General features: G+C 49.1%; 2 protein-coding genes across 2 annotated transcripts; both read left to right on the top strand.

Moving 5' to 3' along the window:
* The first annotated feature begins 33,183 nt into the window (after positions 1-33,183).
* On the top strand, positions 33,184-72,356 carry IPPK (inositol-pentakisphosphate 2-kinase). The gene is made up of 13 exons (XM_076074548.1): positions 33,184-33,346; positions 50,624-50,680; positions 51,178-51,273; positions 51,533-51,599; positions 52,509-52,729; positions 53,340-53,429; positions 55,017-55,075; positions 55,734-55,806; positions 56,402-56,750; positions 59,671-59,806; positions 60,973-61,075; positions 63,618-63,697; positions 67,161-72,356. Exons 1-13 carry the CDS (start codon positions 33,266-33,268, stop codon positions 67,552-67,554), a joined length of 1,806 nt encoding a protein of 601 aa, XP_075930663.1. The 5' UTR covers positions 33,184-33,265; the 3' UTR covers positions 67,555-72,356.
* LOC142931060 (uncharacterized) lies at positions 61,081-63,611 on the top strand (the record flags this gene model as incomplete). Its single annotated transcript, XM_076074413.1, has 1 exon — positions 61,081-63,611. A coding segment is annotated over one exon (1,725 nt), but the record flags the coding sequence as incomplete, so codon positions are not given.
* Positions 72,357-141,325: the final 68,969 nt, after the last annotated feature.

Below are 141,325 nucleotides of genomic sequence, written 5' to 3' on the forward strand. Positions count from 1 at the left end.
TGTGTGTGTTCTCAGCACCTGGCTTTGTCTGTGTGTGTTCTGAGCACCTGGTTTTGTCTGTTTGTGTTCGAGCACCTGGCTTTGTCTGTTTGTGTTCTGAGCACCTGGCTTTGTCTGTGTGTGTTCTGAGCACCTTGCTTTGTCTGTTTGAGTTCTGAGCACATTACTTTGTCTGTGTGTGTTCTGAGAACCTGGCTTTGTATGTTTGTTTTCAGAGCTCCTGCTTTTGTCTTTGTGTGTTCGGGCACCTGGCTTTGTCTGTGTGTATTCTGAACGCCGGGCTTTGTCTGCGTGTGTTCTGAGCACCTGGCTTTGTCTCTGTGTGGTCTGAGCACCTGGCTTTGTCTGTTTGTGTTCTTAGCACCTGCCTTTGTCTGTGTGTGTTCTGCGCACCGGGCTTTGTCTGTGTGTGTTCTGGCACCTGGCTTTGTCTGTGTGTGTTCTGAATGCCGGTGTGTGTCTGTGTGTGTTCTGAGCACCTGACTTTGTCTGTGTGTGTTCTGAGCACCTGGCTTTGTCTGTTTGTGTTCGAGCACCTGGCTTTGTCTGTGTGTATTCTGAACGCCGGGCTTTGTATGCGTGTGTTCTGAGCACCTGGCTTTGTCTCTGTGTTCTGAGCACCGGGCATTGTCTGTGTGTGTTCTGGCATCTGGCTTTGTCTGTGTGTGTTCTGAACGCCGGGGTGTGTCTGTGTGTGTTCTGAGCATCTGGCTTTGTCTGTGTGTGTTCTGAACGCCGGGGTGTGTCTGTGTGTGTTCTGAGCACCTGGCTTTGTATGTGTGTGTTCTGGCATCTGGCTTTGTCTGTGTGTGTTGTGAGCTCCTGGCTTTGTCTGTGTGTGTTCTGGCATCTGGCTTTGTCTGTGTGTGTTGTGAGCACCTGGCTTTGTCTGTTTGTGTTCTTATAACCTGGCTTTGTCTGTTTGTGTTCTGAGCACCTGGCTTTGTCTGTGTGTTTTGAGCACCAGGCTTTGTATGTGTGTGTTCTGAGCACCTGGATTTGTCTGTTTGTGTTCTAAGCACCTGGCTTTTTCTGTTAGTGTTCTGAGCACCTGGCTTTGTCTGTTTGTGTTCTCAGCACCTGGCTTTGTCTCTGTGTGTTCTGAGCACCTGGCTTTGTCTGTGTGTGTTCTGAGCACCTGGCTTTGTCTGTTTGTGTTCTGAGCACCTGGCTTAGTCTGTGTGTGTTCTGAGCACCTGGCTTTTTCTGTCTATGTTCTGAGCACCTGGCTTTGTCTGTGTGTGTTCTGAGCACCTGGCTTTATCTCTGTGTGTTCTATGCGCCTGGCTTTGTCTGTGTGTGTTCTGAGCACCTGGCTTTGTTTCTGTGTGGTCTTAGCACCTGGCTTTGTCTGTGTGTGTTCGTAGCACCTGGCTTTGTCTGTGTGTGTTCTGAGCACCGGGCTTTGTCTGTGTGTGTACTGAGCATCTTTATTTGTCTGTGTATGTTCTGCGCACCTGGTTTTGTCTGTTTGTGTTCTGAGCACCTGGCTTTGTCTGTTTGTGTTCTGAGCATCTGGCTTTGTCGGTGTGTGTTCTGAGAACCTGGCTTTGTCTGTGTGTGTTCTCAGCACCTGGCTTTGTCTGTGTGTGTTCTGAGCACCTTGCTTTGTCTGTGTGTGTTCTGAGCTCCTGGCTTTGTCTGTTTGTGTTCTGAGCACCTGGCTTTGTCTGTTTGTGTTCTGAGCACCTGGCTTTGTCTGTTTGTGTTCTGAGCATCTGGCTTTGTCTGTGTGTGTTCTGAGAACCTGGCTTTGTCTGTGTGTGTACTGAGCATCTTTATTTGTCTGTGTATGTTCTGCGCACCTGGTTTTGTCTGTTTGTGTTCTGAGCACCTGGCTTTGTCTGTTTGTGTTCTGAGCATCTGGCTTTGTCGGTGTGTGTTCTGAGAACCTGGCTTTGTCTGTGTGTGTTCTCAGCACCTGGCTTTGTCTGTGTGTGTTCTGAGCACCTGGTTTTGTCTGTTTGTGTTCGAGCACCTGGCTTTGTCTGTTTGTGTTCTGAGCACCTGGCTTTGTCTGTGTGTGTTCTGAGCACCTTGCTTTGTCTGTTTGAGTTCTGAGCACATTACTTTGTCTGTGTGTGTTCTGAGAACCTGGCTTTGTCTGTTTGTTTTCAGAGCTCCTGCTTTTGTCTTTGTGTGTTCGGGCACCTGGCTTTGTCTGTGTGTATTCTGAACGCCGGGCTTTGTCTGCGTGTGTTCTGAGCACCTGGCTTTGTCTCTGTGTGGTCTGAGCACCTGGCTTTGTCTGTTTGTGTTCTTAGCACCTGCCTTTGTCTGTGTGTGTTCTGCGCACCGGGCTTTGTCTGTGTGTGTTCTGGCACCTGGCTTTGTCTGTGTGTGTTCTGAATGCCGGTGTGTGTCTGTGTGTGTTCTGAGCACCTGACTTTGTCTGTGTGTGTTCTGAGCACCTGGCTTTGTCTGTTTGTGTTCGAGCACCTGGCTTTGTCTGTGTGTATTCTGAACGCCGGGCTTTGTATGCGTGTGTTCTGAGCACCTGGCTTTGTCTCTGTGTTCTGAGCACCGGGCTTTGTCTGTGTGTGTTCTGGCATCTGGCTTTGTCTGTGTGTGTTCTGAACGCCGGGGTGTGTCTGTGTGTGTTCTGAGCATCTGGCTTTGTCTGTGTGTGTTCTGAACGCCGGGGTGTGTCTGTGTGTGTTCTGAGCACCTGGCTTTGTATGTGTGTGTTCTGGCATCTGGCTTTGTCTGTGTGTGTTGTGAGCTCCTGGCTTTGTCTGTGTGTGTTCTGGCATCTGGCTTTGTCTGTGTGTGTTGTGAGCACCTGGCTTTGTCTGTTTGTGTTCTTATCACCTGGCTTTGTCTGTTTGTGTTCTGAGCACCTGGCTTTGTCTGTGTGTTTTGAGCACCCGGCTCTGTATGTGTGTGTTCTGAGCACCTGGATTTGTCTGTTTGTGTTCTAAGCACCTGTCTTTTTCTGTTAGTGTTCTGAGCACCTGGCTTTGTCTGTTTGTGTTCTGAGCACCTGGCTTTGTCTGTTTGTGTCCTTAGCACCTGCCTTTGTCTGTGTGTGTTCTGAGCACCGGGCTTTGTCTGTGTGTGTTCTGGCACCTGGCTTTGTCTGTGTGTGTTCTGAACGCTGGGGTGTGTCTGGGTGTGTTCTGAGCACCTGGCTTTGTCTGTGTGTGTTCTGAGCACCTGGCTTTGTCTGTTTGTGTTCTGAGCATCTGGCTTTGTCTGTGTGTGTTCTGAGATTCTGGCTTTGTCTGCGTGTGTTCTGAGCACCGGGCTTTGTCTGTGTGTGTTCTGGCACCTGGCTTTGTCTATGTGTGTTCTGAACGCCGGGGTGTGTCTGTGTGTGTTCTGAGCACCTGGCTTTGTCTGTGTGTGTTCTGGCATCTGGCTTTGTCTGTGTGTGTTGTGAGCACCTGGCTTTGTCTGTTTGTGTTCTTATCACCTGGCTTTGTCTGTTTGTGTTCTGAGCACCTGGCTTTGTCTGTGTGTTTTGAGCACCAGGCTTTGTATGTGTGTGTTTTGAGCACCTGGATTTGTCTGTTTGTGTTCTAAGCACCTGGCTTTTTCTGTTAGTGTTCTGAGCACCTGGCTTTGTCTGTTTGTGTTCTCAGCACCTGGCTTTGTCTCTGTGTGTTCTGAGCACCTGGCTTTGTCTGTGTGTGTTCTGAGCACCTGGCTTTGTCTGTTTGTGTTCTGAGCACCTGGCTTAGTCTGTGTGTGTTCTGAGCACCTGGCTTTTTCTGTCTATGTTCTGAGCACCTGGCTTTGTCTGTGTGTGTTCTGAGCACCTGGCTTTATCTCTGTGTGTTCTATGCGCCTGGCTTTGTCTGTGTGTGTTCTGAGCACCTGGCTTTGTTTCTGTGTGGTCTTAGCACCTGGCTTTGTCTGTGTGTGTTCGTAGCACCTGGCTTTGTCTGTGTGTGTTCTGAGCACCGGGCTTTGTCTGTGTGTGTACTGAGCATCTTTATCTGTCTGTGTATGTTCTGCGCACCTGGTTTTGTCTGTTTGTTTTCTGAGCACCTGGCTTTGTCTGTTTGTGTTCTGAGCATCTGGCTTTGTCGGTGTGTGTTCTGAGAACCTGGCTTTGTCTGTGTGTGTTCTCAGCACCTGGCTTTGTCTGTGTGTGTTCTGAGCACCTTGCTTTGTCTGTGTGTGTTCTGAGCTCCTGGCTTTGTCTGTTTGTGTTCTGAGCACCTGGCTTTGTCTGTTTGTGTTCTGAGCACCTGGCTTTGTCTGTTTGTGTTCTGAGCATCTGGCTTTGTCTGTGTGTGTTCTGAGAACCTGGCTTTGTCTGTGTGTGTTCTCAGCACCTGGCTTTGTCTGTGTGTGTTCTGAGCACCTGGTTTTGTCTGTTTGTGTTCGAGCACCTGGCTTTGTCTGTGTGTATTCTGAACGCCGGGCTTTGTCTGCGTGTGTTCTGAGCACCTGGCTTTGTCTCTGTGTTCTGAGCACCGGGCTTTGTCTGTGTGTGTTCTGGCATCTGGCTTTGTCTGTGTGTGTTCTGAACGCCGGGGTGTGTCTGTGTGTGTTCTGAGCACCTGGCTTTGTCTGTGTGTGTTCTGGCATCTGGCTTTGTTTGTGTGTGTTGTGAGCACCTGGCTTTGTCTGTGTGTGTTCTGGCATCTGGCTTTGTCTGTGTGTGTTGTGAGCACCTGGCTTTGTCTGTTTGTGTTCTTATCACCTGGCTTTGTCTGTTTGTGTTCTGAGCACCTGGATTTGTCTGTGTGTTTTGAGCACCCGGCTTTGTATGTGTTTGTTCTGAGCACCTGGATTTGTCTGTTTGTGTTCTAAGCACCTGGCTTTTTCTGTTAGTGTTCTGAGCACCTGGCTTTGTCTGTTTGTGTTCTCAGCACCTGGCTTTGTCTCTGTGTGTTCTGAGCACCTGGCTTTGTCTGTGTGTGTTCTGAGCACCTGGCTTTGTCTGTTTGTGTTCTGAGCACCTGGCTTAGTCTGTGTGTGTTCTGAGCACCTGGCTTTTTCTGTCTATGTTCTGAGCACCTGGCTTTGTCTGTGTGTGTTCTTAGCACCTGGCTTTATCTCTGTGTGTTCTATGCGCCTGGCTTTGTCTGTGTGTGTTCTGAGCACCTGGCTTTGTTTCTGTGTGGTCTTAGCACCTGGCTTTGTCTGTGTGTGTTCTTAGCACCTGGCTTTGTCTGTGTGTGTTCTGAGCACCGGGCTTTGTCTGTTTGTGTACTGAGCATCTTTATTTGTCGGTGTGTGTTCTGAGAACCTGGCTTTGTCAGTGTGTGTTCTCAGCACCTGGCTTTGTCTGTGTGTGTTCTGAGCACCTTGCTTTGTCTGTGTGTGTTCTGAGCTCCTGGCTTTGTCTGTTTGTGTTCTGAGCACCTGGCTTTGTCTGTTTGTGTTCTGAGCACCTGGCTTTGTCTGTTTGTGTTCTGAGCATCTGGCTTTGTCTGTGTGTGTTCTGAGAACCTGGCTTTGTCTGTGTGTGTTCTCAGCACCTGGCTTTGTCTGTGTGTGTTCTGAGCACCTGGTTTTGTCTGTTTGTGTTCGAGCACCTGGCTTTGTCTGTGTGTATTCTGAACGCCGGGCTTTGTCTGCGTGTGTTCTGAGCACCTGGCTTTGTCTCTGTGTTCTGAGCACCGGGCTTTGTCTGTGTGTGTTCTGGCATCTGGCTTTGTCTGTGTGTGTTCTGAACGCCGGGGTGTGTCTGTGTGTGTTCTGAGCACCTGGCTTTGTCTGTGTGTGTTCTGGCATCTGGCTTTGTCTGTGTGTGTTGTGAGCACCTGGCTTTGTCTGTGTGTGTTCTGGCATCTGGCTTTGTCTGTGTGTGTTGTGAGCACCTGGCTTTGTCTGTTTGTGTTCTTATCACCTGGCTTTGTCTGTTTGTGTTCTGAGCACCTGGATTTGTCTGTGTGTTTTGAGCACCCGGCTTTGTATGTGTGTGTTCTGAGCACCTGGATTTGTCTGTTTGTGTTCTAAGCACCTGGCTTTTTCTGTTAGTGTTCTGAGCACCTGGCTTTGTCTGTTTGTGTTCTCAGCACCTGGCTTTGTCTCTGTGTGTTCTGAGCACCTGGCTTTGTCTGTGTGTGTTCTGAGCACCTGGCTTTGTCTGTTTGTGTTCTGAGCACCTGGCTTAGTCTGTGTGTGTTCTGAGCACCTGGCTTTTTCTGTCTATGTTCTGAGCACCTGGCTTTGTCTGTGTGTGTTCTTAGCACCTGGCTTTATCTCTGTGTGTTCTATGCGCCTGGCTTTGTCTGTGTGTGTTCTGAGCACCTGGCTTTGTTTCTGTGTGGTCTTAGCACCTGGCTTTGTCTGTGTGTGTTCTTAGCACCTGGCTTTGTCTGTGTGTGTTCTGAGCACCGGGCTTTGTCTGTTTGTGTACTGAGCATCTTTATTTGTCTGTGTATGTTCTGCGCACCTGGTTTTGTCTGTTTGTGTTCTGAGCACCTGGCTTTGTCTGTTTGTGTTCTGAGCATCTGGCTTTGTCGGTGTGTGTTCTGAGAACCTGGCTTTGTCTGTGTGTGTTCTCAGCACCTGGCTTTGTCTGTGTGTGTTCTGAGCACCTGGTTTTGTCTGTTTGTGTTCGAGCACCTGGCTTTGTCTGTTTGTGTTCTGAGCACCTGGCTTTGTCTGTGTGTGTTCTGAGCACCTTGTTTTGTCTGTTTGAGTTCTGAGCACATTACTTTGTCTGTGTGTGTTCTGAGAACCTGGCTTTGTCTGTTTGTTTTCAGAGCTCCTGCTTTTGTCTTTGTGTGTTCGGGCACCTGGCTTTGTCTGTGTGTATTCTGAACGCCGGGCTTTGTCTGCGTGTGTTCTGAGCACCTGGCTTTGTCTCTGTGTGGTCTGAGCACCTGGCTTTATCTGTTTGTCTTCTTAGCACCTGCCTTTGTCTGTGTGTGTTCTGCTCACCGGGCTTTGTCTGTGTGTGTTCTGGCACCTGGCTTTGTCTGTGTGTGTTCTGAACGCCGGGGTGTGTCTGTGTGTGTTCTGAGCACCTGGCTTTGTCTGTGTGTGTTCTGAGCACCTGGCTTTGTCTGTTTGTGTTCGAGCACCTGGCTTTGTCTGTGTGTATTCTGAACGCCGGGCTTTGTATGCGTGTGTTCTGAGCACCTGGCTTTGTCTCTGTGTTCTGAGCACCGGGCTTTGTCTGTGTGTGTTCTGGCACCTGGCTTTGTCTGTGTGTGTTCTGAACGCCGGGGTGTGTCTGTGTCTGTTCTGAGCACCTGGCTTTGTCTGTGTGTGTTCTGAACGCCGGGGTGTGTCTGTGTGTGTTCTGAGCACCTGGCTTTGTATGTGTGTGTTCTGGCATCTGGCTTTGTCTGTGTGTGTTGTGAGCACCTGGCTTTGTCTGTGTGTGTTCTGGCATCTGGCTTTGTCTGTGTGTGTTGTGAGCACCTGGCTTTGTCTGTTTGTGTTCTTATCACCTGGCTTTGTCTGTTTGTGTTCTGAGCACCTGGCTTTGTCTGTGTGTTTTGAGCACCCGGCTCTGTATGTGTGTGTTCTGAGCACCTGGATTTGTCTGTTTGTGTTCTAAGCACCTGTCTTTTTCTGTTAGTGTTCTGAGCACCTGGCTTTGTCTGTTTGTGTTCTGAGCACCTGGCTTTGTCTGTTTGTGTTCTTAGCACCTGCCTTTGTCTGTGTGTGTTCTGAGCACCGGGCTTTGTCTGTGTGTGTTCTGGCACCTGGCTTTGTCTGTGTGTGTTCTGAACGCCGGGGTGTGTCTGTGTGTGTTCTGAGCACCTGGCTTTGTCTGTGTGTGTTCTGAGCACCTGGCTTTGTCTGTTTGTGTTCTGAGCATCTGGCTTTGTCTGTGTGTCTTCTGAGAACCTGGCTTTGTCTGCGTGTGTTCTGAGCACCTGGCTTTGTCTCTGTGTTCTGAGCACCGGGCTTTGTTTCTATGTGGTCTTAGCACCTGGCTTTGTCTGTGTGTGTTCTTAGCACCTGGCTTTGTCTGTGTGTGTTCTGAGCACCGGGCTTTGTCTGTGTGTGTACTGAGCATCTTTATTTGTCTGTGTATGTTCTGCGCACCTGGTTTTGTCTGTTTGTGTTCTGAGCACCTGGCTTTGTCTGTTTGTGTTCTGAGCATCTGGCTTTGTCGGTGTGTGTTCTGAGAACCTGGCTTTGTCTGTGTGTGTTCTCAGCACCTGGCTTTGTCTGTGTGTGTTCTGAGCACCTGGTTTGGTCTGTTTGTGTTCGAGCACCTGGCTTTGTCTGTTTGTGTTCTGAGCATCTGGCTTTGTCTGTGTGTGTTCTGAGCACCTTGCTTTGTCTGTTTGAGTTCTGAGCACATGACTTTGTCTGTGTGTGTTCTGAGAACCTGGCTTTGTCTGTTTGTTTTCAGAGCTCCTGCTTTTGTCTTTGTGTGTTCGGGCACCTGGCTTTGTCTGTGTGTATTCTGAACGCCGGGCTTTGTCTGCGTGTGTTCTGAGCACCTGGATTTGTCTCTGTGTGGTCTGAGCACCTGGCTTTGTCTGTTTGTGTTCTTAGCACCTGCCTTTGTCTGTGTGTGTTTTGAGCACCGGGCTTTGTCTGTGTGTGTTCTGGCACCTGGCTTTGTCTGTGTGTGTTCTGAACGCCGGGGTGTGTCTGTGTGTGTTCTGAGCACCTGGCTTTGTCTGTGTGTGTTCTGAGCACCTGGCTTTGTCTGTTTGTGTTCTGAGCATCTGGCTTTGTCTGTGTGTGTTCTGAGAACCTGGCTTTGTCTGTGTGTGTTCTCAGCACCTGGCTTTGTCTGTGTGTGTTCTGAGCACCTGGTTTTGTCTGTTTGTGTTCGAGCACCTGGCTTTGTCTGTGTGTATTCTGAACGCCGGGCTTTGTATGCGTGTGTTCTGGCACCTGGCTTTGTCTGTGTGTGTTCTGAACGCCGGGGTGTGTCTGTGTGTGTTCTGAGCACCTGGCTTTGTCTGTGTGTGTTCTGAGCACCTTGCTTTGTCTGTTTGAGTTCTGAGCACATTACTTTGTCTGTGTGTGTTCTGAGAACCTGGCTTTGTCTGTTTGTTTTCAGAGCTCCTGCTTTTGTCTTTGTGTGTTCGGGCACCTGGCTTTGTCTGTGTGTATTCTGAACGCCGGGCTTTGTCTGCGTGTGTTCTGAGCACCTGGCTTTGTCTCTGTGTGGTCTGAGCACCTGGCTTTGTCTGTTTGTGTTCTTAGCACCTGCCTTTGTCTGTGTGTGTTCTGCGCACCGGGCTTTGTCTGTGTGTGTTCTGGCACCTGGCTTTGTCTGTGTGTGTTCTGAATGCCGGTGTGTGTCTGTGTGTGTTCTGAGCACCTGACTTTGTCTGTGTGTGTTCTGAGCACCTGGCTTTGTCTGTTTGTGTTCGAGCACCTGGCTTTGTCTGTGTGTATTCTGAACGCCGGGCTTTGTATGCGTGTGTTCTGAGCACCTGGCTTTGTCTCTGTGTTCTGAGCACCGGGCTTTGTCTGTGTGTGTTCTGGCATCTGGCTTTGTCTGTGTGTGTTCTGAACGCCGGGGTGTGTCTGTGTGTGTTCTGAGCATCTGGCTTTGTCTGTGTGTGTTCTGAACGCCGGGGTGTGTCTGTGTGTGTTCTGAGCACCTGGCTTTGTATGTGTGTGTTCTGGCATCTGGCTTTGTCTGTGTGTGTTGTGAGCTCCTGGCTTTGTCTGTGTGTGTTCTGGCATCTGGCTTTGTCTGTGTGTGTTGTGAGCACCTGGCTTTGTCTGTTTGTGTTCTTATCACCTGGCTTTGTCTGTTTGTGTTCTGAGCACCTGGCTTTGTCTGTGTGTTTTGAGCACCCGGCTCTGTATGTGTGTGTTCTGAGCACCTGGATTTGTCTGTTTGTGTTCTAAGCACCTGTCTTTTTCTGTTAGTGTTCTGAGCACCTGGCTTTGTCTGTTTGTGTTCTGAGCACCTGGCTTTGTCTGTTTGTGTCCTTAGCACCTGCCTTTGTCTGTGTGTGTTCTGAGCACCGGGCTTTGTCTGTGTGTGTTCTGGCACCTGGCTTTGTCTGTGTGTGTTCTGAACGCTGGGGTGTGTCTGGGTGTGTTCTGAGCACCTGGCTTTGTCTGTGTGTGTTCTGAGCACCTGGCTTTGTCTGTTTGTGTTCTGAGCATCTGGCTTTGTCTGTGTGTGTTCTGAGATTCTGGCTTTGTCTGCGTGTGTTCTGAGCACCGGGCTTTGTCTGTGTGTGTTCTGGCACCTGGCTTTGTCTATGTGTGTTCTGAACGCCGGGGTGTGTCTGTGTGTGTTCTGAGCACCTGGCTTTGTCTGTGTGTGTTCTGGCATCTGGCTTTGTCTGTGTGTGTTGTGAGCACCTGGCTTTGTCTGTTTGTGTTCTTATCACCTGGCTTTGTCTGTTTGTGTTCTGAGCACCTGGCTTTGTCTGTGTGTTTTGAGCACCAGGCTTTGTATGTGTGTGTTTTGAGCACCTGGATTTGTCTGTTTGTGTTCTAAGCACCTGGCTTTTTCTGTTAGTGTTCTGAGCACCTGGCTTTGTCTGTTTGTGTTCTCAGCACCTGGCTTTGTCTCTGTGTGTTCTGAGCACCTGGCTTTGTCTGTGTGTGTTCTGAGCACCTGGCTTTGTCTGTTTGTGTTCTGAGCACCTGGCTTAGTCTGTGTGTGTTCTGAGCACCTGGCTTTTTCTGTCTATGTTCTGAGCACCTGGCTTTGTCTGTGTGTGTTCTGAGCACCTGGCTTTATCTCTGTGTGTTCTATGCGCCTGGCTTTGTCTGTGTGTGTTCTGAGCACCTGGCTTTGTTTCTGTGTGGTCTTAGCACCTGGCTTTGTCTGTGTGTGTTCGTAGCACCTGGCTTTGTCTGTGTGTGTTCTGAGCACCGGGCTTTGTCTGTGTGTGTACTGAGCATCTTTATCTGTCTGTGTATGTTCTGCGCACCTGGTTTTGTCTGTTTGTTTTCTGAGCACCTGGCTTTGTCTGTTTGTGTTCTGAGCATCTGGCTTTGTCGGTGTGTGTTCTGAGAACCTGGCTTTGTCTGTGTGTGTTCTCAGCACCTGGCTTTGTCTGTGTGTGTTCTGAGCACCTTGCTTTGTCTGTGTGTGTTCTGAGCTCCTGGCTTTGTCTGTTTGTGTTCTGAGCACCTGGCTTTGTCTGTTTGTGTTCTGAACACCTGGCTTTGTCTGTTTGTGTTCTGAGCATCTGGCTTTGTCTGTGTGTGTTCTGAGAACCTGGCTTTGTCTGTGTGTGTTCTCAGCACCTGGCTTTGTCTGTGTGTGTTCTGAGCACCTGGTTTTGTCTGTTTGTGTTCGAGCACCTGGCTTTGTCTGTGTGTATTCTGAACGCCGGGCTTTGTCTGCGTGTGTTCTGAGCACCTGGCTTTGTCTCTGTGTTCTGAGCACCGGGCTTTGTCTGTGTGTGTTCTGGCATCTGGCTTTGTCTGTGTGTGTTCTGAACGCCGGGGTGTGTCTGTGTGTGTTCTGAGCACCTGGCTTTGTCTGTGTGTGTTCTGGCATCTGGCTTTGTTTGTGTGTGTTGTGAGCACCTGGCTTTGTCTGTGTGTGTTCTGGCATCTGGCTTTGTCTGTGTGTGTTGTGAGCACCTGGCTTTGTCTGTTTGTGTTCTTATCACCTGGCTTTGTCTGTTTGTGTTCTGAGCACCTGGATTTGTCTGTGTGTTTTGAGCACCCGGCTTTGTATGTGTGTGTTCTGAGCACCTGGATTTGTCTGTTTGTGTTCTAAGCACCTGGCTTTTTCTGTTAGTGTTCTGAGCACCTGGCTTTGTCTGTTTGTGTTCTCAGCACCTGGCTTTGTCTCTGTGTGTTCTGAGCACCTGGCTTTGTCTGTGTGTGTTCTGAGCACCTGGCTTTGTCTGTTTGTGTTCTGAGCACCTGGCTTAGTCTGTGTGTGTTCTGAGCACCTGGCTTTTTCTGTCTTTGTTCTGAGCACCTGGCTTTGTCTGTGTGTGTTCTTAGCACCTGGCTTTATCTCTGTGTGTTCTATGCGCCTGGCTTTGTCTGTGTGTGTTCTGAGCACCTGGCTTTGTTTCTGTGTGGTCTTAGCACCTGGCTTTGTCTGTGTGTGTTCTTAGCACCTGGCTTTGTCTGTGTGTGTTCTGAGCACCGGGCTTTGTCTGTTTGTGTACTGAGCATCTTTATTTGTCTGTGTATGTTCTGCGCACCTGGTTTTGTCTGTTTGTGTTCTGAGCACCTGGCTTTGTCTGTTTGTGTTCTGAGCATCTGGCTTTGTCGGTGTGTGTTCTGAGAACCTGGCTTTGTCTGTGTGTGTTCTCAGCACCTGGCTTTGTCTGTGTGTGTTCTGAGCACCTGGTTTTGTCTGTTTGTGTTCGAGCACCTGGCTTTGTCTGTTTGTGTTCTGAGCACCTGGCTTTGTCTGTGTGTGTTCTGAGCACCTTGTTTTGTCTGTTTGAGTTCTGAGCACATTACTTTGTCTGTGTGTGTTCTGAGAACCTGGCTTTGTCTGTTTGTTTTCAGAGCTCCTGCTTTTGTCTTTGTGTGTTCGGGCACCTGGCTTTGTCTGTGTGTATTCTGAACGCCGGGCTTTGTCTGCGTGTGTTCTGAGCACCTGGCTTTGTCTCTGTGTGGTCTGAGCACCTGGCTTTATCTGTTTGTGTTCTTAGCACCTGCCTTTGTCTGTGTGTGTTCTGCTCACCGGGCTTTGTCTGTGTGTGTTCTGGCACCTGGCTTTGTCTGTGTGTGTTCTGAACGCCGGGGTGTGTCTGTGTGTGTTCTGAGCACCTGGCTTTGTCTGTGTGTGTTCTGAGCACCTGGCTTTGTCTGTTTGTGTTCGAGCACCTGGCTTTGTCTGTGTGTATTCTGAACGCCGGGCTTTGTATGCGTGTGTTCTGAGCACCTGGCTTTGTCTCTGTGTTCTGAGCACCGGGCTTTGTCTGTGTGTGTTCTGGCACCTGGCTTTGTCTGTGTGTGTTCTGAACGCCGGGGTGTGTCTGTGTCTGTTCTGAGCACCTGGCTTTGTCTGTGTGTGTTCTGAACGCCGGGGTGTGTCTGTGTGTGTTCTGAGCACCTGGCTTTGTATGTGTGTGTTCTGGCATCTGGCTTTGTCTGTGTGTGTTGTGAGCACCTGGCTTTGTCTGTGTGTGTTCTGGCATCTGGCTTTGTCTGTGTGTGTTGTGAGCACCTGGCTTTGTCTGTTTGTGTTCTTATCACCTGGCTTTGTCTGTTTGTGTTCTGAGCACCTGGCTTTGTCTGTGTGTTTTGAGCACCCGGCTCTGTATGTGTGTGTTCTGAGCACCTGGATTTGTCTGTTTGTGTTCTAAGCACCTGTCTTTTTCTGTTAGTGTTCTGAGCACCTGGCTTTGTCTGTTTGTGTTCTGAGCACCTGGCTTTGTCTGTTTGTGTTCTTAGCACCTGCCTTTGTCTGTGTGTGTTCTGAGCACCGGGCTTTGTCTGTGTGTGTTCTGGCACCTGGCTTTGTCTGTGTGTGTTCTGAACGCCGGGGTGTGTCTGTGTGTGTTCTGAGCACCTGGCTTTGTCTGTGTGTGTTCTGAGCACCTGGCTTTGTCTGTTTGTGTTCTGAGCATCTGGCTTTGTCTGTGTGTCTTCTGAGAACCTGGCTTTGTCTGCGTGTGTTCTGAGCACCTGGCTTTGTCTCTGTGTTCTGAGCACCGGGCTTTGTTTCTATGTGGTCTTAGCACCTGGCTTTGTCTGTGTGTGTTCTTAGCACCTGGCTTTGTCTGTGTGTGTTCTGAGCACCGGGCTTTGTCTGTGTGTGTACTGAGCATCTTTATTTGTCTGTGTATGTTCTGCGCACCTGGTTTTGTCTGTTTGTGTTCTGAGCACCTGGCTTTGTCTGTTTGTGTTCTGAGCATCTGGCTTTGTCGGTGTGTGTTCTGAGAACCTGGCTTTGTCTGTGTGTGTTCTCAGCACCTGGCTTTGTCTGTGTGTGTTCTGAGCACCTGGTTTGGTCTGTTTGTGTTCGAGCACCTGGCTTTGTCTGTTTGTGTTCTGAGCATCTGGCTTTGTCTGTGTGTGTTCTGAGCACCTTGCTTTGTCTGTTTGAGTTCTGAGCACATGACTTTGTCTGTGTGTGTTCTGAGAACCTGGCTTTGTCTGTTTGTTTTCAGAGCTCCTGCTTTTGTCTTTGTGTGTTCGGGCACCTGGCTTTGTCTGTGTGTATTCTGAACGCCGGGCTTTGTCTGCGTGTGTTCTGAGCACCTGGATTTGTCTCTGTGTGGTCTGAGCACCTGGCTTTGTCTGTTTGTGTTCTTAGCACCTGCCTTTGTCTGTGTGTGTTTTGAGCACCGGGCTTTGTCTGTGTGTGTTCTGGCACCTGGCTTTGTCTGTGTGTGTTCTGAACGCCGGGGTGTGTCTGTGTGTGTTCTGAGCACCTGGCTTTGTCTGTGTGTGTTCTGAGCACCTGGCTTTGTCTGTTTGTGTTCTGAGCATCTGGCTTTGTCTGTGTGTGTTCTGAGAACCTGGCTTTGTCTGTGTGTGTTCTCAGCACCTGGCTTTGTCTGTGTGTGTTCTGAGCACCTGGTTTTGTCTGTTTGTGTTCGAGCACCTGGCTTTGTCTGTGTGTATTCTGAACGCCGGGCTTTGTATGCGTGTGTTCTGGCACCTGGCTTTGTCTGTGTGTGTTCTGAACGCCGGGGTGTGTCTGTGTGTGTTCTGAGCACCTGGCTTTGTCTGTGTGTGTTCTGAACGCCGGGGTGTGTCTGTGTGTGTTCTGAGCACCTGGCTTTGTATGTGTGTGTTCTGGCATCTGGCTTTGCCTGTGTGTGTTGTGAGCACCTGGCTTTGTCTGTGTGTGTTCTGGCATCTGGCTTTGTCTGTGTGTGTTGTGAGCACCTGGCTTTGTCTGTTTGTGTTCTTATCACCTGGCTTTGTCTGTTTGTGTTCTGAGCACCTGGCTTTGTCTGTGTGTTTTGAGCACCCGGCTCTGTATGTGTGTGTTCTAAGCACCTGTCTTTTTCTGTTAGTGTTCTAAGCACCTGGTTTTGTCTGTTTGTGTTCTGAGCACCTGGCTTTGTCTGTTTGTGTTCTTAGCACCTGCCTTTGTCTGTGTGTGTTCTGAGCACCGGGCTTTGTCTGTGTGTGTTCTGGCACCTGGCTTGTCTGTGTGTGTTCTGAACGCCGGGGTGTGTCTGTGTGTGTTCTGAGCACCTGGCTTTGTCTGTGTGTGTTCTGAGCACCTAGCTTTGGGTGTTTGTGTTCTGAGCATCTGGCTTTGTCTGTGTGTGTTCTGATAACCTGGCTTTGTCTGTGTGTGTTCTCAGCACCTGGCTTTGTCTGTGTGTGTTCTGAGCACCTGGTTTTGTCTGTTTGTGTTCGAGCACCTGGCTTTGTCTGTGTGTATTCTGAACGCCGGGCTTTGTATGCGTGTGTTCTGAGCACCTGGCTTTGTCTCTGTGTTCTGAGCACCGGGCTTTGTCTGTGTGTGTTCTGGCACCTGGATTTGTCTGTGTGTGTTCTGAACGCCGGGGTGTGTCTGTGTGTGTTCTGAGCACCTGGCTTTGTCTGTGTGTGTTCTAAACGCCGGGGTGTGTCTGTGTGTGTTCTGAGCACCTGGCTTTGTATGTGTGTGTTCTGGCATCTGGCTTTGTCTGTGTGTGTTGTGAGCACCTGGCTTTGTTTGTGTGTGTTCTCGCATCTGGCTTTGTCTGTGTGTGTTGTGAGCACCTGGCTTTGTCTGTTTGTGTTCTTATCACCTGGCTTTGTCTGTTTGTGTTCTGAGCACCTGGCTTTGTCTTTGTGTTTTGAGCACCCAGCTCTGTATGTGTGTGTTCTGAGCACCTGGATTTGTCTGTTTGTGTTCTAAGCACCTGTCTTTTTCTGTTAGTGTTATGAGCACCTGGCTTTGTCTGTTTGTGTTCTGAGCACCTGGCTTTGTCTGTTTGTGTTCTTAGCACCTGCCTTTGTCTGTGTGTGTTCTGAGCACCGGGCTTTGTCTGTGTGTGTTCTGGCACCTGGCTTTGTCTGTGTGTGTTCTGAACGCCGGGGTGTGTCTGTGTGTGTTCTGAGCACCTGGCTTTGTCTGTGTGTGTTCTGAGCACCTGGCTTTGTCTGTTTGTGTTCTGAGCATCTGGCTTTGTCTGTGTGTGTTCTGAGAACCTGGCTTTGTCTGTGTTTGTTCTCAGCACCTGGCTTTGTCTGTGTGTGTTCTGAGCACCTGGTTTTGTCTGTTTGTGTTCGAGCACCTGGCTTTGTCTGTGTGTATTCTGAACGCCGGGCTTTGTATGCGTGTGTTCTGAGCACCTGGCTTTGTCTCTGTGTTCTCAGCACCGGGCTTTGTCTGTGTGTGTTCTGGCACCTGGCTTTGTCTGTGTGTGTTCTGAACGCCGGGGTCTGTCTGTGTGTGTTCTGAGCACATGGCTTTGTCTGTGTGTGTTCTGAACGCCGGGGTGTGTCTGTGTGTGTTCTGAGCACCTGGCTTTGTATGTGTGTGTTCTGGCATCTGGCTTTGTCTGTGTGTGTTGTGAGCACCTGGCTTTGTCTGTGTGTGTTCTGGCATCTGGCTTTGTCTGTGTGTTGTGAGCACCTGGCTTTGTCTGTTTGTGTTCTTATCACCTGGCTTTGTCTGTTTGTGTTCTGAGCACCTGGCTTTGTCTGTGTGTTTTGAGCACCCGGCTCTGTATGTGTGTGTTCTGAGCACCTGGATTTGTCTGTTTGTGTTTTAAGCACCTGTCTTTTTCTGTTAGTGTTCTGAGCACCTGGCTTTGTCTGTTTGTGTTCTGAGCACCTGGCTTTGTCTCTGTGTGTTCTGAACACCTGGCTTTGTCTGTGTGTGTTCTGAGCACCTGGCTTTGTCTGTTTGTGTTCTGAGCACCTGGCTTAGTCTGTGTGTGTGTTCTGAGCACCTGGCTTTTTCTGTATATGTTCTGAGCACCTGGCTTTGTCTGTGTGTGTTCTGAGCACCTGGCTTTGTTTCTGTGTGGTCTTAGCACCTGGCTTTGTCTGTGTGTGTTCTTAGCACCTGGCTTTGTCTGTTTGTGTTCTTAGCACCTGGCTTTGTCTGTGTGTGTTCTGAGCACCGGGCTTTGTCTGTGTGTGTTCTGAACGCCGGGGTGTGTCTGTGTGTGTTCTGAGCACCTGGCTTTGTCTGTGTGTGTTCTGAGCACCTGGCTTTGTCTGTTTGTGTTCTGAGCATCTGGCATTGTCTGTGTGTGTTCTGAGAACCTGGCATTGTCTGCGTGTGTTCTGAGCACCTGGCTTTGTCTCTGTGTTCTGAGCACCGGGCTTTGTCTGTGTGTGTACTGAGCACCGGGCTTTGTCTGTGTGTGTACTGAGCATCTTTATTCGTCTGTGTATGTTCTGCGCACCTGGTTTTGTCTGTTTGTGTTCTGAGCACCTGGCTTTGTCTGTTTGTGTTCTGAGCATCTGGCTTTGTCGGTGTGTGTTCTGAGAACCTGGCTTTGTCTGTGTGTGTTCTCAGCACCTGGCTTTGTCTGTGTGTGTTCTGAGCACCTGGTTTTGTCTCTTTGTGTTCGAGTACCTGGCTTTGTCTGTTTGTGTTCTGAGCACCTGGCTTTGTCTGTGTGTGTTCTGAGCACCTGGCTTTGTCTGTTTGTGTTCTTAGCACCTGCCTTTGTCTGTGTGTGTTTTGAGCACCGGGCTTTGTCTGTCTGTGTTCTGGCACCTGGCTTTGTCTGTGTGTGTTCTGAACGCCGGGGTGTGTCTGTGTGTGTTCTGAGCACCTGGCTTTGTCTGTTTGTGTTCTGAGCATCTGGCTTTGTCTGTGTGTGTTCTGAGAACCTGGCTTTGTCTGTGTGTGTTCTCAGCACCTGGCTTTGTCTGTGTGTGTTCTGAGCACCTGGTTTTGTCTGTTTGTGTTCGAGCACCTGGCTTTGTCTGTGTGTATTCTGAACGCCGGGTTTTGTATGCGTGTGTTCTGAGCACCTGGCTTTGTCTCTGTGTTCTGAGCACCGGGCTTTGTCTGTGTGTGTTCTGGCACCTGGCTTTGTCTGTGTGTGTTCTGAACGCCGGGGTGTGTCTGTGTTTGTTCTGAGCACCTGGCTTTGTCTGTGTGTGTTCTGAACGCCGGGGTGTGTCTGTGTGTGTTCTGAGCACCTGGCTTTGTATGTGTGTGTTCTGGCATCTGGCTTTGCCTGTGTGTGTTGTGAGCACCTGGCTTTGTCTGTGTGTGTTCTGGCATCTGGCTTTGTCTGTGTGTGTTGTGAGCACCTGGCTTTGTCTGTTTGTGTTCTTATCACCTGGCTTTGTCTGTTTGTGTTCTGAGCACCTGGCTTTGTCTGTGTGTTTTGAGCACCCGGCTCTGTATGTGTGTGTTCTGAGCACCTGGATTTGTCTGTTTGTGTTCTAAGCACCTGTCTTTTTCTGTTAGTGTTCTAAGCACCTGGTGTTGTCTGTTTGTGTTCTGAGCACCTGGCTTTGTCTGTTTGTGTTCTTAGCACCTGCCTTTGTCTGTGTGTGTTTTGAGCACCGGGCTTTGTCTGTGTGTGTTCTGGCACCTGGCTTGTCTGTGTGTGTTCTGAACGCCGGGGTGTGTCTGTGTATGTTCTGAGCACCTGGCTTTGTCTGTGTGTGTTCTGAGCACCTAGCTTTGTGTGTTTGTGTTCTGAGCATCTGGCTTTGTCTGTGTGTGTTCTGATAACCTGGCTTTGTCTGTGTGTGTTCTCAGCACCTGGCTTTGTCTGTGTGTGTTCTGAGCACCTGGTTTTGTCTGTTTGTGTTCGAGCACCTGGCTTTGTCTGTGTGTATTCTGAACGCCGGGCTTTGTATGCGTGTGTTCTGAGCACCTGGCTTTGTCTCTGTGTTCTGAGCACCGGGCTTTGTCTGTGTGTGTTCTGGCACCTGGATTTGTCTGTGTGTTTTCTGAACGCCGGGGTGTGTCTGTGTGTGTTCTGAGCACCTGGCTTTATCTGTGTGTGTTCTAAACGCCGGGGTGTGTCTGTGTGTGTTCTGAGCACCTGGTTTTGTATGTGTGTGTTCTGGCATCTGGCTTTGTCTGTGTGTGTTGTGAGCACCTGGCTTTGTCTGTTTGTGTTCTGAGCACCTGGCTTTGTCTTTATGTTTTGAGCACCCAGCTCTGTATGTGTGTGTTCTGAGCACCTGGATTTGTCTGTTTGTGTTCTAAGCACCTGTCTTTTTCTGTTAGTGTTATGAGCACCTGGTTTTGTCTGTTTGTGTTCTGAGCACCTGGCTTTGTCTGTTTGTGTTCTTAGCACCTGCCTTTGTCTGTTTGTGTTCTGAGCACCGGGCTTTGTCTGTGTGTGTTCTGGCACCTGGCTTTGTCTGTGTGTGTTGCGAGAACTTGGCTTTGTCTGTGTGTGTTCTGAGCACCTGGCTTTGTCTGTTTGTGTTCTGAGTACCTGGCTTTGTCTGTGTGTGTTCTGAGCACCTGGCTTTGTCTGTTTGTGTTCTGAGCATCTGGCTTTGTCTGTGTGTGTTCTGAGAACCTGGCTTTGTCTGTGTTTGTTCTCAGCACCTGGCTTTGTCTGTGTGTGTTCTGAGCACCTGGTTTTGTCTGTTTGTGTTCGAGCACCTGGCTTTGTCTGTGTGTATTCTGAACGCCGGGCTTTGTATGCGTGTGTTCTGAGCACCTGGCTTTGTCTCTGTGTTCTGAGCACCGGGCTTTGTCTGTGTGTGTTCTGGCACCTGGCTTTGTCTGTGTGTGTTCTGAACGCCGGGGTCTGTCTGTGTGTGTTCTGAGCACATGGCTTTGTCTGTGTGTGTTCTGAACGCCGGGGTGTGTCTGTGTGTGTTCTGAGCACCTGGCTTTGTATGTGTGTGTTCTGGCATCTGGCTTTGTCTGTGTGTGTTGTGAGCACCTGGCTTTGTCTGTGTGTGTTCTGGCATCTGGCTTTGTCTGTGTGTTGTGACCACCTGGCTTTGTCTGTTTGTGTTCTTATCACCTGGCTTTGTCTGTTTGTGTTCTGAGCACCTGGCTTTGTCTGTGTGTTTTGAGCACCCGGCTCTGTATGTGTGTGTTCTGAGCACCTGGATTTGTCTGTTTGTGTTTTAAGCACCTGTCTTTTTCTGTTAGTGTTCTGAGCACCTGGCTTTGTCTGTTTGTGTTCTGAGCACCTGGCTTTGTCTCTGTGTGTTCTGAACACCTGGCTTTGTCTGTGTGTGTTCTGAGCACCTGGCTTTGTCTGTTTGTGTTCTGAGCACCTGGCTTAGTCTGTGTGTGTGTTCTGAGCACCTGGATTTTTCTGTCTATGTTCTGAGCACCTGGCTTTGTCTGTGTGTGTTCTGAGCACCTGGCTTTGTTTCTGTGTGGTCTTAGCACCTGGCTTTGTCTGTGTGTGTTCTTAGCACCTGGCTTTGTCTGTTTGTGTTCTTAGCACCTGGCTTTGTCTGTGTGTGTTCTGAGCACCGGGCTTTGTCTGTGTGTGTTCTGGCACCTGGCTTTGTCTGTGTGTGTTCTGAACGCCGGGGTGTGTCTGTGTGTGTTCTGAGCACCTGGCTTTGTCTGTGTGTGTTCTGAGCACCTGGCTTTGTCTGTTTGTGTTCTGAGCATCTGGCATTGTCTGTGTGTGTTCTGAGAACCTGGCTTTGTCTGCGTGTGTTCTGAGCACCTGGCTTTGTCTCTGTGTTCTGAGCACCGGGCTTTGTCTGTGTGTGTTCTGAGCACCGGGCTTTGTCTGTGTATGTACTGAGCATCTTTATTCGTCTGTGTATGTTCTGCGCACCTGGTTTTGTCTGTTTGTGTTCTGAGCACCTGGCTTTGTCTGTTTGTGTTCTGAGCATCTGGCTTTGTCGGTGTGTGTTCTGAGAACCTGGCTTTGTCTGTGTGTGTTCTCAGCACCTGGCTTTGTCTGTGTGTGTTCTGAGCACCTGGTTTTGTCTCTTTGTGTTCGAGTACCTGGCTTTGTCTGTTTGTGTTCTGAGCACCTGGCTTTGTCTGTGTGTGTTCTGAGCACCTTGCTTTGTCTGTTTGAGTTCTGAGCACATGACTTTGTCTATGTGTGTTCTGAGAACCTGGCTTTGTCTGTTTGTTTTCAGAGCTCCTGCTTTTGTCTTTGTGTGTTCGGGCACCTGGCTTTGTCTGTGTGTATTCTGAACGCCGGGCTTTGTCTGCGTGTGTTCTGAGCACCTGGCTTTGTCTCTGTGTGGTCTGAGCACCTGGCTTTGTCTGTTTGTGTTCTTAGCACCTGCCTTTGTCTGTGTGTGTTCTGAGCACCGGGCTTTGTCTGTGTGTGTTCTGACACCTGGCTTTGTCTGTGTGTGTTCTGAACGCCGGGGTGTGTCTGTGTGTGTTCTGAGCAACTGGCTTTGTCTGTGTGTGTTCTGAGCACCTGGCTTTGTCTGTTTGTGTTCTGAGCATCTGGCTTTGTCTGTGTGTGTTCTGAGAACCTGGCTTTGTCTGTGTGTGTTCTCAGCACCTGGCTTTGTCTGTGTGTGTTCTGAGCACCTGGTTTTGTCTGTTTGTGTTCGAGCACCTGGCTTTGTCTGTGTGTATTCTGAACGCCGGGCTTTGTCTGCGTGTGTTCTGAGCACCTGGCTTTGTCTCTGTGTTCTGAGCACCGGGCATTGTCTGTGTGTGTTCTGGCACCTGGCTTTGTCTGTGTGTGTTCTGAACGCCGGGGTGTGTCTGTGTGTGTTCTGAGCACCTGGCTTTGTCTGTGTGTGTTCTGAACACCGGGGTGTGTCTGTATGTGTTCTGAGCACCTGGCTTTGTATGTGTGTGTTCTGGCATCTGGCTTTGTCTGTGTGTGTTGTGAGCACCTGGCTTTGTCTGTGTGTGTTCTGGCATCTGGCTTTGTCTGTGTGTGTTGTGAGCACCTGGCTTTTTCTGTTTGTGTTCTTATCACCTGGCTTTGTCTGTTTGTGTTCTGAGCACCTGGCTTTGTCTGTGTGTTTTGAGCACCCGGCTCTGTATGTGGGTGTTCTGAGCACCTGGATTTGTCTGTTTGTGTTCTAAGCACCTGTCTTTTTCTGTTAGTGTTCTGAGCACCTGGCTTTGTCTGTTTGTGTTCTGAGCACCTGGCTTTGTCTGTTTGTGTTCTTAGCACCTGCCTTTGTCTGTGTGTGTTCTGAGCACCGGGCTTTGTCTGTGTGTGTTCTGGCACCTGGCTTTGTCTGTGTGTGTTCTGAACGCCGGGGTGTGTCTGTGTGTGTTCTGAGAACCTGGCTTTGTCTGTGTGTGTTCTGACCACCTGGCTTTGTCTGTTTGTGTTCTGAGCATCTGGATTTGTCTGTGTGTGTTCTGAGAACCTGGCTTTGTCTGTGTGTGTTCTCAGCACCTGGCTTTGTCTGTGTGTGTTCTGAGCACCTGGTTTTGTCTGTTTGTGTTCGAGCACCTGGCTTTGTCTGTGTGTATTCTGAACGCCGGGCTTTGTATGCGTGTGTTCTGAGCACCTGGCTTTGTCTCTGTGTTCTGAGCACCGGGCTTTGTCTGTGTGTGTTCTGGCACCTGGCTTTGTCTGTGTGTGTTCTGAACGCCGGGGTCTGTCTGTGTGTGTTCTGAGCACATGGCTTTGTCTGTGTGTGTTCTGAACGCCGGGGTGTGTCTGTGTGTGTTCTGAGCACCTGGCTTTGTATGTGTGTGTTCTGGCATCTGGCTTTGTCTGTGTGTGTTGTGAGCACCTGGCTTTGTCTGTGTGTGTTCTGGCATCTGGCTTTGTCTGTGTGTTGTGAGCACCTGGCTTTGTCTGTTTGTGTTCTTATCACCTGGCTTTGTCTGTTTGTGTTCTGAGCACCTGGCTTTGTCTGTGTGTTTTGAGCACCCGGCTCTGTAATGTGTGTGTTCTGAGCACCTGGATTTGTCTGTTTGTGTTTTAAGCACCTGTCTTTTTCTGTTAGTGTTCTGAGTACCTGGCTTTGTCTGTTTGTGTTCTGAGCACCTGGCTTTGTCTCTGTGTGTTCTGAGCACCTGGCTTTGTCTGTGTGTGTTCTGAGCACCTGGCTTTGTCTGTTTGTGTTCTGAGCACCTGGCTTAGTCTGTGTGTGTGTTCTGAGCACCTGGCTTTTTCTGTGTGCGTACTGAGCATCTTTATTTGTCTGTGTATGTTCTGAGCACCTGGCTTTGTCTGTGTGTTTTCTTAGCACCTGGCTTTGTCTGTGTGTGTTCTGAGCACCGGGCTTTGTCTGTGTGTGTACTGAGCATCTTTATTTGTCTGTGTATGTTCTGCGCACCTGGTTTTGTCTGTTTGTGTTCTGAGCACCTGGCTTTGTCTGTTTGTGTTCTGAGCATCCGTCTTTGTCGGTGTGTGTTCTGAGAACCCGGCTTTGTCTGTGTGTGTTCTCAGCCACTGGCTTTGTCTGTGTGTGTTCTGAGCACCTGGTTTTGTCTGTTTGTGTTCTAAGCACCTGGCTTTTTCTGTTAGTGTTCTGAGCACCTGGCTTTGTCTGTTTGTGTTCTGAGCACCTGGCTTTGTCTGTTTGTGTTCTTAGCACCTGCCTTTGTCTGTGTGTGTTCTGAGCACCGGGCTTTGTCTGTGTGTGTTCTGGCACCTGGCTTTGTCTGTGTGTGTTCTGAACGCCGGGGTGTGTCTGTGTGTGTTCTGAGCACCTGGCTTTGTCTGTGTGTGTTCTGACCACCTGGCTTTGTCTGTTTGTGTTCTGAGCATCTGGATTTGTCTGTGTGTGTTCTGAGAACCTGGCTTTGTCTGTGTGTGTTCTCAGCACCTGGCTTTGTCTGTGTGTGTTCTGAGCACCTGGTTTTGTCTGTTTGTGTTCGAGCACCTGGCTTTGTCTGTGTGTATTCTGAACGCCGGGCTTTGTATGCGTGTGTTCTGAGCACCTGGCTTTGTCTCTGCGTTCTGAGCACCGGGCTTTGTCTGTGTGTGTTCTGGCACCTGGCTTTGTCTGTGTGTGTTCTGAACGCCGGGGTCTGTCTGTGTGTGTTCTGAGCACATGGCTTTGTCTGTGTGTGTTCTGAACGCCGGGGTGTGTCTGTGTGTGTTCTGAGCACCTGGCTTTGTATGTGTGTGTTCTGGCATCTGGCTTTGTCTGTGTGTGTTGTGAGCACCTGGCTTTGTCTGTGTGTGTTCTAGCATCTGGCTTTGTCTGTGTGTTGTGAGCACCTGGCTTTGTCTGTTTGTGTTCTTATCACCTGGCTTTGTCTGTTTGTGTTCTGAGCACCTGGCTTTGTCTGTGTGTTTTGAGCACCCGGCTCTGTAATGTGTGTGTTCTGAGCACCTGGATTTGTCTGTTTGTGTTTTAAGCACCTGTCTTTTTCTGTTAGTGTTCTGAGTACCTGGCTTTGTCTGTTTGTGTTCTGAGCACCTGGCTTTGTCTCTGTGTGTTCTGAGCACCTGGCTTTGTCTGTGTGTGTTCTGAGCACCTGGCTTTGTCTGTTTGTGTTCTGAGCACCTGGCTTAGTCTGTGTGTGTGTTCTGAGCACCTGGCTTTTTCTGTCTATGTTCTGAGCACCTGGCTTTGTCTGTGTGTGTTCTGAGCACCTGGCTTTGTTTCTGTGTGGTCTTAGCACCTGGCTTTGTCTGTGTGTTTTCTTAGCACCTGGCTTTGTCTGTGTGTGTTCTGAGCACCGGGCTTTGTCTGTGTGTGTACTGAGCATCTTTATTTGTCTGTGTATGTTCTGCGCACCTGGTTTTGTCTGTTTGTGTTCTGAGCACCTGGCTTTGTCTGTTTGTGTTCTGAGCATCCGTCTTTGTCGGTGTGTGTTCTGAGAACCCGGCTTTGTCTGTGTGTGTTCTCAGCCACTGGCTTTGTCTGTGTGTGTTCTGAGCACCTGGTTTTGTCTGTTTGTGTTCGAGCACCTGGCTTTGTCTGTTTGTGTTCTGAGCACCTGGCTTTGTCTGTGTGTGTTCTGAGCACCTTGCTTTGTCTGTTTGAGTTCTGAGCACATGACTTTGTCTGTGTGTGTTCTGAGAACATGGCTTTGTCTGTTTGTTTTCAGAGCTCCTGCTTTTGTCTTTGTGTGTTCGGGCACCTGGCTTTGTCTGTGTGTATTCTGAACGCCGGGTTTTGTCTGCGTGTGTTCTGAGCACCTGGCTTTGTCTCTGTGTGGTCTGAGCACCTGGCTTTGTCTGTTTGTGTTATGAGTGCCTTGCTTTGTCTGTTTGCGTTCTGAGTACCTGGCTTTGTCTGTTTGGGTTCTGGGGCACCTGGCTTTATCTGTTTGTGTTCTGAGGACCTGGCTTTGTCTGTGTGTGTTCTGACCACCTGGTTTTGTCTGTTTGTGTTCTAATCACGTGGATTTTTCAGTGTGTCTTCTGAGCACTTGTCTTTGTCTGTTTGTGTTCTAAGTACCTGGCTTTTTCTGTTAGTGTTTTGAGCACCTGGCTTTGTCTCTGTGTGTTCTGAGCACCTGGCTTTGTCTGTGTGTTCTGAGCACCTGGCTTTTTTCTGTTTGTGTTCTGATCACCTGGCTTTGTCTGTGTGTGTTCTGAACACCTGGCTTTTTCTGTCTATGTTCTGAGCACCTGGCTTTGTCTGTGTGTGTTCTGAGCACCTGGCTTCATCTCTGTGTGTTGTATGCGCCTGGCTTTGTCTGTGTGTGTTCTGAGCACCTGGCTTTGTTTCTGTGTGGTCTTAGCACCTGGCTTTGTCTGTGTGTGTTCTTAGCACCTGGCTTTGTCTGTGTGTGTTCTGAGCACCGGGCTTTGTCTATGTGTGTACTGAGCATCTTTATTTGTCTGTGTATGTTCTGAGCACCTGGCTTTGTCTGTGTGTGTTCTGAGCACGTGGTTTTGTCTGTTTGTATTCGAGCACCTCGCTTTGTCTGTGTGTGTTCTGCGCATCTGGCTTTGTCTGTTTGGGTTCTGAGCACCTTGCTTTGTCTGTGTGTGTTTTGAGCACCTGGCTTTGTCTGTGTGTATTCTGAACGCCGGGCTTTATCTGTGTGTGTTCTGAGCACGTGGCTTTGTCTCTGTGTGGTCTGAGCACCTGGCTTTTGTCTGTGTGTGTTCTTAGCACCTGGCTTTGTCTGTGTGTGTTCTGAGCACCGGGCGTTGTCGGTGTGTGTACTGAGCACCTTTATTTGTCTGTGTAGGTTCTGAGCACCTGGCTTTGTCTGTGTGTGTGTTCTGAGAGCATGGTTTCGTCTCATCTTCTTTGGTTCTTTCGGTAAAGTCACGTAGAATGAGAATAAAATAATAAATTGATAAAATAAAATAACACAATAATATTCTCACGATGTTTCGGCCACAACACAAGCGGCCTTCATCAGGTGAAGGGGGCGAGACTGTCTGGTAGGACAGCGCTGGAGTGAGAGAGCCACGTTCAGATCACGGCTTTTAAGCTGTGTGAGAGGAACAAAGAGCCTTGACGAAGGAATTAGCATAAAATTTAGCATTGAAATGGCTGAATGATTAGCTTGTGACTGGTCACAGAAATAGCTATGTTAAAAGTTAAAGCATACACATCCGCAGAGGCACCCATTGTTAAAAGGAATTAGCATAGAATTTAGCATTGAAATAGCTAAGTTAAGGCATACACATCCGCAGAGGCACCCCTTGACAATGGGATTAGCATATAATTTAGCATTGAAATGGCTGAGTGATTCGCTTGTAACTGCTACAGAAATAGTTACGTTGAAGTCAGAGCATACACATTCACCGAGGCACTTAGTACAAATCAAACAGGAGAATTTAGCATTGAAATAACTAGGCGAATTTAGCATTGAAATAACTGGGTGATTTGCTAGTGACTGGTCACAGAAATGACCACATCTGAGCTATTCACAGTACTATATAGTGAACCAATAAAAACTAAAATATAAATTACCTTCATGTTATCAATAAACTCTATATTCTCCAATCAGCTAAGCTACCAACCATAAGTCGTTATATATCACAATGCTATATGGTGAAAAAATGGGTGGATTCTTACCCTCAAATTTCCGTACCACGGATAGCTACGGGCCCCGTTCAGACGGACGAGTTCGTCCATGGTCGGAACAGAGGAGGGGGAGAGAGACAGCTGCGAAGCCCTAGTATACTCCATGTTGTAAACCATACCATTAACCGTGGTGTGAGAGGTATTAAGAGGCAATGCTGGCGAAAGAGCTGCGGTCTGAAGGTCATCGTAAAATTACAATTAATTAAGAACAGAAATGATTTAACACATCTTTCCAGTGGTTACTAAGCCTGAATCCATCTTCTCGGTTGAAATTGTCTCTGTGCTTGTATATGTGAATGGCCTCATGAACGAATCTCTCATGGTAGCCAGTTGGTTTGCAAAGAACCTCCGTCTTGGAGAAGTCAATGTCATGTGAGCCCACTGAATTGTAACAGTGATCTGCCACGGCAGAGGAGTTCGTCTTACCGTGTTTCAAGTCTGCTTTATGTTCGCGGATGCGGTCCGAGATATGTCTTTTGGTTTCTCCAATGTAGCTACTACCACAGAGGCACTTTAGTTTGTAAACGCCCGGGTACTGTATGTCTGGAAGAGCATCTTTTACAGATGGAACTAAATCACGGATTTTGTGTACTGTGTTGAATCGGACCTGGATCTTGTGTTTATTCAGGATTTTGGAGATCTTTTTAGTGACCCCTGCAATGTAGGGTAAGGTGATGGTTTTGAGTGGCTCCACAAGAGGATCCTTCTTCATGACTGGAGTGATGGCTTTGCGGATTGTGTAGTCGGAGTAGCCATTAGCCCTGAGAGCCTGGTGTACGTGCTTGAGTTCACTGGTAATGTGTTCCTGGTCGGAAATGCATTGGGCTCTATGGTATAGAGTCTTGATGAGGCAGTTCTTCTGGGATGGATGGTGGTGGGAATCCGGTTTCAAGTAAGCATCTGTATGGGTAGCTTTCCTGTAGACAGAGTGGCTCATTGAACCATCATGTCTCCTTTTAATTAAGACATCCAGAAAGGGTAGTTTGCCATCTTTTTCGACCTCCATGGTAAATCTGATGGCTGGGTGTATGGAATTGATGTGGTCGCGGAATTGGTCTAGAGCAGGCTGGCCATGTGGCCAGATGACAAAGGTGTCATCAACGTACCTCTTCCATAAGGTCGGGCGTAGAGTGGCAGTCTGGATGGCGTCAGTTTCAAATTTTTCCATGAATACGTTGGCTACAACCGGAGATAGGGGGGAGCCCATTGGGGTGCCCTCAGTTTGTTTGTAGAAAGTTCCATTCCAGGTGAAGTATGTGTTGGTTAAGCAATGTCTCACCAGGGGGGGTACATCAGTATGCAGTCCTTGATGAACCAGGTCTTCAATGATAGCGATGGTGTCATGGAAAAATTTGAAACTGACGCCATCCAGACTGCCACTCTACGCCCGACCTTATGGAAGAGGTACGTTTATGACACCTTTGTCATCTGGCCACATGGCCAGCCTGCTCTAGAACAATTCCGCGACCACATCAATTCCATACACCCAGCCATCAGATTTACCATGGAGGTCGAAAAAGATGGCAAACTACCCTTTCTGGATGTCTTAATTAAAAGGAGACATGATGGTTCAATGAGCCACTCTGTCTACAGGAAAGCTACCCATACAGATGCTTACTTGAAACCGGATTCCCACCACCATCCATCCCAGAAGAACTGCCTCATCAAGACTCTATACCATAGAGCCCAATGCATTTCCGACCAGGAACACATTACCAGTGAACTCAAGCACGTACACCAGGCTCTCAGGGCTAATGGCTACTCCGACTACACAATCCGCAAAGCCATCACTCCAGTCATGAAGAAGGATCCTCTTGTGGAGCCACTCAAAACCATCACCTTACCCTACATTGCAGGGGTCACTAAAAAGATCTCCAAAATCCTGAATAAACACAAGATCCAGGTCCGATTCAACACAGTACACAAAATCCGTGATTTAGTTCCATCTGTAAAAGATGCTCTTCCAGACATACAGTACCCGGGCGTTTACAAACTAAAGTGCCTCTGTGGTAGTAGCTACATTGGAGAAACCAAAAGACATATCTCGGACCGCATCCGCGAACATAAAGCAGACTTGAAACACGGTAAGACGAACTCCTCTGCCGTGGCAGATCACTGTTACAATTCAGTGGGCTCACATGACATTGACTTCTCCAAGACGGAGGTTCTTTGCAAACCAACTGGCTACCATGAGAGATTCGTTCATGAGGCCATTCACATATACAAGCACAGAGACAATTTCAACCGAGAAGATGGATTCAGGCTTAGTAACCACTGGAAAGATGTGTTAAATCATTTCTGTTCTTAATTAATTGTAATTTTACGATGACCTTCAGACCGCAGCTCTTTCGCCAGCATTGCCTCTTAATACCTCTCACACCACGGTTAATGGTATGGTTTACAACATGGAGTATACTAGGGCTTCGCAGCTGTCTCTCTCCCCCTCCTCTGTTCCGACCATGGACGAACTCGTCCGTCTGAACGGGGCCCGTAGCTATCCGTGGTACGGAAATTTGAGGGTAAGAATCCACCCATTTTTTCGCCATATAGCATTGTGATATATAACGACTTATGGTTGGTAGCTTAGCTGATTGGAGAATATAGAGTTTATTGATAACATGAAGGTAATTTATATTTTAGTTTTTATTGGTTCACTATATAGTACTGTGAATAGCTCAGATGTGTAGTCATTTCTGTGACCAGTCACTAGCAAATCACCCAGTTATTTCAATGCTAAATTCGCCTAGTTATTTCAATGCTAAATTCTCCTGTTTGATTTGTACTAAGTGCCTCGGTGAATGTGTATGCTCTGACTTCAACGTAACTATTTCTGTAGCAGTTACAAGCGAATCACTCAGCCATTTCAATGCTAAATTCTATGCTAATCCCATTGTCAAGGGGTGCCTCTGCGGATGTGTATGCCTTAACTTAGCTATTTCAATGCTAAATTCTATGCTAATTCCTTTTAACAATGGGTGCCTCTGCGGATGTGTATGCTTTAACTTTTAACATAGCTATTTCTGTGACCAGTCACAAGCTAATCATTCAGCCATTTCAATGCTAAATTTTATGCTAATTACTTCGTCAAGGCTCTTTGTTCCTCTCACACAGCTTAAAAGCCGTGATCTGAACGTGGCTCTCTCACTCCAGCGCTGTCCTACCAGACAGTCTCGCCCCCTTCACCTGATGAAGGCCGCTTGTGTTGTGGCCGAAACGTCGTGAGAATATTATTGTGTTATTTTATTTTATCAAATTATTATTTTATTCTCATTCTACGTTACTTTACCGAAAGAACCAAAGAAGATGAATCATTGCAGTCACGAAAGCTTTAAATCGAAATTTATGGTTTTGTCTGTTTGTGTTCGAGCACCTGGCTTTGTCTGTTTGTGTTCTGAGCACCAGGCTTTGTCTTTTTGTGTTCTGAGCATCTGGCTTTGTCGGTGTGTGTTCTGAGAACCTGGCTTTGTCTGTGTGTGTTCTCAGCCCCTGGCTTTGTCTGTGTGTGTTCTGAGCACCTGGTTTTGTCTGTTTGTGTTCTGAGCACCTGGCTTTGTCTGTGTGTGTTCTGAGCACCTTGCTTTGTCTGTTTGAGTTCTGAGCACATGACTTTGTCTGTGTGTGTTCTGAGAACCTGGCTTTGTCTGTTTGTTTTCAGAGCTCCTGCTTTTGTCTTTGTGTGTTCGGGCACCTGGCTTTGTCTGTGTGTATTCTGAACGCCGGGCTTTGTCTGCGTGTGTTCGGAGCACCTGGCTTTGTCTCTGTGTGGTCTGAGCACCTGGCTTTGTCTGTTTGTGTTCTTAGCACCTGCCTTTGTCTGTTTGTGTTCTGAGCACCTGGCTTTGTCTGTGTGTTTTGAGCACCCGGCTTTGTATGTGTGTGTTCTGAGCACCTGGATTTGTCTGTTTGTGTTATGAGTGCCTTGCTTTGTCTGTTTGCGTTCTGAGTACCTGGCTTTGTCTGTTTGGGTTCTGGGGCACCTGGCTTTATCTGTTTGTGTTCTGAGCACCTGGCTTTGTCTCTGTGTGTTCGGACCACCTGGTTCTGTCTGTTTGTGTTCTAATCACGTGGCTTTTTCAGTGTGTCTTCTGAGCACTTGTCTTTGTCTGTTTGTGTTCTAAGTACCTGGCTTTTTCTGTTAGTGTTTTGAGCACCTGGCTTTGTCTGTTTGTGTTCTGAGCACCTGGCTTTGTCTCTGTGTGTTCTGAGCACCTGGCTTTGTCTGTGTGTGTTCTGAGCACCTGGCTTTGTCTGTTTGTGTTCTGATCACCTGGCTTTGTCTGTGTGTGTTCTGAGCACCTGGCTTTTTCTGTCTATGTTCTGAGCACCTGGCTTTGTCTGTGTGTGTTCTGAGCACCTGGCTTTATCTCTGTGTGTTGTATGCGCCTGGCTTTGTCTGTGTGTGTTCTGAGCACCTGGCTTTGTTTCTGTGTGGTCTTAGCACCTGGCTTTGTCTGTGTGTGTTCTGAGCACCGGGCTTTGTCTGTGTGTGTACTGAGCATCTTTAATTGTCTGTGTATGTTCTGAGCACCTGGCTTTGTCTGTGTGTGTTCTGAGCACGTGGTTTTGTCTGTTTGTATTCGAGCACCTCGCTTTGTCTGTGTGTGTTCTGCGCATCTGGCTTTGTCTGTTTGGGTTCTGAGCACCTTGCTTTGTCTGTGTGTGTTTTGAGCACCTGGCTTTGTCTGTGTGTATTCTGAACGCCGGGCTTTATCTGTGTGTGTTCTGAGCACGTGGCTTTGTCTCTGTGTGGTCTGAGCACCTGGCTTTTGTCTGTGTGTGTTCTTAGCACCTGGCTTTGTCTGTGTGTGTTCTGAGCACCGGGCGTTGTCGGTTTGTGTACTGAGCACCTTCATTTGTCTGTGTAGGTTCTGAGCACCTGGCTTTGTCTGTGTGTGTGTTCTGAGAACATGGTTTTGTCTGTTTGTGTTCGAGCACCTGGCTTTGTCTGTTTGTGTTCTGAGCACCAGGCTTTGTCTTTTTGTGTTCTGAGCACTTGGCTTTGTCTGTGTGTGTTCTGGCACCTGGCTTTGTCTGTGTGTGTTTTGAATGCCGGGCTTTGTGTGTGTTCTGAGCACCTGGCTTTGTCTGTGTGTGTTCTGAGCACCTGGCTTTGTCTGTGTGTGTTCTGGCACCTGGCTTTGTCTGTGTGTGTTCTGAGCACCGAGCTTCGTCTGTGTGTGTTCTGAGCACCTGTCTTTGTCTGTGTGTGTTCTGAGCACCTGGCTTTGTCTGCGTGTGCTCTGGCACCTGGCTTTGTCTGTGTGTGTTCTGAGCACCTGGCTTTGTTTGCGTGTGTTCTGAGCACCTGGCTTTGTCTGTGTGTGTTCTGAGCACCTGGCTTTGTCTGTGTGTGTTCTGAGCACCTGGCTTTGTCTGTTTGTGTTCTTATCACCTGGCTTTGTCTGTTTGTGGTCTGAGCACCTGGCTTTGTCTGTGTGTGTTGCGAGAACTTGGCTTTGTCTGTGTGTGTTCTGAGCACCTGGCTTTGTCTGTTTGTGTTCTGAGTACCTGGCTTTGTCTGTGTGTGTTCTGAGCACCTGGCTTTGTCTGTGTGTGTTCTGAGCACCTGGCTTTGTCTGTGTGTGTTCTGAGCACCTGGCTTTGTCTGTGTGTTCAGAGCACCTGGCTTTGTCTGTGTGTGTTCTGAGCACCTGGCTTGTCTGTGTGTTCAGAGCACCTGGCTTTGTCTGTGTGTGTTCAGAGCACCTGGCTTTGTCTGTGTGTGTTCTGAGCACCTGGCTTTGTCTGTGTGTGTTCTGAGCACCTGGCTTTGTCTGTGTGTTCTGAGCACCTGGCTTTGTCTGTGTGTGTTCTGAGCACCTGGCTTTGTCTGTATGTTCTGAGCACCTGGCTTTGTCTGTGTGTGTTCTGAGCACCTGGCTTTGTCTGTGTGTGTTCTGAGCACCTGGCTTTGTCTGTGTGTGTTCTGAGCACCTGGCTTTGTCTGTGTGTGTTCTGAGCACCTGGCTTTGTCTGTGTGTGTTCTGAGCACCTGGCTTTGTCTGTGTGTGTTCTGAGCACCTGGCTTTGTCTGTGTGTGTTCTGGCACCTGGCTTTGTCTGTGTGTGTTCTGAGCACCTGGCTTTGTCTGTGTGTGTTCTGAGCACCTGGCTTTGTCTGTGTGTGTTCTGAGCACCTGGCTTTGTCTGTGTGTTCTGAGCACCTGGCTTTGTCTGTGTGTGTTCTGAGCACCTGGCTTTGTCTGTGTGTTCTGAGCACCTGGCTTTGTCTGTGTGTTCTGAGTACCTGGCTTTGTCTGTGTGTTCTGAGCACCTGGCTTTGTCTGTGTGTGTTCTGAGCACCTGGCTTTGTCTGTGTGTGTTCTGAGCACCTGGCTTTGTCTGTGTGTGTTCTGAGCACCTGGCTTTGTCTGTGTGTTCTGAGCACCTGGCTTTTTCTGTGTGTGTTCTGAGCACCTGGCTTTGTTTGTGTGTTCTGAGCACCTGGATTTGTCTGTGTGTTCTGAGTACCTGGCTTTGTCTGTGTGTTCTGAGCACCTGGCTTTGTCTGTGTGTTCTGAGCACCTGGCTTTGTCTGTGTGTGGGGGTTGGATGTGGCCGTAGCTCAGCTCGATCGTCACCCCCCACTCTCCCCCCTCCCCCTCACTCCCCCCTCCCTCTCCTCGGGGTCACGTGGGGGGGCCGTCTCGTCGCTGACACCGTCCCGGGGTGTCATGGACGCCTCCGGGCTCTTAGCGGACGAGTGGAATTACCTGGGCGAGGGAAACCGGAATCTGGTCGTCGCTCACCGCGAGGTGCAAACCCCGCGCCGCTCACCCCTCCCACCTCCCTTGACTACGCCGGCGCCTTCCCCGTTCGCCTCGGCTGCTCCCTCGCGCGTGTGCCTCGATGTCTCGCTCTCCTACCCCCTTTGTCGGCTAGTTGCCCTCCCTGACTAGGCGCGCCTCGTCCGGTAGGGCGAGCGCTGGCGTACCGGTAGGCCTCGTCATGATCGGAAGTTTCTCTCCACACCCCCTTCCTCACCCACCGTGATTGAATTCACGGCAGCGATGAAACCGCTAAGGAGATCGTGAACGGAGTGGGGGGTACGGTGAGGTGGCGTCTGTGGGACTCGGGGTGGCGTCTCTGGGACTCGGGGTGGTGTCTCTGGGACTCGGGGTGGCGTCTCTGTAACTCGGGGTGGTGTCTGTAGGACTCGGGGTGGCGTCTCTGGGACTCGGGGTGCTGTCTGTGGGACTCGGGTTGCGTCTGTAGGACTCGGGGTGGTGTCTCTGGGACTCGGGGTGGTGTCTCTGGGACTCGGGGTGGTGTCTCTGGGACTCGGGGTGGCGTCTCTGGGACTCGGGGTGGCGTCTCTGGGACTCGGGGTGGCGTCTGTGGGACTCGGGGTGGCGTCTGTGGGACTCGGGGTGGCGTCTCTGGGACTCGGGGTGGCGTCTCTGTGACTCGGGGTGGTGTCTGTGGGACTCGGGGTGGTGTCTGTGGGACTCGGGGTGGTGTCTGTGGGACTCGGGGTGGTGTCTCTGGGACTCGGGGTGGTGTCTCTGGGACTCGGGGTGGCGTCTGTGGGACTCGGGGTGGCGTCTGTGGGACTCGGGGTGGCGTCTGTGGGAGTCGGGGTGGTGTCTCTGGGACTCGGGGTGGCGTCTCTGGGACTCGGGGTGGCGTCTCTGGGACTCGGGGTGGCGTCTCTGGGACTCGGGGTGGCGTCTGTGGGACTCGGGGTGGCGTCTCTGGGACTCGGGGTGGTGTCTCTGGGACTCGGGGTGGCGTCTGTGGGACTCGGGGTGGCGTCTGTGGGACTCGGGGTGGCGTCTGTGGGAGTCGGGGTGGTGTCTCTGGGACTCGGGGTGGCGTCTCTGGGACTCGGGGTGGCGTCTCTGGGACTCGGGGTGGCGTCTCTGGGACTCGGGGTGGCGTCTGTGGGACTCGGGGTGGTGTCTCTGGGACTCGGGGTGGCGTCTCTGGGACTCGGGGTGGCGTCTCTGGGACTCGGGGTGGTGTCTGTGGGACTCGGGGTGGCTTCTCTGGGACTCGGGGTGGTGTCTGTGGGACTCTGGGTGGCGTCTCTGGGACTCGGGGTGGCGTCTCTGGGACTCGGGGTGGTGTCTGTGGGACTCGGGGTGGAGTCTCTGGGACTTGGGATGGTGTCTCTGGGACTCGGGGTGGCGTCTGTGGGACTCGGGGTGGTGTCTGTGGGAGTCGGGGTGGTGGCTGTGACATTTATCACAGCCAAATACTCCAAACGCGTGATGGTCATTCTAAATGTGGAGAGGAAAACCGGAGGACCCGGAGAAAAATCCACGCGACTACGGGGAGAGAGACATGCAAACTCCAAATATACAGCAGGCGTCAGGGTCAGGATCGAACCCACGACCTCCTGTATAACAGGCGAAGTAGTTAACATCTCCTAGCCACCGCAGCGCCTAGTATGCTGTCAACGTCATTGTCAGCCATGGTCAATCCACTGCTGGATGAACTCCTTCTCGTGCCGTCGCCGTCTTCTCGCGGGCGCGATTCCTCTGTTGGCTGCCACTCCGTGCTTGGTCTCGCCCACGGCTCTCTCCTCCTCGCGACGCGCCCTCCGATGAGCACGGTTGGATCACATACGGTGCGAATGAAGTCCAACAGACTTGTACACACGCACGTCCTGCCCATGCCCTCATCCCCCCCCACAACTCTACATTTTCTTGGCGGTCAATTCGATGCCTCCAAACTCGCGCCTTGTTCTCCCGGTCCCTCGGTGTACCCCAGTGGAGTTTTCTAGCGGGGTATTTATTCACGCGTTTCTCTACAATCGTCAGATTTTTGTATTTTGCTTCACTTTGCCGCTGTCCACGTGTCTGTAAGCGATCGCTTTAGTGCATCGTTTACACCACGAGTTGTTTATACCACGCATCGTTTACACCACGTTTATTTATGGGTCCTGTGGGTTTTTGTATTATTCCTCACGATAATACCATTGTGTTTTCGGCCGTATCTGCATTACAATTAATATGGCAGATTTAAATGAGTCTCTCCTAGACATAAAACATGCTATTTTACAATAATCTATATTTAACTTATTTTTTCTTGAAAAAGTACATTTTTATATTGGGATTAAGATTCCCTGTCTATTTTGTATTTTGCTGATCTGTTATTGCTTGTCTGACCAGAGCACGCCAAAAAGCAAACAGTACAACGACAATGCCATTATAACGACAATGTCATTAATCCTATTCTTGGGTCTTTCGGTCAAGTCACGTAGATAAAAAAAAATTGATCACGACGTTTCGATCGCAACACAAGCAATCATCTTCAGATGAGAGAGAGAAAGCTGCTGAGACAAAGTCTTATAGAGGCCTGAGATGGGTGCATCAAGGTAGGAGGGTGGAGATGGTTCAACCAACGGAGGCTGGGGCAGTGGACACCCGGCCTGTCAATACAAAGACGTCCAACCTAGAAATGAAACTCAGAGAGTCGGTTGACATCGGTAGAAAGGATGGTAACATCATAGCAAGTTAAGACTTTACCTGGTTAATCACGTCCTTCCAATGATTTCTCAATTTGTACCCATCTTCTCGGTTGAAGTTGTGTCTATGTGTAGTGGAGTAGAAAGGTGCGTATTGCATGGAAACAGAGACAGTGCGGTTCATGTTGGGTCAGCCTGTAACGAAGGCAAATACAGTGCAGGTTATGTTGGGGCAATTAAGCTGGGAGAGCCAAGGACGGCTGTGATTGGTTGGTGCTGTTGCCGGGCCGGAGAGGCGTTGGGAAGTCTGGCGAGAAGCAGGTGTGCGATCACGCGGAGTGCAGTTGGGAGGCGGACTAATTAATTGGGGCGTAATGAGAGTGGGGATAAATTGGGGGGTCGGAAATTGGAGCGGGGAGTTGGAGTTTGGAGGGCTTGGAGTCAACAGGGGGAATTGAAGTGTGAAGAGTTGGAAGACAGAGTTTGAGAGACAGTTTGGAAGACAGAGTGGAAGGGAAACGGAGTTGGAGACGGAGCTTGGAGCAAAGACGAAGTAGTTAGCGGTGGAGAGAGCATAGCGATAGCGAAGCTGAACAAAGACGAAGTAGTTAGTGGTGGAGAGAGCGTAGCGATAGCGAAGCTGAACAAAGACGAAGTAGTTAGCGGTGGAGAGAGCGTAGCGATAGCGAAGCTGAACAAAGACGAAGTAGTTTGCGGTGGAGAGAGCGTAGCGATAGCGGAGCTGAAGACGCTGTGTGCGAAGTCGCTGTGTGCGAAGTCGCTATGTGCGAAGTCGCTGTCTGCGAAGACGTGTGCGGAGTTGCTGAGTGCAGAGTTGCTGAGTGCGGAGTTGCTGAGTGCGGAGTCGCTGAGTGCGGAGTCGCTGAGTGCGGAGTCGCTGAGTGCGGAGTCGCTGAGTGCGGAGTCGCTGAGTGCGGAGCAAGCAAAGTAATCGTGGGGAGTGGAGAGACAAAGGTGGCGAGCAAGTCGAGTGAAGCACGGCGAGCGAGCGGTGGCGACCAGGATACTGTGGAATGTGGAGGACATGCTGACAGTTGTAAATAAAGCGGTGTTCGGAGAAAGACAGAAGTTGTCCGAGTGAAATTGAACACTACATATGTTTAGATATGTGGATGGCTTCATGAACAAATCTTTGATGATAGCCAGTCAGTTTGCAGAGTACCTTCGTCTTGGAAAAAACAATTTCGTGTAAGCCCACAGCGTTAAAACAATGATCAGCCACGGCCGAAGTATTGGTCCTGCCGTTTTTCAGATCCGCCTTGTGTTCACGAACACGGTCCAAGACATGTCGTTTAGTTTCCCCAATGTAACTACTGCCGCAGACACAACTTAGTTTGTTGACACCCAGGTATTGCATGTCAGGGATCAAATCCTTCACAGATGGGATCAGATCACGAATTTTACGTACTGTCTAATCGAACCTGGATCTTGTGTTCATGATTTTTTAAATCTTTTTGGTGATCCCTGCTATGTATGGCAAGGTGATGGTTTTGATTGGGTCCTCAGATGTTTTTTTCCCAACGGTTGGGGTGACAGCTTTGCGGATTGTACGGTCCGAATATCCATTCATCTTGAAGGCTTGGTGTACGTGCTCCAGTTCACTAGCTAGGTGGTGCTGGTCAGGTGTAGGGTTTTGATGAGGGAATTCTTCTGGGCTGGATGGTGGTGGGAGTCAGGTTTTAGATAGGCATCCGTGTGGGTGGCTTTCCTGTAGACAGTGTCCCAATGAGCCATCTGGTCTCTTTTCGATTATAACATCCAAGAATGGTAACTTGCCATTCTTTTCCACTTCCATGGTGAATTTGATGGCTGCGTGTATGGAATTTATGTGGTTGAAGAATTGGTTTAGGGCTCGAGGGCCGTGTGGCCAGATGATGAACATGTCATCTTCCACAAGGAAGGACGTAGGGTGGATACCTGGATGGAATCTGTCTCAAATTTTTCCATGAAAACATTGGCTACCACTGGCAATAAGGGAAAATGTACCATTCCAGGTGAAGTAAGTGTTGGTAAGACAGTGTCTCACCAGGGTTGGTACATCAGCATTCAGTCCTTGTTGGACCAAATCTTCAATGATTACAATGGTGTCAGGCACAGGAACTTTGGTGAAAAGAGAGACCACATCGAAGCTAACAAGTCAAATCACCTAGAGATAGTGAGATGTCTTTAATTAAAGAAACCAAATGAGCTGAATTAAGTACATCTGAGGTGGTCTTGCCAGTGAATGTAAGCAAGGTCTCAGACAGAAATCTGGTCAGTTTGTAGGTGGGTGAGTCAATGGTGGAGACGATAGAATGGATCGGTGTACCTTCTTTATGGATTTTTGCTAAGCCATAAAATCTGGGTGGTCTAGCAGCAGAGGGTTTTAGAGAGAGCTGCTTGTATGGTACAATTAAAGATGTTGAATCAGTGATGATATTGTTGGTTTTCATAACCGGGTGGTTGGTAGGATCTCTTGATTTTGGTATAGCCGCCATCATTGAGTTGGTCCTGAATTTTGTTATTGTATGTGGTTTTATCCATGATGACAGTGGCATTGCCCTTGTCAGCTGAGAGGATGACTGTTATCTCTATTTTTCAGTTGAGCAAGCTCAAAACGCTCTTCCTTGCTGATGTTGCTAATGGGTTTCTTAGTGTTTTTGGGGATTGCAGCGATTTCCGATCTCGCCACAGCTGCAGGAATGTCCCAAACCTTTGAGGGCTACGTCGACCTGGGCAATGATATCATCAACTGGGATGTGTTTAGGGGTGACTGCGAAATTCAACACTTTAGCTAGTGCAGATTTTAGGCTGTCAGAAATTGGGCTGTTACTCTGATTGATAACAATCTTGTTAACGTCTAACTTTTTAATGTGTGGATCAGGCTTCTTCTTAGGCAGGAGGCTGAATTTGGCAATCAGGTTAACTTTACATTTGGCTGACATTAAGGTGGCTGAATAAGCTGTCATGTTATCTACATGGTCCCAATCAGATGTAGACATTTTTCTGTCAATGCTAAGTGTGAGTGTAAGAGAGTCTTATCTAAACTATCTAGTTCAATGTCACTAATCAGTTAATGCAAACAAACATGGCTCTGATAATATGATGCATTGTCTATGAAATTGATTGGCCTACACCAGAGATAGCAGCCGCCTTTAGGGCCTAGTCTCACCTAATGTCTCACCAGAGAACAAAGCCAAAACGCGAACCGTACAAAGACGATGTACGTATCAGAGCATGTATAGCTCGGGGTGAGCAGCTACAAAGGCCCCCATGATCTAGCGTTTATTCATTAAATCTTGACTTAAAGCTTTCGTGACTGCAGGAATTCATATTCTTTGGGTCTTTCGCTAGAGTCACATAGATAGGTTCAACGAAATAACAAAAACTACGACATTTCGATCGCAACATAAGTGGTCGTCATCAGGAAAAGGGGGTTGGCTTCATTGGCTGCTGACATTTGGGCTACGCCCATTTCAAACCTTTCTAAACAGTTTGCCTTTAGAAGCTAACCCCCTTTTCCTGATGACGACCGCTTGTGTTGCGATCGAAACATCGTAGTTTTTTGTTATTTTCTTTGAACCTATCTACGTGACTTTACTGTTATTTAACATGTTGCCTACATCTGGGAAGCGGCGGTATTGTCTTTTGTTGATGAAACCCGATTCAAGAGCTTCTTGGCTCAAAGGATCATTCAAAATAAACTTTAAACTGAACTGAACTGCCACAGGAGGGGGAATAACAGCACTCGACGCATTGTGTAGGGGACACGTTGGTTCGCGTGTCTCGAGGCGCTCCCTCCGATTTCCCGTTCGAGTGAGACTCGGCATTGGTGGTGCTCCTCTACAGTTTGCAGTCCTGAGCCCAGCAGTGGAAATTTCCCTATTCCTCACCACCTTTTTTTTAGCTTCATCACAAAGGGGGTTACTCAATTGAACTGATGGGCTGAAACCGACCACACTCCAAGCAGGATTTGAACTCGCGACCTTGAGGTTGCTGCGGGCGCCCGGTGAATACTCCGTGGCAGCGGTGGCCAACTGGCGTCTTCCGAGCCCCGCACTCGCCTCTTTTAATCCGCGTTGGTGAGTTGTGGCGAGGTGTTAACTCCCTTGCTTGGTATCCAGAAGGTCATGGGATCGATCCCGATCCTGATGATGCCTGCTGTATATTTGGAGTTTGCGTGTCTCTCTCTCTCATATTATCATCACGGTGGCTCGGATATGTTAACTACCTCGCCTGGTATGCCAGGAGGTCGTGGGTTCGATCCCAACCCTAACGATGCCTGCTGTATATTTGGAGTTTGCGGTGTCTCTCTCTCTCCCCGTGGTGGCGTGGATTTTTCTCCCGGTCCTCCGGTTTTTCCCTCCACATTTAGAATCAACATCACAAGTTTAGAGTTTTTGGCTGCTATAAATTTCCACGTGATGATGATAAGCCACTTCGTTGAGCTATCACTTGTGATAGCCGGTTCACTTTTGAAAAAGAGCTCCATTGCTCAATGGGCCTTACCTGATAAAATACAAATTTTAGTTTCAATCGAAGTGGGCAGGATGTAGAATGCCCTATCACAGTCGTAGTAAAGAATAATGAACGCCTCTCACACATATATACACACTTGGCTGTTTGCAGAACCCACGGCTACTTTTTGGCTCTTGGTCTGTTACAGGCTTTGCCAACCCCTGCTCTACGTCCATAAGTACTTACGTGTCCATGCGTATCTCCTCTATTTAGCATGTGCAGTCCGACAACTATTCCGATGCAGGGATCCTTCTGGAAAATAATATACCGCTTTCCTGCGTAAATAGGGTGATTTAGTATGATTATGTCTCCGAGGGTGGAGCAGCGGAGGGAGGCTCATTTTGGCGAACGAAGGGCGTAGCCTTGCTTGCTGCCTCACCGCACAACAACCCATTCGGTGGCAACCAGGTATTTATGAGTCACGCTAAGCGGCTGTTAATTCTCACTGGTGGTCATACGTGGAGTGATCCTACAACTCCCCATCTCAGATCCGGCTGGAACTACTTTACAAGGGCGCACAGGGCGGCAGTGGGCCCAGTAGTAGCGCATGCGCCTCGAAGCAAGAAGGACCTGGGTTTCATTTCCTCATAAGGTGCCTTTCTCTATGCGGTTTGTATGTTGTCCCTCTGTTGTGCAGAGTGTGAGCATGTGACTGAGTGTGTGTGACGAGGTGAGTGGTAGTGTAGCGGTGAGCGTGCTGTGCTATGAACCCGGAGACCCAAGTTCGATTGCCGCTCACGGCCAACACCAGTGACGGTTTTCTGAATCGGTCCTGGGCCTCCCTTAGGTCGACTTTGCCTCAAATGAGTAACTCGTGCGGTGTGTAAACATCGCCACTGGGGAGATAAAGGCGGCTGGGCGTGGTGCTGGCCACCCACCTGCTCGTGTGCCGTGCCGGCCTTCACAGGTGCTCGCTAACAGCACTTGCCCAACAGTCTGTTCAGGCTACATGGAGGATCTTTGTAAGTGAGTGAGTGTTTGCAGTTTGCATGTCTTTCCTTGTTCTGCATGGGTATCCTCTGGGTTCCTCCCATAACTAACCCCTCGCTTGCCACAACTGAACCACAATACCTCGCCGATCTCGTCAAGGAGCATAAACCATTACGCAAACTTCGGTCACCCTCGCAGCAATGGCGGCTTTTGGTCGGCCATTGAAGAAAAGCGGTGGTCACTGCATCACGTGCTTTGGCATGCGTATCTGTGGCCGTCTGGAACGCTCTTCCTTCAGATGTTAGGAAGCTACTGCGTGAGCTACACACTTTTAAATCATCTATATTGAAAACTAATTTCTTTATGACAGATGGTTGTGGGTTAATCCACTTTGCGACCAACCCATGTGCAACCAATGCGGCGGATATCAGGATGGATGAATTTCCCTGTGACTTCCTTGTGCTGCTGTACATTTCCACGTGATGAGCCACTTCGTTGAGCTGTCGTTTGTGATCACCAGGTCGCTTCTGAAAAAGAGCTGTATAGGCTCAGAATGTGGAGGGAAGACCTGGAAAAAAATCCACCCAACCACGGGGAGAGAGACACTCAAATTCCAAATATACAGCAGGCTTCAGGTTTACGATCGAACCCACGACCTCCTGCATACCAGGCGAGGTAGTTAACATCTCCTAGCCATCGTGATGATGATGAGAGAGAGAGACACGCAAACTCCAAATATACAGCAGGCATCAGGGTTGCGATCATACCCACGACCTCTTGCATACTAGGCGAGGTAGTTAACATTTAGTCACCGTGATGATGAATGAGAGAGAAAGAGGCAAACTCCAAACATACAGCAGGTGTTGCAAAATCTCATGCACAGCCATTTCAAAACCTTCCAGTAAAATAAAACTGAGCATGAATAAATAAACGAGTCGGAGCGGCTTTCTGCTGCTGCCCTGCAAAGTCGGTAGTGAGTCTATATTTAGGACAACCACTCTGCTGTTTATCTATCCTTCAAAGTGGTGCTTGTGTTAAAGACCCTGGAGGGAGGGATGATGGGCCGAGTCAATCCACCGCCCCTACCAACCGGGAGTTGAACTCGCAATCTCGTGATTGGTGCGAGCCGCTCACTGCACCAATCCCCTGGCTGGTAGTGCAGATTACAGGGAGCAAACGGGACTGACGGTGCACACGTTACTCGGTAGCGTCGGTGGTAACGGGACTGACGGTGCACACGTTACTCGGTAGCATCGGTGGTAACGGGACTGACAGTGCACACGTTACTCGGTAGAGTCGGTGGTAACGGGACTGATGGTGCACACGTTACTCGATAGGGTCGGTGGTAATGGGACTGACGGTGCACACGTTACTCGATAGGGTCGGTGGTAATGGGACTGATGGTGCACACGTTACTCGGTAGAGTCGGTGGTAATGGGACTGACGGTGCACACGTTACTCGGTAGCGTCAGTGGTAGCGGGACTGACAGGGCACGCGTTACTCGGTAGAGTTGGTGATTATGGGACTGATGGTGCACACGTTACTCGGTAGGGTCGGTGGTAACGGGACTGACAGTGCACACGTTACTCGGTAGAGTCGGTGGTAACGGGACTGATGGTGCACACGTTACTCGATAGGGTCGGTGGTAACGGGACTGATGGTGCACACGTTACTCGGTAGGGTCGGTGGTAACGGGACTGATGGTGCACACGTTACTCGGTAGAGTCGGTGGTAACGGGACTGATGGTGCACTCGTTACTCGGTAGAGTTGGTGGTAAAGGGACTGATGGTGCACTCGTTACTCGGTAGAGTCGGTGGTAACGGGACTGACGGTGCACTCGTTACTCGGTAGAGTTGGTGGTAACGGGACTGATGGTGCACTCGTTACTCGGTAGAGTTGGTGGTAACGGGACTGATGGTGCACTCGTTACTCGGTAGAGTTGGTGGTAACGGGACTGACGGTGCACTCGTTACTCGGTAGAGTTGGTGGTAACGGGACTGATGGTGCACTCGTTACTCGGTAGAGTTGGTGGTAACGGGACTGATGGTGCACTCGTTACTCGGTAGAGTCGGTGGTTACGGGACTGACGGTGCACTCGTTACTCGGTAGAGTTGGTGGTAACGGGACTGACGGTGCACTCGTTACTCGGTAGAGTTGGTGGTAACGGGACTGATGGTGCACTCGTTACTCGGTAGAGTTGGTGGTAACGGGACTGACGGTGCACTCGTTACTCGGTAGAGTTGGTGGTAACGGGACTGATGGTGCACTCGTTACTCGGTAGAGTTGGTGGTAACGGGACTGATGGTGCACTCGTTACTCGGTAGAGTCGGTGGTTACGGGACTGATGGTGCACTCGTTACTCGGTAGAGTCGGTGGTTACGGGACTGACGGTGCACACGTTACTCGGTAGGGTCGGTGGTAACGGGACTGACGGTGCACTCGTTACTCGGTAGAGTCGGTGGTTACGGGACTGATGGTGCACTCGTTACTCGGTAGAGTCGGTGGTTACGGGACTGATGGTGCACTCGTTACTCGGTAGAGTCGGTGGTTACGGGACTGATGGTGCACTCGTTACTCGGTAGAGTCGGTGGTTACGGGACTGATGGTGCACTCGTTACTCGGTAGAGTCGGTGGTTACGGGACTGACGGTGCACACGTTACTCGGTAGAGTCGGTGGTAACAGGACTGATGGTGCACACGTTACTCGGTAACGTCGGTGGTAACGGGGCTGACGGTGCACACGTTACTCGGTAGGGTCGGTGGTAACGGGACTGACGGTGCAAGCGTTACTCGGTAGGGTCGGTGGTAACCAACCCTACCGAGTAACGGCGCTGTGACTGGAATCGTGATGCCAAATGACGACGGCGATTTACCGGAGCGCTGCGCCCCGTGCCGGGGTGGCGGAGAGGGTGGGAAGAGATCGCCGATGCCGCAGCCGTGTGCCACGACAGGCCGACTGATTCACTGCGTCCAACCCGAGCCAACTTTTCCGGCGCCTCCGTGCCGGCGTCGGTGCACAACGGGAGCCGTGTCCCCGCACGCTCGGGGTGGTGCGAGGTGCCAGCGGCGGCACCATCATTCACCCTTGGATACGAATCGGCTTGTGCAGCATTGATTTTACACAATTGGTTCCTCTGTGATGACCGTAGGGGTCTCTCTCTGTTGCTCCGTCGCCGATGCTGTCCGCGTGGCTATTCGTGCGACCCCCCCTTCGCCACGGCATTAACAATGTTCACTGGCCATCTCTGAGCATCCACTCTCTCTCTCTCGGCCTCTGTCTGTCCGTCAGCTCTGAAGAAGGGCCATTGCCCGAAACGTCTCCTAATGTCATGTGAAGGCCGGGTGGTGCTGCTGAGTTATTGTGAGCCGGTGCTGTCTGTGATTACGCCCCAGTTCAGGTTTGGCGCCACTCTCACCCCACTCGTCGCATCACTCTCCCGAGTGGCACAAGCGGAGCGCACGTGTCACTTGCACCCAGTCCCCCACCCAGTCCCCCACCCAGTCCCCCGCCCAGTCCCCCGCCCAGTCCCCCACCCAGTCCCCCACCCAGTCCCCCACCCAGTCCCCCACCCGGTCCCCCACTCGGTCCTCCACCCGGTCCCCCACCCGGTCCCCCACCCGGTCCCCCACCCGGTCCCCCACCCGGTCCCCCACCCGGTCCCCCACCCAGTCCCCCACCCAGTCCCCCACTCAGTCCCCCACTCAGTCCCCCACCCAGTCCCCCACCCAGTCCCCCACTCAGTCCCCCACCCAGTCCCCCATCCAGTCCCCCACCCAGTCCCCCACTCAGTCCCCCACCCGGTCCCCCACCCGGTCCCCCGCTCAGTCCCCCGCTCGGTCCCCCACCCGGTCCCCCACCCGGTCCCCCTCTCGGTCCCCCACTTGGTCCCCCACCCAGTCCCCCACTCAATCCCTACCTGAGGCCAGGATATCATCAAACCTCAGGGAGTTGCTCTTTGTGTCACTGAGAAAATGATGGAGGCATGGGATCGTAGCAGTGATGAGTCGGTGGTTGGGGGTGTGTGGGTGTTTGTACACGCCTTGGAATGTGTCCGAGCGAGTGAACGTAAGCGGTGGCGTAGTGGTTCACGCACTGCACTGCAGAGCTGGCGATCCGGATTCGATGCCCGCTCGCGACTGCCATCGGTGACGAGTATCTCAGTGGGTTCTGGGCCTCACCTAGGTCGACTTAGCCTGACATGCGCACCTGGTTCACTGTTAAACATCAACACCGGGGAGACAAAGGCAGCCGGGTGTGGTGTTGGCCACACCTACCCCCCTCGTGTGCCGTGCCCGCCTTCATAGGTGCTCGCAAACAGAACTTGCCCCAACAGTCTGTTAAGGTTGTACGCATGTCCAGCCACCGCATGCCCAAGCAGTTTCTTTTTGGCCATATAGAGGGGGCTAAACGGGCGCACACGGGCTAGAGAAGAGATGGAGCTGATGCGATACAGGAGGGTGTGGAGCTGAGTGGACTTCCTAATTACCGGTGCCAGCGGTGTCAAGATCGGCCTCTGTGGAGGAGGCTCGTGAAGGATGCTTCTGAGTAGTTGGAGGCAGTCGCCCTTTAGCAACAATGAGCGACGCTCGCAACGAGCGAAGCGCCGTGCAGCTACAATGCAGTTGGCACCGCTACTCTAAAACCAGCAGCCCTTGCCGTTGCACCCGGCTTGGCCGATTTCCGCGGCGTGGGAACATCGCGCGGCCACCGGACCAATGGGGACATTCCCCTCCACATTTAGCAAAGCGCGTTTAGAGTATTTGGCTGCTGCTGGAAATGTCCACGTGATGATGACAAGCCACTTCGTTGAGCTGTCATTTGTGATAGCCAGGTCGCTTCTGAAGAAGAGCTACACAGCTCAGTGGTGGGCCTTGCCTGGTAAAATAAAAATAGTTTACAGTTTAAATAGTGACTCAGCCCGTCCCTCTCGTCTCCCTCCCTGATCGGAAGAAACAAAACACTTGTTCGGCCATTAGATCGTTGCTTTGTTCACCAGGTCGGTTTGGTTGTTAATGCTTGTAGTTTGCAGTTGATGATGATGATGATAAGCCACTACGTTGAGCTATCATTTGTGGCTCGGTTGCTTCTGAAAAAGAGCGACATAGCTCAGTGAGCCTTACCTGATAATAAGTAATATTTAAAAGTACTTTTTTTTTAAACACGCTTAATGAAATGTACCGTACGAGTAATGGCAGAACTCCACGACTCCAGGAAGTGGCCCCGAAGCTTGCAATAACGTAAGGGACCGTGGTTATTTACAGCCAACGTCAGTTGAGTGTGGGCAATTAGACCCAAGGCGAAACATAACATGTAAAAAAGATCGTTTAAAAATAAATATGTTTTTATTTTTAAAGATAGAATATAGTATTGTCATCAGTATGACATACGTATACCAAGTTTGCGGTCGATACGAGATTAGGAAGTGGGTTAAAATTGAGTTACAAGATTTGAGGATACGACAACAGACACTGAGTTTATAAAAAGCGTATAAAAGACTGTTTTAAAATATATTTTTTTTATGATAGACTATAGTTTTGTCATAAGTATGACATAAGTATACCAAGTTTGCAGTCGATAGCACATTGGGAAGTGGGTAAAAATTGAGTTACAAGATTTGAGGATACGACAACAGACAGAGTAAGTTAAATTAAAGCGTGTAAAATAAAAAAATAGTTTCAGTTTTTAATCGTTTATATCAGGGGTGGGGAACCCTTTTTTGCCAAGGGCCATTTGGATATTTATAACACCATTTGCGGGCCATACAAAATGATCAACTTCAAAATTAGCCTGTTATATTTGGTCAAACATTTCTTTAACTCACCCCTAATGTGATGGCTGGAACTGCTTCTCTTTGGTGAGGCGTGTGATGATGTTAGCTGGTATTGATGATGTTTCTACTCGCAACTGCTTTTCCAGGTTTGCTCCTAGATTTATTGACTTTCGAGTCCCGCCTGCGGTTGCCTTGGCAGGGCCACACCAAATGATTCCGTGGGCCTTACAGTGAGGGAAAAAAGTATTTGATCCCCTGCTGATTTTGTACGTTTGTTCACTGACAAAGAAATGATCAGTCTATAATTTTAATGGTGGGTGTATTTGAACAGTGAGAGACAGAATAACAACAACAAAATCCAGAAAAACACATGTCAAAAATGTTATAAATTGATTTACATTTTAATGAGGGAAAGAAGTATTTGACCCCCTCTCAATCAGAAAGATTTCTGGCTCCCATGTATCTTTTATATACAGATAACGAGCTGAGATTAGGAGCACACTCTTAAAGGGAGTGCTCCTGATCTCAGCTTGTTACCTGTATAAAAGACACCTGTCCACAGAAGCAATTAATCAATCAATTAGATTCCAAACTCTCCACCATGGCCAAGACCAAAGAGCTCTCCAAGGATGTCAGGGACAAGATTGTAGACCTACACAAGGCTGGAATGGGCTACAAGACCATTGCCAAGCAGCTTGGTGAGGTGACAACAGTTGGTGCGATTATTCGCAAATGGAAGAAACACAAAAGAACTGTCAATCTCCCTCGGCCTGGGGCTCCATGCAAGATCTCACCTCGTGGAGTTGCAATGATCATGAGAACGGTGAGGAATCAGCCCAGAACTACACGGGAGGATCTTGTCAATGTTCTCAAGGCAGCTGGGACCATAGTCACCAAGAAAACAATTGGGAAAACACTACGCCGTGAAGGACTGAAATCCTGCAGCGCCCGCAAGGTCCCCCTGCTCAAGAAAACACATATACATGCCCGTCTGAAGTTTGCCAATGAACATCTGAATGATTCAGAGGACAACTGGGTGAAAGTGTTGTGGTCAGATGAGACCAAAATGGAGCTCTTTGGCATCAACTCGCCGTGTTTGGAGGAGGAGGAATGCTGCCTATGACCCCAAGAACATCATCCCCATCGTCAAACATGGAGGTGGAAACATTATGCTTTGGGGTGTTTTTCTGCTAAGGGGACAGGACAACTTCACCGCATCAAAGGGACGATGGACGGGGTCATGTACCGTCAAATCTTTGGTGAGAACCTCCTTCCCTCAGCCAGGGCATTGAAAATGGGCCGTGGATGGGTATTCCAGCATGACAATGATCCAAAACACACGGCCAAGGCAACAAAGGAGTGGCTCAAGAAGAAGCACATTAAGGTCCTGGAGTGGCCTAGCTAGTCTCCAGACCTTAATCCCATAGAAAATCTGTGGAGGGAGCTGAAGGTTCGAGTTGCCAAACGTCAGCCTCGAAACCTTAATGACTTGGAGAAGATCTGCAAAGAGGAGTGGGACAAAATCCCTCCTGAGATGTGTGCAATCCTGGTGGCCAACTACAAGAAACGTCTGACCTCTGTGATTGCCAACAAGGGTTTTGCCACCAAGTACTAAGTCATGTTTTGCAGAGGGGTCAAATACTTATTTCCCTCATTATAATGCAAGTCAATTTATAACATTTTTAACATGCGTTTTTCTGGATTTTTTTGTTGTTATTCTGTCTCTCACTGTTCAAATAAACCTACCATTAAAATTATAGACTGATCATTTCTTTGTCAGTGGGCAAACGTACAAAATCAGCAGGGGATCAAATACTTTTTCCCCTCACTGTATATCGCCCGCGGGCCGGACGTTCCCCACCCCAGGTTTATATGATGGGTTAGAATAAAACAGCTCCCAGTGAGGGGTTACGAGACCACTGCAGGGCAATGGTGTTAGCACGACTTAATAATGGAAGTGAACCATACTCTTTGGTTCTTTCGGTAAAGTCACGTAGGTATAAAATAAAATAAATCACGACGCTTCGATTGCAACACAAGCGGTCGTCCTCAGGCGTGTGTCCGCCTGAGGACGACGTGATTTATTTTATTTTTCTACCTACGTGACTTTACCGAAAGAACCAAAGAGTATGGATTCCTGCAGTCACGAAAGCTTCAAATCAAGATTGAAGTGAACCATATTTACAAATATCATTTGTAACTTTCATCGTTAGCACCCACCTGGGATGCTCTTCCTTCCGATATTAGGAAGCTACTGGGAGCTACACACTTTTAAATAATCACCCCTAGATTGACAAACTAATTTCTTTAGAACTGCGTGTTGTTGTGTTTAGTTTTCTGGCCTTTCCCCCCACACCTCTGATTAGCGCGGTTGGCTACGCACGGTGCGAAATACGTGCGTGCCGTGAAGAAGGCCCATTGTCTGAAACGTTGCCTATTTAATTAGTTTTCCTTTTAAGGCCGCCTCCACACCTGGTGACGTTGCTGAAGAGAGTCCAGCAACCCTGGCTCGTCGCAGTGATTCTGGTTATGTTCTTGGAAATAGTCGCAAATCGGTAAAATCCCTCATCTGCAAATGATGTCGTGGTGACGGCGTGGTGACGATCAAGATGTTGTGACGATGTCGTGGTAACAATGTCATGGTGATGTCGTGGTGACGATGTTGTGACGATGTGGTGATGATGAAAATGTTGTGACGATGAAGACGTGAGGATGTCGTGGTGAAGTTGTCATGGTGACGATGTTGTGACGATGTCGTGGTGACGATGTTGTGGTGATGATGTCGTGGTGATGATGAAAATGTTGTGACGATGTGGTGACGAAGAAGAGGTGACGATGTCGTGGTGACAATGTCGTGGTGACGATGTTGTGGTGACGATGAAAATGTTGTGACAATGTGGTGACGAAGAAGAGGTTGTAACGATGTCGTGGTGACAGTGTTGTGACGATGTCGTGGTGACGATGTTGTGGTGACGATGTTGTGGTGACGATGAAAATGTTGTGACGATGTCGTGGTGACGAAGAGGTTGTGACGATGTCGTGGTGACAATGTCGTTGTGACGATGTTATGGTGACGATGTTGTGACGATGTCGTGGTGATGATGAAAATGTTGTGACGATGTCGTGGTGACGAAGAAGAGGTGACGATGTCGTTGTGACGATGTTGTGGTGACGATGTTGTGGTGACGATGTTGTGGTGACGATGAAAATGTGACAATGTCGTGGTGATGAAGAAGAGGTTGTGACGATGTCGTGGTGACAATGTCATTGTGACGATGTTGTGGTGACAATGTTGTGACGATGTCGTGGTGATGATGAAAATGTTGTGACGATGAAGATGTGAGGATGTCGTGGTGAAGATGTCATTGTGATGATGTCGTGGTGACCATGTTGTTGCAGGGGAAGGAGGTCCTCAAGTTTCTCAAGTTCCCCGTGAATGCCGCACATGGCAACAAGGTGAATGTGTAAATGAGTGGTCTTGAGTGAGTGGTGGTGAGTGGTGAATATGTGAGTGTGGTGGTGAGTGTGTGGCAGTCGGAAAAGGTCGAGCGGCGTTATATTTGTATTAACTGCGTAACGCTGTGTAGAAGCTACCTGGTCTGTCGCTCCACATGAATCTCCGGGTCTTCTCGGCCAGTCATGCCCTCCATTCTCCATGTTCGCGAAACGTGGACCACCCGAATGGAATATCTTCGCCGTTTAGAAATGCACAGAGACCCATTATACTCACACAGAAACCTATAGACTCCACACACAGACCCATAGACTCACAGTGCAACCTGAGACTGCCTCTCTTCAGCAGCTGGAGATGTGGTGGCGTTGCGACGCCATGCATGCCACACTGCGGTGTGGCGTGCATGGCTCACCCAACCTGTAACCCTGTGGTGCCCCCCGCGTGCCCCCCGTACTCCCCCGCATGTTCTCCGCGTGCCCCCTGTGCGCCCTGCGTGTAGATGCTGGGTGCCCTGCCTGCCGTTCTAGACAGCACCATCATGTACACGGGCAGCATCATGGCGCCGCTCCTGGGGAAGAACTTCGTCCATGCTGGGGTACGGAGCGCGGTGATGCGTGGCCTGCAAGGCATGCCCCATCCTCTTAGCCCCACTCCTCCTGTCCGTGCCCTGTCAGCTCACCCACGTGTTGCCCCTCTGTGCCCTGTGCACTCACCTGCGCGATGCCCCGTCTGTGCCCCGTCTGTGCCCCGTCTGTGCCCCGTCTGTGCCCCGTCTGTGCCCCGTCTGTGCCCCGTCTGTGCCCCGTCTGTGCCCCGTCTGTGCCCCGTCTGTGCCCCGTCTGCCCGTGCCACAGGAGGTGGTGTCGGTGCCCCGAAGCTTTGCCCGGAGCCTGGCCGTGCAGATCGAGTCGGCACGGCCCGGTGAGGAGCACCACACAGCCCCCCTAGAGAGCGCCCCTAGAGATCCCCCCTAGAGAGCCCCCCTAGAGAGCGCCCCTAGAGAGCCCCCCTAGAGAGCGCCCCTAAAGAGCCCCCCTAGAGAGCCCCCCTAGAGAGCGCCCCTAGAGAGCCCCCCTAGAGCGCCCCCCTGGAGAGCCCCCCTAGAGAGCCCCCCTAGAGAGCCCCCCTGGAGAGCCCCCCTCGAGAGCGCCCCTAGAGAGCCCCCCTAGAGAGCCCCCCTAGAGAGCCGCCCTTGAGAGCCCCCCCGGAGAGCCCCCCTGGAGATCCCCCCCAGAGAGCCCTCCCAAAGAACCCCCCCTAGAGAGAGCCCCCCTGGAGGGCCCCTCTAGAGAGCCCCCCTATAGAGCCTCCCTGGAGGGCCCCTCTAGAGAGTCCCCCTGGAGAGCCCCCTTGGAGAGCCCCCCTCCAGCCCTCACGATGTGGTATGTAGAGGACGGCAGAGCTTGATGCTGCTGCCGCTGCTGCCTCCCTGCCCGTCCGTGGTTCCTCCACAATGCACTGCGAGCCAATAAAAAAGGGGGGGGGGGGTCACGTGATGGCTCGATCTGTGCGCATTGCTTGCTAGTGAATCGACGCCGCGATTGGCGGTCCGATCAATCTACACCCTTAACCTGGCTGTCGGATCGACTGCGAGCAGAATCGATACAATGGACAGCTACAGTGGGGGGGTGGCAGGTGTGGTCGCTTCAGTTATGAGCGGAATGGAGGCTCGGGTCCCATTTGGAGATGGCTCGCCACTGACATGAGGAGCCGCCACGAGGCGCTATAAGAGCATCGAGCCATCTTGAGGACCCACGAGCCGTGAGCTGTGTGGAGCCGTGATGAGCCGTTTCCGGCGATGCGAGCGAGGTGGGCGCCGTTTCCCGGCAGAGTCTCGGCACGACTCGCGCCTGGACGAGTGGAGTGGCCTGGCCGTGCGACTGCCCAACCTGACACGCCTGCAGAGCGGGACCACCCTGCCCACACCAGCGCCACCGACGCCAACGCAGCACGGTCCCTCGCCGGCGACCAGAGGGCAGCAGCTGACCCCCTCGCCGCCGCCGCCACCACCTCCACCCAGCGAGATCCCCACATTCTGCATCGAGATAAAGGTGCGTGTAGTGTACGTGTGTATGTGTGTACGGGTCAGCGGTAGTGTAGCGGTTAGCGCGCTGCGCTACGAACATGGCTACCTGAGTTCGATTCCCGCTTACGGCCACCACCAACACCAGTGACGATTATCTGAACCGGTCCTGGGCCTCCCCTAGGTCAACTCGGCCTCATATGAGTACTTGGTGCGGTGCGTAAACATCGCCACTAGGGAGACAAAGGCGGTCGGGCGTGGTTCTGGCCACCCAACCCCCTCGTGTGCCGTGCCGTGCCGGCCTTCATAGGTTCTCACTAACAGCACTTGCCCCAACAGTCTGTTCAGGCTATACGGGGGATCTTTGTGTGTGTGTGGAGCAGTAGTGTAGCAGTTGGCGTACTGTGCTATGAACCCAGCAACCCGAGTTCCTATTCCCGCTCACGGGAAAAAATGAGTACCTGGTGCGGTGTGTAAAACATCGCCACTCGGGAGACGAAGGTGACCGGGCGTGGTGCTGGCAACCCCACCCCCTCGTGCGCCATTCCCGCCTTCATAGGTGCTACTCGCTAACAGCACTTGCCCCAACAGTCTGTTAAGGTTACGCGGGGGATCTTTGTCTGTGTGCGTTGGTGCAGCCCAAGTGCGGCTTCCTGCCCGGCGCGACAAGTGTAGTGAATCCTCTGAAGCGCCGTGTGTGCCGCTACTGCATGCAGCAGTACCTCAAGGTGAGAGCGCCTGTCACGGGGGAGAGAGAGAGAGAGACACGCAAACTCCAAATATATACAGCAGGCGTCGGGTTCGAACCCATGACCTCCTGCATACCAGGCTGTGGAGGGGTTCCAAATTTTGGTGATACACTTCCTCTCTGCCACTTAATTTTTCACGTAGATGTTTTATAGTTGCTAATTTTGACAATGCATCGGCCCATACCTGCAGTGATGGGGGGGGGGGTGTGGGGGCTGAGTTAGGGAGGGTTGGTGGGGGGAGTACCTGCTCTTTCCAGTTGGCTATAATGGTGCGTTTTGCCAAAGTAATGTGTTGGCCTGCCTGGATAGGGTGGGATGTTTACATTGCGATCAACGTGAATATAAAGTAACGAGTGATAGTCTGAAGGAAAAACAAAAACGTGTTAAATATCAGGGACCCTACCAGAAGGCCCCCTTCATTCCTCTGTTCAGAAGAAGAGCCACTCCTTGTTGTTTGGCAGTTGCCTGTCCCGAATAGAGGACTGTCCACCCCTCATAGTGACTGGAGCCAGAACCAGTCCACCGGACCTCCTGAATATCACACAGATCCAGGTTCTACTGTCCAGCTTCCGAGAGAGTGAGCGTTCGAACATTCCACGTGGCCGCTCGCAATGGCTTTTTGCCGTTTCTGGAGGAACCCCGAGGGTACGGGTTGAGTCTCCTGGCCCTGCCAAATGGGGTTTGGTCTGGAGATATATCATAGACGCCTGTCTATAATGTATCCGATGTGGTGGCCTTCCCACCCCTGTGGCATTGCTCACAGCCGCCACAGCATTACCGTCCAGCACCGCCGACGATGTAGGGGGTTGTTTTTGCCGGATGCATGCACACGCGTGCACACATGCGTTGTACTGATGCCGTGGTGCTGGAGGTGCTAGGATCGTTACTTTCAGAACCGGTAGTGCAGTGGTTAGCACACTGCACTGCGAACCCGGCGACCTGAGTTCGATTACAGCTCACGGCCACCACCAGCACCAGTGACGATTATCCGAACCAGTCCTGGTCCTTCCCTAGGTCGACTCAGCCGCAAATGAGTAACTGGTGCGGTGTGTAGTAAACATCGCCATTGAGGAGACAAAGACAGCTGGGCGTGGTGCTGGCCACCCACCCCCTCGTGTGCCGTGCTGGCTTTCATAGGCGCTGCTCGCTAACGGCACTTGCCCCCAACATTCTGTTCCCCTTTTTCCCGTTCCAAGACGTCTGCAAGGTGCAGGATGGGTGGGTGTCCCCGTCCCCCACTGAATCTCGGAACGCGTAAGCTGTTCAGTGTTAATTTTATTCAGAGAGACGTAGCGCCGCTGTTTTTAAAGATGTTGTTACTCACCGCAGAGAACCATGGTGACACGACCGCCGCACTCTACAGCAGCCGGTGCCAAGCTGTGCCACGCCCCCCCCCCCCCCGCGTGACCTTGTGGGAGTTATTTAATTTTAGTTTTTCTTTCCGGGGATTAAGGCTGCACGGGGAATCTTTGTCTTTGCCGCACACCGCCTCTGGCCACTTCCTGCTACCCTCGCTTGCTCCGTGACCACTGCGTGACCTCTGCGTGACCTCTGCATTCTCCCCAGGTCGCCAACGGGAAGTGTCGGCAGGTCAGCGATTACTGCCCTCTCGACCTCTACTCGGGGTGAGCGCACACGCCGCATCATCATTGCTCACGGCCGTCACCGTCACTCACCCACTTACCCACTCACCCACCTGCTCACCCACTCACTCTCCCGCCCACCCACTCACTTATTCACCCACCCACTTACCGCGGGCGAGTTCGAGGGCGACTCTCACAGCCACGTCTAAACAGCTACGCGATACGTGCGGCGTTTCCCTCGAAGCTGCGTCGAGCATCTTCAGGACAGAGTTCGGAAAGCGAGAGTGGACTCTGCGACCGAATTAATTCTGACTTCATCATCGCCGCGATGTCTCTCCTTCAGTTTGTTGCGTCGTCGTACGTTGCACGGTCTCTCCCAGATGACCACAGTCGCCACACTACTACAGGAGAGTTTTTTAATTATCCATTTGTGCATCATCAGGTATCTGGATCTGCTGCTGCCATGGTTTGCACAGCGGATGCGGTTTAGGGTGGACCACGAGCAGCTTTGTAGACGGCCAAAACCCCCGGGGAACTTCTGTGTGCCTTGGGTCGTTCACAAGTGGCACCGAGAATAGCTCTTCGTCTCTCTGCAGCCTTCAGCGGGGCTGGCTGCTAAACGTTTGCTCCCCAACCAACGACGGAAGGGGCCGCTCTGTGGGGGGTGGGATCTCTGACTCTGCCTCGGTGTGCTTTGTAGGGACGGGAGCCGTATGTCCTTTGCCATCAGGAGCCTCATGAAGAATTCTCAGAACAACTTCAGGGTGTTCAAGGTGAGGCGGGACCTAAGCTCACCACACAGCTCACTGGCACCAAACTCACCACACGGCTCGCTGGCACTAAACTCACCACACGGCTCGCTGGCACTAAACTCACCACACTGCTCACTGGCACTAAACTCACCACACGGCTCACTGGCACTAAACTCACCACACGGCTCACTGGCACTAAACTCACCACACGGCTCACTGGCACTAAACTCACCACACGGCTCACTGGCACTAAACTCACCACACGGCTCACTGGCACTAAACTCACCACACGGCTCACTGGCTTGCCAGGACTAGAGCTCACTGCGTGTGTCTATGCTTGTGTCTGTGCGGAGCAGTAGTGTAGCGGGTTGGACTCCCGCTCATGGTCAACACCGGTGACGATTATCTGAACAAGGTCCTAGGCCTCCCCTAGGTCGACTCCGCCTCAAATTAGTACCTGGTGCAGTGCGTAGTAAACATCGCCACTGGGTGGTGCTGGCCACCCTCCCCTCGTGTGCCGCTCTGGCTTTCATAGGTGCTGCTCGCTAACAGCACTTGCCAACAGTTTGCTGAGGCTACACGGTGGCAAGGTAACCTTTGTCTTTGTCTCGTACAGAACGGCACCCTCATTTTCGGCTGCCGAGACGAGCAGGAGTGCCCCTGCGACCTGGGCGCCCTCGCCCACCACCTGCGCCCGCTCTTCCCGCCGCCGCCTGCACCGGGCGCGGCGCACGCGGAGGCCGCCGCGCCGGCCCGCCGGCACCAGCGGCGGCGGCGGCAGCGGCGCGCGGAGACGGAGCGGGCGGTGGGCGGCCTGGTGGGCCTCATTGTCCACGCGCTGCTCAGCCCCCTGGGGGGGCCCGGCGGGGTGGACGTGGTCGGGGGGGGAGGGGCGGGGGGCCCCCCCCCTCCCCCGACCTGCCAGGCCAGCCTGTACGCACGCAGCAGGGGGCACGCGTCCAGCGGTGTGTGACAAACACGCATGCACGCGCGCGCGTAGAGTGAGAGGGATGTGTGTGTGTGTAGAGGAGTGTGTATGTGAGTATATTGAGAGGGATGTGTGTGTAGAGGAGTCTGTATGTGAGTAGTTTGAGAGGGATGTGTGTGTGTAGAGGAGTGTGTGTGTGTAGATTGAGTGGGATGTGTGTGTGTGTAGAGGAGTGTGTGTGTGGGTAGATTGAGAGGGATGTGTTTGTGTAGAGGAGTATGTGTGTGTGTGTAGATTCAGTGGGATGTGTGTGTGTGTGGGTAGAGGAGTGTGTGTGTGGGTAGATTGAGAGGGATGTGTGTGTGTACAGGAGTATGTGTGTGTGTGTAGATTGAGTGGGATGTGTGTGTGTGTGGGTAGATTGAGAGGGATGTGTGTGTGTGTAGATTGAGAGGGATGTGTGTGTGTAGAGGAGTATGTGTGTGTAGTCTGGACCACTGGACGGGTTTCGCAGGATTGGAAGGATGCCCTGGTGGTCCCCTCTTTAAGAATGGGGACCGCACAGACTGTAACAACTGCAGGGGCATCTCACTCCTCAGTGTGCCGGGAAAGGTCCTGGCAAGGATTATCCAACATCGTCTTGCCAGGCTTGCTGAGGAGATGCTTGCGGAGCCTCAATGTGGTTTCAGGAAAGGGCGGTCCTGCACAGATGCCATATTTCTGTCCGTCTGATACAATGGGAGGCTGAGCGATGCCCGGGTGCAGTCAAGGGATGGCTCCCTATTGGTCAACCATGTTATGTATGCCGATGAGCTGGTAATTGCTGCTCACTCAGAGGAGCAGTTGGAAGTGCTGCTGCTAAACCTGGAGCGTGCCACTAAGAGGTGGGGGGCCTTACCCCACCAAAACTAAGCACCTGCCTGGGTATTTTGTACCATCGGACACTCCACCCCCAATTAGTGATGAGGCAGTTGTGGATAGAGTGGAGAGTTTCCCATACCTGGGCAGTATGCTCATGACCGGCTCTGGTTTGACAGCAGACGTTTCACTCCAAATCAGTCGAGCGGCATTATATTTTCATAGGTTGCATAACGCTGTGTGGAAGCTACCTGGTCTGTCACTCCGCACGAAGCTTCAGGTCTTCTCGGCCACAGTCATTCCCTCCCTTCTCTACGCTTGCGAAACGTGGACCCCCCTAATGGAACATCTTCGCCAGTTAGAAATATTTAGATTGGCCTGCCTACGATGCATTCTGGGTTTAACCAGGCTAGATTGTGTGAGGAACTCACAAATCCTTGAAAGATCTGGACAAAGTCCCATCGGTGAGCTCCTCCGGCAGGTAAGGCTCTTGCCTGCATACCCAGCCACCGCATGCCGAAACAGCTTTTGTTCGGACGGATAGAGGGGGCTAAATGGGTGCGGCATGGGCTAGAGAAGAGATGGAGTGATGTGGTACAGGAGGACGTGGAGCTGAGTGGACTTGACGATGACCGGTACCAGCGGTGTCAAGATCGGCCTCTGTGGAGGAGGCTCGTGAAGGACGCTATTGGGCAGTTGGAGGCAGTCGCCCTCCAACAACAACGGAGGGCGGAGGAGCGACGCTCACAACAATGAGCGGAGCGCCGGGTGGCTAAAGCACAGCAGGATGGCACAGTAGGGGGCACAGGTGGTGCATCAGCCAGTCATCTCAGTCAGTCGACCCGTGGCACCTGGGTCTGCCCCGTGACCTCCTGCCATCAGGCGTTCGACACTTCACATGGCCTCAAGGTGCACATAGCCTGGCACAAGCGTGGTGACGTCATCGCCACTTAGTGGCGATTGGCGGTTGTTGTTGTGTATGTGTAGAGGAGGGTGTACGTGTGTCAGTCATCTCAGCCAAACCCATGGCACCTGGGTTTGTCCCGAGACCTCCTGTCAGCGAGCCTTTCACACTTCACGTGGCCTCAAAGTGCACCTGGCCTGGCACAGGCGGCGTGGTGACGTCTTCGTCACTTAGTGACGAATGGCAGGATATTTGTATTGTGTGTATAGAGTGAGAGGGATGTGTGTGTGTCGACGAGTGTGTGTGTAGCTGTGCTTGGGCAGCGGGAGTGCAGCGGTTCGAGCGCAGTGCTATGAACCCAGCGACCCGAGATTGATTCCTGCTGGTGGCCCTAGGTCGACTCAGCCTCAAATTAGTACCTGGTGCGTTTAAAAATCGCCACTGGGGAGACAAAGGCGGCCGGGCGTGGTGTTGACGACCCACCCCTCCTGTGCATTGCTGGCCTTCATAGGTGCTGCTCGATAACAGCACTTGCCCCAAAAAGTATCTTAAGGTTATTCAGGGATCATTGTCTTTGATGATACTGCTGGTGATACTGTGTTGGTTGTGGTGGTAGTGATGATACAGTGATGGTGGTGTTGGTGATGTTACTGCTGGTGATGCTGTGTTGGTGGTGGTGGTGATGATACAGTGATGGTGGTGTCCGTGATGATACTGCTGGTAATGCTGTGTTGGTGGTGGTGATGATACAGCGATGGTGGTGATGATACTGCTGGTAATGCTGTGTTGGTGGTGGTGGTGATACTGCTGGTAATGCTTTGTTGGTGGTGGTGATGATACTGCTGGTAATGCTGTGGTGGTGGTGATGATACAGTGATGGTGGTGTTGGTGATAGTTGTTGTGATGACACAGTCATGGTGTTGGTGGTGATGCTGTGTTGATGATGGTGTTGGTGATGCTACTGCTGGTAATGCTGTGTTGGTGGTAGTGGTGGTGATGATACTGCTGGTAATGCTGTGGTGGTGGTGATGATACAGTGATGGTGGTGTTGGTGATGATACTGCTGGTGATGCTGTGGTGGTGGTGATGATACAGTCTGTCAAGGCTACACGGGTTGGGGGGTAGTCGTTGTTGGGTGTGGAGGTGTCCGTGAGTTGAGGGGCCACGCGCGGCTCTCCCCGCTTGGTTGTTGCAGGCGATGAGGCGGCGCCGCTACCGCAGGAGAGCGTGCTGGCACGCATCCTCGCAGTGCAGCGCCTCGACCTGCTCGACATCGAGGGCATCACCCCCCTGTACCAGCGCGTGCGGGCACACATGCACTCCGCCGGCAGGTGCGTGCGTGCGAGAGTGCGCGCATGTGTAAAATGCTGTGTGGAAGCCGCCTGGTCTGTCATTCCGCACGAAGTTTCGGGCCTTCTCGGCCACACTCATGCCCTCCCCTCTCTATGCTTGTGAAACGTGGACCTCCCTAACGGAACATCTTCGCCAGTTAGAAACATTCAGGCTGGCCGGCCTACGATCCATCCTGGATTCAAGCAGGATGGATTGTGTGAGGATCTCACCAATCCTTGAAAGATCTGGACACAGTCCTATCGGTGACCTCCGGCAGGCGAGGCTGCATTGGCTGGGTCATCTAGCCCGCATGCCCAGCCACCGCATGGTCAGCCTTCTGTTTGACCAGATAGAGGGGGCAGGACGGGTACAGCACGGGCTGGAGAAGAGATGGGCTGATGCGGTACAGGAGGATGTGGAGCTGAGAGGACTTGCCGATGACTGGTACCAGCGGTGTCAAGATTGCCCCCGATGGAGGAGGCTCGTGAAGGATGCTGCTGGGCAGTTGGAGGCAGTCGCACTCTAACAACGGAGGGAAGAGGAGCGACGCTCAACAAGGAGTGGAGCGCCGGGCGTCTAAAACACAGCAAGTCGGCCTAGTAGGGGGCACAGCTGTTGCATCTACCGGTCGTCCCATGACCTGTCAGCCACTTCACGTGGCTTCAAAGTGCTCCTGGCCTGGCACCGTAGTGACGTCACCGCCACTTGGTGGTGAATGACGGGTAGTTGTTGTGAGTACATGGTACTGGAGATACAAAGGTGACGGGGTGTGGTGTTGGCCACCCACTCGCTCGTGCGCCGTGCTGGCCTACTCGCTAGCAGCACTTGCCCAAAGAACCTGTTAAGGCTACACGGGGGATGTTTGTGTGTGTGTAGCTGAGCTGCTCGATTCGGCCCATCCCACCCCTGTCACCACGCTAACGACATGGTGCACACGGCCGGACACTGTAGTACACCGCACATCGCTCAATTGGGAACACACGCTAACACGCGCGCACACTTGCACACACGCGATGATAGTCACTGGTGTTGGTGACCGTGAGCGGGAATCTGGTTTGGCAGAGCGACTGTGCCGGAGGTGCCGCCCCCCTCCTCCCCCCCCCCCCCGTTACCTCATCTGTGACCTCACCTGCGACCCCTTGATGCCCCCCCCCCCGGCCGCCAGGTTCTGTGCGCAGCTGGATGAGCCGTTCCAAGCGGCATTCCGCGCGGGGCTGGGTGACCGCTCTACACGGGACGATGGCTCCCTAGCGTTCGCCATCACCAAGGTAACACCGGAGCTACCGTAACACCGTCACTACCCATAACACTCTCACCACTCGTAACACCTTCGCCACCTGTATCACCCTCACCACCCGTAACACCTTCGCCACCTGTATCACCCTCACCACCCGTAACACCCTCACCACCCGTAACCCCCTTGCCACCCGTAACACCCTCGCTACCCATAATACCCTCGCCACCCATTACACCCTCGCCACCCCTAACACCGTCGCCACCCGTAACACCCTTGCCACCCGTAACACCCTCGCCACCCGTAACACCCTCGCCACCCGTAACACCCTCGCCACCCCTAACACCCTCGCCACCCGTAGCACCCTCGCCACGCCTAACACCCTCGCCACCCCTAACACCGTCGCCACCCGTTACACCCTCGCCACCCGTAACACCCTCGTCACCCGTAACACCCTCGCCACTCGTAACACCCTCGCCACCCGTAACACCCTCGTCACCCGTAACACCCTCGCCACTCGTAACACCCCCGCCACCCGTAACACCCTCGCCACCCGTAACACCCTCGCCACTCATAACACCCTCGCCACCCGTAACACCCTCGCCACCCGTAACACCCTCGCCACCCGTAACACCCTCGCCACCCGTAACACCCTCGCCACCCGTAACACCCTCGCCACCCCTAACACCCTCGCCACTCGTAACACCCTCGCCACCCGTAACACCCTCGCCACCCGTAACACCCTCGCCACCCGTAACACCCTCGCCACCCCTAACACCCTCGCCACCCGTAACACCCTCGCCACCCGTAACACCCTCGCCACCCGTAACACCCTCGCCACTCGTAACACCCTCGCCACCCGTAACACCCTCGCCACCCGTAACACCCTCGCCACCCGTAACACCCTCGCCACCCGTAACACCCTCGCCACCCCTAACACCCTCGCCACTCGTAACACCCTCGCCACCCGTAACACCCTCGCCACCCGTAACACCCTCGCCACCCGTAAAACCCTCGCCACCCGTAACACCCTCGCCACCCCTAACACCCTCGCCACTCGTAACACCCTCGCCACCCCTAACACCCTCGCCACTCGTAACACCGTCGCTACCCGTAACACCCTCGCCACTCGTAACACCGTCGCCACCCGTAACACCCTCGCCACTCGTAATACCCTCGCCACCCGTAACACCCTCGCCACCCCTAACACCCTCGCCACCCGTAACACCCTCGCCACCCCTAACACCCTCGCCACCCGTAACACCCTCGCCACCCCTAACACCCTCGCCACCCGTAACACCCTCGCCACCCGTAACACCCTCGCCACTCGTAACACCGTCGCTACCCGTAACACCCTCGCCACCCGTAACACCCTCGCCACCCGTAACACCGTCGCTACCCGTAACACCCTCGCCACCCGTAACACCCTCGCCACCCGTAACACCCTCGCCACCCGTAACACCCTCGCCACCCGTAACACCCTCGCCACCCCTAACACCCTCGCCACCCGTAACACCCTCACCACCCGTAACACCCTCGCCACTTGTAACACCCTCGCCACCCGTAACACCCTCGCCATCCCTAACACCCTCGCCACCCGTAACACCCTCGCCACCCGTAACACCCTCGCCACCCCTAACACCCTCGCCACCCGTAACACTTTTGCTACCCATTACACCGTCGCCACCCCTAACACCCTCGCCACCCGTAACACCCTCGCCGCCCGTAACACCGGCGCTACCCGTAAGACCAGCACTTCTGTAACTACGGTGCTACCCATGTGTGTATGTGTGGGCGTGTGTGCGTTGGCTGGGTCACAAACACCGCATGCCCATCCACCACATGCCCAGCCACCGCATGTCCAAGCAGCCAAATGGGCGCGGCATGCGCCGGATGAAGAGATTCGCTGATGCGGTGCCTGAGGTTGTGGAGCGGTGTGGAAAAACATTTGTGCTGGGGAGACAAAGGCAGCAGGGTGTGTCGTTTGTGCGTGTGTTTGTATTGGCATCGTGCTTGCCACCCGCCCCATCGTGTGCCATGCCGGTCTACATAGGCCCTGCTCGTTCACGGCACTGGCACCAACAGTCTGTTATGGCTATCCAGGGGATATTTTTCTTTTGTTTATTGCGTGTGAATGTGTGTGAGTGCTGGGGAGCCATAGTGTCGTGGTTAGTGCGCCGCGTTTCGAAGCCGGCGGCCCGAGTTAGATTCTCGCTCATGGCTGACACCGGTGACGATTATCTGAACCATTTCTGGGCCTACCCAAGGACTACTCAGCCTCAAATGAGTACTTGATGCGGTGTTTAAACATCGCCACTGGGGAGACGAAGGCGGTCAGGCATAGTGCTGTAAAACCACCCCCTCGTGTGCTGTGCCGGCCTTCATAGGTACTGCTCGCTAACAGCACTTGCCCCGACGGTCTGTTCGGGCTATGCGGGGGATCTTTGTCTTTGCACGCTGCTCACGATGTCTCCGTCTCGCGGGTGTCGCAATCTAGCGCGTGTCTTGCTGTGCGTGCGTGTGGGTGCCACGTGCGTGCCACATGTGCCACGTGTGGTGGCGCTTGCCACGTGCAGATCCGCCAATATCTGGTCTCCATGACGGCAAAGGACGTGTCGGTGATGATCGCGGTGGCGCCCAGCGGGGCGTCACACGGGCAAGTACGGGGGTGGGGGTGGTGGTGGTGCTGATGATGATGATAATGGTGATAATGGTGGTGGTGATAATGATGGCGGTGGTGGTGGTGATGATGATGATAATGGTGGTGGTGTTGGTGATGATGATGATGATGATAATGGTGGTGGTGGTGCTGATGATGATGATAATGGTGATAATGGTGGTGGTGGTGATAATGATGGCGGTGGTGGTGGTGGTGGTGATGATGATAATGGTAGTGGTGTTGGTGATGATGATGATAATGGTGGTGGTGATGATGGTGGTGATAATGATGGTGATGGTGGTGGTGGTGATAATGGTGGAGCCAGGATTTCAGGTAAGGGGGGCAACCCCTCCAGCAATGAAAAATGATAGAGGAGTTGTTAGTAAGGAGTTGTTAGTAAGTAAGGAGTTGTTAGTAATTAAGGAGTTGTTAGTAAGTAAGGACTTGTCCCTTGCTTTTTATTCGACGCGTGTGCGGCGATGGCGCAGCCATCGATCGAGGGTCAAATTCGAACAGCGTTGTGTGATTGCCATCGCGCTCGCTGAAGGTGAATGCCTTCAGGGAAGTCGTGGACTGTATACGCAACTGTGCACAATTCTGAGTCACTTATAACTGCTTTGCCGTTACTTATTGCCAATTATGGACCTAGACTATTGTCCTGTCATCTCATAGAGTCCCTGGCACATAATAATGGCAGTGCAGATCGCAAAATGCCGATTTATTACTAATAAACCCCAATGATCCGATCGAAATCCCCACCCCCCCTACTGGCTCCGCCAATGGTGGTAATGATGGTGGTGGTGATGGTGGTTGTGGTGAGCGACAGTGTCGTGGTTAGTGCCCAGCTCTATGAAACCGGCGACCTGAGTTCGATTCCCACTCACGACCAACACCAGTGACGATTATTTGAAACTATTCTGGGCCTCCCCTAGGTCGACTCGGCCTCAAATGAGTACCAGGTGCGGTGTGTAGTAAACATCGCCACTGGAGAGACAGAGGCGGCTGGGCGTGTTGCTGGCCACCCACCCCCTCGTGTGCTGTTCCGGCCTTCATAGGTGCTCGCTGACAGCACTTGCCCCTTCAGTCTCTTACGGCTGTCAGGGATCTTTGTCTTTGATGATACCGTTGGTGATGATACTGCTGTGTGGTGGTGATGATACTGTGATGCTGTGTGGTGATGGTGGTGATGATACTGTGATGATGCTGTGATTCTGTGTGGTGGTGGTGATGATGATACTGTGATGCTGTGTGGTGATGATACTGTGATAATTCTGTGATGCTGTGTGGTGGTGGTGGTGATGATACTGTGATGCTGTGTGGTGGTGGTGATGATACTTGATGCTGTGTGGTGGTGTTGATGATACTGTGATGCTGTGCGGTGATGATACTGTGATGCTGTGTGGTGGTGGTGATACTGTGATGCTGTGTGGTGGTGGTGATACTGTGAAGCTGTGTGGTGGTGGTGGTGGTGATGATACTGTGATGCTGTGTGGTGATGATGATGATACTGTGATTCTGTGTGGTGGTGGTGGTGGTGATACTGTGTGGTGGTGGTGATGATGATACTGTGATGCTGTGTGGTGATGATGATGCTACTGTGATTCTATGTGGTGGTGGTGATGCTGTGTGGTGATGATGATACTGAGATGCTGTGTGGTGGTGGTGATGATGATGATGATACTGTGATGCTGTGTGGTGGTGATGATACTGTGATTCTGTGTGGTGGTGATGATACTGTGATGTTGTGTGGTGGTGGTGATGATGATACTGTGATGCTGTGTGGTGGTGGTGATGATAATACTGTGATGCTGTGTGGTGATGGTGATGATACTGTGATGCTGTGTGGTGATGATGATGATGATACTGTGATGCTGTGTGGTGATGATGATGATGATACTGTGATGCTGTGTGGTGGTATTGATACTGCTTGTGATGCTGTGTGGTGGTGGTGGTGATGATGCTGCTGCTGGTGGTGATACCGCTCGTGATGCTGCTGGTGGTGGTGTTGGTGGTATTGATACATTGATGCCGCTGCTACCCACACTGATGGTGGATGAGAGGTGTGGGTGGGTGCAGAGAGAGTGGCAAGTTGCTGCTGATGATGAATTCAACGCCGCTGCTGCTGATGATGAATTCATTAACAATGCTGCTAATGATGATGCATTATATAAAAACGCTGCTGCTGATGATGAATTCTTTAACAACGCTGCTGATGATGAATTATATAACAAAACTGCCGCTGATGATGCATTTTATAACAAAACTGCAGATTTTTTTGCTGATGATAAATTATATAACATCGCTGCTGATGATGATTTATTAATTAACAATGCTGCTAATGATGATGCATTATATAACAACGCTGCTGCTGATGATGAATTCTTTAACAACGCTGCTGATGATGAATTAAATAACAAAACTGCCGCTGATGATGCATTTTATAACAAAACTGCTGATTTTTTTGCTGATGATAAATTCTATAACATCGCTGCTGATGATGATTAATTCATTAACAATGCTGCTAATGATGATGCATTATATAATAACGCTGCTGATAAGGATGGATTCTTTAACAACGCTGCTGATGATAAATTCTATAACAACGCTGCTGATGATGATGAATTCTATTACAACGCTGCTGCTGATGATGATGATGAAGAATTCTATAACAACGCTGCTGATGGTGATGATGATGAATTCTATGACAAAGCTGCTGCTGATGATGATGAATAATTATATAACAACGTTGCTGATGATGAGGATGAATTCTATGACAAAGCTGCTGCTGATGAATTCTATAACACAGCTGCTGCTGATGATGAATTCTATAACAAAGCTGCTGATGATGAATTCTATAGCAAGGCTGCTGCTGATGATGATGATGAATAATTCTATAACAACGCTGCTGATGATGATGATGAATTCTATGACAAAGCTGCTGCTGATGATGAATTCTATAACAAAGCTGCTGCTGATGATTAATTCTATAACAAAGCTGCTGATGATGATGATGAATTATATAACAATGCTGCTGCTGATGATTAATTCTATAACAAAGCTGCTGATGATGATGAATTATATAACAAAGCTGCTGCTGATGATTAATTCTATAACAAAGCTGCTGCTGATGCTGCTGATGATGAATTATATAACAATGCTGCTGCTGATTAATTCTATAACAAAGCTGCTTATGATGATGATGAATTCTATAACAAAGCTGCTGCTGATGATTAATTTTATAACAAAGCTGCTGCTGATGATGATGATGAATTCTATAACAAAGCTGCTGCTGATGATGAATTCTATAACAAAGATGCTGCTGATGATGAATTCTATAACAAAGCTGCTGCTGAAGATGATGATAATGATTAATTCTATGACAGCACTGCCGCTGATGCCACTAAGACCCCCTCCACTGCTCTGCCTCCGCACCCCCCACCTCCAAATCGCAACAACTCAGCCCCCTGGCCGAAGCAGCGGATGAGCGCCCCCCCATGTACGTGGGCGACAGCGAGGGCGCCATTCCTCTGCGCTTCTCCGTCTCCGTGCTCGACCTGGACCCCAAACCCATGGACAAGATCCCACACCACCACCAGCAGCACTGCCTCATCCTGCGCAGCTACCTGATGGCTCACATGGGGCTGGCACCGGTGACCACACCACACATCGGCGTGGAAGAGGAGGAGGAAGAGGAGGAGGAGGAAGAGGAGGAGGAAGAGGAAGAAGAGCGGCGAACTCCGGATACCGAATCCGGCTCCCCGGCGTCGTGGTCGATGCCGGTGACGTCGCCGCAATCGCCGGCACCACTGGGCCGGCCGTCGCCGCTGGCGCTGCGCGCCACGCTGAGGTCGTAGGGGTAGGGGCGGCGTGGCGGTGAGCGTCCCGCCGGCAGCTCCGTACGGAGCCTACCGTGACCGTAGAGCTCCCCCGCGCCGCCTCTGTACTTCACACGAACACATACATACGCACGCGCACGCACGCACACACACACACATGCGCGCATACACGCACACACGGACACACACCGTGAAGTTGGTGGGGCAGACGAGGCAGTGGTGGCACCCAGGCACACGCACCCAGGCACATGCACGCACACAAGCACCCACCCGCCCACGTTCCTGCACGCACGCACCCACACGCGCTTAAACGGGTGACTGCCGTGCGTCGTAACAGGTGGTACAGGTCACGCTACGGACAGTACCCCGTACGGCAGAATCTGGGTGCGGTGTTTCTGTGCTCCTGCGACCGCTCCCTGCATTCACCGTCGCACCGTCGCCAAATTCAGCGCTGATCGGCGTGACGACTTTCACCCCCAGACCTGCGCGATCGCCCCACGCTCGTCTGCGGTACCAAACCCTCAGCGAAGGGGGTCCATTGTATTTCCTGGAGTGGATCGCCTGCTGAGCGTGCGCCCAGCCTGTCGGTCCTGCCATGCCTACTTTTTCCACTGCCAGGCCAGCGCAGCTCGCGAGGCGCCCCCCCCCTTCCCCCCTCCCTCCTGTGTGTGGGCCAGAGGTCGTTTGAAGAAGAAGATGTCTCAGAGGTAGCTCTATGATATCCGCTTCCACGGGGCCCATTCAGCGTGGACCAGAGGTCGTTTGAAAGAAGAGATCTCAGAGGTAGCTCTATGATATCCGCTTCCACGAGGCCGTTCTCAACGCTGATCATTCGACTCCTCTTGAAACTCCACACTGTGGGCATCTTCCCCACGCTGAGAGTATTATCCATATTTAAGTTGTTTAGGTGCTGTAATTAAGGACTGTATTTATTCACATCGAGAGGCTAAGGAGAGTCCAGGATACTGGTCTACACAGCAATCGTCACCTGCTTCGTTCAAAAGCATCAGCGGGAGCTGCTGTAGAAGCTGTAGCCAAAAGCAAGAAGAGCAGCAGTGGAAGAAGCAGCAGTATGATGCGAATCGCTCTCATCCACTGCAGCAATATCATCAGCAGCAGTGTTAGTAGCAGGAGAAATCTCATCAGCAGCAGCTGTTGCAGACCGCACGCATTGTTACGCAATAGAGCAGCGGCGGAGGTGGGGGGGGTTACACAACGCGCCCGTGCGCAATAACAAACAAAACAACACGGGCACACACACACATGTGTGCGGGCGCGGGCGAGCTGAGTTGGCATGAGCTCTCCCCGTGTTAGCCGCCACCGCCGCTGTCGGCGGCATGAATGCAGCGGCTGTGAACGCCGCAGCCAGTCGCTCGCCCCGCTCTTTGTTATACAAGCGACTTCCATCAACACCACTACCACCAACACCTCTTACTTCACCATCACCTCCACTATCACCACTACCACTGCCATGACCACTACCTCTACCATCACTACCAACAGCAACCTTTTGCCATTAAGTGGTGGTGACGTCACCATGGCTCCAGGCTAGGTGCCCTTTGATGCCACGTGAAGTGTCGAAGGCGCGCTGGCAGGAGGTCATGGGACAGACCCAGGTGCCATATGTTGACTGACTGAGATGACTGGTAGATGCACCACCTTTGCTCCCTACTGTGCCAACTTGCTGCGTTTTAGCCGCCCGGCGCTCCACTCATTGTGAGCGTCGCTCCTCCGCCCTCCGTTATTGCTGGAGGGCGACTGCCTCCAACTGCCCAGTAGCGTCCTTCACGAGCTTCCTCCACAGAGGCCGATCTTGACACCGCTGGTACCGTTCATCGGCAAGTCCGCTCAGCTCCACGTCCTCCTGTGCCGCATCAGCTCCATCTCTTCTCCAGTCGGTGCCATTCCCGTTTAAGCCCCCTCTATCCGGCCAAACAGAAGCCTCTTGGGCATGCGGTGGCTGGGCCATGCGGGCTACGTGACCACGCCAACGCAGCCTCGCCTGCTGGACGAGCTCACTGATGGAAATGTGTCCAGATCTTTCAAGGAATCGCGAGCTCCTCACACAATCCAGTCAGGTTAAACCCACGGTGGATCTTAGGCAGGTCAGCCTGAAGGTTTTCAAACTTGCCCACATGTTCCATTAGAGGGGTCCACGATTTGCAAGCATAGAGAAGACCCGAAGCTTCGTGTGGATCAACAGCGTTACGCTGTTGATGAAAATATAATGCTGCCCGATTGATTAGGAGTGAGACCCCCACTGCCAAACCTTACCTGTCATAAGCACACTGCCCAGATACGGAAAACGTCTCCACTCCCGCAACCACCACCAACACGACAGCCTTCAATTACACGTGCACTTCTGTTCGAGTTTTAAGTGCAGTGCCTGCGGTGATTAGAGGTGATGCCGATTGCAGTGGTAGTAATAGCGGTGGCATTGCTAGTGGTTGGTAGTGGTGGCGGCGATGGAGTTACTACAACTGCCGTGTCGGCTCTTGTGCCCTGGGCTCGCCAAGAGGTCGGAATCGTTTGGGGATGAGCGTCTCCGATATAAATCTCCGCCAGCCCTGCCCCCTGGGCTACACTTGGAGCTGCCCTGGGCCTGCGTTTAGGGCCAGGGGCCCCCAGCCGTGCCCCGGTTGAACACGTGCTAAGTTGGGGTTGTTCATCAGGAACAATGTTAAATTATTAAAACCTTTGCCGAGTCTCTGGACTCGCCGTGTAGGGAAAGCTCCTTGCTCCGTTGAGATTTTTGCTTTCGTAAATATTTTTTTCGTGAATTTACTCAACAGACCGAGAGCCACAGCCCTGATCTCCCCCCACCACCACATACCCTCAGCTGGTTTGTATCTAACTACAACTAACCCATTCGCGGGCGGCCCTCACCCCCCCCTCCTCCCCCCGCCTGGTTTAGCCTCCTGTGAGGAGGTAAAGGTTCGAGGCCCACGTTAGGGCTGTGGCTCGGAGGGCCTCACTGATCTGTGCATAAACCACGTTGCCTCCTCACTGAAGTGTGCACACGTGCGTGCGTGCATATGTGCGCGTGTATGCGTGCACGTGTGTGTGCGCATGTGTGTGTAAACTAACTTTAGCCATGACATTTGGGCTCTGTTAGGCTTAGGGTTAAGAGCTTTGCACACTCGAGCAGGTGTGTGGACTCACCAGTGTGTAAGCTCACCTCGTCGGTGAGCTGGTGTGCACACTCTCTAGTCTGTAAGCTCACTACTGTGTGCGCCCGCGCGCGCACTAATGTGTAAACCTGCCGGTGTGTGTGCGCGTACGCTTTGGTGTGTGACCTCACTAATGTGCGCCACACTCTTGTGGAAGGTCAATTTGCGTGCAAGCACACGAGTAATGAGTGGCGTGAATGTGAGTGTGCTTGTGAGTGTGCGGTGAGTGTGCCGATGAGTTTGCGGTGAGGGAGTATGCCGGTGAGTGTGCGGGTTGACGCGTCTCCGTACCAGTGTTACTCAGCCGCCCCTTCCTTCCCCACGTGTGGATCCATCTTGGCCCACCAGACGCTGGCTACGTGCGATTCCGATCTTCACGTGGACACCACGACGTCACACGTTGCGATGTGCACGTGCTGGATACACGTGCTACACACACACGACGTACACATCACGTGCGCCAAGAGTTGCGTGCGTTACACGTGACGAACACGCGATTGCAGGTGTACCTGGATCGACCTAAGTGTGTGATGCACGTGGCCCGCACACGTGACTGCGTGCGAGGCGGCCTGGCCCGTTGTGTGCCCGCTTGGCTGGGCAGGGCAGGGTCACTGCCATTGGATCCCCTTACACGGGCGCCACGAGATTCTCTCCAGATTGAATGCGGGCCACCGCACAAAGGCTGCACGTTTGAACGTCGAGCGGGTCCGTGTATGTGCGTGGTCGTCTCTGTGTGTGTTACCCGCGGGTGGCGGTGGCGCAGTGGTGCAGTGGTTAGCGCGCTGCGCTCCGAAACCCGCCAAAGACCCTTGTTGGATTCCCGCTCACGGCCAACTGCAGCGATTATCTTGACTGGCCCTCCCCTATGTCGACTCGGCCTTAAACAATAGTTTTCTATTGCGGTGTGGAAAAGCACCGCCACTGGGGAGACAAAGGCGGCTGGGCGCGGTGCTGGCCACCCACCCCATCGTGTGCCGTTCCGGCATTCATAGGTGCTCGCTAACAGCACTTGCCCCAACGGTCTGTTAAGGCTACACGTGGGTGCAAGGGGGGGGGGGGACGACTTTGTCTTGTCTGCATGCTGGTGTGTGTACGTATGAGTGGGGTGTACACGTATGAGTGGGGTGTACACGTGTGTACGAGTGTTTTTGTACGCGGAGGCTACAGTCTCCATGAGGCTCGGTGATGGGGTTGACGGGGAATCACGTGTTGGAAGACGTAGGGACGGATCGAGCGGGGGGGGGGGGGTGAGAGTGAAGAGGGTTAGGAAAGAGTGGGTGGTGAGAGGGTTAGGGTTGGGAATGTAGGAATTGGAGCAGCGATAGGATGTGATGGATTGAATAGAGGGCTTGGGGGTTGAAGGGAGCGAGGCAGGGAGGAGGATGGAATAGATGTGGGGAATGAGTTCGCGATAGAAGGTGGAGGCAGGGAATGGGGGAGCTGATTGAGCGATTTAATGGATTGGGGGGGGGGGGGTGGTTTGTAATCGGTTAGCTATTTGAGTGGGGAGTGGATTGTGAGTGAGTGAGTGGTGCGAGGGGCTGGCTGTGGGCAGCTGTTGTGCCGCACGTGGCGGCCATAGCCGCCACTACCGCGTGGTTTTTCTATGAGATTTGTACTCCGCGGAGCTCAATAAAAAACTGAACTCAATGAGTTGGCTCCGCGCACGCGCTCCTTCGCTGGGTGGTGATTGTGCGCCAGTGAGGAGACTGGTAGTGGGGTGTGGGCGGGTTACATGTGATCGCGTGTGCGGTTGTGTGGTGGGTGTGTGCTTGGCAGTTGGAGGCAGTTGCCCTCGCGAAAAAACGGAGGGCAGAGGAGCGACGCTCACAACAAGGAGCGGAGCACCGGGCGCATAAAATGCAGCAAGTTGGCACAATAGGGGGTGCAGCTGGTGTGCATCTAACGGCCATCTCTCAGCCAACCCATGGCACCTGAGTTTGTCCCCACACCTGTTAGCGATCCGTCGACACTTCACGTGGCTTCAAAGTGCAGCTGGCCTGGCACAGGCGCCGTGGTGACGTCACAGTCACTTCGTGGTGAATGGCGGGGTATTTGTGTGTGTAACTCACTTTGTGATGAATGGCGGGGTATTTGTATTGTGTAACTCACTTCGTGGTGAATGGCGGGGTATTTGTGCGTGTAACTCACTTCGTGGTGAATGGCGGGGTATTTGTGTGTGTAACTCACTTCGTGGTGCATGGCAGGGTATTTGTGTGTAACTCACTTCGTGGTGAATGGCGGGGTATTTGTGTTATGTAACCTACTTCGTGGTGAATGGCAGGGTATTTGTGTGTGTAACTCACTTAGTGGTGAATGGCGGGGTATTTGTGTTGTGTAACTCACTTCGTGGTGAATGGCAGGGTATTTGTGTGTGTACCTTACGTCGTGGTGCATAGCAGGGTATTTGTGTGTTTAACTCATTTCGTGGTGAATGGCGGGGTATTTGTGTTGTGTAACTCACTTAGTGGTGAATGGCGGGGTATTTGTGCGTGTAACTCACTTCGTGGTGAATGGCAGGGTATTTGTGTGTGTAACTCACTTCTTGGTGAATGGCAGGGTATTTGTGCGTGTAACTCACTTCGTGGTGAATTGCGGGGTATTTGTGTTGTTTAACTCACTTTGTGGTGCATGGCAGGGTAGTTGTGTGTGCAACTCACTTCGTGGTGAATGGCGGGGTATTTGTGTGTGTAACTCACTTTGTGGTGCATGGCAGGGTAGTTGTGTGTGCAACTCACTTCGTGGTGAATGGCGGGGTATTTGTGTGTGTAACTCACTTCGTGGTGAATGGCGGGGTATTTGTGTTGTGTAACTCACTTAGTGGTGAATGGCAGGGTATTTGTGTTGTGTAACTCACTTCGTGGTGAATGGCGTGGTGTTTGTGTTGTGTAACTCACTTAGTGGTGAATGGCGTGGTGTTTGTGCTGTGTAACTCACTTCGTGGTGAATGGCGGGGTATTTGTGCGTGTAACTCACTTTATGGTGAATGGCGGGGTATTTGTGTTGTGTAACTCAGTGGTGAATGGCGGGGTGTTTGTGCGTGTAACTGACTTCGTGGTGCATGGCAGGGTATTTGTGCGTGTAACTCACTTAGTGGTGAATGGCGGGGTATTTGTGTGTGTAACTCGCTTTGTGGTGAATGGCGGGGTATTTGTGTTGTGTAACTCAGTTCTTGGTGAATGGTGGGGTATTTGTGTTATGTAACCTACTTCGTGGTGAATGGCGGGGTATTTGTGTGTGTAACTCGCTTTGTGGTGAATGGCGTCGTATTTGTGTGTGTAACTCACTTAGTGGTGAATGGCGGGGTATTTGTGTGTGTAACTCGCTTTGTGGTGAATAGCGGGGTATTTGTGGTGTGTAACTCGCTTTGCGGTGAATGGCGGGGTATTTGTATTGTGTAACTCACTTCGTGGTGAATGGCGGGGTATTTGTGCGTGTAACTCACTTCGTGGTGAATGGCGGGGTATTTGTGTGTGTAACTCACTTCGTGGTGCATGGCAGGGTATTTGTGTGTAACTCACTTCGTGGTGAATGGCGGGGTATTTGTGTTATGTAACCTACTTCGTGGTGAATGGCAGGGTATTTGTGTGTGTAACTCACTTAGTGGTGAATGGCGGGGTATTTGTGTTGTGTAACTCACTTCGTGGTGAATGGCAGGGTATTTGTGTGTGTACCTTACGTCGTGGTGCATAGCAGGGTATTTGTGTGTTTAACTCATTTCGTGGTGAATGGCGGGGTATTTGTGTTGTGTAACTCACTTAGTGGTGAATGGCGGGGTATTTGTGCGTGTAACTCACTTCGTGGTGAATGGCGGGGTATTTGTGTGTGTAACTCACTTCTTGGTGAATGGCAGGGTATTTGTGCGTGTAACTCACTTCGTGGTGAATTGCGGGGTATTTGTGTTGTTTAACTCACTTTGTGGTGCATGGCAGGGTAGTTGTGTGTGCAACTCACTTCGTGGTGAATGGCGGGGTATTTGTGTGTGTAACTCACTTTGTGGTGCATGGCAGGGTAGTTGTGTGTGCAACTCACTTCGTGGTGAATGGCGGGGTATTTGTGTTGTGTAACTCACTTAGTGGTGAATGGCAGGGTATTTGTGTTGTGTAACTCACTTCGTGGTGAATGGCGTGGTGTTTGTGTTGTGTAACTCACTTAGTGGTGAATGGCGTGGTGTTTGTGCTGTGTAACTCACTTCGTGGTGAATGGCGGGGTATTTGTGCGTGTAACTCACTTTATGGTGAATGGCGGGGTATTTGTGTTGTGTAACTCAGTGGTGAATGGCGGGGTATTTGTGCGTGTAACTCACTTAGTGGTGAATGGCGGGGTATTTGTGTGTGTAACTCGCTTTGTGGTGAATGGCGTGGTATTTGTGTTGTGTAACTCAGTTCTTGGTGAATGGTGGGGTATTTGTGTTATGTAACCTACTTCGTGGTGAATGGCGGGGTATTTGTGTGTGTAACTCGCTTTGTGGTGAATGGCGTCGTATTTGTGTGTGTAACTCACTTAGTGGTGAATGGCGGGGTATTTGTGTGTGTAACTCGCTTTGTGGTGAATAGCGGGGTATTTGTGTTGTGTAACTCGCTTTGCGGTGAATGGCGGGGTATTTGTATTGTGTAACTCACTTCGTGGTGAATGGCGGGGTATTTGTGCGTGTAACTCACTTCGTGGTGAATGGCGGGGTATTTGTGTGTGTAACTCACTTCGTGGTGCATGGCAGGGTATTTGTGTGTAACTCACTTCGTGGTGAATGGCGGGGTATTTGGGTTATGTAACCTACTTCGTGGTGAATGGCAGGGTATTTGTGTGTGTAACTCACTTAGTGGTGAATGGCGGGGTATTTGTGTTGTGTAACTCACTTCGTGGTGAATGGCAGGGTATTTGTGTGTGTACCTTACGTCGTGGTGCATAGCAGGGTATTTGTGTGTTTAACTCATTTCGTGGTGAATGGCGGGGTATTTGTGTTGTGTAACTCACTTAGTGGTGAATGGCGGGGTATTTGTGCGTGTAACTCACTTCGTGGTGAATGGCGGGGTATTTGTGTGTGTAACTCACTTCTTGGTGAATGGCAGGGTATTTGTGCGTGTAACTCACTTCGTGGTGAATTGCGGGGTATTTGTGTTGTTTAACTCACTTTGTGGTGCATGGCAGGGTAGTTGTGTGTGCAACTCACTTCGTGGTGAATGGCGGGGGATTTGTGTGTGTAACTCACTTTGTGGTGCATGGCAGGGTAGTTGTGTGTGCAACTCACTTCGTGGTGAATGGCGGGGTATTTGTGTGTGTAACTCACTTCGTGGTGAATGGCGGGGTATTTGTGTTGTGTAACTCACTTAGTGGTGAATGGCAGGGTATTTGTGTTGTGTAACTCACTTCGTGGTGAATGGCGTGGTGTTTGTGTTGTGTAACTCACTTAGTGGTGAATGGCGTGGTGTTTGTGCTGTGTAACTCACTTCGTGGTGAATGGCGGGGTATTTGTGCGTGTAACTCACTTTATGGTGCATGGCAGGGTAGTTGTGTGTGCAACTCACTTCGTGGTGAATGGCGGGGTATTTGTGTGTGTAACTCACTTTGTGGTGCATGGCAGGGTAGTTGTGTGTGCAACTCACTTCGTGGTGAATGGCGGGGTATTTGTGTGTGTAACTCACTTCGTGGTGAATGGCGGGGTATTTGTGTTGTGTAACTCACTTAGTGGTGAATGGCAGGGTATTTGTGTTGTGTAACTCACTTCGTGGTGAATGGCGTGGTGTTTGTGTTGTGTAACTCACTTAGTGGTGAATGGCGTGGTGTTTGTGCTGTGTAACTCACTTCGTGGTGAATGGCGGGGTATTTGTGCGTGTAACTCACTTTATGGTGAATGGCGGGGTATTTGTGTTGTGTAACTCAGTGGTGAATGGCGGGGTGTTTGTGCGTGTAACTGACTTCGTGGTGCATGGCAGGGTATTTGTGCGTGTAACTCACTTAGTGGTGAATGGCGGGGTATTTGTGTGTGTAACTCGCTTTGTGGTGAATGGCGGGGTATTTGTGTTGTGTAACTCAGTTCTTGGTGAATGGTGGGTATTTGTGTTATGTAACCTACTTCGTGGTGAATGGCGGGGTATTTGTGTGTGTAACTCGCTTTGTGGTGAATGACGTCGTATTTGTGTGTGTAACTCACTTAGTGGTGAATGGCGGGGTATTTGTGTGTGTAACTCGCTTTGTGGTGAATAGCGGGGTATTTGTGTTGTGTAACTCGCTTTGCGGTGAATGGCGGGGTATTTGTGTTGTGTAACTCACTTTGTGGTGAATGGCGGGTTATTTGTGTTGTGTAACTCACTTCTTGGTGAATGGCGGGGTATTTGTGCTATGTAACCTACTTCGTGGTGAATGGCAGGGTATTTGTGTTGTGTAACTCACTTCGTGGTGAATGGCGGGGTATTTGTGTTGTGTAACTCACTTAGTGGCGAATGGCAGGGTATTTGTGTGTGTAACTCACTTCCTGGTGAATGGCGGGGTATTTGTGTGTGTAACTCACTTCGTGGTGAATGGCAGGGTATTTGTGTGTGTACCTTACGTCTTGGTGCATAGCAGGGTATTTGTGTGTTTAACTCATTTCGTGGTGAATGGCGGGGTATTTGTGTTGTGTAATTCACTTCGTGGTGAATGGTGGGGTATTTGTGCGTGTAACTCACTTCGTAGTGAATGTCGGGGTATTTGTGTGTGTAACTCACTTAGTGGTGAATGGCGGGGTATTTGTGTGTGTAACTCGCTTTGTGGTGAATGGCGGTGTATTTGTGTTGTGTAACTCACTTCTTGGTGAATGGTGGGGTATTTGTGCTATGTAACCTACTTCGTGGTGAATGGCAGGGTATTTGTGTTGTGTAACTCACTTCGTGGTGAATGGCGGGGTATTTGTGTTGTGTAACTCACTTAGTGGCGAATGGCAGGGTATTTGTGTGTGTAACTCACTTCGTGGTGAATGGCGGGGTATTTGTGTGTGTAACTCACTTCGTGGTGAATGGCAGGGTATTTGTGTGTGTACCTTACGTCGTGGTGCATAGCAGGGTATTTGTGTGTTTAACTAATTTCGTGGTGAATGGCGGGGTATTTGTGTTGTGTAACTCACTTAGTGGTGAATGGCGGGGTGTTTGTGCGTGTAACTCACTTCGTGGTGAATGGCGGGGTATTTGTGTGTGTAACTCATTTCGTGATGAATGGCGTGGTGTTTGTGTTGTGTAACTCACTTAGTGGTGAATGGCGGGGTGTTTGTGCGTGTAACTCACTTCGTGGTGAATGGCGGGGTATTTGTGTGTGTAACTCATTTCGTGATGAATGGCGTGGTGTTTGTGTTGCGTAACTCACTTAGTGGTGAATGGCGGGGTATTTGTGTGTGTAACTCGCTTTGTGGTGAATGGCGGTGTATTTGTGTTGTGTAACTCACTTCTTGGTGAATGGTGGGGTATTTGTGTTATGTAACCTACTTCGTGGTGACTGGCGGGGTATTTGTGTGTGTAACTCGCTTTGTGGTGAATGGCGTGGTATTTGTGTGTGTAACTCACTTAGTGGTGAATGGCGGGGTATTTGTGTGTGTAACTCGCTTTGTGGTGAATGGCGGGGTATTTGTGTTGTGTAACTCACTTTGTGGTGAATGGCGGGGTATTTGTGTGTAACTCACTTCTTGGTGAATGGTGGGGTATTTGTGTTATGTAACCTACTTCGTGGTGAATGGCAGGGTATTTGTGTGTGTAACTCACTTAGTGGTGAATGGCAGGGTATTTGTGTTGTGTAACTCACTTCGTGGTGAATGGCGGGGTATTTGTGTTGTGTAACTCACTTAGTGGTGAATGGCAGGGTATTTGTGTTGTGTAACTCACTTCGTGGTGAATGGCGTGGTGTTTGTGTTGTGTAACTCACTTAGTGGTGAATGGCGTGGTGTTTGTGCTGTGTAACTCACTTCGTGGTGAATGGCGGGGTATTTGTGCGTGTAACTCACTTTATGGTGAATGGCGGGGTATTTGTGTTGTGTAACTCAGTGGTGAATGGCGGGGTGTTTGTGCGTGTAACTGACTTTGTGGTGCATGGCAGGGTATTTGTGCGTGTAACTCACTTAGTGGTGAATGGCGGGGTATTTGTGTGTGTAACTCGCTTTGTGGTGAATGGCGGGGTATTTGTGTTGTGTAACTCAGTTCTTGGTGAATGGTGGGGTATTTGTGTTATGTAACCTACTTCGTGGTGAATGGCGGGGTATTTGTGTGTGTAACTCGCTTTGTGGTGAATGACGTCGTATTTGTGTGTGTAACTCACTTAGTGGTGAATGGCGGGGTATTTGTGTGTGTAACTCGCTTTGTGGTGAATAGCGGGGTATTTGTGTTGTGTAAATCGCTTTGCGGTGAATGGCGGGGTATTTGTGTTGTGTAACTCACTTTGTGGTGAATGGTGGGGTATTTGTGTTGTGTAACTCACTTCTTGGTGAATGGCGGGGTATTTGTGCTATGTAACCTACTTCGTGGTGAATGGCAGGGTATTTGTGTTGTGTAACTCACTTCGTGGTGAATGGCGGGGTATTTGTGTTGTGTAACTCACTTAGTGGCGAATGGCAGGGTATTTGTGTGTGTAACTCACTTCCTGGTGAATGGCGGGGTATTTGTGTGTGTAACTCACTTCGTGGTGAATGGCAGGGTATTTGTGTGTGTATCTTACGTCGTGGTGCATAGCAGCGTATTTGTGTGTTTAACTCATTTCGTGGTGAATGGCGGGGTATTTGTGTTGTGTAATTCACTTCGTGGTGAATGGTGGGGTATTTGTGCGTGTAACTCACTTCGTAGTGAATGTCGGGGTATTTGTGTGTGTAACTCACTTAGTGGTGAATGGCGGGGTATTTGTGTTGTGTAACTCACTTTGTGGTGAATGGCGGGGTATTTGTGTGTAACTCACTTCTTGGTGAATGGTGGGGTATTTGTGTTATGTAACCTACTTCGTGGTGAATGGCAGGGTATTTGTGTGTGTAACTCACTTAGTGGTGAATGGCAGGGTATTTGTGTTGTGTAACTCACTTCGTGGTGAATGGCGGGGTATTTGTGTTCTGTAACTCAGTTAGTGGTGAATGGCAGGGTATTTGTGTTGTGTAACTCACTTCGTGGTGAATGGCGTGGTGTTTGTGTTGTGTAACTCACTTAGTGGTGAATGGCGTGGTGTTTGTGCTGTGTAACTCACTTCGTGGTGAATGGCGGGGTATTTGTGCGTGTAACTCACTTTATGGTGAATGGCGGGGTATTTGTGTTGTGTAACTCAGTGGTGAATGGCGGGGTGTTTGTGCGTGTAACTGACTTCGTGGTGCATGGCAGGGTATTTGTGCGTGTAACTCACTTAGTGGTGAATGGCGGGGTATTTGTGTGTGTAACTCGCTTTGTGGTGAATGGCGGGGTATTTGTGTTGTGTAACTCAGTTCTTGGTGAATGGTGGGGTATTTGTGTTATGTAACCTACTTCGTGGTGAATGGCGGGGTATTTGTGTGTGTAACTCACTTCGTGGTGAATGGCGGGGTATTTGTGTGTGTAACTCACTTCGTGGTGAATGGCAGGGTATTTGTGTGTGTATCTTACGTCGTGGTGCATAGCAGGGTATTTGTGTGTTTAACTCATTTCGTGGTGAATGGCGGGGTATTTGTGTTGTGTAATTCACTTCGTGGTGAATGGTGGGGTATTTGTGCGTGTAACTCACTTCGTAGTGAATGTCGGGGTATTTGTGTGTGTAACTCACTTAGTGGTGAATGGCGGGGTATTTGTGTTGTGTAACTCACTTTGTGGTGAATGGCGGGGTATTTGTGTGTAACTCACTTCTTGGTGAATGGTGGGGTATTTGTGTTATGTAACCTACTTCGTGGTGAATGGCAGGGTATTTGTGTGTGTAACTCACTTAGTGGTGAATGGCAGGGTATTTGTGTTGTGTAACTCACTTCGTGGTGAATGGCGGGGTATTTGTGTTGTGTAACTCACTTAGTGGTGAATGGCAGGGTATTTGTGTTGTGTAACTCACTTCGTGGTGAATGGCGTGGTGTTTGTGTTGTGTAACTCACTTAGTGGTGAATGGCGTGGTGTTTGTGCTGTGTAACTCACTTCGTGGTGAATGGCGGGGTATTTGTGCGTGTAACTCACTTTATGGTGAATGGCGGGGTATTTGTGTTGTGTAACTCAGTTCTTGGTGAATGGTGGGGTATTTGTGTTATGTAACCTACTTCGTGGTGAATGGCGGGGTATTTGTGTGTGTAACTCGCTTTGTGGTGAATGGCGTCGTATTTGTGTGTGTAACTCACTTAGTGGTGAATGGCGGGGTATTTGTGTGTGTAACTCGCTTTGTGGTGAATAGCGGGGTATTTGTGTTGTGTAACTCGCTTTGCGGTGAATGGCGGGGTATTTGTGTTGTGTAACTCACTTTGTGGTGAATGGCGGGGTATTTGTGTTGTGTAATTCACTTCTTGGTGAATGGCGGGGTATTTGTGCTATGTAACCTACTTCGTGGTGAATTGCAGGGTATTTGTGTTGTGTAACTCACTTCGTGGTGAATGGCGGGGTATTTGTGTTGTGTAACTTACTTAGTGGCGAATGGCAGGGTATTTGTGTGTGTAACTCACTTCCTGGTGAATGGCGGGGTATTTGTGTGTGTAACTCACTTCGTGGTTAATGGCAGGGTATTTGTGTGTGTATCTTACGTCGTGGTGCATAGCAGGGTATTTGTGTGTTTAACTCATTTCGTGGTGAATGGCGGGGTATTTGTGTTGTGTAATTCACTTCGTGGTGAATGGTGGGGTATTTGTGCGTGTAACTCACTTCGTAGTGAATGTCGGGGTATTTGTGTGTGTAACTCACTTAGTGGTGAATGGCGGGGTATTTGTGTTGTGTAACTCACTTTGTGGTGAATGGCGGGGTATTTGTGTGTAACTCACTTCTTGGTGAATGGTGGGGTATTTGTGTTATGTAACCTACTTCGTGGTGAATGGCAGGGTATTTGTGTGTGTAACTCACTTAGTGGTGAATGGCAGGGTATTTGTGTTGTGTAACTCACTTCGTGGTGAATGGCGGGGTATTTGTGTTGTGTAGCTCACTTCGTGGTGAATGGCGTGGTGTTTGTGTTGTGTAACTCACTTAGTGGTGAATGGCGTGGTGTTTGTGCTGTGTAACTCACTTCGTGGTGAATGGCGGGGTATTTGTGCGTGTAACTCACTTTATGGTGAATGGCGGGGTATTTGTGTTGTGTAACTCAGTGGTGAATGGCGGGGTGTTTGTGCGTGTAACTGACTTCGTGGTGCATGGCAGGGTATTTGTGCGTGTAACTCACTTAGTGGTGAATGGCGGGGTATTTGTGTGTGTAACTCGCTTTGTGGTGAATGGCGGGGTATTTGTGTAACTCAGTTCTTGGTGAATGGTGGGGTATTTGTGTTATGTAACCTACTTCGTGGTGAATGGCGGGGTATTTGTGTGTGTAACTCGCTTTGTGGTGAATGGCGTCGTATTTGTGTGTGTAACTCACTTAGTGGTGAATGGCGGGGTATTTGTGTGTGTAACTCGCTTTGTGGTGAATAGCGGAGTATTTGTGTTGTGTAACTCGCTTTGCGGTGAATGGCGGGGTATTTGTGTTGTGTAACTCACTTTGTGGTGAATGGCGGGGTATTTGTGTTGTGTAACTCACTTCTTGGTGAATGGCGGGGTATTTGTGCTATGTAACCTACTTCGTGGTGAATGGCAGGGTATTTGTGTTGTGTAACTCACTTCGTGGTGAATGGCGGGGTATTTGTGTTGTGTAACTCACTTAGTGGCGAATGGCGTGGTGTTTGTGCTGTGTAACTCACTTCGTGGTGAATGGCGGGGTATTTGTGCGTGTAACTCACTTTATGGTGAATGGCGGGGTATTTGTGTTGTGTAACTCAGTGGTGAATGGCGGGGTGTTTGTGCGTGTAACTGACTTCGTGGTGCATGGCAGGGTATTTGTGCGTGTAACTCACTTAGTGGTGAATGGCGGGGTATTTGTGTGTGTAACTCGCTTTGTGGTGAATGGCGGGGTATTTGTGTTGTGTAACTCAGTTCTTGGTGAATGGCGTCGTATTTGTGTGTGTAACTCACTTAGTGGTGAATGGCGGGGTATTTGTGTGTGTAACTCGCTTTGTGGTGAATAGCGGAGTATTTGTGTTGTGTAACTCGCTTTGCGGTGAATGGCGGGGTATTTGTGTTGTGTAACTCACTTTGTGGTGAATGGCGGGGTATTTGTGTTGTGTAACTCACTTCTTGGTGAATGGCGGGGTATTTGTGCTATGTAACCTACTTCGTGGTGAATGGCAGGGTATTTGTGTTGTGTAACTCACTTCGTGGTGAATGGCGGGGTATTTGTGTTGTGTAACTCACTTAGTGGCGAATGGCAGGGTATTTGTGTGTGTAACTCACTTCCTGGTGAATGGCGGGGTATTTGTGTGTGTAACTCACTTCGTGGTGAATGGCAGGGTATTTGTGTGTGTACCTTACGTCGTGGTGCATAGCAGGGTATTTGTGTGTTTAACTCATTTCGTGGTGAATGGCGGGGTATTTGTGTTGTGTAATTCACTTCGTGGTGAATGGTGGGGTATTTGTGCGTGTAACTCACTTCGTAGTGAATGTCGGGGTATTTGTGTGTGTAACTCACTTAGTGGTGAATGGCGGGGTATTTGTGTGTGTAACTCGCTTTGTGGTGAATGGCGGTGTATTTGTGTTGTGTAACTCACTTTGTGGTGAATGGCGGGGTATTTGTGTGTAACTCACTTCTTGGTGAATGGTGGGGTATTTGTGTTATGTAACCTACTTCGTGGTGAATGGCAGGGTATTTGTGTGTGTAACTCACTTAGTGGTGAATGGCAGGGTATTTGTGTTGTGTAACTCACTTCGTGGTGAATGGCGGGGTATTTGTGTTGTGTAACTCACTTAGTGGTGAATGGCAGGGTATTTGTGTTGTGTAACTCACTTCGTGGTGAATGGCGTGGTGTTTGTGTTGTGTAACTCACTTAGTGGTGAATGGCGTGGTGTTTGTGCTGTGTAACTCACTTCGTGGTGAATGGCGGGGTATTTGTGCGTGTAACTCACTTTATGGTGAATGGCGGGGTATTTGTGTTGTGTAACTCAGTGGTGAATGGCGGGGTGTTTGTGCGTGTAACTGACTTCGTGGTGCATGGCAGGGTATTTGTGCGTGTAACTCACTTAGTGGTGAATGGCGGGGTATTTGTGTGTGTAACTCGCTTTGTGGTGAATGGCGGGGTATTTGTGTAACTCAGTTCTTGGTGAATGGTGGGGTATTTCAGAATCAGAATCAGAAAGGGTTTTATTCGCCATGTAAGTTCACACCGACACGGAATTTACTTTGGCAGGATGGTGCATACATTCAACATATAGGAATCTAAAATCTTAAATAAGTTTTAAACAAGTCTTACTATAATAAGGGTTAAAAGTCTAACACTAAGGGGCTGAAGTATATAAAATTAAATAAATATCGAATATAAAATAGCTTTAAGATATAATTTAAAAATACAAATAGGGAAACATAGTTAATATCAGCAACGTGTCGTTATGTAGATCAAATGTTAAAAACAGTGTTAGCCCTTGGCCTTGTTTAACAGGCCAGCAGCAGATGGGAAGAAACTGTTTTTATGGCGTGAGGTTTTGGTCCTGATGGACCGAAGCCTTCTGCCGGAGGGGAGTAGCTGAAACAGAGAGTGTCCAGGGTGGGAGAAATCGGCCATAATCTTCCTCGCTCGCCTCATAGACCTTGTCGTGTGCAGGTCCTCGAGGGTCGGTAGATTGCAGGCAATTACCTTCTCAGCAGTGTGGATGATACGCTGCAGTCTGCTCTTGTCCTTGGCAGTGGCAGCAGCGTACCAGACGGTTATGGAGGAGGTGAGGATGGATTCAATGATCGCTGTATAGAATTGCACCATCATTGTCTTTGGCAGGTTGAATTTCTTCAGCTGCCGTAGAAAGTACATCCTCTGTTGAGCTTTCTTGGTGAGGGAGCTGATGTTCAATTCCCACTTGAGGTCCCGGGAGAGAATAGTGCCCAGGAAGCGGAAGGACTCTACAATTTTTACTGGGGAGTCTAACAGGGTGATGGGGGTGAGTGGTGCTGTATTCTTCCTGAAGTCCACAACCATCTCAACTGTCTTTAGAGCATTTAGCTCTAAGTTGTTCTGGCTACACCAGGTCACCAGATTGTCAGCTTCCCACCTATAGTCAGACTCATCCCCACCAGAGATCAGCCCAATGAGGGTGGTGTCATCCGCAAACTTCAATAGTTTGACGGACAGATGATTGGAGGTGCAGCTGTTGGTATACAGGGAGAAGAGCAGAGGGGAAAGGACGCAGCCCTGAGGAGTTCCGGTGCTGATGGACCTGGAGCCAGAGACTTGTGTTCCCAGCTTAACGCACTGCTTCCTGTCAGACAGGAAGTCTGTGATCCATTTACAGGTGGTGTATGGCACGTTCAGCTGGAAGAGCTTGTCCTGAAGCAGGGCAGGGATGATGGTGTTGAAGGCAGAGCTGAAGTCCACAAACAGGATCCTGGCGTAGGATGCTGGGGCGTCCAGATGCTGTAGGGTGAAGTGGAGGGCCATGTTAACTGCATCGTCCACAGACCTGTTGGCTCTGTAGGCAAACTGAAGGGGGTCCAGAAGAGGGTCTGTGATGGCTTTGAGGTGTGCCAGGACCAGGCGCTCAAAAGACTTCATTACCACAGATGTAAGGGCGACCGGTCTGTAATCATTTAGTCCTGTTGGCCTTAGCTTTTTGGGCACAGGGATGATGGTGGAGGACTTGAGACAGGCTGGTACATGGCATGTCTCCAGGGAGGTGTTAAAGATGTTGGTGAACACCGGAGACAGCTGGTCAGCGCAGTGCCTGAGGGTGGCTGGAGAGACAGAGTCCGGCCCGGCTGCTTTGTGTGGATTCTGCCTCTTGAAAAGTCTATTAACTTCTCCCTCCTGAAAGGAGATAGTCGTCTCTGTAGTATTGGTGGGGGATGGGGCCTCTTGGGTTGGAAGGGGTGGTTCAGGACAGTCCAATTGTCTTTCAAATCTACAGTAGAACTCGTTCAGGTCGTTGGCTAGGCGGGAGTCGTTAGTGGTGTGGGGGGCTCTGGGTTTGTAGTTGGTGATCTGCCTGAGCCCTCTCCAGACAGAAGCAGCGTCGTTTGTAGAGAACTGGTGTTTTAGTCTCTCTGAGTACAGTCGTTTAGCCTCTCTCACCGCTTTGCTAAACCTGTTCTTCGACTCCTTGAATCTGTCTCTATCTCCACTCCTAAACGCTTCCTCCTTCTCCAACCTCAACCTTCTGAGCTTTGCTGAGAACCAGGGCTTATTGTTGTTAAAGTTCACCCTGGTACGTGTTGGGATACAGCAGTCCTCACAGAAGCTGATGTAGGACGTCACAGCCTCTGTGAGTTCATCTAGACTATTGGTAGCAGTCGTGAACATATCCCAGTCAGTACAGTCTAAGCACGCCCGCAAATCTTCCACAGCCTCACTGGTCCACTGTTTAGATGTCCTCACAGCAGGTTTACAGAGTTTTAGTTTCTGCCTGTATGCAGGAATCAGGTGGACCATGGCATGGTCAGAGTGTCCTAGTGCTGCTCGGGGGACGGCGTGGTAGGCTCTACTGACTGTAGTGTAACAGTGATCCAGAGTGTTCCCTTCTCTGGTTGGGCATTTAATGAATTGTATGTATTTGGGGAGTTCGTGGCTGAGATTACCTTTGTTAAAGTCGCCAAGTACGATAACCAACGAATCTGGATTTGCTCGCTCCACACTCAGAATCTGATCGGCGAGCATGCGTTGGGCCTCTTTAACCTGAGGACAAGGCGGCAAATAAACTCCGACCAAAATGAGCGACGCGAACTTGCGAGGCGAGTAAAACGGTTTACAGGTTATAAAAATTGATTCAAGGAGTGGAGAACAATGTTGCAGAATCACTGTGACATCTACACACCAGCCACTGTTAATGTAAAAACAAATACCACCGCCTTTCGTCTTGCCGGAGAGTGCTATGTCACGATCCGATCTTACAAGATGGAATCCTGCTAGTTGTAGCGAAGTGTCCGGAATCAAATCACACAGCCATGTTTCCGTGAAGCACAATGCAGAAGCTGAAAGAAAGTCTTTGTTTTTTACCATCAGTAGCTGAAGTTCATCCATTTTGTTGTACAGTGAACGTACGTTGGAGAGGAAAAAGCTCGGAAGCACTGTTCGGATCCCGCGTCTGCGTAGCCGTACTAGAGCCCCCGACCGTTTACCCCTTGGGCGGCGTTTCGTTGCTTGAGCAAAGCCTAGCGCGGCATTGACTAGAATGCCTACTAATTCTGCCGCTGGAAGCAGAAAAGTAGGAATTAAATCCACAGGAGTTGTTTCCCTGATATTTAAAAGTGTTATGTAACCTACTTCGTGGTGAATGGCGGGGTATTTGTGTGTGTAACTCGCTTTGTGGTGAATGGCGTCGTATTTGTGTGTGTAACTCACTTAGTGGTGAATGGCGGGGTATTTGTGTGTGTAACTCGCTTTGTGGTGAATAGCGGAGTATTTGTGTTGTGTAACTCGCTTTGCGGTGAATGGCGGGGTATTTGTGTTGTGTAACTCACTTTGTGGTGAATGGCGGGGTATTTGTGTTGTGTAACTCACTTCTTGGTGAATGGCGGGGTATTTGTGCTATGTAACCTACTTCGTGGTGAATGGCAGGGTATTTGTGTTGTGTAACTCACTTCGTGGTGAATGGCGGGGTATTTGTGTTGTGTAACTCACTTAGTGGCGAATGGCGTGGTGTTTGTGCTGTGTAACTCACTTCGTGGTGAATGGCGGGGTATTTGTGCGTGTAACTCACTTTATGGTGAATGGCGGGGTATTTGTGTTGTGTAACTCAGTGGTGAATGGCGGGGTGTTTGTGCGTGTAACTGACTTCGTGGTGCATGGCAGGGTATTTGTGCGTGTAACTCACTTAGTGGTGAATGGCGGGGTATTTGTGTGTGTAACTCGCTTTGTGGTGAATGGCGGGGTATTTGTGTTGTGTAACTCAGTTCTTGGTGAATGGCGTCGTATTTGTGTGTGTAACTCACTTAGTGGTGAATGGCGGGGTATTTGTGTGTGTAACTCGCTTTGTGGTGAATAGCGGAGTATTTGTGTTGTGTAACTCGCTTTGCGGTGAATGGCGGGGTATTTGTGTTGTGTAACTCACTTTGTGGTGAATGGCGGGGTATTTGTGTTGTGTAACTCACTTCTTGGTGAATGGCGGGGTATTTGTGCTATGTAACCTACTTCGTGGTGAATGGCAGGGTATTTGTGTTGTGTAACTCACTTCGTGGTGAATGGCGGGGTATTTGTGTTGTGTAACTCACTTAGTGGCGAATGGCAGGGTATTTGTGTGTGTAACTCACTTCCTGGTGAATGGCGGGGTATTTGTGTGTGTAACTCACTTCGTGGTGAATGGCAGGGTATTTGTGTGTGTACCTTACGTCGTGGTGCATAGCAGGGTATTTGTGTGTTTAACTCATTTCGTGGTGAATGGCGGGGTATTTGTGTTGTGTAATTCACTTCGTGGTGAATGGTGGGGTATTTGTGCGTGTAACTCACTTCGTAGTGAATGTCGGGGTATTTGTGTGTGTAACTCACTTAGTGGTGAATGGCGGGGTATTTGTGTGTGTAACTCGCTTTGTGGTGAATGGCGGTGTATTTGTGTTGTGTAACTCACTTCTTGGTGAATGGTGGGGTATTTGTGCGTGTAACTCACTTCGTGGTGAATTGCGGGGTATTTGTGTTGTTTAACTCACTTTGTGGTGCAAGGCAGGGTAGTTGTGTGTGCAACTCACTTCGTGGTGAATGGCGGGGTATTTGTGTGTGTAACTCACTTCGTGGTGAATGGCGGGGTATTTGTGTTGTGTAACTCACTTAGTGGTGAATTGCAGGGTATTTGTGTTGTTTAACTCACTTTGTGGTGCAAGGCAGGGTAGTTGTGTGTGCAACTCACTTCGTGGTGAATGGCGGGGTATTTGTGTGTGTAACTCACTTCGTGGTGAGTGGCGGGGTATTTGTGTTGTGTAACTCACTTAGTGGTGAATTGCAGGGTATTTGTGTTGTGTAACTCACTTCGTGGTGAATGGCGTGGTGTTTGTGTTGTGTAACTCACTTAGTGGTGAATGGCGTGGTGTTTGTGCTGTGTAACTCACTTCGTGGTGAATGGCGGGGTATTTGTTCGTGTAACTCACTTTATGGTGAATGGCGGGGTATTTGTGTTGTGTAACTCAGTGGTGAATGGCGGGGTGTTTGTGCGTGTAACTCACTTCGTGGTGCATGGCAGGGTATTTGTGCGTGTAACTCACTTAGTGGTGAATGGCGGGGTATTTGTGTGTGTAACTCGCTTTGTGGTGAATGGCGGGGTATTTGTGTTGTGTAACTCAGTTCTTGGTGAATGGTGGGGTATTTGTGTTATGTAACCTACTTCGTGGTGAATGGCGGGGTATTTGTGTGTGTAACTCACTTCGTGGTGCATAGCAGGGTATTTGTGTGTTTAACTCATTTCGTGGTGAATGGCGGGGTATTTGTGTTGTGTAACTCACTTAGTGGTGAATGGCGGGGTGTTTGTGCGTGTAACTCACTTCGTGGTGAATGGCGGGGTATTTGTGCGTGTAACTCACTTCGTGGTGAATGGCAGGGTATTCGTGTGTGTAACTCAGTTCGTGGTGAATGGTGGGGTATTTGTGCGTGTAACTCACTTCGTGGTGAATGGCGGGGTATTTGTGTGTGTAACTCACTTCTTGGTGAATGGCAGGGTATTTGTGCGTGTAACACACTTCGTGGTGAATTGCGGGGTATTTGTGTTGTTTAACTCACTTTGTGGTGCATGGCAGGGTAGTTGTGTGTGCAACTCACTTCGTGGTGAATGGCGGGGTATTTGTGTGTGTAACTCACTTCGTGGTGAATGGCGGGGTATTTGTGTTGTGTAACTCACTTAGTGGTGAATTGCAGGGTATTTGTGTTGTGTAACTCACTTCGTGGTGAATGGCGTGGTGTTTGTGTTGTGTAACTCACTTAGTGGTGAATGGCGTGGTGTTTGTGCTGTGTAACTCACTTCGTGGTGAATGGCGGGGTATTTGTGCGTGTAACTCACTTAATGGTGAATGGCGGGGTATTTGTGTTGTGTAACTCAGTGGTGAATGGCGGGGTGTTTGTGCGTGTAACTCACTTCGTGGTGCATGGCAGGGTATTTGTGTTGTGTAACTCACTTAGTGGTGAATTGCAGGGTATTTGTGTTGTTTAACTCACTTTGTGGTGCAAGGCAGGGTAGTTGTGTGTGCAACTCACTTCGTGGTGAATGGCGGGGTATTTGTGTGTGTAACTCACTTCGTGGTGAGTGGCGGGGTATTTGTGTTGTTTAACTCACTTTGTGGTGCAAGGCAGGGTAGTTGTGTGTGCAACTCACTTCGTGGTGAATGGCGGGGTATTTGTGTGTGTAACTCGCTTTGTGGTGAATAGCGGAGTATTTGTGTTGTGTAACTCGCTTTGCGGTGAATGGCGGGGTATTTGTGTTGTGTAACTCACTTTGTGGTGAATGGCGGGGTATTTGTGTTGTGTAACTCACTTCTTGGTGAATGGCGGGGTATTTGTGCTATGTAACCTACTTCGTGGTGAATGGCAGGGTATTTGTGTTGTGTAACTCACTTCGTGGTGAATGGCGGGGTATTTGTGTTGTGTAACTCACTTAGTGGCGAATGGCAGGGTATTTGTGTGTGTAACTCACTTCCTGGTGAATGGCGGGGTATTTGTGTGTGTAACTCACTTCGTGGTGAATGGCAGGGTATTTGTGTGTGTACCTTACGTCGTGGTGCATAGCAGGGTATTTGTGTGTTTAACTCATTTCGTGGTGAATGGCGGGGTATTTGTGTTGTGTAATTCACTTCGTGGTGAATGGTGGGGTATTTGTGCGTGTAACTCACTTCGTAGTGAATGTCGGGGTATTTGTGTGTGTAACTCACTTAGTGGTGAATGGCGGGGTATTTGTGTGTGTAACTCGCTTTGTGGTGAATGGCGGTGTATTTGTGTTGTGTAACTCACTTCTTGGTGAATGGTGGGGTATTTGTGCGTGTAACTCACTTCGTGGTGAATTGCGGGGTATTTGTGTTGTTTAACTCACTTTGTGGTGCAAGGCAGGGTAGTTGTGTGTGCAACTCACTTCGTGGTGAATGGCGGGGTATTTGTGTGTGTAACTCACTTCGTGGTGAATGGCGGGGTATTTGTGTTGTGTAACTCACTTAGTGGTGAATTGCAGGGTATTTGTGTTGTTTAACTCACTTTGTGGTGCAAGGCAGGGTAGTTGTGTGTGCAACTCACTTCGTGGTGAATGGCGGGGTATTTGTGTGTGTAACTCACTTCGTGGTGAGTGGCGGGGTATTTGTGTTGTGTAACTCACTTAGTGGTGAATTGCAGGGTATTTGTGTTGTGTAACTCACTTCGTGGTGAATGGCGTGGTGTTTGTGTTGTGTAACTCACTTAGTGGTGAATGGCGTGGTGTTTGTGCTGTGTAACTCACTTCGTGGTGAATGGCGGGGTATTTGTTCGTGTAACTCACTTTATGGTGAATGGCGGGGTATTTGTGTTGTGTAACTCAGTGGTGAATGGCGGGGTGTTTGTGCGTGTAACTCACTTCGTGGTGCATGGCAGGGTATTTGTGCGTGTAACTCACTTAGTGGTGAATGGCGGGGTATTTGTGTGTGTAACTCGCTTTGTGGTGAATGGCGGGGTATTTGTGTTGTGTAACTCAGTTCTTGGTGAATGGTGGGGTATTTGTGTTATGTAACCTACTTCGTGGTGAATGGCGGGGTATTTGTGTGTGTAACTCACTTCGTGGTGCATAGCAGGGTATTTGTGTGTTTAACTCATTTCGTGGTGAATGGCGGGGTATTTGTGTTGTGTAACTCACTTAGTGGTGAATGGCGGGGTGTTTGTGCGTGTAACTCACTTCGTGGTGAATGGCGGGGTATTTGTGCGTGTAACTCACTTCGTGGTGAATGGCAGGGTATTCGTGTGTGTAACTCAGTTCGTGGTGAATGGTGGGGTATTTGTGCGTGTAACTCACTTCGTGGTGAATGGCGGGGTATTTGTGTGTGTAACTCACTTCTTGGTGAATGGCAGGGTATTTGTGCGTGTAACACACTTCGTGGTGAATTGCGGGGTATTTGTGTTGTTTAACTCACTTTGTGGTGCATGGCAGGGTAGTTGTGTGTGCAACTCACTTCGTGGTGAATGGCGGGGTATTTGTGTGTGTAACTCACTTCGTGGTGAATGGCGGGGTATTTGTGTTGTGTAACTCACTTAGTGGTGAATTGCAGGGTATTTGTGTTGTGTAACTCACTTCGTGGTGAATGGCGTGGTGTTTGTGTTGTGTAACTCACTTAGTGGTGAATGGCGTGGTGTTTGTGCTGTGTAACTCACTTCGTGGTGAATGGCGGGGTATTTGTGCGTGTAACTCACTTAATGGTGAATGGCGGGGTATTTGTGTTGTGTAACTCAGTGGTGAATGGCGGGGTGTTTGTGCGTGTAACTCACTTCGTGGTGCATGGCAGGGTATTTGTGTTGTGTAACTCACTTAGTGGTGAATTGCAGGGTATTTGTGTTGTTTAACTCACTTTGTGGTGCAAGGCAGGGTAGTTGTGTGTGCAACTCACTTCGTGGTGAATGGCGGGGTATTTGTGTGTGTAACTCACTTCGTGGTGAGTGGCGGGGTATTTGTGTTGTTTAACTCACTTTGTGGTGCAAGGCAGGGTAGTTGTGTGTGCAACTCACTTCGTGGTGAATGGCGGGGTATTTGTGTGTGTAACTCACTTCGTGGTGAATGGCGGGGTATTTGTGTTGTGTAACTCACTTAGTGGTGAATTGCAGGGTATTTGTGTTGTTTAACTCACTTTGTGGTGCAAGGCAGGGTAGTTGTGTGTGCAACTCACTTCGTGGTGAATGGCGGGGTATTTGTGTGTGTAACTCACTTCGTGGTGAGTGGCGGGGTATTTGTGTTGTGTAACTCACTTAGTGGTGAATTGCAGGGTATTTGTGTTGTGTAACTCACTTCGTGGTGAATGGCGTGGTGTTTGTGTTGTGTAACTCACTTAGTGGTGAATGGCGTGGTGTTTGTGCTGTGTAACTCACTTCGTGGTGAATGGCGGGGTATTTGTTCGTGTAACTCACTTTATGGTGAATGGCGGGGTATTTGTGTTGTGTAACTCAGTGGTGAATGGCGGGGTGTTTGTGCGTGTAACTCACTTCGTGGTGCATGGCAGGGTATTTGTGCGTGTAACTCACTTAGTGGTGAATGGCGGGGTATTTGTGTGTGTAACTCGCTTTGTGGTGAATGGCGGGGTATTTGTGTTGTGTAACTCAGTTCTTGGTGAATGGTGGGGTATTTGTGTTATGTAACCTACTTCGTGGTGAATGGCGGGGTATTTGTGTGTGTAACTCACTTCGTGGTGCATAGCAGGGTATTTGTGTGTTTAACTCATTTCGTGGTGAATGGCGGGGTATTTGTGTTGTGTAACTCACTTAGTGGTGAATGGCGGGGTGTTTGTGCGTGTAACTCACTTCGTGGTGAATGGCGGGGTATTTGTGTGTGTAACTCACTTCGTGGTGAATGGCAGGGTATTCGTGTGTGTAACTCAGTTCGTGGTGAATGGTGGGGTATTTGTGCGTGTAACTCACTTCGTGGTGAATGGCGGGGTATTTGTGTGTGTAACTCACTTCTTGGTGAATGGCAGGGTATTTGTGCGTGTAACTCACTTCGTGGTGAATTGCGGGGTATTTGTGTTGTTTAACTCACTTTGTGGTGCATGGCAGGGTAGTTGTGTGTGCAACTCACTTCGTGGTGAATGGCGGGGTATTTGTGTGTGTAACTCACTTCGTGGTGAATGGCGGGGTATTTGTGTTGTGTAACTCACTTAGTGGTGAATTGCAGGGTATTTGTGTTGTGTAACTCACTTCGTGGTGAATGGCGTGGTGTTTGTGTTGTGTAACTCACTTAGTGGTGAATGGCGTGGTGTTTGTGCTGTGTAACTCACTTCGTGGTGAATGGCGGGGTATTTGTGCGTGTAACTCACTTAATGGTGAATGGCGGGGTATTTGTGTTGTGTAACTCAGTGGTGAATGGCGGGGTGTTTGTGCGTGTAACTCACTTCGTGGTTCATGGCAGGGTATTTGTGCGTGTAACTCACTTAGTGGTGAATGGCGGGGTATTTGTGCGTGTAACTCGCTTTGTGGTGAATGGCGGGGTATTTGTGTTGTGTAACTCAGTTCTTGGTGAATGGTGGGGTATTTGTGTTATGTAACCTACTTCGTGGTGAATGGCGGGGTATTTGTGTGTGTAACTCGCTTTGTGGTGAATGGCGTCGTATTTGTGTGTGTAACTCACTTAGTGGTGAATGGCGGGGTATTTGTGTGTGTAACTCGCTTTGTGGTGAATAGCGGGGTATTTGTGTTGTGTAACTCGCTTTGCGGTGAATGGCGGGGTATTTGTGTTGTGTAACTCACTTTGTGGTGAATGGTGGGGTATTTGTGTTGTGTAACTCACTTCTTGGTGAATGGCGGGGTATTTGTGTGTAACTCACTTCTTGGTGAATGGTGGGGTATTTGTGCTATGTAACCTACTTCGTGGTGAATGGCAGGGTATTTGTGTTGTGTAACTCACTTCGTGGTGAATGGCGGGGTATTTGTGTTGTGTACCTCACTTAGTGGCGAATAGCAGGGTATTTGTGTGTGTAACTCACTTCGTGGTGAATGGCGGGGTATTTGTGCGTGTAACTCACTTCGTGGTGAATGGCAGGGTATTTGTGTGTGTAACTCATTTCGTGATGAATGGCGTGGTGTTTGTGTTGCGTAACTCACTTCGTGGTGAATGGTGGGGTATTTGTGCGTGTAACTCACTTCGTAGTGAATGTCGGGGTATTTGTGTGTGTAACTCATTTAGTGGTGAATGGCTGGGTATTTGTGTGTGTAACTCGCTTTGTGGTGAATGGCGGTGTATTTGTGTTGTGTAACTCACTTCTTGGTGAATGGTGGGGTATTTGTGTTATGTAACCTACTTCGTGGTGACTGGCGGGGTATTTGTGTGTGTAACTCGCTTTGTGGTGAATGGCGTCGTATTTGTGTGTTTGTGCGTGTAACTCACTTCGTGGTGAATGGCGGGGTATTTGTGTGTGTAACTCATTTCGTGATGAATGGCATGGTGTTTGTGTTGCCTAACTCACTTCGTGGTGAATGGTGGGGTATTTGTGCGTGTAACTCACTTCGTAGTGAATGTCGGGGTATTTGTGTGTGTAACTCATTTAGTGGTGAATGGCTGGGTATTTGTGTGTGTAACTCGCTTTGTGGTGAATGGCGGTGTATTTGTGTTGTGTAACTCACTTCTTGGTGAATGGTGGGGTATTTGTGTTATGTAACCTACTTCGTGGTGACTGGCGGGGTATTTGTGTGTGTAACTTGCTTTGTGGTGAATGGCGTCGTATTTGTGTGTGTAACTCACTTAGTGGTGAATGGCGGGGTATTTGTGCGTGTAACTCGCTTTGTGGTGAATGGCGGGGTATTTGTGTGTAACTCACTTCTTGGTGAATGGTGGGGTATTTGTGTTATGTAACCTACTTCGTGGTGAATGGCAGGGTATTTGTGTGTGTAACTCACTTAGTGGTGAATGGCAGGGTATCTGTGTTGTGTAACTCACTTCGTGGTGAATGGCGGGGTATTTGTGTTGTGTAACTCACTTCTTGGTGAATGGTGGGGTATTTGTGTTATTTAACCTACTTCGTGGTGAATGGCGGGGTATTTGTGTGTGTAACTCGCTTTGTGGTGAATGGCGTCGTATTTGTGTGTGTAACTCACTTAGTGGTGAATGGCGGGGTATTTGTGTGTGTAACTCACTTTATGGTGAATGGCGGGGTATTTGTGTTGTGTAACTCAGTGGTGAATGGCGGGGTGTTTGTGCGTGTAACTGACTTCGTGGTGCATGGCAGGGTATTTGTGCGTGTAACTCACTTAGTGGTGAATGGCGGGGTATTTGTGTGTGTAACTCGCTTTGTGGTGAATGGCGGGGTATTTGTGTTGTGTAACTCAGTTCTTGGTGAATGGTGGGGTATTTGTGTTATGTAACCTACTTCGTGGTGAATGGCGGGGTATTTGTGTGTGTAACTCACTTCGTGGTGAATGGCGGGGTATTTGTGTGTGTAACTCACTTCGTGGTGAATGGCAGGGTATTTGTGTGTGTATCTTACGTCGTGGTGCATAGCAGGGTATTTGTGTGTTTAACTCATTTCGTGGTGAATGGCGGGGTATTTGTGTTGTGTAATTCACTTCGTGGTGAATGGTGGGGTATTTGTGCGTGTAACTCACTTCGTAGTGAATGTCGGGGTATTTGTGTGTGTAACTCACTTAGTGGTGAATGGCGGGGTATTTGTGTTGTGTAACTCACTTTGTGGTGAATGGCGGGGTATTTGTGTGTAACTCACTTCTTGGTGAATGGTGGGGTATTTGTGTTATGTAACCTACTTCGTGGTGAATGGCAGGGTATTTGTGTGTGTAACTCACTTAGTGGTGAATGGCAGGGTATTTGTGTTGTGTAACTCACTTCGTGGTGAATGGCGGGGTATTTGTGTTGTGTAACTCACTTAGTGGTGAATGGCAGGGTATTTGTGGTGTGTAACTCACTTCGTGGTGAATGGCGTGGTGTTTGTGTTGTGTAACTCACTTAGTGGTGAATGGCGTGGTGTTTGTGCTGTGTAACTCACTTCGTGGTGAATGGCGGGGTATTTGTGCGTGTAACTCACTTTATGGTGAATGGCGGGGTATTTGTGTTGTGTAACTCAGTTCTTGGTGAATGGTGGGGTATTTGTGTTATGTAACCTACTTCGTGGTGAATGGCGGGGTATTTGTGTGTGTAACTCGCTTTGTGGTGAATGGCGTCGTATTTGTGTGTGTAACTCACTTAGTGGTTAATGGCGGGGTATTTGTGTGTGTAACTCGCTTTGTGGTGAATAGCGGGGTATTTGTGTTGTGTAACTCGCTTTGCGGTGAATGGCGGGGTATTTGTGTTGTGTAACTCACTTTGTGGTGAATGGCGGGGTATTTGTGTTGTGTACCTCACTTCTTGGTGAATGGCGGGGTATTTGTGCTATGTAACCTACTTCGTGGTGAATGGCAGGGTATTTGTGTTGTGTAACTCACTTCGTGGTGAATGGCGGGGTATTTGTGTTGTGTAACTCACTTAGTGGCGAATGGCAGGGTATTTGTGTGTGTAACTCACTTCCTGGTGAATGGCGGGGTATTTGTGTGTGTAACTCACTTCGTGGTGAATGGCAGGGTATTTGTGTGTGTATCTTACGTCGTGGTGCATAGCAGGGTATTTGTGTGTTTAACTCATTTCGTGGTGAATGGTGGGGTATTTGTGTTGTGTAATTCACTTAGTGGTGAATGGCAGGGTATTTGTGTTGTGTAACTCACTTCGTGGTGAATGGCGTGGTGTTTGTGTTGTGTAACTCACTTAGTGGTGAATGGCGTGGTGTTTGTGCTGTGTAACTCACTTCGTGGTGAATGGCGGGGTATTTGTGCGTGTAACTCACTTTATGGTGAATGGCGGGGTATTTGTGTTGTGTAACTCAGTGGTGAATGGCGGGGTGTTTGTGCGTGTAACTGACTTCGTGGTGCATGGCAGGGTATTTGTGCGTGTAACTCACTTAGTGGTGAATGGCGGGGTATTTGTGTAACTCAGTTCTTGGTGAATGGTGGGGTATTTGTGTTATGTAACCTACTTCGTGGTGAATGGCGGGGTATTTGTGTGTGTAACTCGCTTTGTGGTGAATGGCGGGGTATTTGTGTGTGTAACTCGCTTTGTGGTGAATGGCGTCGTATTTGTGTGTGTAACTCACTTAGTGGTGAATGGCGGGGTATTTGTGTGTGTAACTCGCTTTGTGGTGAATAGCGGAGTATTTGTGTTGTGTAACTCGCTTTGCGGTGAATGGCGGGGTATTTGTGTTGTGTAACTCACTTTGTGGTGAATGGCGGGGTATTTGTGTTGTGTAACTCACTTCTTGGTGAATGGCGGGGTATTTGTGCTATGTAACCTACTTCGTGGTGAATGGCAGGGTATTTGTGTTGTGTAACTCACTTCGTGGTGAATGGCGGGGTATTTGTGTTGTGTAACTCACTTAGTGGCGAATGGCGTGGTGTTTGTGTTGTGTAACTCACTTAGTGGTGAATGGCGTGGTGTTTGTGCTGTGTAACTCACTTCGTGGTGAATGGCGGGGTATTTGTGCGTGTAACTCACTTTATGGTGAATGGCGGGGTATTTGTGTTGTGTAACTCAGTGGTGAATGGCGGGGTGTTTGTGCGTGTAACTGACTTCGTGGTGCATGGCAGGGTATTTGTGCGTGTAACTCACTTAGTGGTGAATGGCGGGGTATTTGTGTGTGTAACTCGCTTTGTGGTGAATGGCAGGGTATTTGTGTTGTGTAACTCAGTTCTTGGTGAATGGCGTCGTATTTGTGTGTGTAACTCACTTAGTGGTGAATGGCGGGGTATTTGTGTGTGTAACTCGCTTTGTGGTGAATGGCGTCGTATTTGTGTGTGTAACTCACTTAGTGGTGAATGGCGGGGTATTTGTGTGTGTAACTCGCTTTGTGGTGAATAGCGGAGTATTTGTGTTGTGTAACTCGCTTTGCGGTGAATGGCGGGGTATTTGTGTTGTGTAACTCACTTTGTGGTGAATGGCGGGGTATTTGTGTTGTGTAACTCACTTCTTGGTGAATGGCGGGGTATTTGTGCTATGTAACCTACTTCGTGGTGAATGGCAGGGTATTTGTGTTGTGTAACTCACTTCGTGGTGAATGGCGGGGTATTTGTGTTGTGTAACTCACTTAGTGGCGAATGGCAGGGTATTTGTGTGTGTAACTCACTTCCTGGTGAATGGCGGGGTATTTGTGTGTGTAACTCACTTCGTGGTGAATGGCAGGGTATTTGTGTGTGTACCTTACGTCGTGGTGCATAGCAGGGTATTTGTGTGTTTAACTCATTTCGTGGTGAATGGCGGGGTATTTGTGTTGTGTAATTCACTTCGTGGTGAATGGTGGGGTATTTGTGCGTGTAACTCACTTCGTAGTGAATGTCGGGGTATTTGTGTGTGTAACTCACTTAGTGGTGAATGGCGGGGTATTTGTGTGTGTAACTCGCTTTGTGGTGAATGGCGGTGTATTTGTGTTGTGTAACTCACTTCTTGGTGAATGGTGGGGTATTTGTGCGTGTAACTCACTTCGTGGTGAATTGCGGGGTATTTGTGTTGTTTAACTCACTTTGTGGTGCAAGGCAGGGTAGTTGTGTGTGCAACTCACTTCGTGGTGAATGGCGGGGTATTTGTGTGTGTAACTCACTTCGTGGTGAATGGCGGGGTATTTGTGTTGTGTAACTCACTTAGTGGTGAATTGCAGGGTATTTGTGTTGTTTAACTCACTTTGTGGTGCAAGGCAGGGTAGTTGTGTGTGCAACTCACTTCGTGGTGAATGGCGGGGTATTTGTGTGTGTAACTCACTTCGTGGTGAATGGCGGGGTATTTGTGTTGTGTAACTCACTTAGTGGTGAATTGCAGGGTATTTGTGTTGTGTAACTCACTTCGTGGTGAATGGCGTGGTGTTTGTGTTGTGTAACTCACTTAGTGGTGAATGGCGTGGTGTTTGTGCTGTGTAACTCACTTCGTGGTGAATGGCGGGGTATTTGTGCGTGTAACTCACTTTATGGTGAATGGCGGGGTATTTGTGTTGTGTAACTCAGTGGTGAATGGCGGGGTGTTTGTGCGTGTAACTCACTTCGTGGTGCATGGCAGGGTATTTGTGCGTGTAACTCACTTAGTGGTGAATGGCGGGGTATTTGTGTGTGTAACTCGCTTTGTGGTGAATGGCGGGGTATTTGTGTTGTGTAACTCAGTTCTTGGTGAATGGTGGGGTATTTGTGTTATGTAACCTACTTCGTGGTGAATGGCGGGGTATTTGTGTTGTGTAACTCACTTAGTGGTGAATGGCGGGGTGTTTGTGCGTGTAACTCACTTCGTGGTGAATGGCGGGGTATTTGTGTGTGTAACTCACTTCGTGGTGAATGGCAGGGTATTCGTGTGTGTAACTCAGTTCGTGGTGAATGGTGGGGTATTTGTGCGTGTAACTCACTTCGTGGTGAATGGCGGGGTATTTGTGTGTGTAACTCACTTCTTGGTGAATGGCAGGGTATTTGTGCGTGTAACTCACTTCGTGGTGAATTGCGGGGTATTTGTGTTGTTTAACTCACTTTGTGGTGCATGGCAGGGTAGTTGTGTGTGCAACTCACTTCGTGGTGAATGGCGGGGTATTTGTGTGTGTAACTCACTTCGTGGTGAATGGCGGGGTATTTGTGTTGTGTAACTCACTTAGTGGTGAATTGCAGGGTATTTGTGTTGTGTAACTCACTTCGTGGTGAATGGCGTGGTGTTTGTGTTGTGTAACTCACTTAGTGGTGAATGGCGTGGTGTTTGTGCTGTGTAACTCACTTCGTGGTGAATGGCGGGGTATTTGTGCGTGTAACTCACTTAATGGTGAATGGCGGGGTATTTGTGTTGTGTAACTCAGTGGTGAATGGCGGGGTGTTTGTGCGTGTAACTCACTTCGTGGTTCATGGCAGGGTATTTGTGCGTGTAACTCACTTAGTGGTGAATGGCGGGGTATTTGTGTGTGTAACTCGCTTTGTGGTGAATGGCGGGGTATTTGTGTTGTGTAACTCAGTTCTTGGTGAATGGTGGGGTATTTGTGTTATTTAACCTACTTCGTGGTGAATGGCGGGGTATTTGTGTGTGTAACTCGCTTTGTGGTGAATGGCGTCGTATTTGTGTGTGTAACTCACTTAGTGGTGAATGGCGGGGTATTTGTGTGTGTAACTCGCTTTGTGGTGAATAGCGGGGTATTTGTGTTGTGTAACTCGCTTTGCGGTGAATGGCGGGGTATTTGTGTTGTGTAACTCACTTTGTGGTGAATGGTGGGGTATTTGTGTTGTGTAACTCACTTCTTGGTGAATGGCGGGGTATTTGTGTGTAACTCACTTCTTGGTGAATGGTGGGGTATTTGTGCTATGTAACCTACTTCGTGGTGAATGGCAGGGTATTTGTGTTGTGTAACTCACTTCGTGGTGAATGGCGGGTATTTGTGTTGTGTACCTCACTTAGTGGCGAATAGCAGGGTATTTGTGTGTGTAACTCACTTCGTGGTGAATGGCGGGGTATTTGTGCGTGTAACTCACTTCGTGGTGAATGGCAGGGTATTTGTGTGTGTACCTTACGTCGTGGTGCATAGCAGGGTATTTGTGTGTTTAACTCATTTCTTTGTGAATGGCGGGGTATTTGTGTTGTGTATCTCACTTAGTGGTGAATGGCGGGGTGTTTGTGCGTGTAACTCACTTCGTGGTGTATGGCGGGGTATTTGTGTGTGTAACTCATTTCGTGATGAATGGCGTGGTGTTTGTGTTGCGTAACTCACTTCGTGGTGAATGGTGGGGTATTTGTGCGTGTAACTCACTTCGTAGTGAATGTCGGGGTATTTGTGTGTGTAACTCATTTAGTGGTGAATGGCTGGGTATTTGTGTGTGTAACTCGCTTTGTGGTGAATGGCGGTGTATTTGTGTTGTGTAACTCACTTCTTGGTGAATGGTGGGGTATTTGTGTTATGTAACCTACTTCGTGGTGACTGGCGGGGTATTTGTGTGTGTAACTCGCTTTGTGGTGAATGGCGTCGTATTTGTGTGTTTGTGCGTGTAACTCACTTCGTGGTGAATGGCGGGGTATTTGTGTGTGTAACTCATTTCGTGATGAATGGCGTGGTGTTTGTGTTGCGTAACTCACTTCGTGGTGAATGGTGGGGTATTTGTGCGTGTAACTCACTTCGTAGTGAATGTCGGGGTATTTGTGTGTGTAACTCATTTAGTGGTGAATGGCTGGGTATTTGTGTGTGTAACTCGCTTTGTGGTGAATGGCGGTGTATTTGTGTTGTGTAACTCACTTCTTGGTGAATGGTGGGGTATTTGTGTTATGTAACCTACTTCGTGGTGACTGGCGGGGTATTTGTGTGTGTAACTCGCTTTGTGGTGAATGGCGTCGTATTTGTGTGTGTAACTCACTTAGTGGTGAATGGCGGGGTATTTGTGTGTGTAACTCGCTTTGTGGTGAATGGCGGGGTATTTGTGTGTAACTCACTTCTTGGTGAATGGTGGGGTATTTGTGTTATGTAACCTACTTCGTGGTGAATGGCAGGGTATTTGTGTGTGTAACTCACTTAGTGGTGAATGGCAGGGTATCTGTGTTGTGTAACTCACTTCGTGGTGAATGGCGGGGTATTTGTGTTGTGTAACTCACTTCTTGGTGAATGGTGGGGTATTTGTGTTATTTAACCTACTTCGTGGTGAATGGCGGGGTATTTGTGTGTGTAACTCGCTTTGTGGTGAATGGCGTCGTATTTGTGTGTGTAACTCACTTAGTGGTGAATGGCGGGGTATTTGTGTGTGTAACTCGCTTTGTGGTGAATAGCGGGGTATTTGTGTTGTGTAACTCGCTTTGCGGTGAATGGCGGGGTATTTGTGTTGTGTAACTCACTTTGTGGTGAATGGCGGGGTATTTGTGTTGTGTAACTCACTTTTTGGTGAATGGCGGGGTATTTGTGTGTAACTCACTTCTTGGTGAATGGTGGGGTATTTGTGCTATGTAACCTACTTCGTGGTGAATGGCAGGGTATTTGTGTTGTGTAACTCACTTCGTGGTGAATGGCGGGGTATTTGTGTTGTGTAACTCACTTAGTGGCGAATGGCAGGGTATTTGTGTGTGTAACTCACTTCGTGGTGAATGGCGGGGTATTTGTGTGTGTAACTCACTTCGTGGTGAATGGCAGGGTATTTGTGTGTGTACCTTACGTCGTGGTGCATTGCAGGGTATTTGTGTGTTTAACTAATTTCGTGGTGAATGGCGGGGTATTTGTGTTGTGTAACTCACTTAATGGTGAATGGCGGGGTGTTTGTGTGTGTAACTCACTTCGTGGTGAATGGCGGGGTATTTGTATGTGTAACTCATTTCGTGATGAATGGCGTGGTGTTTGTGTTGCGTAACTCACTTCGTGGTGAATGGTGGGGTATTTGTGCGTGTAACTCACTTCGTAGTGAATGTCGGGGTATTTGTGTGTGTAACTCACTTAGTGGTGAATGGCGGGGTATTTGTGTGTGTAACTCGCTTTGTGGTGAATGGCGGTGTATTTGTGTTGTGTAACTCACTTCTTGGTGAATGGTGGGGTATTTGTGTTATGTAACCTACTTCGTGGTGACTGGCGGGGTATTTGTGTGTGTAACTCGCTTTGTGGTGAATGGCGTGGTATTTGTGTGTGTAACTCACTTAGTGGTGAATGGTGGGGTATTTGTGTTGTGTAACTCACTTCTTGGTGAATGGCGGGGTATTTGTGTGTAACTCACTTCTTGGTGAATGGTGGGGTATTTGTGCTATGTAACCTACTTCGTGGTGAATGGCAGGGTATTTGTGTTGTGTAACTCACTTCGTGGTGAATGGCGGGGTATTTGTGTTGTGTACCTCACTTAGTGGCGAATAGCAGGGTATTTGTGTGTGTAACTCACTTCGTGGTGAATGGCGGGGTATTTGTGCGTGTAACTCACTTCGTGGTGAATGGCAGGGTATTTGTGTGTGTACCTTACGTCGTGGTGCATAGCAGGGTATTTGTGTGTTTAACTCATTTCTTTGTGAATGGCGGGGTATTTGTGTTGTGTAACTCACTTAGTGGTGAATGGCGGGGTGTTTGTGCGTGTAACTCACTTCGTGGTGAATGGCGGGGTATTTGTGTGTGTAACTCATTTCGTGATGAATGGCGTGGTGTTTGTGTTGCGTAACTCACTTCGTGGTGAATGGTGGGGTATTTGTGCGTGTAACTCACTTCGTAGTGAATGTCGGGGTATTTGTGTGTGTAACTCATTTAGTGGTGAATGGCTGGGTATTTGTGTGTGTAACTCGCTTTGTGGTGAATGGCGGTGTATTTGTGTTGTGTAACTCACTTAGTGGTGAATGGCGGGGTATTTGTGTGTGTAACTCGCTTTGTGGTGGATAGCGGGGTATTTGTGTTGTGTAACTCGCTTTGCGGTGAATGGCGGGGTATTTGTGTTGTGTAACTCACTTTGTGGTGAATGGCGGGGTATTTGTGTTGTGTAACTCACTTTTTGGTGAATGGCGGGGTATTTGTGTGTAACTCACTTCTTGGTGAATGGTGGGGTATTTGTGCTATGTAACCTACTTCGTGGTGAATGGCAGGGTATTTGTGTTGTGTAACTCACTTCGTGGTGAATGGCGGGGTATTTGTGTTGTGTAACTCACTTAGTGGCGAATGGCAGGGTATTTGTGTGTGTAACTCACTTCGTGGTGAATGGCGGGGTATTTGTGTGTGTAACTCACTTCGTGGTGAATGGCAGGGTATTTGTGTGTGTACCTTACGTCGTGGTGCATTGCAGGGTATTTGTGTGTTTAACTAATTTCGTGGTGAATGGCGGGGTATTTGTGTTGTGTAACTCACTTAATGGTGAATGGCGGGGTGTTTGTGTGTGTAACTCACTTCGTGGTGAATGGCGGGGTATTTGTGTGTGTAACTCATTTCGTGATGTATGGCGTGGTGTTTGTGTTGCGTAACTCACTTCGTGGTGAATGGTGGGGTATTTGTGCGTGTAACTCACTTCGTAGTGAATGTCGGGGTATTTGTGTGTGTAACTCACTTAGTGGTGAATGGCGGGGTATTTGTGTGTGTAACTCGCTTTGTGGTGAATGGCGGTGTATTTGTGTTGTGTAACTCACTTCTTGGTGAATCGTGGGGTATTTGTGTTATGTAACCTACTTCGTGGTGACTGGCGGGGTATTTGTGTGTGTAACTCGCTTTGTGGTGAATGGCGTGGTATTTGTGTGTGTAACTCACTTAGTGGTGAATGGCGGGGTATTTGTGTGTGTAACTCGCTTTGTGGTGAATGGCGGGGTATTTGTGTTGTGTAACTCACTTTGTGGTGAATGGCGGGGTATTTGTGTGTAACTCACTTCTTGGTGAATGGTGGGGTATTTGTGTTATGTAACCTACTTCGTGGTGAATGGCAGGGTATTTGTGTGTGTAACTCACTTAGTGGTGAATGGCAGGGTATTTGTGTTGTGTAACTCACTTCGTGGTGAATGGTGGGGTATTTGTGTTGTGTAACTCACTTAGTGGTGAATGGCAGGGTATTTGTGTGTGTAACTCACTTCGTGGTGAATGGCGGGGTATTTGTGTGTGTAACTCACTTCTTAGTGAATGGCGGGGTATTTGCGTGTGTAACTCACTTCGTGGTGAATTGCGGGGTATTTGTGTTGTGTAACTCACTTTGTAGTGCATGGCAGGGTATTTGTGTGTGTAACTCACCTCGTTGTGAATGGCAGGGTATTTGTGTGTGTAACTCGCTTTGTGGTGAATGGCGGTGTATTTGTGTTGTGTAACTCACTTCTTGGTGAATGGTGGGGTATTTGTGTTATGTAACCTACTTCCTGGTGACTGGCGGGGTATTTGTGTGTGTAACTCGCTTTGTGGTGAATGGCGTGGTATTTGTGTGTGTAACTCACTTAGTGGTGAATGGCGGGGTATTTGTGTGTGTAACTCGCTTTTGTTGGTGAATGGCGGGGTATTTGTGTTGTGTAACTCACTTTGTGGTGAATGGCGGGGTATTTGTGTGTAACTCACTTCTTGGTGAATGGTGGGGTATTTGTGTTATGTAACCTACTTCGTGGTGAATGGCAGGGTATTTGTGTGTGTACCTCACTTAGTGGTGAATGGCAGGGTATTTGTGTTGTGTAACTCACTTCGTGGTGAATGGCGGGGTATTTGTGTTGTGTAACTCACTTAGTGGTGAATGGCAGGGTATTTGTGTGTGTAACTCACTTCGTGGTGAATGGCGGGGTATTTGTGTGTGTAACTCACTTCTTAGTGAATGGCGGGGTATTTGCGTGTGTAACTCACTTCGTGGTGAATTGCGGGGTATTTGTGTTGTGTAACTCACTTTGTGGTGCATGGCAGGGTATTTGTGTGTGTAACTCACCTCGTTGTGAATGGCAGGGTATTTGTGTGTGTAACTCACTTCGTGGTGAATGGCGGGGTATTTGTGTGTGTAACTCACTTCGTGATGAATGGCGTGGTGTTTGTGTTGTGTAACTCACTTCGTGGTGAATGGTGGGGTATTTGTGCGTGTAACTCACTTCTTAGTGAATGTCGGGGTATTTGTGTGTGTAACTCACTTCGTGGTGAATGGCAGGGTATTTGTGTGTGTAACTCACTTCGTGGTGAATGGCGTGGTATTTGTGTGTGTAACTCGCTTTGTGGTGAATGGCGGGGTATCTGTGTTGTGTAACTCACTTCGTGGTGAATGGTGGGGTATTTGTGTTGTGTAACTCACTTAGTGGTGAATGGCAGGGTATTTGTGTGTGTAACTCACTTCTTGTTGAATGGCAGGGTATTTGTGCGTGTAACTCACTGCGTGGTGAATTGCGGGGTATTTGTGTTGTGTAACTCACTTTGTGGTGCATTGCAGGGTATTTGTGTGTGTAACTCACTTCGTGGTGAATGGCGTGGTGTTTGTGTTGTGTAACTCACTTAGTGGTGAATGGCGTGGTGTTTGTGCTGTGTAACTCACTTCGTGGTGAATGGCGGGGTATTTGTGCGTGTAACTCACTTTATGGTGAATGGCGGGGTATTTGTGTTGTGTAACTCAGTTCTTGGTGAATGGTGGGGTATTTGTGTTATGTAACCTACTTCGTGGTGAATGGCGGGGTATTTGTGTGTGTAACTCGCTTTGTGGTGAATGGCGTCGTATTTGTGTGTGTAACTCACTTAGTGGTTAATGGCGGGGTATTTGTGTGTGTAACTCGCTTTGTGGTGAATAGCGGGGTATTTGTGTTGTGTAACTCGCTTTGCGGTGAATGGCGGGGTATTTGTGTTGTGTAACTCACTTTGTGGTGAATGGCGGGGTATTTGTGTTGTGTACCTCACTTCTTGGTGAATGGCGGGGTATTTGTGCTATGTAACCTACTTCGTGGTGAATGGCAGGGTATTTGTGTTGTGTAACTCACTTCGTGGTGAATGGCGGGGTATTTGTGTTGTGTAACTCACTTAGTGGCGAATGGCAGGGTATTTGTGTGTGTAACTCACTTCCTGGTGAATGGCGGGGTATTTGTGTGTGTAACTCACTTCGTGGTGAATGGCAGGGTATTTGTGTGTGTATCTTACGTCGTGGTGCATAGCAGGGTATTTGTGTGTTTAACTCATTTCGTGGTGAATGGTGGGGTATTTGTGTTGTGTAATTCACTTAGTGGTGAATGGCAGGGTATTTGTGTTGTGTAACTCACTTCGTGGTGAATGGCGTGGTGTTTGTGTTGTGTAACTCACTTAGTGGTGAATGGCGTGGTGTTTGTGCTGTGTAACTCACTTCGTGGTGAATGGCGGGGTATTTGTGCGTGTAACTCACTTTATGGTGAATGGCGGGGTATTTGTGTTGTGTAACTCAGTGGTGAATGGCGGGGTGTTTGTGCGTGTAACTGACTTCGTGGTGCATGGCAGGGTATTTGTGCGTGTAACTCACTTAGTGGTGAATGGCGGGGTATTTGTGTAACTCAGTTCTTGGTGAATGGTGGGGTATTTGTGTTATGTAACCTACTTCGTGGTGAATGGCGGGGTATTTGTGTGTGTAACTCGCTTTGTGGTGAATGGCGGGGTATTTGTGTGTGTAACTCGCTTTGTGGTGAATGGCGTCGTATTTGTGTGTGTAACTCACTTAGTGGTGAATGGCGGGGTATTTGTGTGTGTAACTCGCTTTGTGGTGAATAGCGGAGTATTTGTGTTGTGTAACTCGCTTTGCGGTGAATGGCGGGGTATTTGTGTTGTGTAACTCACTTTGTGGTGAATGGCGGGGTATTTGTGTTGTGTAACTCACTTCTTGGTGAATGGCGGGGTATTTGTGCTATGTAACCTACTTCGTGGTGAATGGCAGGGTATTTGTGTTGTGTAACTCACTTCGTGGTGAATGGCGGGGTATTTGTGTTGTGTAACTCACTTAGTGGCGAATGGCGTGGTGTTTGTGTTGTGTAACTCACTTAGTGGTGAATGGCGTGGTGTTTGTGCTGTGTAACTCACTTCGTGGTGAATGGCGGGGTATTTGTGCGTGTAACTCACTTTATGGTGAATGGCGGGGTATTTGTGTTGTGTAACTCAGTGGTGAATGGCGGGGTGTTTGTGCGTGTAACTGACTTCGTGGTGCATGGCAGGGTATTTGTGCGTGTAACTCACTTAGTGGTGAATGGCGGGGTATTTGTGTGTGTAACTCGCTTTGTGGTGAATGGCAGGGTATTTGTGTTGTGTAACTCAGTTCTTGGTGAATGGCGTCGTATTTGTGTGTGTAACTCACTTAGTGGTGAATGGCGGGGTATTTGTGTGTGTAACTCGCTTTGTGGTGAATGGCGTCGTATTTGTGTGTGTAACTCACTTAGTGGTGAATGGCGGGGTATTTGTGTGTGTAACTCGCTTTGTGGTGAATAGCGGAGTATTTGTGTTGTGTAACTCGCTTTGCGGTGAATGGCGGGGTATTTGTGTTGTGTAACTCACTTTGTGGTGAATGGCGGGGTATTTGTGTTGTGTAACTCACTTCTTGGTGAATGGCGGGGTATTTGTGCTATGTAACCTACTTCGTGGTGAATGGCAGGGTATTTGTGTTGTGTAACTCACTTCGTGGTGAATGGCGGGGTATTTGTGTTGTGTAACTCACTTAGTGGCGAATGGCAGGGTATTTGTGTGTGTAACTCACTTCCTGGTGAATGGCGGGGTATTTGTGTGTGTAACTCACTTCGTGGTGAATGGCAGGGTATTTGTGTGTGTACCTTACGTCGTGGTGCATAGCAGGGTATTTGTGTGTTTAACTCATTTCGTGGTGAATGGCGGGGTATTTGTGTTGTGTAATTCACTTCGTGGTGAATGGTGGGGTATTTGTGCGTGTAACTCACTTCGTAGTGAATGTCGGGGTATTTGTGTGTGTAACTCACTTAGTGGTGAATGGCGGGGTATTTGTGTGTGTAACTCGCTTTGTGGTGAATGGCGGTGTATTTGTGTTGTGTAACTCACTTCTTGGTGAATGGTGGGGTATTTGTGCGTGTAACTCACTTCGTGGTGAATTGCGGGGTATTTGTGTTGTTTAACTCACTTTGTGGTGCAAGGCAGGGTAGTTGTGTGTGCAACTCACTTCGTGGTGAATGGCGGGGTATTTGTGTGTGTAACTCACTTCGTGGTGAATGGCGGGGTATTTGTGTTGTGTAACTCACTTAGTGGTGAATTGCAGGGTATTTGTGTTGTTTAACTCACTTTGTGGTGCAAGGCAGGGTAGTTGTGTGTGCAACTCACTTCGTGGTGAATGGCGGGGTATTTGTGTGTGTAACTCACTTCGTGGTGAATGGCGGGGTATTTGTGTTGTGTAACTCACTTAGTGGTGAATTGCAGGGTATTTGTGTTGTGTAACTCACTTCGTGGTGAATGGCGTGGTGTTTGTGTTGTGTAACTCACTTAGTGGTGAATGGCGTGGTGTTTGTGCTGTGTAACTCACTTCGTGGTGAATGGCGGGGTATTTGTGCGTGTAACTCACTTTATGGTGAATGGCGGGGTATTTGTGTTGTGTAACTCAGTGGTGAATGGCGGGGTGTTTGTGCGTGTAACTCACTTCGTGGTGCATGGCAGGGTATTTGTGCGTGTAACTCACTTAGTGGTGAATGGCGGGGTATTTGTGTGTGTAACTCGCTTTGTGGTGAATGGCGGGGTATTTGTGTTGTGTAACTCAGTTCTTGGTGAATGGTGGGGTATTTGTGTTATGTAACCTACTTCGTGGTGAATGGCGGGGTATTTGTGTTGTGTAACTCACTTAGTGGTGAATGGCGGGGTGTTTGTGCGTGTAACTCACTTCGTGGTGAATGGCGGGGTATTTGTGTGTGTAACTCACTTCGTGGTGAATGGCAGGGTATTCGTGTGTGTAACTCAGTTCGTGGTGAATGGTGGGGTATTTGTGCGTGTAACTCACTTCGTGGTGAATGGCGGGGTATTTGTGTGTGTAACTCACTTCTTGGTGAATGGCAGGGTATTTGTGCGTGTAACTCACTTCGTGGTGAATTGCGGGGTATTTGTGTTGTTTAACTCACTTTGTGGTGCATGGCAGGGTAGTTGTGTGTGCAACTCACTTCGTGGTGAATGGCGGGGTATTTGTGTGTGTAACTCACTTCGTGGTGAATGGCGGGGTATTTGTGTTGTGTAACTCACTTAGTGGTGAATTGCAGGGTATTTGTGTTGTGTAACTCACTTCGTGGTGAATGGCGTGGTGTTTGTGTTGTGTAACTCACTTAGTGGTGAATGGCGTGGTGTTTGTGCTGTGTAACTCACTTCGTGGTGAATGGCGGGGTATTTGTGCGTGTAACTCACTTAATGGTGAATGGCGGGGTATTTGTGTTGTGTAACTCAGTGGTGAATGGCGGGGTGTTTGTGCGTGTAACTCACTTCGTGGTTCATGGCAGGGTATTTGTGCGTGTAACTCACTTAGTGGTGAATGGCGGGGTATTTGTGTGTGTAACTCGCTTTGTGGTGAATGGCGGGGTATTTGTGTTGTGTAACTCAGTTCTTGGTGAATGGTGGGGTATTTGTGTTATTTAACCTACTTCGTGGTGAATGGCGGGGTATTTGTGTGTGTAACTCGCTTTGTGGTGAATGGCGTCGTATTTGTGTGTGTAACTCACTTAGTGGTGAATGGCGGGGTATTTGTGTGTGTAACTCGCTTTGTGGTGAATAGCGGGGTATTTGTGTTGTGTAACTCGCTTTGCGGTGAATGGCGGGGTATTTGTGTTGTGTAACTCACTTTGTGGTGAATGGTGGGGTATTTGTGTTGTGTAACTCACTTCTTGGTGAATGGCGGGGTATTTGTGTGTAACTCACTTCTTGGTGAATGGTGGGGTATTTGTGCTATGTAACCTACTTCGTGGTGAATGGCAGGGTATTTGTGTTGTGTAACTCACTTCGTGGTGAATGGCGGGTATTTGTGTTGTGTACCTCACTTAGTGGCGAATAGCAGGGTATTTGTGTGTGTAACTCACTTCGTGGTGAATGGCGGGGTATTTGTGCGTGTAACTCACTTCGTGGTGAATGGCAGGGTATTTGTGTGTGTACCTTACGTCGTGGTGCATAGCAGGGTATTTGTGTGTTTAACTCATTTCTTTGTGAATGGCGGGGTATTTGTGTTGTGTATCTCACTTAGTGGTGAATGGCGGGGTGTTTGTGCGTGTAACTCACTTCGTGGTGTATGGCGGGGTATTTGTGTGTGTAACTCATTTCGTGATGAATGGCGTGGTGTTTGTGTTGCGTAACTCACTTCGTGGTGAATGGTGGGGTATTTGTGCGTGTAACTCACTTCGTAGTGAATGTCGGGGTATTTGTGTGTGTAACTCATTTAGTGGTGAATGGCTGGGTATTTGTGTGTGTAACTCGCTTTGTGGTGAATGGCGGTGTATTTGTGTTGTGTAACTCACTTCTTGGTGAATGGTGGGGTATTTGTGTTATGTAACCTACTTCGTGGTGACTGGCGGGGTATTTGTGTGTGTAACTCGCTTTGTGGTGAATGGCGTCGTATTTGTGTGTTTGTGCGTGTAACTCACTTCGTGGTGAATGGCGGGGTATTTGTGTGTGTAACTCATTTCGTGATGAATGGCGTGGTGTTTGTGTTGCGTAACTCACTTCGTGGTGAATGGTGGGGTATTTGTGCGTGTAACTCACTTCGTAGTGAATGTCGGGGTATTTGTGTGTGTAACTCATTTAGTGGTGAATGGCTGGGTATTTGTGTGTGTAACTCGCTTTGTGGTGAATGGCGGTGTATTTGTGTTGTGTAACTCACTTCTTGGTGAATGGTGGGGTATTTGTGTTATGTAACCTACTTCGTGGTGACTGGCGGGGTATTTGTGTGTGTAACTCGCTTTGTGGTGAATGGCGTCGTATTTGTGTGTGTAACTCACTTAGTGGTGAATGGCGGGGTATTTGTGTGTGTAACTCGCTTTGTGGTGAATGGCGGGGTATTTGTGTGTAACTCACTTCTTGGTGAATGGTGGGGTATTTGTGTTATGTAACCTACTTCGTGGTGAATGGCAGGGTATTTGTGTGTGTAACTCACTTAGTGGTGAATGGCAGGGTATCTGTGTTGTGTAACTCACTTCGTGGTGAATGGCGGGGTATTTGTGTTGTGTAACTCACTTCTTGGTGAATGGTGGGGTATTTGTGTTATTTAACCTACTTCGTGGTGAATGGCGGGGTATTTGTGTGTGTAACTCGCTTTGTGGTGAATGGCGTCGTATTTGTGTGTGTAACTCACTTAGTGGTGAATGGCGGGGTATTTGTGTGTGTAACTCGCTTTGTGGTGAATAGCGGGGTATTTGTGTTGTGTAACTCGCTTTGCGGTGAATGGCGGGGTATTTGTGTTGTGTAACTCACTTTGTGGTGAATGGCGGGGTATTTGTGTTGTGTAACTCACTTTTTGGTGAATGGCGGGGTATTTGTGTGTAACTCACTTCTTGGTGAATGGTGGGGTATTTGTGCTATGTAACCTACTTCGTGGTGAATGGCAGGGTATTTGTGTTGTGTAACTCACTTCGTGGTGAATGGCGGGGTATTTGTGTTGTGTAACTCACTTAGTGGCGAATGGCAGGGTATTTGTGTGTGTAACTCACTTCGTGGTGAATGGCGGGGTATTTGTGTGTGTAACTCACTTCGTGGTGAATGGCAGGGTATTTGTGTGTGTACCTTACGTCGTGGTGCATTGCAGGGTATTTGTGTGTTTAACTAATTTCGTGGTGAATGGCGGGGTATTTGTGTTGTGTAACTCACTTAATGGTGAATGGCGGGGTGTTTGTGTGTGTAACTCACTTCGTGGTGAATGGCGGGGTATTTGTATGTGTAACTCATTTCGTGATGAATGGCGTGGTGTTTGTGTTGCGTAACTCACTTCGTGGTGAATGGTGGGGTATTTGTGCGTGTAACTCACTTCGTAGTGAATGTCGGGGTATTTGTGTGTGTAACTCACTTAGTGGTGAATGGCGGGGTATTTGTGTGTGTAACTCGCTTTGTGGTGAATGGCGGTGTATTTGTGTTGTGTAACTCACTTCTTGGTGAATGGTGGGGTATTTGTGTTATGTAACCTACTTCGTGGTGACTGGCGGGGTATTTGTGTGTGTAACTCGCTTTGTGGTGAATGGCGTGGTATTTGTGTGTGTAACTCACTTAGTGGTGAATGGTGGGGTATTTGTGTTGTGTAACTCACTTCTTGGTGAATGGCGGGGTATTTGTGTGTAACTCACTTCTTGGTGAATGGTGGGGTATTTGTGCTATGTAACCTACTTCGTGGTGAATGGCAGGGTATTTGTGTTGTGTAACTCACTTCGTGGTGAATGGCGGGGTATTTGTGTTGTGTACCTCACTTAGTGGCGAATAGCAGGGTATTTGTGTGTGTAACTCACTTCGTGGTGAATGGCGGGGTATTTGTGCGTGTAACTCACTTCGTGGTGAATGGCAGGGTATTTGTGTGTGTACCTTACGTCGTGGTGCATAGCAGGGTATTTGTGTGTTTAACTCATTTCTTTGTGAATGGCGGGGTATTTGTGTTGTGTAACTCACTTAGTGGTGAATGGCGGGGTGTTTGTGCGTGTAACTCACTTCGTGGTGAATGGCGGGGTATTTGTGTGTGTAACTCATTTCGTGATGAATGGCGTGGTGTTTGTGTTGCGTAACTCACTTCGTGGTGAATGGTGGGGTATTTGTGCGTGTAACTCACTTCGTAGTGAATGTCGGGGTATTTGTGTGTGTAACTCATTTAGTGGTGAATGGCTGGGTATTTGTGTGTGTAACTCGCTTTGTGGTGAATGGCGGTGTATTTGTGTTGTGTAACTCACTTAGTGGTGAATGGCGGGGTATTTGTGTGTGTAACTCGCTTTGTGGTGGATAGCGGGGTATTTGTGTTGTGTAACTCGCTTTGCGGTGAATGGCGGGGTATTTGTGTTGTGTAACTCACTTTGTGGTGAATGGCGGGGTATTTGTGTTGTGTAACTCACTTTTTGGTGAATGGCGGGGTATTTGTGTGTAACTCACTTCTTGGTGAATGGTGGGGTATTTGTGCTATGTAACCTACTTCGTGGTGAATGGCAGGGTATTTGTGTTGTGTAACTCACTTCGTGGTGAATGGCGGGGTATTTGTGTTGTGTAACTCACTTAGTGGCGAATGGCAGGGTATTTGTGTGTGTAACTCACTTCGTGGTGAATGGCGGGGTATTTGTGTGTGTAACTCACTTCGTGGTGAATGGCAGGGTATTTGTGTGTGTACCTTACGTCGTGGTGCATTGCAGGGTATTTGTGTGTTTAACTAATTTCGTGGTGAATGGCGGGGTATTTGTGTTGTGTAACTCACTTAATGGTGAATGGCGGGGTGTTTGTGTGTGTAACTCACTTCGTGGTGAATGGCGGGGTATTTGTGTGTGTAACTCATTTCGTGATGTATGGCGTGGTGTTTGTGTTGCGTAACTCACTTCGTGGTGAATGGTGGGGTATTTGTGCGTGTAACTCACTTCGTAGTGAATGTCGGGGTATTTGTGTGTGTAACTCACTTAGTGGTGAATGGCGGGGTATTTGTGTGTGTAACTCGCTTTGTGGTGAATGGCGGTGTATTTGTGTTGTGTAACTCACTTCTTGGTGAATCGTGGGGTATTTGTGTTATGTAACCTACTTCGTGGTGACTGGCGGGGTATTTGTGTGTGTAACTCGCTTTGTGGTGAATGGCGTGGTATTTGTGTGTGTAACTCACTTAGTGGTGAATGGCGGGGTATTTGTGTGTGTAACTCGCTTTGTGGTGAATGGCGGGGTATTTGTGTTGTGTAACTCACTTTGTGGTGAATGGCGGGGTATTTGTGTGTAACTCACTTCTTGGTGAATGGTGGGGTATTTGTGTTATGTAACCTACTTCGTGGTGAATGGCAGGGTATTTGTGTGTGTAACTCACTTAGTGGTGAATGGCAGGGTATTTGTGTTGTGTAACTCACTTCGTGGTGAATGGTGGGGTATTTGTGTTGTGTAACTCACTTAGTGGTGAATGGCAGGGTATTTGTGTGTGTAACTCACTTCGTGGTGAATGGCGGGGTATTTGTGTGTGTAACTCACTTCTTAGTGAATGGCGGGGTATTTGCGTGTGTAACTCACTTCGTGGTGAATTGCGGGGTATTTGTGTTGTGTAACTCACTTTGTAGTGCATGGCAGGGTATTTGTGTGTGTAACTCACCTCGTTGTGAATGGCAGGGTATTTGTGTGTGTAACTCGCTTTGTGGTGAATGGCGGTGTATTTGTGTTGTGTAACTCACTTCTTGGTGAATGGTGGGGTATTTGTGTTATGTAACCTACTTCCTGGTGACTGGCGGGGTATTTGTGTGTGTAACTCGCTTTGTGGTGAATGGCGTGGTATTTGTGTGTGTAACTCACTTAGTGGTGAATGGCGGGGTATTTGTGTGTGTAACTCGCTTTTGTTGGTGAATGGCGGGGTATTTGTGTTGTGTAACTCACTTTGTGGTGAATGGCGGGGTATTTGTGTGTAACTCACTTCTTGGTGAATGGTGGGGTATTTGTGTTATGTAACCTACTTCGTGGTGAATGGCAGGGTATTTGTGTGTGTACCTCACTTAGTGGTGAATGGCAGGGTATTTGTGTTGTGTAACTCACTTCGTGGTGAATGGCGGGGTATTTGTGTTGTGTAACTCACTTAGTGGTGAATGGCAGGGTATTTGTGTGTGTAACTCACTTCGTGGTGAATGGCGGGGTATTTGTGTGTGTAACTCACTTCTTAGTGAATGGCGGGGTATTTGCGTGTGTAACTCACTTCGTGGTGAATTGCGGGGTATTTGTGTTGTGTAACTCACTTTGTGGTGCATGGCAGGGTATTTGTGTGTGTAACTCACCTCGTTGTGAATGGCAGGGTATTTGTGTGTGTAACTCACTTCGTGGTGAATGGCGGGGTATTTGTGTGTGTAACTCACTTCGTGATGAATGGCGTGGTGTTTGTGTTGTGTAACTCACTTCGTGGTGAATGGTGGGGTATTTGTGCGTGTAACTCACTTCTTAGTGAATGTCGGCGTATTTGTGTGTGTAACTCACTTCGTGGTGAATGGCAGGGTATTTGTGTGTGTAACTCACTTCGTGGTGAATGGCGTGGTATTTGTGTGTGTAACTCGCTTTGTGGTGAATGGCGGGGTATCTGTGTTGTGTAACTCACTTCGTGGTGAATGGTGGGGTATTTGTGTTGTGTAACTCACTTAGTGGTGAATGGCAGGGTATTTGTGTGTGTAACTCACTTCTTGTTGAATGGCAGGGTATTTGTGCGTGTAACTCACTGCGTGGTGAATTGCGGGGTATTTGTGTTGTGTAACTCACTTTGTGGTGCATTGCAGGGTATTTGTGTGTGTAACTCACTTCGTGGTTAATGGCGGGGTATTTGTGTTGTGTAACTCACTTAGTGGTGAATGGCGGGGTGTTTGTGCATGTAACTCACTTCGTGGTGAATGGCGGGGTATTTGTCTTGTGTAACTCAGTGGTGAATGGCGGGGTGTTTGTGCGTGTAACTCACTTCGTGGTGAATGGCGGGGTATTTGTGTGTGTAACTCACTTCCTGATGAATGGCGTGGTGTTTGTGTTGTGTAACTCACTTCGTGGTGAATGGTGGGGTATTTGTGTGTGTAACTCACGTAGTGGTGAATGGCGGGGTATTTGTGTTGTGTAACTCACTTCGTGGTGAATGGCGGGGTATTTGTGTTGTGTAGCTCAGTGGTGAATGGCGGGGTATTTGTGTGTGTAACTCAATTCGTGGTGAATGGCGGGGTATTTGTGTGTGTAACTCATTTCGTGATGAATGGCGTGGTGTTTGTGTTGCGTAACTCACTTCGTGGTGAATGGTGGGGTATTTGTGCGTGTAACTCACTTCGTAGTGAATGTCGGGGTATTTGTGTGTGTAACTCATTTAGTGGTGAATGGCTGGGTATTTGTGTGTGTAACTCGCTTTGTGGTGAATGGCGGTGTATTTGTGTTGTGTAACTCACTTCTTGGTGAATGGTGGGGTATTTGTGTTATGTAACCTACTTCGTGGTGACTGGCGGGGTATTTGTGTGTGTAACTCGCTTTGTGGTGAATGGCGTCGTATTTGTGTGTGTAACTCACTTAGTGGTGAATGGCGGGGTATTTGTGTGTGTAACTCGCTTTGTGGTGAATGGCGGGGTATTTGTGTGTAACTCACTTCTTGGTGAATGGTGGGGTATTTGTGTTATGTAACCTACTTCGTGGTGAATGGCAGGGTATTTGTGTGTGTAACTCACTTAGTGGTGAATGGCAGGGTATCTGTGTTGTGTAACTCACTTCGTGGTGAATGGCGGGGTATTTGTGTTGTGTAACTCACTTCTTGGTGAATGGTGGGGTATTTGTGTTATTTAACCTACTTCGTGGTGAATGGCGGGGTATTTGTGTGTGTAACTCGCTTTGTGGTGAATGGCGTCGTATTTGTGTGTGTAACTCACTTAGTGGTGAATGGCGGGGTATTTGTGTGTGTAACTCGCTTTGTGGTGAATAGCGGGGTATTTGTGTTGTGTAACTCGCTTTGCGGTGAATGGCGGGGTATTTGTGTTGTGTAACTCACTTTGTGGTGAATGGCGGGGTATTTGTGTTGTGTAACTCACTTTTTGGTGAATGGCGGGGTATTTGTGTGTAACTCACTTCTTGGTGAATGGTGGGGTATTTGTGCTATGTAACCTACTTCGTGGTGAATGGCAGGGTATTTGTGTTGTGTAACTCACTTCGTGGTGAATGGCGGGGTATTTGTGTTGTGTAACTCACTTAGTGGCGAATGGCAGGGTATTTGTGTGTGTAACTCACTTCGTGGTGAATGGCGGGGTATTTGTGTGTGTAACTCACTTCGTGGTGAATGGCAGGGTATTTGTGTGTGTACCTTACGTCGTGGTGCATTGCAGGGTATTTGTGTGTTTAACTAATTTCGTGGTGAATGGCGGGGTATTTGTGTTGTGTAACTCACTTAATGGTGAATGGCGGGGTGTTTGTGTGTGTAACTCACTTCGTGGTGAATGGCGGGGTATTTGTGTGTGTAACTCATTTCGTGATGAATGGCGTGGTGTTTGTGTTGCGTAACTCACTTCGTGGTGAATGGTGGGGTATTTGTGCGTGTAACTCACTTCGTAGTGAATGTCGGGGTATTTGTGTGTGTAACTCACTTAGTGGTGAATGGCGGGGTATTTGTGTGTGTAACTCGCTTTGTGGTGAATGGCGGTGTATTTGTGTTGTGTAACTCACTTCTTGGTGAATGGTGGGGTATTTGTGTTATGTAACCTACTTCGTGGTGACTGGCGGGGTATTTGTGTGTGTAACTCGCTTTGTGGTGAATGGCGTGGTATTTGTGTGTGTAACTCACTTAGTGGTGAATGGCGGGGTATTTGTGTGTGTAACTCGCTTTGTGGTGAATGGCGGGGTATTTGTGTTGTGTAACTCACTTTGTGGTGAATGGCGGGGTATTTGTGTGTAACTCACTTCTTGGTGAATGGTGGGGTATTTGTGTTATGTAACCTACTTCGTGGTGAATGGCAGGGTATTTGTGTGTGTAACTCACTTAGTGGTGAATGGCAGGGTATTTGTGTTGTGTAACTCACTTCGTGGTGAATGGTGGGGTATTTGTGTTGTGTAACTCACTTAGTGGTGAATGGCAGGGTATTTGTGTGTTTAACTAATTTCGTGGTGAATGGCGGGGTATTTGTGTTGTGTAACTCACTTAATGGTGAATGGCGGGGTGTTTGTGTGTGTAACTCACTTCGTGGTGAATGGCGGGGTATTTGTGTGTGTAACTCATTTCGTGATGAATGGCGTGGTGTTTGTGTTGCGTAACTCACTTCGTGGTGAATGGTGGGGTATTTGTGCGTGTAACTCACTTCGTAGTGAATGTCGGGGTATTTGTGTGTGTAACTCACTTAGTGGTGAATGGCGGGGTATTTGTGTGTGTAACTCGCTTTGTGGTGAATGGCGGTGTATTTGTGTTGTGTAACTCACTTCTTGGTGAATGGTGGGGTATTTGTGTTATGTAACCTACTTCGTGGTGACTGGCGGGGTATTTGTGTGTGTAACTCGCTTTGTGGTGAATGGCGTGGTATTTGTGTGTGTAACTCACTTAGTGGTGAATGGCGGGGTATTTGTGTGTGTAACTCGCTTTGTGGTGAATGGCGGGGTATTTGTGTTGTGTAACTCACTTTGTGGTGAATGGCGGGGTATTTGTGTGTAACTCACTTCTTGGTGAATGGTGGGGTATTTGTGTTATGTAACCTACTTCGTGGTGAATGGCAGGGTATTTGTGTGTGTAACTCACTTAGTGGTGAATGGCAGGGTATTTGTGTTGTGTAACTCACTTCGTGGTGAATGGTGGGGTATTTGTGTTGTGTAACTCACTTAGTGGTGAATGGCAGGGTATTTGTGTGTGTAACTCACTTCGTGGTGAATGGCGGGGTATTTGTGTGTGTAACTCACTTCTTAGTGAATGGCGGGGTATTTGCGTGTGTAACTCACTTCGTGGTGAATTGCGGGGTATTTGTGTTGTGTAACTCACTTTGTAGTGCATGGCAGGGTATTTGTGTGTGTAACTCACCTCGTTGTGAATGGCAGGGTATTTGTGTGTGTAACTCGCTTTGTGGTGAATGGCGGTGTATTTGTGTTGTGTAACTCACTTCTTGGTGAATGGTGGGGTATTTGTGTTATGTAACCTACTTCCTGGTGACTGGCGGGGTATTTGTGTGTGTAACTCGCTTTGTGGTGAATGGCGTGGTATTTGTGTGTGTAACTCACTTAGTGGTGAATGGCGGGGTATTTGTGTGTGTAACTCGCTTTGTGGTGAATGGCGGGGTATTTGTGTTGTGTAACTCACTTTGTGGTGAATGGCGGGGTATTTGTGTGTAACTCACTTCTTGGTGAATGGTGGGGTATTTGTGTTATGTAACCTACTTCGTGGTGAATGGCAGGGTATTTGTGTGTGTAACTCACTTAGTGGTGAATGGCAGGGTATTTGTGTTGTGTAACTCACTTCGTGGTGAATGGCGGGGTATTTGTGTTGTGTAACTCACTTAGTGGTGAATGGCAGGGTATTTGTGTGTGTAACTCACTTCGTGGTGAATGGCGGGGTATTTGTGTGTGTAACTCACTTCTTAGTGAATGGCGGGGTATTTGCGTGTGTAACTCACTTCGTGGTGAATTGCGGGGTATTTGTGTTGTGTAACTCACTTTGTGGTGCATGGCAGGGTATTTGTGTGTGTAACTCACCTCGTTGTGAATGGCAGGGTATTTGTGTGTGTAACTCACTTCGTGGTGAATGGCGGGGTATTTGTGTGTGTAACTCACTTCGTGATGAATGGCGTGGTGTTTGTGTTGTGTAACTCACTTCGTGGTGAATGGTGGGGTATTTGTGCGTGTAACTCACTTCTTAGTGAATGTCGGGGTATTTGTGTGTGTAACTCACTTCGTGGTGAATGGCAGGGTATTTGTGTGTGTAACTCACTTCGTGGTGAATGGCGTGGTATTTGTGTGTGTAACTCGCTTTGTGGTGAATGGCGGGGTATCTGTGTTGTGTAACTCACTTCGTGGTGAATGGTGGGGTATTTGTGTTGTGTAACTCACTTAGTGGTGAATGGCAGGGTATTTGTGTGTGTAACTCACTTCTTGTTGAATGGCAGGGTATTTGTGCGTGTAACTCACTGCGTGGTGAATTGCGGGGTATTTGTGTTGTGTAACTCACTTTGTGGTGCATTGCAGGGTATTTGTGTGTGTAACTCACTTCGTGGTTAATGGCGGGGTATTTGTGTTGTGTAACTCACTTAGTGGTGAATGGCGGGGTGTTTGTGCGTGTAACTCACTTCGTGGTGAATGGCGGGGTATTTGTCTTGTGTAACTCAGTGGTGAATGGCGGGGTGTTTGTGCGTGTAACTCACTTCGTGGTGAATGGCGGAGTATTTGTGTGTGTAACTCACTTCCTGATGAATGGCGTGGTGTTTGTGTTGTGTAACTCACTTCGTGGTGAATGGTGGGGTATTTGTGTGTGTAACTCACGTAGTGGTGAATGGCGGGGTATTTGTGTTGTGTAACTCACTTCGTGGTGAATGGCGGGGTATTTGTGTTGTGTAGCTCAGTGGTGAATGGCGGGGTATTTGTGTGTGTAACTCAATTCGTGGTGAATGGCAGGGTATTTGTGTGTGTACCTTACGTCGTGGTGCATAGCAGGGTATTTGTGTGTTTAACTCATTTCGTGGTGAATGGCGGGGTATTTGTGTTGTGTAACTCACTTAGTGGTGAATGGCGCGGGTGTTTGTGCGTGTATCTCACTTCGTGGTGAATGGCGGGGTATTTGTGTGTGTAACTCACTTCGTGGTGAATGGCAGGGTATTCGTGTGTGTAACTCACTTCGTGGTGAATGGTGGGGTATTTGTGCGTGTAACTCACTTCGTGGTGAATGGCGGGGTATTTGTGTGTGTAACTCACTTCTTGGTGAATGGCAGGGTATTTGTGCGTGTAACTCACTTCGTGGTGAATTGCGGGGTATTTGTGTTGTTTAACTCACTTTGTGGTGCATGGCAGGGTAGTTGTGTGTGCAACTCACTTCGTGGTGAATGGCGGGGTATTTGTGTGTGTAACTCACTTCGTGGTGAATGGCGGGGTATTTGTGTTGTGTAACTCACTTAGTGGTGAATGGCAGGGTATTTGTGTTGTGTAACTCACTTCTTAGTGAATGTCGGGGTATTTGTGTGTGTAACTCACTTCGTGGTGAATGGCAGGGTATTTGTGTGTGTAACTCACTTCGTGGTGAATGGCGTGGTATTTGTGTGTGTAACTCGCTTTGTGGTGAATGGCGGGGTATCTGTGTTGTGTAACTCACTTCGTGGTGCATGGTGGGGTATTTGTGTTGTGTAACTCACTTAGTGGTGAATGGCAGGGTATTTGTGTGTGTAACTCACTTCTTAGTGAATGGCGGGGTATTTGCGTGTGTAACTCACTTCGTGGTGAATTGCGGGGTATTTGTGTTGTGTAACTCACTTTGTAGTGCATGGCAGGGTATTTGTGTGTGTAACTCACCTCGTTGTGAATGGCAGGGTATTTGTGTGTGTAACTCGCTTTGTGGTGAATGGCGGTGTATTTGTGTTGTGTAACTCACTTCTTGGTGAATGGTGGGGTATTTGTGTTATGTAACCTACTTCCTGGTGACTGGCGGGGTATTTGTGTGTGTAACTCGCTTTGTGGTGAATGGCGTGGTATTTGTGTGTGTAACTCACTTAGTGGTGAATGGCGGGGTATTTGTGTGTGTAACTCGCTTTGTGGTGAATGGCGGGGTATTTGTGTTGTGTAACTCACTTTGTGGTGAATGGCGGGGTATTTGTGTGTAACTCACTTCTTGGTGAATGGTGGGGTATTTGTGTTATGTAACCTACTTCGTGGTGAATGGCAGGGTATTTGTGTGTGTAACTCACTTAGTGGTGAATGGCAGGGTATTTGTGTTGTGTAACTCACTTCGTGGTGAATGGCGGGGTATTTGTGTTGTGTAACTCACTTAGTGGTGAATGGCAGGGTATTTGTGTGTGTAACTCACTTCGTGGTGAATGGCGGGGTATTTGTGTGTGTAACTCACTTCTTAGTGAATGGCGGGGTATTTGCGTGTGTAACTCACTTCGTGGTGAATTGCGGGGTATTTGTGTTGTGTAACTCACTTTGTGGTGCATGGCAGGGTATTTGTGTGTGTAACTCACCTCGTTGTGAATGGCAGGGTATTTGTGTGTGTAACTCACTTCGTGGTGAATGGCGGGGTATTTGTGTGTGTAACTCACTTCGTGATGAATGGCGTGGTGTTTGTGTTATGTAACTCACTTCGTGGTGAATGGTGGGGTATTTGTGCGTGTAACTCACTTCTTAGTGAATGTCGGGGTATTTGTGTGTGTAACTCACTTCGTGGTGAATGGCAGGGTATTTGTGTGTGTAACTCACTTCGTGGTGAATGGCGTGGTATTTGTGTGTGTAACTCGCTTTGTGGTGAATGGCGGGGTATCTGTGTTGTGTAACTCACTTCGTGGTGAATGGTGGGGTATTTGTGTTGTGTAACTCACTTAGTGGTGAATGGCAGGGTATTTGTGTGTGTAACTCACTTCTTGTTGAATGGCAGGGTATTTGTGCGTGTTACTCACTGCGTGGTGAATTGCGGGGTATTTGTGTTGTGTAACTCACTTTGTGGTGCATTGCAGGGTATTTGTGTGTGTAACTCACTTCGTGGTTAATGGCGGGGTATTTGTGTTGTGTAACTCACTTAGTGGTGAATGGCGGGGTGTTTGTGCGTGTAACTCACTTCGTGGTGAATGGCGGGGTATTTGTCTTGTGTAACTCAGTGGTGAATGGCGGGGTGTTTGTGCGTGTAACTCACTTCGTGGTGAATGGCGGAGTATTTGTGTGTGTAACTCACTTCCTGATGAATGGCGTGGTGTTTGTGTTGTGTAACTCACTTCGTGGTGAATGGTGGGGTATTTGTGTGTGTAACTCACGTAGTGGTGAATGGCGGGGTATTTGTGTTGTGTAACTCACTTCGTGGTGAATGGCGGGGTATTTGTGTTGTGTAGCTCAGTGGTGAATGGCGGGGTATTTGTGTGTGTAACTCAATTCGTGGTGAATGGCAGGGTATTTGTGTGTGTACCTTACGTCGTGGTGCATAGCAGGGTATTTGTGTGTTTAACTCATTTCGTGGTGAATGGCGGGGTATTTGTGTTGTGTAACTCACTTAGTGGTGAATGGCGCGGGTGTTTGTGCGTGTATCTCACTTCGTGGTGAATGGCGGGGTATTTGTGTGTGTAACTCACTTCGTGGTGAATGGCAGGGTATTCGTGTGTGTAACTCACTTCGTGGTGAATGGTGGGGTATTTGTGCGTGTAACTCACTTCGTGGTGAATGGCGGGGTATTTGTGTGTGTAACTCACTTCTTGGTGAATGGCAGGGTATTTGTGCGTGTAACTCACTTCGTGGTGAATTGCAGGGTATTTGTGTTGTTTAACTCACTTTGTGGTGCATGGCAGGGTAGTTGTGTGTGCAACTCACTTCGTGGTGAATGGCGGGGTATTTGTGTGTGTAACTCACTTCGTGGTGAATGGCGGGGTATTTGTGTTGTGTAACTCACTTAGTGGTGAATGGCAGGGTATTTGTGTTGTGTAACTCACTTCTTAGTGAATGTCGGGGTATTTGTGTGTGTAACTCACTTCGTGGTGAATGGCAGGGTATTTGTGTGTGTAACTCACTTCGTGGTGAATGGCGTGGTATTTGTGTGTGTAACTCGCTTTGTGGTGAATGGCGGGGTATCTGTGTTGTGTAACTCACTTCGTGGTGAATGGTGGGGTATTTGTGTTGTGTAACTCACTTAGTGGTGAATGGCAGGGTATTTGTGTGTGTAACTCACTTCTTGTTGAATGGCAGGGTATTTGTGCGTGTAACTCACTGCGTGGTGAATTGCGGGGTATTTGTGTTGTGTAACTCACTTTGTGGTGCATTGCAGGGTATTTGTGTGTGTAACTCACTTCGTGGTTAATGGCGGGGTATTTGTGTTGTGTAACTCACTTAGTGGTGAATGGCGGGGTGTTTGTGCGTGTAACTCACTTCGTGGTGAATGGCGGGGTATTTGTCTTGTGTAACTCAGTGGTGAATGGCGGGGTGTTTGTGCGTGTAACTCACTTCGTGGTGAATGGCGGGGTATTTGTGTGTGTAACTCACTTCGTGATGAATGGCGTGGTGTTTGTGTTGTGTAACTCACTTCGTGGTGAATGGTGGGGTATTTGTGTGTGTAACTCACGTAGTGGTGAATGGCGGGGTATTTGTGTTGTGTAACTCACTTCGTGGTGAATGGCGGGGTATTTGTGTTGTGTAGCTCAGTGGTGAATGGCGGGGTATTTGTGTGTGTAACTCAATTCGTGGTGAATGGCAGGGTATTTGTGTGTGTACCTTACGTCGTGGTGCATAGCAGGGTATTTGTGTGTTTAACTCATTTCGTGGTGAATGGCGGGGTATTTGTGTTGTGTAACTCACTTAGTGGTGAATGGCGCGGGTGTTTGTGCGTGTATCTCACTTCGTGGTGAATGGCGGGGTATTTGTGTGTGTAACTCACTTCGTGGTGAATGGCAGGGTATTCGTGTGTGTAACTCACTTCGTGGTGAATGGTGGGGTATTTGTGCGTGTAACTCACTTCGTGGTGAATGGCGGGGTATTTGTGTGTGTAACTCACTTCTTGGTGAATGGCAGGGTATTTGTGCGTGTAACTCACTTCGTGGTGAATTGCGGGGTATTTGTGTTGTTTAACTCACTTTGTGGTGCATGGCAGGGTAGTTGTGTGTGCAACTCACTTCGTGGTGAATGGCGGGGTATTTGTGTGTGTAACTCACTTCGTGGTGAATGGCGGGGTATTTGTGTTGTGTAACTCACTTAGTGGTGAATGGCAGGGTATTTGTGTTGTGTAACTCACTTCGTGGTGAATGGCGTGGTGTTTGTGTTGTGTAACTCACTTAGTGGTGAATGGCGTGGTGTTTGTGCTGTGTAACTCACTTCGTGGTGAATGGCGGGGTATTTGTGCGTGTAACTCACTTCATGGTGAATGGCGGGGTATTTGTGTTGTGTAACTCAGGGGTGAATGGCGGGGTGTTTGTGCGTGTAACTCACTTCGTGGTGCATGGCAGGGTATTTGTGCGTGTAACTCACTTAGTGGTGAATGGCGGGGTATTTGTGTGTAACTCGTTTTGTGGTGAATGGCGGGGAATTTGTGTTGTGTAACTCAGTTCTTGGTGAATGGTGGGGTATTTGTGTTATTTAACCTACTTCGTGGTGAATGGCGGGGTATTTGTGTGTGTAACTCGCTTTGTGGTGAATGGCGGGGTATTTGTGTTGTGTAACTCAGTTCTTGGTGAATGGTGGGGTATTTGTGTTATTTAACCTACTTCGTGGTGAATGGCAGGGTATTTGTGTGTGTAACTCGCTTTGTGGTGAATGGCGTCGTATTTGTGTGTGTAACTCACTTAGTGGTGAATGGCGGGGTATTTGTGCGTGTAACTCGCTTTGTGGTGAATAGCGGGGTATTTGTGTTGTGTAACTCGCTTTGCGGTGAATGGCGGGGTATTTGTGTTGTGTTACTCACTTTGTGGTGAATGGCGGGGTATTTGTGTTGTGTAACTCACTTCTTGGTGAATGGCGGGGTATTTGTGTGTAACTCACTTCCTGGTGAATGGTGGGGTATTTGTGCTATGTAACCTACTTCGTGGTGAATGGCAGGGTATTTGTGTTGTGTAACTCACTTCGTGGTGAATGGCGGGGTATTTGTGTTGTGTAACTCACTTAGTGGCGAATGGCAGGGTATTTGTGTGTGTAACTCACTTCGTGGTGAATGGCGGGGTATTTGTGTGTGTAACTCACTTAGTGGTGAATGGCGGGGTATTTGTGTGTAACTCGTTTTGTGGTGAATGGCGGGGTATTTGTGTTGTGTAACTCAGTTCTTGGTGAATGGTGGGGTATTTGTGTTATTTAACCTACTTCGTGGTGAATGGCGGGGTATTTGTGTGTGTAACTCGCTTTGTGGTGAATGGCGGGGTATTTGTGTTGTGTAACTCAGTTCTTGGTGAATGGTGGGGTATTTGTGTTATTTAACCTACTTCGTGGTGAATGGCAGGGTATTTGTGTGTGTAACTCGCTTTGTGGTGAATGGCGTCGTATTTGTGTGTGTAACTCACTTAGTGGTGAATGGCGGGGTATTTGTGTGTGTAACTCGCTTTGTGGTGAATAGCGGGGTATTTGTGTTGTGTAACTCGCTTTGCGGTGAATGGCGGGGTATTTGTGTTGTGTTACTCACTTTGTGGTGAATGGCGGGGTATTTGTGTTGTGTAACTCACTTCTTGGTGAATGGCGGGGTATTTGTGTTGTGTAACTCACTTCTTGGTGAATGGCGGGGTATTTGTGTGTGTAACTCACTTCGTGGTGAATGGCAGGGTATGTGTGTGTACCTTACGTCGTGGTGCATTGCAGGGTATTTGTGTGTTTAACTCATTTCGTGGTGAATGGCGGGGTATTTGTGTTGTGTAACTCACTTAGTGGTGAATGGCGGGGTGTTTGTGCGTGTAACTCACTTCGTGGTGAATGGCGGGGTATTTGTGTGTGTAACTCATTTCGTGATGAATGGCGTGGTGTTTGTGTTGCATAACTCACTTCGTGGTGAATGGTGGGGTATTTGTGCGTGTAACTCACTTCGTAGTGAATGTCGGGGTATTTGTGTGTGTAACTCACTTAGTGGTGAATGGCGGGGTATTTGTGTGTGTAACTCGCTTTGTGGTGAATGGCGGTGTATTTGTGTTGTGTAACTCACTTCTTGGTGAATGGTGGGGTATTTGTGTTATGTAACCTACTTCGTGGTGACTGGCGGGGTATTTGTGTGTGTAACTCGCTTTGTTGTGAATGGCGTGGTATTTGTGTGTGTAACTCACTTAGTGGTGCATAGCAGGGTATTTGTGTGTGTAACTCGCTTTGTGGTGAATGGCGGGGTATTTGTGTTGTGTAACTCACTTTGTGGTGAATGGCGGGGTATTTGTGTGTAACTCACTTCTTGGTGAATGGTGGGGTATTTGTGTTATGTAACCTACTTCGTGGTGAATGGCAGGGTATTCGTGTGTGTAACTCACTTCGTGGTGAATGGTGGGGTATTTGTGTTGTGTAACTCACTTCTTGGTGAATGGCGGGGTATTTGTGTTGTGTAACTCACTTAGTGGTGAATGGCAGGGTATTTGTGCGTGTAACTCACTTCGTGGTGAATTGCGGGGTATTTGTGTTGTTTAACTCACTTTGTGGTGCATGGCAGGGTAGTTGTGTGTGCAACTCACTTCGTGGTGAATGGCGGGGTATTTGTGTGTGTAACTCACTTCGTGGTGAATGGCGGGGTATTTGTGTTGTGTAACTCACTTAGTGGTGAATGACAGGGTATTTGTGTTGTGTAACTCACTTCGTGGTGAATGGCGTGGTGTTTGTGTTGTGTAACTCACTTAGTGGTGAATGGCGTGGTGTTTGTGCTGTGTAACTCACTTCGTGGTGAATGGCGGGGTATTTGTGCGTGTAACTCACTTCATGGTGAATGGCGGGGTATTTGTGTTGTGTAACTCAGGGGTGAATGGCGGGGTGTTTGTGCGTGTAACTCACTTCGTGGTGCATGGCAGGGTATTTGTGCGTGTAACTCACTTAGTGGTGAATGGCGGGGTATTTGTGTGTAACTCGTTTTGTGGTGAATGGCGGGGAATTTGTGTTGTGTAACTCAGTTCTTGGTGAATGGTGGGGTATTTGTGTTATTTAACCTACTTCGTGGTGAATGGCAGGGTATTTGTGTGTGTAACTCGCTTTGTGGTGAATGGCGGGGTATTTGTGTTGTGTAACTCAGTTCTTGGTGAATGGTGGGGTATTTGTGTTATTTAACCTACTTCGTGGTGAATGGCAGGGTATTTGTGTGTGTAACTCGCTTTGTGGTGAATGGCGTCGTATTTGTGTGTGTAACTCACTTAGTGGTGAATGGCGGGGTATTTGTGCGTGTAACTCGCTTTGTGGTGAATAGCGGGGTATTTGTGTTGTGTAACTCGCTTTGCGGTGAATGGCGGGGTATTTGTGTTGTGTTACTCACTTTGTGGTGAATGGCGGGGTATTTGTGTTGTGTAACTCACTTCTTGGTGAATGGCGGGGTATTTGTGTGTAACTCACTTCCTGGTGAATGGTGGGGTATTTGTGCTATGTAACCTACTTCGTGGTGAATGGCAGGGTATTTGTGTTGTGTAACTCACTTCGTGGTGAATGGCGGGGTATTTGTGTTGTGTAACTCACTTAGTGGCGAATGGCAGGGTATTTGTGTGTGTAACTCACTTCGTGGTGAATGGCGGGGTATTTGTGTGTGTAACTCACTTAGTGGTGAATGGCGGGGTATTTGTGTGTAACTCGTTTTGTGGTGAATGGCGGGGTATTTGTGTTGTGTAACTCAGTTCTTGGTGAATGGTGGGGTATTTGTGTTATTTAACCTACTTCGTGGTGAATGGCGGGGTATTTGTGTGTGTAACTCGCTTTGTGGTGAATGGCGGAGTATTTGTGTTGTGTAGCTCAGTGGTGAATGGCGGGGTATTTGTGTGTGTAACTCAATTCGTGGTGAATGGCAGGGTATTTGTGTGTGTACCTTACGTCGTGGTGCATAGCAGGGTATTTGTGTGTTTAACTCATTTCGTGGTGAATGGCGGGGTATTTGTGTTGTGTAACTCACTTAGTGGTGAATGGCGCGGGTGTTTGTGCGTGTATCTCACTTCGTGGTGAATGGCGGGGTATTTGTGTGTGTAACTCACTTCGTGGTGAATGGCAGGGTATTCGTGTGTGTAACTCACTTCGTGGTGAATGGTGGGGTATTTGTGCGTGTAACTCACTTCGTGGTGAATGGCGGGGTATTTGTGTGTGTAACTCACTTCTTGGTGAATGGCAGGGTATTTGTGCGTGTAACTCACTTCGTGGTGAATTGCGGGGTATTTGTGTTGTTTAACTCACTTTGTGGTGCATGGCAGGGTAGTTGTGTGTGCAACTCACTTCGTGGTGAATGGCGGGGTATTTGTGTGTGTAACTCACTTCGTGGTGAATGGCGGGGTATTTGTGTTGTGTAACTCACTTAGTGGTGAATGGCAGGGTATTTGTGTTGTGTAACTCACTTCTTAGTGAATGTCGGGGTATTTGTGTGTGTAACTCACTTCGTGGTGAATGGCAGGGTATTTGTGTGTGTAACTCACTTCGTGGTGAATGGCGTGGTATTTGTGTGTGTAACTCGCTTTGTGGTGAATGGCGGGGTATCTGTGTTGTGTAACTCACTTCGTGGTGAATGGTGGGGTATTTGTGTTGTGTAACTCACTTAGTGGTGAATGGCAGGGTATTTGTGTGTGTAACTCACTTCTTGTTGAATGGCAGGGTATTTGTGCGTGTAACTCACTGCGTGGTGAATTGCGGGGTATTTGTGTTGTGTAACTCACTTTGTGGTGCATTGCAGGGTATTTGTGTGTGTAACTCACTTCGTGGTTAATGGCGGGGTATTTGTGTTGTGTAACTCACTTAGTGGTGAATGGCGGGGTGTTTGTGCGTGTAACTCACTTCGTGGTGAATGGCGGGGTATTTGTCTTGTGTAACTCAGTGGTGAATGGCGGGGTGTTTGTGCGTGTAACTCACTTCGTGGTGAATGGCGGGGTATTTGTGTGTGTAACTCACTTCGTGATGAATGGCGTGGTGTTTGTGTTGTGTAACTCACTTCGTGGTGAATGGTGGGGTATTTGTGTGTGTAACTCACGTAGTGGTGAATGGCGGGGTATTTGTGTTGTGTAACTCACTTCGTGGTGAATGGCGGGGTATTTGTGTTGTGTAGCTCAGTGGTGAATGGCGGGGTATTTGTGTGTGTAACTCAATTCGTGGTGAATGGCAGGGTATTTGTGTGTGTACCTTACGTCGTGGTGCATAGCAGGGTATTTGTGTGTTTAACTCATTTCGTGGTGAATGGCGGGGTATTTGTGTTGTGTAACTCACTTAGTGGTGAATGGCGCGGGTGTTTGTGCGTGTATCTCACTTCGTGGTGAATGGCGGGGTATTTGTGTGTGTAACTCACTTCGTGGTGAATGGCAGGGTATTCGTGTGTGTAACTCACTTCGTGGTGAATGGTGGGGTATTTGTGCGTGTAACTCACTTCTTGGTGAATGGCGGGGTATTTGTGTGTGTAACTCACTTCTTGGTGAATGGCAGGGTATTTGTGCGTGTAACTCACTTCGTGGTGAATTGCGGGGTATTTGTGTTGTTTAACTCACTTTGTGGTGCATGGCAGGGTAGTTGTGTGTGCAACTCACTTCGTGGTGAATGGTGGGGTATTTGTGTGTGTAACTCACTTCGTGGTGAATGGCGGGGTATTTGTGTTGTGTAACTCACTTAGTGGTGAATGACAGGGTATTTGTGTTGTGTAACTCACTTCGTGGTGAATGGCGTGGTGTTTGTGTTGTGTAACTCACTTAGTGGTGAATGGCGTGGTGTTTGTGCTGTGTAACTCACTTCGTGGTGAATGGCGGGGTATTTGTGCGTGTAACTCACTTCATGGTGAATGGCGGGGTATTTGTGTTGTGTAACTCAGGGGTGAATGGCGGGGTGTTTGTGCGTGTAACTCACTTCGTGGTGCATGGCAGGGTATTTGTGCGTGTAACTCACTTAGTGGTGAATGGCGGGGTATTTGTGTGTAACTCGTTTTGTGGTGAATGGCGGGGAATTTGTGTTGTGTAACTCAGTTCTTGGTGAATGGTGGGGTATTTGTGTTATTTAACCTACTTCGTGGTGAATGGCGGGGTATTTGTGTGTGTAACTCGCTTTGTGGTGAATGGCGGGGTATTTGTGTTGTGTAACTCAGTTCTTGGTGAATGGTGGGGTATTTGTGTTATTTAACCTACTTCGTGGTGAATGGCAGGGTATTTGTGTGTGTAACTCGCTTTGTGGTGAATGGCGTCGTATTTGTGTGTGTAACTCACTTAGTGGTGAATGGCGGGGTATTTGTGCGTGTAACTCGCTTTGTGGTGAATAGCGGGGTATTTGTGTTGTGTAACTCGCTTTGCGGTGAATGGCGGGGTATTTGTGTTGTGTTACTCACTTTGTGGTGAATGGCGGGGTATTTGTGTTGTGTAACTCACTTCTTGGTGAATGGCGGGGTATTTGTGTGTAACTCACTTCTTGGTGAATGGTGGGGTATTTGTGCTATGTAACCTACTTCGTGGTGAATGGCAGGGTATTTGTGTTGTGTAACTCACTTCGTGGTGAATGGCGGGGTATTTGTGTTGTGTAACTCACTTAGTGGCGAATGGCAGGGTATTTGTGTGTGTAACTCACTTCGTGGTGAATGGCGGGGTATTTGTGTGTGTAACTCACTTAGTGGTGAATGGCGGGGTATTTGTGTGTAACTCGTTTTGTGGTGAATGGCGGTGTATTTGTGTTGTGTAACTCAGTTCTTGGTGAATGGTGGGGTATTTGTGTTATTTAACCGACTTCGTGGTGAATGGCGGGGTATTTGTGTGTGTAACTCGCTTTGTGGTGAATGGCGGGGTATTTGTGTTGTGTAACTCAGTTCTTGGTGAATGGTGGGGTATTTGTGTTATTTAACCTACTTCGTGGTGAATGGCAGGGTATTTGTGTGTGTAACTCGCTTTGTGGTGAATGGCGTCGTATTTGTGTGTGTAACTCACTTAGTGGTGAATGGCGGGGTATTTGTGTGTGTAACTCGCTTTGTGGTGAATAGCGGGGTATTTGTGTTGTGTAACTCGCTTTGCGGTGAATGGCGGGGTATTTGTGTTGTGTTACTCACTTTGTGGTGAATGGCGGGGTATTTGTGTTGTGTAACTCACTTCTTGGTGAATGGCGGGGTATTTGTGTTGTGTAACTCACTTCTTGGTGAATGGCGGGGTATTTGTGTGTGTAACTCACTTCGTGGTGAATGGCAGGGTATGTGTGTGTACCTTACGTCGTGGTGCATTGCAGGGTATTTGTGTGTTTAACTCATTTCGTGGTGAATGGCGGGGTATTTGTGTTGTGTAACTCACTTAGTGGTGAATGGCGGGGTGTTTGTGCGTGTAACTCACTTCGTGGTGAATGGCGGGGTATTTGTGTGTGTAACTCATTTCGTGATGAATGGCGTGGTGTTTGTGTTGCATAACTCACTTCGTGGTGAATGGTGGGGTATTTGTGCGTGTAACTCACTTCGTAGTGAATGTCGGGGTATTTGTGTGTGTAACTCACTTAGTGGTGAATGGCGGGGTATTTGTGTGTGTAACTCGCTTTGTGGTGAATGGCGGTGTATTTGTGTTGTGTAACTCACTTCTTGGTGAATGGTGGGGTATTTGTGTTATGTAACCTACTTCGTGGTGACTGGCGGGGTATTTGTGTGTGTAACTCGCTTTGTGGTGAATGGCGTGGTATTTGTGTGTGTAACTCACTTAGTGGTGCATAGCAGGGTATTTGTGTGTGTAACTCGCTTTGTGGTGAATGGCGGGGTATTTGTGTTGTGTAACTCACTTTGTGGTGAATGGCGGGGTATTTGTGTGTAACTCACTTCTTGGTGAATGGTGGGGTATTTGTGTTATGTAACCTACTTCGTGGTGAATGGCAGGGTATTCGTGTGTGTAACTCACTTCGTGGTGAATGGTGGGGTATTTGTGTTGTGTAACTCACTTCTTGGTGAATGGCGGGGTATTTGTGTTGTGTAACTCACTTAGTGGTGAATGGCAGGGTATTTGTGCGTGTAACTCACTTCGTGGTGAATTGCGGGGTATTTGTGTTGTTTAACTCACTTTGTGGTGCATGGCAGGGTAGTTGTGTGTGCAACTCACTTCGTGGTGAATGGCGGGGTATTTGTGTGTGTAACTCACTTCGTGGTGAATGGCGGGGTATTTGTGTTGTGTAACTCACTTAGTGGTGAATGGCAGGGTATTTGTGTTGTGTAACTCACTTCGTGGTGAATGGCGTGGTGTTTGTGTTGTGTAACTCACTTAGTGGTGAATGGCGTGGTGTTTGTGCTGTGTAACTCACTTTCGTGGTGAATGGCGGGGTATTTGTGCGTGTAACTCACTTCATGGTGAATGGCGGGGTATTTGTGTTGTGTAACTCAGTGGTGAATGGCGGGGTGTTTGTGCGTGTAACTCACTTCGTGGTGCATGGCAGGGTATTTGTGCGTGTAACTCACTTAGTGGTGAATGGCGGGGTATTTGTGTGTAACTCGTTTTGTGGTGAATGGCGGGGTATTTGTGTTGTGTAACTCAGTTCTTGGTGAATGGTGGGGTATTTGTGTTATTTAACCTACTTCGTGGTGAATGGCGGGGTATTTGTGTGTGTAACTCGCTTTGTGGTGAATGGCGGGGTATTTGTGTTGTGTAACTCAGTTCTTGGTGAATGGTGGGGTATTTGTGTTATTTAACCTACTTCGTGGTGAATGGCAGGGTATTTGTGTGTGTAACTCGCTTTGTGGTGAATGGCGTCGTATTTGTGTGTGTAACTCACTTAGTGGTGAATGGCGGGGTATTTGTGTGTGTAACTCGCTTTGTGGTGAATAGCAGGGTATTTGTGTTGTGTAACTCGCTTTGCGGTGAATGGCGGGGTATTTGTGTTGTGTTACTCACTTTGTGGTGAATGGCGGGGTATTTGTGTTGTGTAACTCACTTCTTGGTGAATGGCGGGGTATTTGTGTGTAACTCACTTCTTGGTGAATGGTGGGGTATTTGTGCTATGTAACCTACTTCGTGGTGAATGGCAGGGTATTTGTGTTGTGTAACTCACTTCGTGGTGAATGGCGGGGTATTTGTGTTGTGTAACTCACTTCGTGGTGAATGGCGGGGTATTTGTGTTGTGTAACTCACTTAGTGGCGAATGGCAGGGTATTTGTGTGTGTAACTCACTTCGTGGTGAATGGCGGGGTATTTGTGTGTGTAACTCACTTAGTGGTGAATGGCGGGGTATTTGTGTGTAACTCGTTTTGTGGTGAATGGCGGGGTATTTGTGTTGTGTAACTCAGTTCTTGGTGAATGGTGGGGTATTTGTGTTATTTAACCTACTTCGTGGTGAATGGCGGGGTATTTGTGTGTGTAACTCGCTTTGTGGTGAATGGCGGGGTATTTGTGTTGTGTAACTCAGTTCTTGGTGAATGGTGGGGTATTTGTGTTATTTAACCTACTTCGTGGTGAATGGCAGGGTATTTGTGTGTGTAACTCGCTTTGTGGTGAATGGCGTCGTATTTGTGTTTGTAACTCACTTAGTGGTGAATGGCGGGGTATTTGTGTGTGTAACTCGCTTTGTGGTGAATAGCGGGGTATTTGTGTTGTGTAACTCGCTTTGCGGTGAATGGCGGGGTATTTGTGTTGTGTTGCTCACTTTGTGGTGAATGGCGGGGTATTTGTGTTGTGTAACTCACTTCTTGGTGAATGGCGGGGTATTTGTGTGTAACTCACTTCTTGGTGAATGGTGGGGTATTTGTGCTATGTAACCTACTTCGTGGTGAATGGCAGGGTATTTGTGTTGTGTAACTCACTTCGTGGTGAATGGCGGGGTATTTGTGTTGTGTAACTCACTTAGTGGCGAATGGCAGGGTATTTGTGTGTGTAACTCACTTCGTGGTGAATGGCGGGGTATTTGTGTGTGTAACTCACTTCGTGGTGAATGGCAGGGTATGTGTGTGTACCTTACGTCGTGGTGCATTGCAGGGTATTTGTGTGTTTAACTCATTTCGTGGTGAATGGCGGGGTATTTGTGTTGTGTAACTCACTTAGTGGTGAATGGCGGGGTGTTTGTGCGTGTAACTCACTTCGTGGTGAATGGCGGGGTATTTGTGTGTGTAACTCATTTCGTGATGAATGGCGTGGTGTTTGTGTTGCGTAACTCACTTCGTGGTGAATGGTGGGGTATTTGTGCGTGTAACTCACTTCGTAGTGAATGTCGGGGTATTTGTGTGTGTAACTCACTTAGTGGTGAATGGCGGGGTATTTGTGTGTGTAACTCGCTTTGTGGTGAATGGCGGTGTATTTGTGTTGTGTAACTCACTTCTTGGTGAATGGTGGGGTATTTGTGTTATGTAACCTACTTCGTGGTGACTGGCGGGGTATTTGTGTGTGTAACTCGCTTTGTGGTGAATGGCGTAGTATTTGTGTGTGTAACTCACTTAGTGGTGCATAGCAGGGTATTTGTGTGTGTAACTCGCTTTGTGGTGAATGGCGGGGTATTTGTGTTGTGTAACTCACTTTGTGGTGAATGGCGGGGTATTTGTGTGTAACTCACTTCTTGGTGAATGGTGGGGTATTTGTGTTATGTAACCTACTTCGTGGTGAATGGCAGGGTATTCGTGTGTGTAACTCACTTCGTGGTGAATGGTGGGGTATTTGTGTTTTGTAACTCACTTCGTGGTGAATGGCGGGGTATTTGTGTTGTGTAACTCACTTAGTGGTGAATGGCAGGGTATTTGTGCGTGTAACTCACTTCGTGGTGAATTGCGGGGTATTTGTGTTGTTTAACTCACTTTGTGGTGCATGGCAGGGTAGTTGTGTGTGCAACTCACTTCGTGGTGAATGGCGGGGTATTTGTGTGTGTAACTCACTTCGTGGTGAATGGCGGGGTATTTGTGTTGTGTAACTCACTTAGTGGTGAATGGCAGGGTATTTGTGTTGTGTAACTCACTTCGTGGTGAATGGTGTGGTGTTTGTGTTGTGTAACTCACTTAGTGGTGAATGGCGTGGTGTTTGTGCTGTGTAACTCACTTTCGTGGTGAATGGCGGGGTATTTGTGCGTGTAACTCACTTCATGGTGAATGGCGGGGTATTTGTGTTGTGTAACTCAGTGGTGAATGGCGGGGTGTTTGTGCGTGTAACTCACTTCGTGGTGCATGGCAGGGTATTTGTGCGTGTAACTCACTTAGTGGTGAATGGCGGGGTATTTGTGTGTAACTCGTTTTGTGGTGAATGGCGGGGTATTTGTGTTGTGTAACTCAGTTCTTGGTGAATGGTGGGGTATTTGTGTTATTTAACCTACTTCGTGGTGAATGGCGGGGTATTTGTGCGTGTAACTCACTTCGTGGTGAATGGCGGGGTATTTGTGTGTGTAACTCACTTCTTGGTGAATGGCAGGGTATTTGTGCGTGTAACTCACTTCGTGGTGAATTGTGGGGTATTTGTGTTGTTTAACTCACTTTGTGGTGCAAGGCAGGGTAGTTGTGTGTGCAACTCACTTCGTGGTGAATGGCGGGGTATTTGTGTGTGTAACTCACTTCGTGGTGAATGGCGGGGTATTTGTGTTGTGTAACTCACTTAGTGGTGAATGGCAGGGTATTTGTGTTGTGTAACTCACTTCGTGGTGAATGGCGTGGTGTTTGTGTTGTGTAACTCACTTAGTGGTGAATGGCGTGGTGTTTGTGCTGTGTAACTCACTTTCGTGGTGAATGGCGGGGTATTTGTGCGTGTAACTCACTTCATGGTGAATGGCGGGGTATTTGTGTTGTGTAACTCAGTGGTGAATGGCGGGGTGTTTGTGCGTGTAACTCACTTCGTGGTGCATGGCAGGGTATTTGTGCGTGTAACTCACTTAGTGGTGAATGGCGGGGTATTTGTGTGTAACTCGTTTTGTGGTGAATGGCGGGGTATTTGTGTTGTGTAACTCAGTTCTTGGTGAATGGTGGGGTATTTGTGTTATTTAACCTACTTCGTGGTGAATGGCGGGGTATTTGTGTGTGTAACTCGCTTTGTGGTGAATGGCGGGGTATTTGTGTTGTGTAACTCAGTTCTTGGTGAATGGTGGGGTATTTGTGTTATTTAACCTACTTCGTGGTGAATGGCAGGGTATTTGTGTGTGTAACTCGCTTTGTGGTGAATGGCGTCGTATTTGTGTGTGTAACTCACTTAGTGGTGAATGGCGGGGTATTTGTGTGTGTAACTCGCTTTGTGGTGAATAGCAGGGTATTTGTGTTGTGTAACTCGCTTTGCGGTGAATGGCGGGGTATTTGTGTTGTGTTACTCACTTTGTGGTGAATGGCGGGGTATTTGTGTTGTGTAACTCACTTCTTGGTGAATGGCGGGGTATTTGTGTGTAACTCACTTCTTGGTGAATGGTGGGGTATTTGTGCTATGTAACCTACTTCGTGGTGAATGGCAGGGTATTTGTGTTGTGTAACTCACTTCGTGGTGAATGGCGGGGTATTTGTGTTGTGTAACTCACTTCGTGGTGAATGGCGGGGTATTTGTGTTGTGTAACTCACTTAGTGGCGAATGGCAGGGTATTTGTGTGTGTAACTCACTTCGTGGTGAATGGCGGGGTATTTGTGTGTGTAACTCACTTAGTGGTGAATGGCGGGGTATTTGTGTGTAACTCGTTTTGTGGTGAATGGCGGGGTATTTGTGTTGTGTAACTCAGTTCTTGGTGAATGGTGGGGTATTTGTGTTATTTAACCTACTTCGTGGTGAATGGCGGGGTATTTGTGTGTGTAACTCGCTTTGTGGTGAATGGCGGGGTATTTGTGTTGTGTAACTCAGTTCTTGGTGAATGGTGGGGTATTTGTGTTATTTAACCTACTTCGTGGTGAATGGCAGGGTATTTGTGTGTGTAACTCGCTTTGTGGTGAATGGCGTCGTATTTGTGTGTGTAACTCACTTAGTGGTGAATGGCGGGGTATTTGTGTGTGTAACTCGCTTTGTGGTGAATAGCGGGGTATTTGTGTTGTGTAACTCGCTTTGCGGTGAATGGCGGGGTATTTGTGTTGTGTTGCTCACTTTGTGGTGAATGGCGGGGTATTTGTGTTGTGTAACTCACTTCTTGGTGAATGGCGGGGTATTTGTGTGTAACTCACTTCTTGGTGAATGGTGGGGTATTTGTGCTATGTAACCTACTTCGTGGTGAATGGCAGGGTATTTGTGTTGTGTAACTCACTTCGTGGTGAATGGCGGGGTATTTGTGTTGTGTAACTCACTTAGTGGCGAATGGCAGGGTATTTGTGTGTGTAACTCACTTCGTGGTGAATGGCGGGGTATTTGTGTGTGTAACTCACTTCGTGGTGAATGGCAGGGTATGTGTGTGTACCTTACGTCGTGGTGCATTGCAGGGTATTTGTGTGTTTAACTCATTTCGTGGTGAATGGCGGGGTATTTGTGTTGTGTAACTCACTTAGTGGTGAATGGCGGGGTGTTTGTGCGTGTAACTCACTTCGTGGTGAATGGCGGGGTATTTGTGTGTGTAACTCATTTCGTGATGAATGGCGTGGTGTTTGTGTTGCGTAACTCACTTCGTGGTGAATGGTGGGGTATTTGTGCGTGTAACTCACTTCGTAGTGAATGTCGGGGTATTTGTGTGTGTAACTCACTTAGTGGTGAATGGCGGGGTATTTGTGTGTGTAACTCGCTTTGTGGTGAATGGCGGTGTATTTGTGTTGTGTAACTCACTTCTTGGTGAATGGTGGGGTATTTGTGTTATGTAACCTACTTCGTGGTGACTGGCGGGGTATTTGTGTGTGTAACTCGCTTTGTGGTGAATGGCGTAGTATTTGTGTGTGTAACTCACTTAGTGGTGCATAGCAGGGTATTTGTGTGTGTAACTCGCTTTGTGGTGAATGGCGGGGTATTTGTGTTGTGTAACTCACTTTGTGGTGAATGGCGGGGTATTTGTGTGTAACTCACTTCTTGGTGAATGGTGGGGTATTTGTGTTATGTAACCTACTTCGTGGTGAATGGCAGGGTATTCGTGTGTGTAACTCACTTCGTGGTGAATGGTGGGGTATTTGTGTTTTGTAACTCACTTCGTGGTGAATGGCGGGGTATTTGTGTTGTGTAACTCACTTAGTGGTGAATGGCAGGGTATTTGTGCGTGTAACTCACTTCGTGGTGAATTGCGGGGTATTTGTGTTGTTTAACTCACTTTGTGGTGCATGGCAGGGTAGTTGTGTGTGCAACTCACTTCGTGGTGAATGGCGGGGTATTTGTGTGTGTAACTCACTTCGTGGTGAATGGCGGGGTATTTGTGTTGTGTAACTCACTTAGTGGTGAATGGCAGGGTATTTGTGTTGTGTAACTCACTTCGTGGTGAATGGTGTGGTGTTTGTGTTGTGTAACTCACTTAGTGGTGAATGGCGTGGTGTTTGTGCTGTGTAACTCACTTTCGTGGTGAATGGCGGGGTATTTGTGCGTGTAACTCACTTCATGGTGAATGGCGGGGTATTTGTGTTGTGTAACTCAGTGGTGAATGGCGGGGTGTTTGTGCGTGTAACTCACTTCGTGGTGCATGGCAGGGTATTTGTGCGTGTAACTCACTTAGTGGTGAATGGCGGGGTATTTGTGTGTAACTCGTTTTGTGGTGAATGGCGGGGTATTTGTGTTGTGTAACTCAGTTCTTGGTGAATGGTGGGGTATTTGTGTTATTTAACCTACTTCGTGGTGAATGGCGGGGTATTTGTGCGTGTAACTCACTTCGTGGTGAATGGCGGGGTATTTGTGTGTGTAACTCACTTCTTGGTGAATGGCAGGGTATTTGTGCGTGTAACTCACTTCGTGGTGAATTGTGGGGTATTTGTGTTGTTTAACTCACTTTGTGGTGCAAGGCAGGGTAGTTGTGTGTGCAACTCACTTCGTGGTGAATGGCGGGGTATTTGTTTGTGTAACTCACTTCGTGGTGAATGGCGGGGTATTTGTGTTGTGTAACTCACTTAGTGGTGAATTGCAGGGTATTTGTGTTGTGTAACTCACTTCGTGGTGAATGGCGTGGTGTTTGTGTTGTGTAACTCACTTAGTGGTGAATGGCGTGGTGTTTGTGCTGTGTAACTCACTTCGTGGTGAATGGCGGGGTATTTGTGCGTGTAACTCACTTTATGGTGAATGGCGGGGTATTTGTGTTGTGTAACTCAGTGGTGAATGGCGGGGTGTTTGTGCGTGTAACTCACTTCGTGGTGCATGGCAGGGTATTTGTGCGTGTAACTCACTTAGTGGTGAATGGCGGGGTATTTGTGTGTGTAACTCGCTTTGTGGTGAATGGCGGGGTATTTGTGTTGTGTAACTCAGTTCTTGGTGAATGGTGGGGTATTTGTGTTATGTAACCTACTTCGTGGTGAATGGCGAGGTATTTGTGTGTGTAACTCACTTCGTGGTGAATGGCAGGGTATTTGTGTGTGTACCTTACGTCGTGGTGCATAGCAGGGTATTTGTGTGTTTAACTCATTTCGTGGTGAATGGCGGGGTATTTGTGTTGTGTAACTCACTTAGTGGTGAATGGCGGGGTGTTTGTGCGTGTAACTCACTTCGTGGTGAATGGCGGGGTATTTGTGCGTGTAACTCACTTTATGGTGAATGGCGGGGTATTTGTGTTGTGTAACTCAGTGGTGAATGGCGGGGTGTTTGTGCGTGTAACTCACTTCGTGGTGCATGGCAGGGTATTTGTGCGTGTAACTCACTTAGTGGTGAATGGCGGGGTATTTGTGTGTGTAACTCGCTTTGTGGTGAATGGCGGGGTATTTGTGTTGTGTAACTCAGTTCTTGGTGAATGGTGGGGTATTTGTGTTATGTAACCTACTTCGTGGTGAATGGCGAGGTATTTGTGTGTGTAACTCACTTCGTGGTGAATGGCAGGGTATTTGTGTGTGTACCTTACGTCGTGGTGCATAGCAGGGTATTTGTGTGTTTAACTCATTTCGTGGTGAATGGCGGGGTATTTGTGTTGTGTAACTCACTTAGTGGTGAATGGCGGGGTGTTTGTGCGTGTAACTCACTTCGTGGTGAATGGCGGGGTATTTGTGTGTGTAACTCACTTCGTGGTGAATGGCAGGGTATTCGTGTGTGTAACTCAGTTCGTGGTGAATGGTGGGGTATTTG

Source organism: Petromyzon marinus, chromosome 48, assembly GCF_048934315.1.
Source record: "Petromyzon marinus isolate PM22_M1 ecotype Great Lakes invasive population chromosome 48, UKy_Petmar_22M1.pri1.0, whole genome shotgun sequence".
In the NCBI taxonomy this organism is placed as follows: domain Eukaryota; kingdom Metazoa; phylum Chordata; class Hyperoartia; order Petromyzontiformes; family Petromyzontidae; genus Petromyzon; species Petromyzon marinus.

Coding starts and splice junctions, on each gene's coding strand:
- IPPK (XM_076074548.1), top strand. CDS start 33,266: ATGGACGCCTCCGGGCTCTTAGCGGACGAGTGGAATTACCTGGGCGAG. Junction 51,600..52,508: donor GATCGAGTCGGCACGGCCCG/GTGAGGAGCACC, acceptor GTTTCCCGGCAG/AGTCTCGGCACGACTCGCGC. Junction 59,807..60,972: donor CACATGCACTCCGCCGGCAG/GTGCGTGCGTGC, acceptor CCCGGCCGCCAG/GTTCTGTGCGCAGCTGGATG.